This window comes from Bufo bufo, chromosome 7 (genome assembly GCF_905171765.1).
Source record: "Bufo bufo chromosome 7, aBufBuf1.1, whole genome shotgun sequence".
NCBI classification, from domain to species: domain Eukaryota; kingdom Metazoa; phylum Chordata; class Amphibia; order Anura; family Bufonidae; genus Bufo; species Bufo bufo.
The window spans coordinates 29,515,680-29,656,083 of record NC_053395.1 but is presented as its reverse complement, the minus strand read 5'-3'; the positions used below and the strand labels follow the sequence as shown (position 1 = coordinate 29,656,083).

The 140,404-nt window shown below is 45.4% G+C and overlaps 3 protein-coding genes across 6 annotated transcripts; all 3 read right to left on the bottom strand.

Annotated features, from left to right (window-relative positions):
- Positions 1-40,084: 40,084 nt before the first annotated feature.
- On the bottom strand, positions 40,085-47,558 carry LOC121007398. 4 transcript variants are annotated; one of them, XM_040439294.1, is made up of 8 exons: positions 47,447-47,558; positions 47,162-47,222; positions 45,908-45,998; positions 43,970-44,107; positions 43,158-43,759; positions 42,616-42,706; positions 42,039-42,185; positions 40,085-40,389 (listed from the first exon to the last, which is right to left on the bottom strand). In XM_040439294.1, exons 2-8 carry the CDS (start codon positions 47,168-47,170, stop codon positions 40,163-40,165), a joined length of 1,305 nt encoding a protein of 434 aa, XP_040295228.1. In that variant the 5' UTR covers positions 47,171-47,222; positions 47,447-47,558; the 3' UTR covers positions 40,085-40,162. The 4 variants fall into 4 exon arrangements, with proteins under 4 accessions (XP_040295228.1, XP_040295225.1, XP_040295227.1 ...); XM_040439291.1 differs by having other exon boundaries at positions 42,616-42,718; positions 47,447-47,557; XM_040439293.1 differs by lacking the exon at positions 47,447-47,558 and adding an exon at positions 47,325-47,434 and having other exon boundaries at positions 42,616-42,718.
- A 7,183-nt stretch (positions 47,559-54,741) lies between these two features.
- On the bottom strand, positions 54,742-69,501 carry AMDHD2 (amidohydrolase domain containing 2). Its single transcript, XM_040439288.1, has 11 exons — positions 69,299-69,501; positions 68,632-68,768; positions 66,674-66,813; positions 64,372-64,426; positions 61,408-61,620; positions 61,240-61,328; positions 60,939-61,083; positions 60,273-60,380; positions 59,526-59,594; positions 57,817-57,918; positions 54,742-55,720 (listed from the first exon to the last, which is right to left on the bottom strand). Exons 1-11 carry the CDS (start codon positions 69,379-69,381, stop codon positions 55,638-55,640), a joined length of 1,224 nt encoding a protein of 407 aa, XP_040295222.1. The 5' UTR covers positions 69,382-69,501; the 3' UTR covers positions 54,742-55,637.
- An 11,972-nt stretch (positions 69,502-81,473) lies between these two features.
- ATP6V0C (ATPase H+ transporting V0 subunit c) lies at positions 81,474-96,694 on the bottom strand. Its single transcript, XM_040439289.1, has 3 exons — positions 96,343-96,694; positions 84,674-84,857; positions 81,474-82,461 (listed from the first exon to the last, which is right to left on the bottom strand). Exons 1-3 carry the CDS (start codon positions 96,422-96,424, stop codon positions 82,257-82,259), a joined length of 471 nt encoding a protein of 156 aa, XP_040295223.1. The 5' UTR covers positions 96,425-96,694; the 3' UTR covers positions 81,474-82,256.
- Between the last annotated feature and the right edge of the window lie 43,710 nt (positions 96,695-140,404).

The window sequence follows — 140,404 nt, the reverse complement described above, 5'->3', positions numbered from 1 at the left end:
CTTGATTTCACATTTCTTATTTATCTATCTATATTTATATTTCAAATTTACTTTATTGGCAAGACTAAATACATTTAGCATAGGCAAAGCTATCTCATATCTATCTATCTATCTATCTATCTATCTATCTATCTATCTATCTATTATCTATCTATCTATCTATCTATCTAGAAAACAAAGAGCAGCAGCACAGGAAACGTGTGAAGATGGGTGCAATCCCTCATGGACAGCAGGCAATAAAGTCCATAGATAAATTCCAAGAAAAATGATGAGGCAGCACTCCAACGTAGAAAAAAGATGTGGGACCCTTTTAGCAACGTTTCTCAATGGGGCCTTTTCTACGTTGGAGTGCTGCCTCATCATTTTCCTTGGAATTTATCTATCTATCTATCCTTGATTTCACATTTCTTAATTATCTCTATAATATCTATCTATCTATTATCTATCTATCTATCTATTATCTATCTATCTATCTATCTGTCTATCTATTATCTATCTATCTATCTATCTATCTATCTATCTGTCTGTCTAGCTACCGTAATTCAAATTTGCTTCATTGGCAAGACTAAATACATTTAGCATAGGCAAAGCTATCTCATATCTATCTCATATCTATCTATCTATCTATCTATCTATCTATCTATTATCTATCTATCTATGTGCAGAATTTATGACATTAGTGCCACTTGTGGTCAAATCCCCAGTCTGACTGGGCTGTATAATGGCATTAGTCCCCTGGCATTTGCTGGCATGGAGCTGGCCATCTCCTGGAGTCCACGACCTGAAGTAGTGCTTCAAACACTCACCTTTGGTTCCAGGTAGAGCTGTCGTAGTGTTCGCGCATGTTTCGTCCAGTCAGAGACTTCTAGCGCATGTGCAGGAATGTCCAGTGCGCCACTGCAAGTTCCCAGCCAATAACTTCCAGTCTGTTCTAACCACTGGCGCACTCTGCCAGATTGCCAACCCCTCTACTTACCATGGTTAAGTGCACATGGCCATTGTTGGACTGGGGTTCCTTGGGCACATCAGAGGAAATTATTTTTGAGGCCCAACCCCTATATTATCAATGAAGTCTAATAGATTTCGAAGGCGGCTCCAAATAGGATTTTTTTTCTCCTGAACCGTTGGGGCCCACATTAGTATAAGAGCCTGGGCCTCCTGGAGGATCCCCTGTTACTTCTGGTGGGCCAGTCCAATGCTGCATATGTGGATGTGTATATAGACATCACTGGTTATGGGGCGTCTCCTGCTTGCTTATGTGCTGGCAGCTCATACACTGTTTGTTATGGAGATGTCTTCTGATAATGAACCCTTCATGAAGACTAAAAGCAAGTCCAGGCATAAACTCCGTAGAAGATGCCAACAACCCTTACCCGGATGATTTGTTGTCTGATGTCTACTCTACTTGGCAGTGTGAAGGATCTTCTTTTGTTCAATCTCAGACAAGGAACTTTCTCTCCTGGTTTAAAGACCAACTCTCCATAGCATTTGAGCATTTAAAAAGCAAAGAAAACCACCCTGTGTATTCTTCTCTACCACTGATTTCTTCATCTGACGTTTCACCAGCTTTTAGAAGGCCTTCATACGCTGCACATTTTGTAGCAGAAAAATCAGTGACTGAAATTCTTTTCGATCATCTGACTAGGGTTGTTTTGGTGGCAAACACATGGAATTGTGCAAGTCCCATTTAGCTGAATGGAACTGATTTTCAGTCGCAGATATTTTCTGCAAGAAATTCTTGTCACGTGTGAAGGTGTCGGTAGAGCCAGAGATTGCTACAGAGGACTCTGATTCAGAGGAAGACCATCTTTCCCGTAAAGATAAACTACATAAGCTGTTAGAGAAACAGAGACACTGATGAATTCCTTAGGAAAGCTTGTTTCTTTTCCAGGGAGGCAAACTCTTCTCCTACTGGTCAGGGATGCAAGTCTACAGTCCGGCTACAGAAGGAAAACGCTCTTCTGCGCCTCACATCTGAGTATCACCTCCTAGCGAAGGTGGCTCCACTCACTAATCTGTGTTGCGAAGTCTTCACTCTATCTTTCCTCCCACTAATCTGATCTGACTACCTCAGATCTGCTCTCTTCTGAACTACATCTTCTTAACTAGGATCTGGACTGCCTAACTAGGCCTGACCTAGGTATATATATAGGACCTGAACTTTATCCCCATCTAGTGGTGGGATGTATAAATTACACCTAATAGGCCTGTTAACAGGGATTTTGCAGATACATACATACAAAATCATAGATTACAACCTAGAGCTTGTAATAGAGTAAAAAGTGCTTTTAAGCAGTGCCCACACACACACGTAGTGGGACGCTGCAGCTGCAAGAATGATCTCATATTCGAAGTGACCAACACATCTTCAAACCGCCCTCTTCTTGCAGGCGCTGTAGGATTGGTACCCGCAACTGTTTCTCTGTGGGTGGAAAATCCTCTGCCAGCGCCCGCAACAGCAGAATGTAGCATCTCTCGACGCAAGGCCTGGAAATGCTGCATTCTGACAGCCCTCTGTGATGCTGGTAACATGTCTGCCATTTTGTGTTTGAACCGAGGGTCTAAGTACGTTGCCACCCAGTACTGGTCTTTGCCCTTTATGTTTTTTATACGGGAGTCCCTCTTCAAACGCTGGATCATGAAGGCCCCCATTTTCACTAAATTGGAAGCGGTGGGGTGGCCTGGCTCCTGCTCATCGCCCAGGAGAATGTCGTCCTCGGTCTCCTCCCCCCATCCATGGACAACAGCAGGGATCCCAGAAAAGTTTAAAGCTTGCTCTTCTTGCTCCTCCTCCTCCTCCCCCCAGGAACCATCCTCCTCTGACTCCTCTTCAGACTCCTGCTGACTTGTCTCATTCAGCATTGCGACTTCCTCATCTTCCAGCTCCTGCTCCTCGACGGCATGATCAATGACACGATGCAGTGCTCGCTCCAGAAAGAAGCCGTAAGGTACGATGTCACTGATGGTGCCCTGGCTGCGACTGACCAGTTTGGTGATCTCATCAAATGGCTGCAGAAGTCTGCATGCATCGCGCATGAGCAGCCACTGGCGCGGTGAAAAAAAAACAAGCTCCCCTGTCCTGCCGCAGAATTCGTACAGGTAGTCGTTAACGGCACATTTCTGCTGGAGCAGCCTAAAAAGCATATACAAGGTGCAGTTCCAACACGTCGTGCTGTCACAAATCAGACGTCTGACGGGCAAGTGGTGTCACTGCTGAACGTCAGCAAGGCGAGCCATGGCCGTGTAAGATCTTCTTAAATGGCCAGAGATTTTCCTGGCCTGCCGCAAGAGATCCTGGACCCCGGGGTAATTAGCAACGAATCGCTGCACGACTAAGTTCAGGACGTGTGCCATGCATGGCACGTGTGTCATTTTGCCCTGTTTCAGCGTGCTCAGATTGGCACCGTTGTCGCACACCACTTTACCAACTGTCAAATTGAGCGGGGTTAGCCACTGATCGCCCTGTGACCGCAGAGCTGAAAGCAGTGCAGGACTGGTGTGTCTATTGGCTTCCAGGCACAACAGCCGCAGCACAGCATGGCAACGTCTCACCTGGCATGTCGAATAGGTTCTGGGGAGCTGGGGGGGGGGGGGGGGGGTGCAGCGGAAGAGGCGGTAGCAGTGGAAAAGGAGGAGTCAGCCGAGGAGGAGACGGAGGATGGAGTAGCAGGAGGAGAAGAAGAGGCAGGCCTGCATGCAATCCGTGGCGGTAACACCAAATCCACACGGGTGCCACGGGTTGCATGCTTGACGCCCGTCAGAAGGTTCACCCAGTGGGCAGTAAAAGTTATGTACATTCCCTGCCTGTGTTTGTTAGACCACGTGTCTGTGGTCAGATGTATCTTGGCACCGACACTGTGTACCAGAGATATATTCACTTGCCGCTGAACATGGCCATATTGCTCTGGGATGCCCTTCTGGGAGAAATATTTCCTTCCGGGGACCTTTCATTGCGGTGTGCCAATGGCCACAAATTTTCGAAAGGCCTCTGAGTCCACCAGTTTATTCTCAAAATTTTATTTTATTTTGCAAATTTTGTATATCCATACAATCTGATCGTACAAAAATTCAAATGTGACAGATATCAATCAATCTTTACACAAAGGAGATACAACATTTTGTGCAACAACATAACATCATAACTACCGTATATAACTTTCCCTATGGGTCTGTTACTTTAGTATAGACAAAATAATAGGTCTCCAGGCAATTCCCAGGGTAATGAATTCAGGATCTATCTATTTCTGCATGTTGTCTCTCCTAGGTTCCTTAAAGTGCCCTTTATTTCCTCCAAAAGATACCAGGTAGTGTGCCTGAAGGGATCTACTAAAGCTTCTCTCTCCCTGTCTTTCGCAATATCTAACAATAAAGTATTTCCATTTTGTAAAGAACTTTTTTGTCCGACTCTCTTTGTCCTTTACCGTTATTATTTGTTCCATCCATAAGGCCTTTTTCATAACCAGTACAACCTGTCTAGTATTTGGGGGCTGTGGGAGTAGCCAGTTCGCTAAAATGCATTTTTTTTTGCTGCCATGATAATGGTATGCGCTACTGGTGGCAGATGAGTAGCCCTGTCAGCTGATGACCCAGATGCCTCCCCACCTGTATGGAACAGCGCCATTTTATAATCCATGGTCCCCACCCGTGCACAGGAATCCTTGACCATAGAGTCAATGTCCTCCCAGAACGCTGGTAGTGTTTGGCATCCCCAAAGGCCATGGTACACATCAGATTTGTGCTCAGAGCATTTTGGACCTTTTGTTTGCCTGCCAGGCATGAGAGTCGAGGGTGGTAAGTTAAAAGCATAAATTGCCCTATGCATGATTTTTAACTTTAAGTTTCCCTCCAGTTTTCAAATATGATATGTTTTCTAAAGTCTATCCAGCCACTAATAATCTCCTTTCCTATCTCCTAATCCCCCAATTGTCGTGCCCAGCCTTTATATATTGTATGGATATTTCCTGATAACAACTCGCTTCTAAGAAAGGAGTACAAATCTGTAATAGAACGTCTGGTATTAGAGGAAAAGAGGGTATCAAAGGCATTTGAGGGAGCCTCTCTAGAAATGTCTCTCAGTTCTGCCCTGCAATAATGGATAATTTGCTGGTAGGGAAAATACTGAGGACCTTGGAGACCAAATTTATTACCTAGTTCTTCCAATGATAGCCACCTTGGCTCCTTATCATTAATCAGGTGCCCTACTGTAGTTATTCCCTTTTCCTTCCAGCATTTGTATAATCGGCTCGTCTGCCCTTCTCGGAAATCTGGTGAGTTCCATAGGGGTATGTGTTTAGAGCACTGGTAGGAAAGATGAAACAATTTTCGTGTAATTTTCCAAGTAATAAGGGTATCTCTGAGGAGAATAGATCGTTTTACCACCGGTGGAAGATTAGGGATTCTGAAATGCACCAAGGCCATTAGGTCCCATGGGTGTCCAATACTTCTCTCCAATGGTAAATTGGAGTAATAACTGGTGTTTTTTTTTTCCAGTCTACAATGTGACGTAATAAACATGCTAGATTATATCCTCGCACATTAGGGAAGTTTACTCCACCCTCCGTCTTGGGCCTCATGAGTTTATCTAGACTCTAGAAGAGCAATCCTCAGTCTCTTTTCCGCCCATATGAAGAAGACAAAATGTGAATTTAATGTTACTATGTCTTTGTGCTTTATCGGTATCGGGATCGTTTGTAGTGGGTATAAGAGTATGACAAAGCAGGACATCTTTATGAGATGACACCTCCCCACTAAATTAAGCGGGAGCTGGGCCCACCTTTTCGAATCTGGAAAAATCCTTTCCAGTAAAGGTTTGTAATTCAGGTTATATAGAGAGGCAGGGAAGCCACCTATCTTTATTCCTAAGTATTTGATATGGTCCCTTGGAGATGCAATTCCATGAACCCTCTGCCCGTATTGCCCCCTAAATCTAATAGCTCACACTTAGATAAATTCACCTTGTATCCTGAATACAGGCCAAATTTTGTCAGCGCTAAAAATATTTTAGGTATGTGTATGGTTGGATTATTTAGGAATAAGATAATATCGTCTGCGAATAACGCTATCTTTACTTCACGTTCTCCCACCATTATGCCCTCAAAAAGTCCAGAAGTTTGGAGGTAACGGGACAAGGTTTTCAATTGCTATATTAAACAACAAAGGTGATAGGGGGAATCCCTGCCTGGTGCCCTTTTGTAAGTCAAATTGGGTTGACAAATGACCACCGGTGTAGATTCTCGCTTTAGGTTGTCTATATATATATGACCTAGTAATTTTCGGAACGGGCCTTCAAACCCCATTTTATCCAGCACTGCCCCCAGCCAGCTCCACCTGACATTGTCGTACGCATATTCTGCATCCAGTGTCAGCAGAGCTGGTGTTTCTCCCCGACGGGGCCAGTGCTGAACTCTATCCAGGACCGCTAGTACTGTTCGTATGTTGGTCACAGCTGCCCTGTGTGAAACCCACCTGCATTGGATTTATCAAAGAAGGCATAAAGGTTCCCAACCTGACAGCCATAATCTTTGACAATATTTTAGCATCTACATTAATTAATGAGATTGGCCTCTATGACTCAGGATGAAGCTCATCCCTGCCAGGTTTTAGCAACAATTTTATATATGCCAAGGAAGAGGACTGTGGAAGGCCTCCTTCCCCTAATGCAGAATTAAAAACTGTGGCTAAAGTGTTCCTTATCTGGTCTTTTAATATTTTGTAAAATTCCCCCGTTAATCCGTCCGGACCTGGTGCGTTGTATGTTTTTAAAGATCCGATGGTTTCCAGAACCTCCTCCTCTGTCACTGGAGCATTCAGTAAGGCTAACTGTTCATTAGACGCCCTGGGGAGAGTTATTTGGTCTAATAATGTGTTTTGTGGAATGAAGTTAGGAATATCAGTATACAGTTTTTTTTATAAAAGTCGCCCAATATCCTGTTTATAGATTGGGGATCAGTTGTTATATTGCCCTTTTCATCAGCCAACGCCCCTATATGAGAGACTGGATGTCTACCTCTAGCAAGACCCGCCAATATTATCCCGGATTTATTGCCGTATCTATACAGCGTGGCCTCCCATTCTTGTCTATAGAAAGACTCTTTCTCCATTGCCCACCTATTAAAGGCCTGCTGAGGCTCCTTCCAGGATTGGAGGTGAGCAGGGGAAGGGGATTTCACATAATCTGCATAGGTCTTTCCTAATGTTCGGCTAGTTTGCATATATTTGTTCCACGTTTCCTTCCTCCTCCCCACAGCATATGATATTATCTTTCCCCGTAGGACTGCCTTTGCAGTGTCCCAATATAGATTTATGTCCTCTCTGTGACCCCTGTTATCACTGTCATATTCCCCCCACCAACTTCTCAGAAGGGAGACAAATTCTTCATCTTTGGCTAGGTGAGCCGGGAACCTCCAGAAGATGTCCGATCCCTTTCTTTGAATATCCGCTAATGTCATCACTAGAGGAGCATGATCGGATGTGACAATATCCTTCATCTCTGTTGATATGATCCTGGGTAGCAAGGGGTGCTGCACCAACAAGTAGTCTATCCTAGACCATGAGGAGTGAGCATGGGAATAGAAAGAGTATTCCCTGCCCTCAGGGTGTAAATATCTCCATGAGTCTACCAATCCCGTAGAGTCTATAAAAGAACCTGGATTATTGTCCTGACTTGCTTTTCGAGCTAGTTTTTGCGGTATTATATCTGCCCCTATCTATGTCCTGGTCTATCACCTCCTACTATCTGCACTCCTGTTGTCTGCGTGGCTAGCCGCGTTTCTAGATTAAAAAAAAAACTCTCTATTATCACGGTTTGGGCCATAAACGTTAAATATTTCTAACAGGCCGCATGGTGAATCAACGGTCAAATGCAGTAAGCGACCCTCATCATCCGGTCATATCTTGTGTGGTAGAGATTTACTAATTAAAGTAAGTACCCCTGCAGATCTACCTTTTGCTGGAGAACCATGAACTGCACCTATCCAGAGTTTACGCATCCTTTTCCCCTTCACCCAAGTGTGTCTCCTGCAGTAATGCAACGTCTGCTTTCAATCTTTTTAGGTGTCGGAGAACCATTAATCGTTTCTCTGGAGTACGAAGCCCCCTTAACGTTCCATGTGACTATACGCATGTTTGGTTGTTATGCCAATGGTATTCACAAACAGAAGTCCTGAGTACATGTTATAATGCTCCCATTCATTTTTCCCTGGAATAAAACCTATGTAGTATTTTATACTTCCTCCGATTCATATACAGACCCATACGACATACAAGTAAATGTTTGTGCTCGGGAACAGTGAACAACATAAAAAAAGTGAAACATAACCCTAACCAATCTTACATTGAGGAGGTTGACCTGGTGTAGTCGGACCTCCTCTCTCTCTCTTTCCTACCTCTCATCTTTGACTATCCTGGACTACACTTTTTTCTGGAACTAAGACATCTATTTCCCCTTTTCACCCCCTCCCTCCCTCACTCATCCTCCTCATATAGAGTCCCCATCTTACTTCAGGCATCCTCTCCTTACTAATCCCCTTGCACACGGACTTGAGTCAGCTCCAAGTCATCATCAGCAATTACTTAATCCTACAGTAACTGAACACATATAATCAATGAGCAGGGTGAGAGGAAAGACGTAGCAAGAAAGACATATGAAAGAGGCAATTAACACTGTAAACATGTACTACGCCAAGTACTACGCCTAATAGTTCTAGATCAAGCCTCCTATACTTATCAGTCAACTGCTAAGCTTAAGTATCGGTTTGATCTTTGCACTCTTTGCTTCTTTGGGGATGAATTGACTTCTGAGGCTTGCTTCTCTTTTCCAGGCCTTCTTCTCCATTCTGACCATTCATGCCCCAATGAAGTGAGTGACTGGTTGTTGATTTGAGAACTGTCTTTGTCGCTCCCTGTATGTCGGTTTGGCGACTGTTTTCTGCTGGGCTTGTTTGGCTCCTTGTCTGTCATCCATCCCTGGTCTGCCTCACACTTTCGCGCATCTCCCAGGTTTTTGAAGACATGTGGGGCTTCTCCCGGTATTTGAATTCTTAGTGTCGCCGGGTATTGCAGCTGAAATTTAATATTTTTGGCATATAACGTGGAACATATGGTACTGTATTCCTTCCTTTTCTTCGCCACCTCCGTGGAGTAGTTTGCGAAAATCAGCAGTTTTTCCCCGTGCAGTTCCAAGGGGGTTTTTCTGGAGCAAAATGCTCTAAAAATTTCCTCTTTATGGTTGTAGTCTAAGAACTTGACAATTACTTGTCTGGGCTTATTCCCATATGAATGTGTCGCGCTTGTCTGATGTGATGGTGCAAATCGTATAGGGCCCACGCGGTGAGCTCTTTCCACCCGCTTAAGACCAGTAAGGTCTAGGACTGCTGGGATTTCTTCTTCACATAGAGCCTGGAGCTGCGCAGGTTTAATGGACTCTGGGACCCCCAGAATTCTTGAATTGTTCCTGCGGGACCTATTTTCCAGGTCTTCCATGCGATCACGTAGTATGGCGTTGTCATGTGCTAGCTTCTTAATTGTATTGTAAGCCCCTGTCGCCTCCTCTTCCAGGTTCATAATCCTTTGCTCCATTTTCCCTATTCTAGAAGAGTGTGACTCTACCTCGGCCCGTATCTCTTGAAGCGAGGCTGACACCACTGTAATGAGAGAGTCCTTGATGTCTGGGGCAAGGTGCTTCGCCACCTCAACAGCTAAGCAATCCAGCAGGGTGCCCCTGTTTTCAGGAGCTGACAACGCCAGATCTCCCATAAACATGTCTGGGGAGTGCGTCTGGGACTCGTATGTGTCTGCGCGATCTTCCGGCGCCATCTTGCCTTCACTTCCCTCGGATCTCACCTTCACTTGTGTCAGCTTGCCGCTGCTTCTAAGCAAGTATCTCTCCATGGACGGACTCCCTGAACAGTGGAGGGACGAGAATCCACAGCTTGCGGAGGCAATTGAGGATTTGTATTCGCAGCTTTTGAGAAGAGGGTGAAGCGGAGCTCCTCGCGCAACCGCCTTACATCCCAGCACTGGAAACGGAAGTCTCCAACAGTTTATATGGCTGTAGTTGGTGGGCTAACAGTTCTGACAAGCCGGCGGTCAGCCGTTGGCAAGAGGGTTATCCTGTGTCATCAACTTTTTACGTTTGAAAAATTTGGGCCACGGAAGCCTGCCTTTTGCCAGATGAACGCGACAACGGCACAGTGGAAGGTGGAGGACAAATGGGAGGAGAAGGAGAAGAGGCAGGATGTGGAGCGCCGGGAGTGTGGCTTTGTGGGTTTTGATGGTGTTGCTCCCACTGGGCGCGGTGATGGGAGGCCAGGTGCCTTCTTAAGGCGGTCGCGTGTTGGGCTTACCGCGACCGACTTATGCGTTGACTGCACAGGCTGCAGATGGCAACACTATTGTCAGCAGCTGACACGTTAAAAAAAGCCCACACTGCGGAGCCATGTGCCAGCATCCTGGGAGCGCAAGATGTGACCGTGCATGGTGGATGGCTCACTCCAGATACATTTGCAGTCTGCTTTTTGCCTCCTGTGCACTGCGAGTTCTGCCTGCTTCTCCTCCCTATCTGCTGCTCCGTCTCTCCCTCTGAACTCCCCTCCTCTTCCTCTCTTGTGGGCACCCACGTGACGTCCATCATCATCATCAACTTCACCACCGCTGACATTAGAGATCTCGGAGTAGGCAGCAACAGCGGGGACTTCCCTCCTTGGGCTGATCTGGGTACTGTCGTCAGACTGCTAGGTGGCGACCGTTGCTACCTCCTCTTCCTCATCCGATGCCAAGAATGGCTGCGCATCGGTAAGGTCTGGGAATGGATGGGAAAATAATACCTCTGACTCGAGTGGAGGGGCTATGTGGTGGTGGTGTCTTTGGGGTGCACACAGCAGAGAGTGAGGAGGGTGCAGACACAGAGGATGAGGAGGGTGCAGAAGCAGAAGGCTGAGTGAGCCACTCAACCAACTCTGGTGCGTCCTTTGACATAATCGCACGCACCTTCTCCAACTTCCCACTTAGGCTTCGGCCTGGTGCACCTGCCCGACCCCTATCACCCCTGAGGAATGGCCTGCCTCCTCCTCTGCCTGTCTTTTTTAAAAATGACCCTGTGACAAAGTCCCTATAGAAGAGCAGTATTTGTGGAAGCAGGTATATCGCAGGCCTCAATCAGTATTTAGTGGAAGCCGGTATATCAATTCCCTCTATCAGTATTTTGTGGAAACAGGTATATAGAACCCAATAATGAGTATTTGCTGGAAGCAGGTAAATCAAACCCCTTAATCAATATTTGGTGGAAGCTGGTGTATCGCAGGCCTCAATCAATATTTGGTGGAAGCAGGTATATCAATCCCCTCTATCAGTATTTTGTGGAAACAGGTATATACAACCCAATAATGAGTATCTGCTGGAAACCGATATATCAAACCCCTTAATCAATATTTGGTGGAAGTCTGTGTATCGCAGGCCTCAATCAATATTTTGTGGAAGCCGATGTATCACACCCCTCAATCAGTATTTTGTGGAAGCTGGTATATTGCAGCCCTTAATCAGATTTTTTTGGGGAACAGGTATATCACACCAGTTTCAATTAGTTATTCCAATAGCGTTTGTCCCTCTATCTAGCTGCGGTACCTCAGCAGAACCGCACACAACTGCTGCACATTGCACAATACAAATGCACAATAATATTATTTCTATGTTAGAAGGTATATTCTAGGTATATCACACCCCTCAATCATTTTTTTTTTCGGGGGGCAACAGGTATATCACACCAGTTGCAATTAGTTATTCCAATAGTGTTTGTACCTTATTCTAGCTGCAGAACCGCACACAACTGCTGCACAATACAAATTCACTATAATGTACTTTCTATGTTAGAAAGTATATTATAAGTATAACACACCCCTCAGTAAGTCACACCTATCGATAGCACATCTATACCAGTCCTTAAAAGGACTTTTGTGGCCCTATTAGCTAGCGTTTGGTGTCCCTAACAGTCTGTCCCTGCTCCACACAGCAACCTCTCCTACACTGGCAAAAAACTGAATGTAAAATGGCTGCCAGATCGGGTTTATTTATAGGGTAGGGGGTGTGTCCATGTGCTGAAACGTCTCATTTGGCTGTCCTGTACCACCTGATGGATGTGTCATGGGTCAAAGTTCTGCAAAATGCAAAGAATATGGCGCCGCAGACATTGCCATATGTTCGCCTGTTCGGCGAACCGCGAACAAGCAAAGTTCACCACGAAACGACCGTCGGGCGAACTGCGAGGCCATCTCTAATTCCCATCCACTAGTGTTTCACCTCAAGGCCCTGGAGGTTGAGCAGGAGAAATTAATTAACCTGTGATTATCCCTGGAGTGATTCACACCATCTTGGGAGCCAGAAGACCAGCCATGGTAAAAGACTACAATAAAATCTGGAGACTGTTCAACTCCTGGTGTGTTCTACAGGATGGAGTAAAGAAAGGCCTCAAGCTGAATACTTTAGTATAGTACAAGTAAGTACATTGTACCACCATCATAATCTTGTCAAATCTTTATTTTGGCCTTGAAAGTGTTTAATCTTGTAGTCCATTCACCATTGCCTTCATCGGACCTTTACAGGGGTCTCTTTCTGGAGATTATGTCTGCGAGGCATATACGTGAGCTGCAAGCTCTGTTACACAAAGTACATTCTCTAAGAAATCTGGGATACCACCTAGTACTACTGTATGTACTGTGCCAGGTTTTCTTCCTAAGGTTTCTTTCAACTCTAATCTCAATCCGTAAATCTCCTTACCGTTTTTTCACTCAAATCCTCGGGGCAAAGAGCAAGAAAATTTCCATGTCCTCAACGTCAGGCGAGCTTTCATGTCTTCCATCCAAAGAACTAAGGACTAAAAACTGCAGAGCTTCAAAAAAACTCTGTTTTGGCCAAAATAATGGACACAAGGGCAGTAAAGCATCATTGGCTAGATAGTTTATCAATTTTATTGTGAAGTGTCCAATAAACATCAGGGCACATTCTACTTGGTCCACAGCCATGTCCTGGGCAACATTGGCCCAACTCTCACTTCAGCAAATCTGTGCAGCTGCTAATTGGTCACCCAGCTCTACTGTCATGAAGCAGCATAAACTGGACATTCTACAGGCAGAAGGGGATTTATTTAGGAAAAGACTGGCACTTTTTGCACCACCCTCATAATTCTATTGGTTTGCAAATCCCATTTTTGATTGTGCTTCTGGAGGACCATGGGAAACAAAGTTTGCGGGTGAGTACATTTTCATTATCTATCTATCTATCTATCTATCTATCTATCTATCTATCTATCTATCTAATCTAATCTTTCTATTATCCTGATCCAGGGTCATCTTTATGAGGTTGTGCAGCAGTCTGTGAGGAGCCAGAGTAAAGGAAGGGAGTGGTAATAGCTTTGACAATATGATGTGTCGCAGTGGTCTCCCTTAGTAGAATCTAAGGCTCACAACTGTGCTTTTGCAATTATGCCTGTATCATAAAGGCTGAATGATAAAAATGTCTGGGTCGTTCCTTAGGTCATCAGTGTTTAAGTCGCGGAAAAGTGTGTAGGGTGTCTTACCTGTAATCCCTCAACAGCAGTAAAGTCTGTATTGCCCTCAACGTGGTTACTTTACTGACTGACTCTTGTCGCTTGGCCATACAAATTTCAGAACCTTCTCCTTTCTTCTCTCTCCTTTCCGTTTTGCTGTAGATCTTGCAGCAAACAAACAGAGATCTGTTAGTCTCTGAATCCTGAGGACCTAGGAGATGGAGCACATGGACTTTGCTTCCTTCTTCTCCCTACTCCTGCCTCAGACTGAATATAGCTAGGAGCCAGCCACCATCTAGCAACCTCCTGCAAAGGACTATGTCAGAGTTAGTTAACTCTGTCACTACCATACAGAACTATGCTGGGAGTAATACATGGCATTACATGAAAAAAAAAAAAATAGATTACATTTTAACTAAAAAACATTTGCAGATAGCCCCTGAACTGGGCTACTGCAGTTGCAACCAGTGCAGTCGTACATGGTGCCTCAGCCCCCCCTGCTGAAAGAGGAACCACAGGAGACCAGGCACTCAAAGTATGTTACCACCACCACCACATAATATTAGTTATATAGAACCGTTATTGATTACTTTATGTATGTAGATTTCACTTGGTCATGGTATGATGGTACTGTTTGTGCACTGTGTGGCGGTGTTTTGCAGTGAATGGCACTGGCAGCACTGTATAGCATTGTTATTTAGGGAACTTTATGGAAGTGCTACTTGACCAAAGTATGGCACTGTTATTTGGGCACCATACTGTACGGCAAATAAAAGTATATGGTCCTTTGTACACTGTATGACAGTATCGCCTATTGAGAGGAGGGTCCCTACGACGCCACATCATCCAGAATAAGAAAACCCAGCACAACCCAACCACAAATGTCAGGATAGATGACAGAGTGTTTTACAGTTTGCTTCCCAAAACCTATATCTAAATGGCCAAGGTAGAGTGGCAACATAGGATAGACGGTGTAGCAACACTAAAGGGTGGCCTTAATGTGGTGGTGCACACGGTGTTGGACGCCAGTCCGTAGCGTCCCTCCAAGCAGGCAACCGAAAAAGTAGTAGAACCGCAGCACTCTCTTGTCTCATTAATTCCTTTATTCCATCAAATACATGCAACGTTTCGACCTGAACGGTCTTTCTCAAGCTTGAGAAAGACCGTTCAGGTCGAAACGTTGCATGTATTTGTTGGAATAAAGGAATTAATGAGACAAGAGTGCTGCGGTTCTACTACTTTTTCGGTTGCAAGGTAGAGTGGCCTGAAGCCGACCCCTTGGCACCCATCATAGGGGGTATAATCCCCCCAGCCCCTCCCTAGCTATATTACATCCCTGTTAATATTAATTGGATTGTACAACACTTTACTTGTATGGCATTGTTACATATGGTCACCGTGTGTTGGTATTATGATTATTCGTGCACGGTATGGCAGTTTGTCATATTGTATTTTTAGGATGAATTTTGGGAAGTGTAGACATTGGATTGTAAGCAAATCTCACCAAATTTGGATGCAAATGACAATAAATATGTCATGTCTATGGCCAAGTTTACATGGAGGGTCAGCTGCTGCGGTCAGTAATTGGCTGTTGTGAGCATGGTAGCAGGAGAGCATGGTAGCGGTGGTTCAAAAAAGTATATGGCTGATTTTACCCATTGGGGACCTGTTACATCTGAGTGTAAATGTACTGCAGCATAAAATACAGCATAAATGATAAGCACCATATACATAAACGACTAGGAATGGTGCACTGACTGTAGGAAATGTGTCAGCAGAGTCCACCCACGGTACACAGGACAGTGTGAGGGCAGGGATTTTGTATAAAAGTTACACAATAAAACAAAAAAGACCAATGTATAACGTAAAAGGATATTTATTCTCAAGGGAAGTTGTTCTGAAGAACCAGAAAAAAAGCACCACACCCTTATTTTATTCTTTGTTCCTTAAAGGGTCACATTTGTCAGAAAGGGAAATTTTTTAATTCTCAATATTCATAAAAGAGTTTTATATTTTGACAGTACTATGCCATCGAAAATGATATACAAGATATTGTCCTTCTCTAGCAGTCAACACAAATGATAAGACCTTCTATATAGACAGGTAATCCATTATCAGTTTACTGCTGCTGTGAGAGAAAGATGTTATCTGCAAGGCAATCCTCGTGATAATACTAGATTTAGAATTGGGATAACAGTAGGACAGCTCTGTTGTGCTCTTGATAGGCCTAGATAAAGTAATTGTATTAACTGACTAGCAGAAGGACCCGGCTTCGCACGGGCATATTTCATCTAGTTCATTAAATGTTTGTTTGTGTCGTTAAAAGATATCGACAGTATCCCCCATAACAGTGACCTCTACAGCATCCAGCCCCTTCAACAGTGACCTCCACAGTGGCCTGCCTCCTTAACAGTAACATCCACAGCGCCCTCCCCTTTAACAGTGACCTCCACAGCGGCCGCCCTTTTATTAGTGACCTCCACAGTACCCCGTCTCATTAAAAGTGATTTCCACAATAACCTGCCCCCTTAGCAGTGATCTCTACAGGGCTCTGTTCCCTTAAAATGTGACCTCCACAACACCCCGCCCTGTTAACAGTGACCTCTACAGCACCCCGTCCCTTAACACTGACCTCCATAGCAGACCACCCCCTTAACTGTGACAGTTCCCTGTCCCCTTAACAGAGACCTCCACTGCGCCCGCCCCTTTAACAGTGACCGTCACAGCATCCCGCCCCCTTATCAGTGAACGCCACAGCAGCCCGCTCCTTTAACAGTGACATCCACAGCATCCCGCCCCCTTAACAGTGACCTCCACAGCAGCCCGCCCCTTTAACAGTGACCTCCACAGCGGCCGCCCCTTTATTAGTGACCTCCACAGTACCCCATTTTCTTAACAGTGATTTCCACAACACCCGTCCCCTTAACAGTGGCCTCTACAGCAATCTGCCCCTTGACATTGACCTTCATAGTGGACCGTCCTCTTAACTGTGACCTCCACAGCAGCCTGCCCCTAGGGTGGCCAGAGGCACAGGGCCTGGACGGACACAGGGATGTTATTTTGAACAGCTCACTCTCAGACAGCAGCACTGTGCTGTCGGAGCGTGAGCTGCAGGGAGAAAGTCACCCTCCCTCCCACCCATGCAGCTGACAGAAGTTGATTTTTACCTTAATTTGTTCAATCCCCGTTGGCTGCGGAGTGGGAGGGGGAGTGGCTTAGCGGGACCTGGGGGCAGGGTTTTTAAGTCCATCTTTTGAGAGTGGCCTGAATGGCCACCCTACCTGCCCCTGAACTGAGACCTCCACAGCACCCGGCTCCCTTAACAGTGTCATCCACAGCGCCCTGCTGATAAGGGTCATGTGACCAGGCTTCTATTGGCTAGTGCATTTTTTGGGAATATCTCACACAGGGATGTCCTTTTGAACAGCTCACTCTCAGACAGCAGCACTGTGCTGTCTGAGCGTGAGCTGCAAGGAGAAAGTCACCCTCTCTCCCAACCCTGCAGCTGACAGAAGTTGATTTTTTCAATCGCTGTTGGCTGAGGAGTGGGAGGGGGCGTGGCCTAACCGGATCGGCCGCGTGGATTAGCGGGACCCGGGGGCGGGGTTTTTAAGTCCGTCTTTTAAGGTGGCCTGAATAGGCACCCTACCTGTCCCCTGAACTGTCACCTCCACAGCACTCCGCTCCCTTTAACAGTGTCATCCATAGCACCCTGCCCCTTTAAAGCTGACCTACAGTAGTGAAGAAAAATGGCTGGGTTGTTATGGAAACCTGGAGTAAAACTGTGTGTATGTGGAGACTAAGGGCCTGCGAGCTTCTATTGGCTGATAAGGGACATGTGACCGTGTGTATGGCAGTTGGGATATGAAGAGAAAGACTTGCAGGCTTGTATTGGCTAATGGAGGTCATTTTTTGGGAATATCTCAGGAACAGTACGTCCTAGAGAGCTGTGACCCCCACAAGATTTCTTTCCAGGTAGCAAGGGATGAGTATACAAAGTTTCGTTGAAATCAATGGTTGCATTTTTGAGTGATCGCGGAACATACATGCATATATACGTCCTTCTTTATATATATAGATTGTATACAGGGGGGGCTCTCTATGGTCAGAGTGATGGTCTGACTGAGAGAGTTAAGCGGGACTGTCTGCTGTGCTAAAAGTCCAACAAAAAGATAAAAGAACTAAGACAGGAAGTAGAATTCATGGAGCAACTTTGGGATAACAGTAGGACAGTTCTGTTGTTTTCTTAATAGGCCTAGTGTCACGAGTTGGAGGTCCCAGGAGAGACCACCGCGTCGTCAAGCAATAAACAAACAGAAATCAGGTACAGACACATAAGAGTTTATTGCACAAACAAAAACCAGGGAAGGCAGCACAGACAAAACATGAGCTCTATGTACCGTCAGCACAGTGGGAGAAAACCCCCACTGCGCCACTGTCTAGTAATACTCCAGAGGGGCGTGACTAAGCAACTCCTGGTATTCACTAGGGCCCCAGAAAGTAGGGTTAGGATTTGCCGCAGGAAGTTGCCAGGGTACACTCTGGAGCGTGAACTAGACAGTGACAGCAGGAACGAATGGACAACAGGTACCAGAAGGTACCGACGGCACATAGGCAAACATAACAGACAGGCGAATACAAAACAGGGCAACTAATAACACAAGCAGAAATACATAGCAAGGAAACAGGAGTGACAATGAGCAGAGAAGGACTTGCTCCACCAGTAGTAAACTGCATGGCCTTGCGCATTGCACTCTGCTGCAAAGAAAGGTGCAGCAAGAGCTTGCTGAACAGAGACATATGAATACACACAAGGTAACTAATAACACAAGCAGGAGTTCACGCAAGGGAGCAGGAGTGGCAATGAGCAGAGAAGGACTTGCTCCACCAGTAGTAAACTGCATGGCCTTGCGCATACCACTCTGCTGCAAAGAAAGGTGCAGCAAGGGCTTGCTGAACAGAGACATATAACATAACAAACATAACTGGCAGAACAGATAACAGAAACATAGGAAAGAGGACATCAAAGAGGACGGGAAAGAGGACGTCAATGAACAAGTAGGGAAACCCACAGAGCACAGACAGACAGACACGGATCCCATGGGTCAGCAGCATAGGAGAGAGAGTACAAACCAGGAGCAGGACAGGACAAGACAACACACACCAGGAGAGCTGACACAGAACTGAGGAAACCTCATCCTTATATACAGGTTCCATGGGTGCAGCAGAGAAGCCACACCCATGGAGCAGACAGAGGATTAACTCCTAATAGGCACACAGGGGAGTTAACCCATAAAGAACCACAAATGACACACAGGAACGGAGCTGCAGCGAGAGCATAGACAGAAGGTCACAGCCAAAGGTAACGACTGTGACACCTAGATATAGTAATTGTATTAACTGAGTCATTACAGGGGGGTCTCTCTGGTCGGAGGGATGGTCTGACTGAGAGAGTTAAGCGAGACTGTCCGCTGTGCTATAAAGAAACGAACTAGGACAGGAAGTAGAATTCATGGAGTGAAAAAAAATAATAATATATCCAGAGAGCCATCTATTAATTATAAAAAAAATACATAGAATATAGGCTAATATGTGATACTTTTTTGACGTGTCCCTTTAAAGGGCAGTTCCATCTTCCCCTGTTTACATCTAAGGCCTCTTTCACACTTGCGTTGTCCGGATCCGGCGTGTACTCCACTTGCCGGAATTACACGCCGGATCCGGAAAAACGCAAGTGTACTGAAAGCATTTGAAGACGGAACCGTCTTCCAAATGCGTTCAGTGTTACTATGGCACCCAGGACGCTATTAAAGTCCTGGTTGCCATAGTAGTAGTGGGGAGCGGGGGAGCGGTATACTTACAGTCCGTGCGGCTCCCGGGGCGCTCCAGAATGACGTCAGAGCGCCCCATGCGCATGGATGACGTGATCCATGTGATCACATGATCCATGCGCTTGGGGCGCCCTGACGTCACTCTGGAGCGCCCGGGGAGCCGCACGGACGGTAAGTATGCTGCTCCCCCGCTCCCCGCTACACTTTACCATGGCTGCCAGGACTTTAGCGTCCCGGCAGCCATGGTAACCACTCTGAAAAAGCTAAATGTCGGCTCCGGCAATGCGCCGAAACGACGTTTAGCTTAAGGCCGGATCCGGATCAATGCCTTTCAATGGGCATTAATTCCGGATCCGGCCTTGCGGCAAGTGTTCCGGATTTTTGGCCGGAGCAAAAAGCGCAGCATGCTGCGGTATTTTCTCCGGCCAAAAAACGTTCCGTTCCGGAACTGAAGACATCCTGATGCATCCTGAACGGATTTCTCTCCATTCAGAATGCATTAGGATAATCCTGATCAGGATTCTTCCGGCATAGAGCCCCGACGACGGAACTCTATGCCGGAAGACAAGAACGCAAGTGTGAAAGAGCCCTTAGTCAAGAGCGGAAGTCATGCATGGATTTATATATAGCACTTTGGGCCAACCTAAGCTGATGGGATTTAGGGTCTGCCTCTATGGCCCTTCCAGATTGGTTGGCTCGTGCACTGTAGTCGTAGTCGTATCACACTGTCAGGGAAAATTTTACACACACTCTAGTTAAGACTTTCATATTCGCTCTTCCTCATCAACAGGTCCATAGTAACTACATTCAACCAAGCAACCCAAAAATTCTATTTACAGCGGTGTATTCCCCAGATAGGTATGTCTACGGGTCCACATAGGAACTTAAGTCCTGGGGTTGTCCCTGGAACAACTATAGGTCTAATATACTGCTAGTGTAATTGGGTTCGGGATAACCCAAGTTTGATGTCATCTGTATTCTTTCTATAGAGCTGCAGACATGGACTGCAAACCTGACCTGATTAATCAGAGGGGTTGTCTTTTTTTTTCCAGAATCAGCGCCCCTCTTGTCAGCAGGGCAGATTTGGTATTGCAGTTTAGACTCCTTCATGCAAATGGTCTGAGCTGCAATACCTAAACACACCCCATAGACGGGAGTGGCGCTGTTTCTGGAAAATGTCAGACCCTTGCTCTGACAACAAGAAATAACTATTGGTGTACTGATAAACTATGCAACAATCCAATAAATGCACCATGAAGCATTTAATCCACATTACATCTAGGCACAAGTCATGTATGTACACTTCCGTGACCGCGTGTTTCTAGAAGTGAGGATCCTGGCGTCTGCATGGATGTGACCAGAGGTTTGCGGGATGTGGTTTTCATTCTTGGTAAGTTCCACGGCAGACTCTGTATAAGAAAGGGGAAGAACAGTAAAAATGTAAAGTCTGTCTATATACGGTATACCAGGAGGAACTTTACATAAAAAAGATCTGCAGAGCCGGGCACTAAAATAAGGTATAAAAAAAGAATCCTGCAAATTAAAAAAACATCAAAGGGGTTTCTGAGACCCAGCAAATCCCACCTCAATTCCACATACTGTATCTCGGCTATACAAGAAAGTTTGTAATTTATTTATCATTCCGAGGTTGTGTGGATCAGCCTCCCAGAAACCCAGGAACCCAGTCATGTAACTCTCCTATTCTGAAAATCCAGTCTTTTACCAGGTTTTCGTCCTGGACTATGAACCGGACGTCACTTCAGAATTATTCTTCTCTCAGGCGCATGCACGAACTCCTAAACCCACCACATCGGTGCAAGTGCCAAAGATAGGAATAGTCTTTGCCCTGTCCATAGTCTAGGCCAGAAATCTGGTAAAGGACGTAACGCCGACAGAAGCTGGATTTTTAGAAGAGGAGCTTCACATGACAGGGTTCCTGAGCGGCCGATCCACACAACTTCGGGATAGTAAGTATATTACAAACTTTCTCCTACAGATGTGTTATGTGTAATTAAAGGTGGGTTTGCTGGGTCTTGGAAAACCACTTCAACTTGAAAATTCAGTTCTCTGAAATCCATCCTAAATATTTTCACATTAAAAATGCATCTCCACCGAAATGATTACATTTACATCTGCTCTCCGTGAATGTTCCTGATCCCGATCATTCATTATTTTAATCTAAGCTGGAAATACTGCACTGATTGATCTCAACCATATCTTTATAGTGGTTAGTGCTTGGTTTTCCAAGTCACTGTCTACAGCCACCACTAGGGGGAGCTTAGGAGTTTACTATAGACTAATTATGGAGTTCAATGTATAATAAACATGCAGCAAGCTCCCCCTATTGGTGGCAATTCTTTAATAAAATCTGAAAAAAGGGACTCTGACCGTATACAAGATATATTAACCACTTCACATCTGGGCCATTTGCCCCCTTCCTGACCAGGCCTAATTTTGCAAATCTGACATATCTCACTTTATGTGGTAATAACTTTGGAACGCTTTTACTTATCCAAGCCATTCAGAGATTGTTTTCTCGTGACAAATTGTAATTCATGCTAGTCATAAATTTGAGTCAATATATTTCACCTTTATTTATGAAAAAATCCCAAATTTACCAAAAATTATGAAAAATTCCCAATTTTCTAAATTTCAATTTCTCTGCTTTTAAAACAGAAAGTGATACCTCATAAAATATTTATTACTTAACATTCCCCATATGTCTACTTTATGTTGGCATCATTTTGGAAATGTAATTTTATTTTTTTAGGATGTTATAAGTTTAGAAGCAATTCTTAAAATTTTTAAGAAAACTGCCAAAACCCACTTTTTAAGGACCAGTTCAGGTCTGCAGTCACTTTGTGGGGCTTACATAGTGGATACCCCCATAAATGACCCCATTGTAGAAACTACACCCCTCAAGTTACTTAAAACCGATTTTACAAACTTTGTTAACCCTTTAGGCGTTCCACAAGAATTAAAGGAAAATGGAGAGCAAATTTTTTAATTTGACTTTTTGGGCAGATTTTCCATTTTAATCCAATTTTTTCTTTAACACATCGATGATTAACAGCCAAACAAAACTCAATATTTATTACCCAGATTCTGCGGTTTACAGAAACACCCCACATGTGGTCATAAACTGCTGTATGGGCACACGGCAGGGCGTAGAAGAAAAGGAGCGCCACATGGTCATTAGATGCCATGTCCCATTTGAAGCAGGGGGGCTTCAAATGGGACATGGCATCTAAAAACCATGTGGCACTCCTTTTCCATCAGGGGGGATGCACCCTTACAGTAGAAACTCCCAAGAAGTGACCCCATTTTAGAAACTAGGGGATAAGGTGCCAGTTTTATTGGTACTATTTTGGGGTACATATGATTTTTTGATCATTCATTATAACACTTTATGGGGCAAGGTGACCAAAAATTGGTTGTTTTAGCATAGTTTTTATTTATTTATTTTTACAGCGTTCACCTGAGGGGTTCGATCAAGTGACATTTTTATAGAGCAGATCGTTACGGAGGGTGTGCGATACCTAATATGTATACTTTTTCTTATTTATTTAAGTTTTACACAATAATAGCATTTTTGAAACAAAAGAATTATGTTTTAATGTGTCCATGTTCTGAGAGCTATAGTTTTTTTTATTTTTTGAGCGATTTTCTTATGTTAGGGGCTATTTTTTTCCGGCATGAGGTGACGGTTTTATTGGTACTATTTTGTGGGACATACGCCTTTTTGATCACTTGGTGTTGCACTTTTTGTGATGTAAGGTGACAAAAATTGCCTTTTTTTACACCGTTTTTTTAATTTTTTTTTACGATGTTCACCCAAGGGGTTAGGTCATGTGATATGTTTATATAGCTGGTTGTTACGGACGCGGCGATACCTAATATGTATACTTTTTTTATTTATTTAACATTAACACAATAATAGCATTTTTGAAACCAAATAAATTATGTTTTAGTGTCTCCATGTTCTGAGAGCTATAGTTTTTTTTTATTTTCTGAGCCATTTTCTTATATAGAGGCTTATTTTTTTGCGGGATGAGGTAATGGTTTTATTGGTACCATTTTGTGTGACATACCCTTTTTGATCACTTGGTGTTGCACTTTTTGTGATGTAATGTGACAAAAATGGCTTTTTTTGACATTTTATTTAATTTTTTTATGGTGTTTATCGGACTGGGTTGATCATGTGATATATTTATAGAGCCGACCGTCACGGACGCGGCAATACCAAATTTTATTATTTTTTTTTTTTAACACTTTATTTTTTATTTTATTTTATTTTACACTTTGCCTCCCCCATAAGGTCATACAAGACCTCTGGGAAACATTTACTTCACCTTTTTTTTTTTTTTCACTGTTGATTTCTCTTGTAACTGGGGCTGACATAGTAGCCCCAGTTACAGGAGAAATGCACCCCCCAGAGAGGCTGTACAGTGCAATACAGCGCTGTAAAGCCTCAGTGCAGGGCTAATCGATGTCTCTGAGAGACCTCACACAGCTCCTGCACTCTCCGGACCCCGGCGATCAGGTGACCGCAGGGCAGGAACAGGAAGCACATAGCGCATCCTGCTCTGCATACACAGTGCTCGGCGAGCGTTGTGTATACAGCGATCTAGAAGGCAGGGACACCTGGGCACTGTCCCTGCCTTCTCTCTGTGTTGCCCTGCTGTCACTGACAGCGGGCAACCTGATCAGCAGCTGCACGATTAGCGTGCAGCTGCAGTTTCTGAACGGACGTTTTAAAACGTCCATTCAGAGATAGAGAACCACCTCCCGGACAGGGCGGACAGGAGGTGGTTAAGAAAGAAATGAGTCAATAAAGACGCCGTAATATATTTTGGAATAAATTTCAATCAAGTCAGTTTTGACTCTGCATTCGCTTACTATGCTCCAAATTTATCAAACGTAAATAGAGTAAGATTACGACTTTTTAAAAAGTTGCAATTGATGAATCTGGCTTACACCTCATTAACATCGCTAACCAAGCCCGCTTTCCCACACACTTTTAAAAATTGGCATGAGCGGCGTAAAAAATTAAAAAAAAAAGATGGAAATTTTACAGAGAAAAAACATTGCTTGCATTCAGATTTTGAAGGCCAGAGTGAACTGTACTAGGCCAGGGCAAGTTTATTAATTCACTCATATGTGTTAATATATAAGATTCATTTATTAACACTAGTGTTGAGCAAAGTTTACAAAAATTTGATTCGGCTGCTTCATCAAGATTCGCATTTCTTTGTAAGTAGCGGGCACAATGACAGCGAGTCGCGATTGCTCCTCCCCCCTTCATAGAACCGCTCAAATGCCGCGTTCATCACTGATCGCGGCATCAGAGATAAAAAATGAGGACTTTCAGGGGTTAAACAGTTAAAAATAATAACATACTCACCTTATCCATTCGAGCGCGAAGAGGCTGCCGCGGCCATCTTGATTGAAGATCTCGCACGGTAAGTGATGACATCATCACACTAACCAGCATGGTCACACGTCATTGCGCACGAGATGTCGCGCAGGATCTTCAATCAAGATGGCCGCGACGGCCTCTACACGCTCAAATGGATGAGGTGAGTATGTTTTTTGTTTTTTTTTTAACACCATTTCAGGGAAAATTGATGATGAAATTCGGCTTCACAGCGAATCAAATTTTCCATCAAATTTGGATTAAAGTCCACTTCGGACACTTCGATTCTCTCAGCCCCAATTAATACGTCTGTCCATCATGTGAAAGTAATGTCATTATTACTCACTATAGCAGAACGCGACCAAAACGTCTGTCTACTTACCAGGCGGACGGCTCTCCTTACATATCCTCTGTCTCAGTCCTGCCAAAGAAAACACAATTATTTCAGAGAAATAATTTTAGTTGTGACGTCACCGTATTTATTATCACCCTACTGTGACATCACTGTGTGCATTTTCATTAAAATGTGACAGCATATACTGTGATGTCCTGGTGCATCAATTTACAAAACTGGGCCCACATATAGTTTTCCCCCACCTTCATTAGAGGGCGATTTGGGCTACGCAGGCTTTCCTTACAATATTCTATCAGTGTATGAATAGAGGGGGTTCAAGAGTGGACGTGAAATTAAAGTGGCCCTAAGTTGTGGGAGTGTCCAAATTGACAGAAGGCGGGGCGAACATAAGTAGGCGGGGCCAACAGTACTGCAGTCTAACACAATATACCACCCAAACAAAATTCCAAATGGGGTAGAATTGGAAAAGAATTGCAATTCCGCCACAGTTTTATGGGTTTTGTTTATACGGCGTTCACTATGTGGTAAAACTGACCCTTGCGCCTGTCAATCTCTGGGTCAGTATGATTACAATGATACCAGATTTATATAGTTTTTCTTGTGTTTTAATAATATGAAAACTTTGGGGAAAATTGTATTTTTTATTTTAATTGCCATATTCTGACCCCCATAACTTTTTTAAAGTTATGTCTGTGGAGCTGTGTGAGGGGATCATATTTTGTGGGATGATCTGTAGCTTTTATTGATAGCATTTTGGAGTGCATATGACTTTTTGATCACTTTTTATTCAATTTTATGGGAGTTGATGTGATAAAAAAAAAAATTGCGAATCGAACATATTGATTTTTTTCCAATATGCCCTTCACCATATGGGATAAATGTTTTAATATTTTAATAGTACAGGTGTTTTGGGACGTGGCAATGCCTATGATGTTAATTTTTTTTAATTTTTATTTTATTTTGGGAAAAGTGGGATGATTTTCATTTTTATATATTTTTAAAAACTTTTTTTTTTATAGGCCCTATGGAATGCATTCTCAACCAGATCAAGGCACTTCTGCCTGGGAAGCATGCTTCCAGGTTTTTTGTCTTTCAGATGCGGTGTTGACATTTGACCACGGCATCTGAGGGGTTAAATGTCTGCGATCGGCATAATCACCGATCGCAGACATTAGCCCCAAGTGTCTGCTGTGTGAAGCGGGCAACATCTCTCTGGTACTCTCTGGTACTCTAGCTGTTGTGAAACTAAAACTCGGGCATGATGGGGACGATTAATGTACTGCACCCTCCATCATCCTGTGGGAGAAAATAGCCAGGTTCTCATGTTTTACTTGCCATTGCTTTTCCCGAGCTGCTGCCCGTTCTTGCCTACGCCTGGTGTAGTAGTCTGGTTCCACAGTCTCCTGCACAGCTTGTTCTAGGATAATAGAAGAATATTTCAACTACCTGAAGACTTGATCGTTAGGAAGCTGCAATACCAGACACAGCCCATGGACAAGAGTGGCGCTGTTTTGCGGGTATCAAAATCCAAGTAGCCCTGGGTCTTAAGTTGAATCAGAAAGTTGCTAAATATGATTGAGGCTTATTACATAACATTAGATGCAATAGATGAAGGCTTCGACTTACCTATTTCATCCATGATATTTTCAACAGCAGCCGGGGAAGATCTCTCCTAGGACACAGAAAACATCACATTATCAGGGAACAGACTACAGACAGCCTGTAAGAACTCAATGTAAAGTGTCATCCGTGGTGCAGAGGAGAGTGTAACCAATTACAGGTTAGTTTCTAAATGCCACATACATTTGAATCGGTCACGATAGGAAACTTTTTTGTTTTGTCAGTGTACAAAATGTGCCATAGGTTACAAACAGAAAAACTAAGGCAGTACGATTGGGCCTACATGATTCACAGGAAAAGACAGGGAGGCAGTACTATCTGTAACTACATCATTAACATAGAGAGACAGGGAGGCAGTACTATCTGTACCTACATCATTTACATGTGGAGAGAGGGAGGCAGTACTATCTGGAACTACATAATTTACATAGAGAGACAGAGAGGCAGTAATATCTGTACCTACATAATTTATAGAGCGAGACAAGGAGGCAGTACTATCTGTACCTACATCATTTAAAGGGAGAGACAGGGAGGCAGTACTATCTGGAACTACATCATTTATAGAGAGACAGGGAAGCAGTACTATCTGTAGCTACATCATTTACAGGGTGGGACAAGGAGGCAGTACTATCTGTACCTACATCATTTATAGATAGACACATGGAGGCAGTACTATCTGTACTTACATTAATTACATGGAGATAAAGGAGGTAGTATTATCTGTACCTAAATAATGTCCAGGGAGACAGTACTTTCTGTACGTTTATCATTTATAGAGACAGAGAGATATGGAGGCAGTACTATCTGAACATACATCATTTACAAGGAGAGATAGTACTATGTGTACTTAGATCATTTACAGGGAGAGAAAGGGAGTCAATACTATCTGTACCTACATCATTTACATCAACAGACAGGGAGGCAGTACTATCTGTACCTACATCATTTATATAGCGAGATAAGGAAGCAGTACTATCTGTGCCTAAATTATTTACATAGAGAGACAGAGAGGCTGTACTCTCTGTACCTACATCAATTACATGTGGAGAGAGGGAGGCAGTACTGTCTGTAACTACATCATTTACATAGAGAGACAGAGAGGCGGTAATATCTGTACCTACATAATTTATATAGCGAAACAAGGAGGCAGTACTATCTGTACCTATATCATTTAAAGGGAGAGACAGGGAAGCAGTACTATCTGTAACTAAATCATTTATAGAGAGACAGGGAAAAAGTACCATCTGTAGCTACATAATTTACAGGGTAGGACAAGGAGGCAGTACTATCTGTACCTACATCATTTATAGAGAGACACATGGAGGCAGTACTATCTGTACTTACATCAATTACAGGGATATAAAGGAGGTAGTATTATCTGTACCTAAATAATGTCCAGGGAGACAGTACTTTCTGTACCTACATCATTTATAGAGACAGAGAGAGATATGGAGGCAGTACTGTCTGAACATACATCATTTACAAGGAGAGAAAGTATATGTGTACTTAGATCATTTACAGGGAGAGATAGGGAGTCAATACTATCTGTACCTACATCATTTACATCAACAAACAGAGAGGCAGTACTATCTGTACCTACATCATTTATATAGAGAGACAAGAAAGCAGTACTATCTGTACCTACATCATTTAAAGGGAGAGACAGGGAGGCAGTATAATTTGTACCAACATCATTTAAAGGGAGAGACAGGGAGGCAGTACTATCTGTATCTACATCATTTATATAGCGAGACAAGAAAGCAGTACTATCTGTACCTACATAATTTAAAGGGAGAGACAGGGAGGCAGTATAATCTGTACCTACGTCATTTAAAGGGAGAGACAGGGAGGCTATATAATTTGTACCATCATTTAAAGGGAGAGACAGGGAGGCAGTACTATCTGTATCTACATCATTTGCAGGGAGAGACAGGAGGTAGTATTATCTGTGCCTAAATAATATATAGTGTGACACAAGTAGGTAGTACTGCATGTGACTACACCTTTTATCATTAGGATCACGTTATAGATCAGGGGTCAGTCAATCAAATTCCTTTGTTGACCGGGTATACAATTTCATTAAAATATAACTTTTACTAGATATGCCATAAAATACTTAGGCCTCTTTCACACTTGCGTTGTTGGGAGCCGGCGTGCACTTCCGTTGCCGGAGGTGCCCGCCGGATCCGGAAAAACGCAAGTGTACTGAAAGCATTTGAAGACGGATCCGTCTTCAAAATGCGTTCAGTGTTACTATGGCACCCAGGACGCTATTAAAGTCCTGGTTGCCATAGTAGTAGTGGGGAGCGGGGGAGCGGGGGAGCAGTATACTTACAGTTCGTGCGGCTCCCGGGGCGCTCCAGAATGACGTCAGAGCGCCCCATGCGCATGGATGACGTGATCCATGTGATCACGTGATCCATGCGCTTGGGGCGCCCTGACGTCACTCTGGAGCGCCCGGGGAGCCGCACGGACGGTAAGTATGCTGCTCCCCCGCTCCCCGCTACACTTTACCATGGCTGTCAGGACTTTAGCGTCCCGGCAGCCATGGTAACCATTCAGAAAAAGCTAAATGTCGGGTCCGGCAATGCGCCAAAACGACGTTTAGCTTAAGGCCGGATCCGGATCAATGCCTTTCAATGGGCATTAATTCCGGATCCGGCCTGGCCGGAGCAAAAAGCGCAGCATGCTGCGATATTTTCTCTGGCCAAAAAATGTTCCGTTCCGGAACTGAAGACATCCTGATGCATCCTGAACGGATTTCTCTCCATTCAGAATGCATTAGGATAATCCTGATCAGGATTCTTCCGGCATAGAGCCCCGACGACGGAACTCTGTGCCGGAAGAAAAGAACGCAGGTGTGAAAGAGCCCTTAGAGAGTTAAAAAACACCAAACGACAGTGAGCAGATGGACTGAACCACTACCAGCACATCCAACTTGTTATATACCGTCTAATTGCCCAAAGATAGCAGAGGGTAATATACAGTCCTATCGCATCCAGACGTGTAGATGATAGATGGATGTACGGTGTGTACTGGAAAGGTATCCTTCAATGCAGTAGCCAAGGAGGACGGGTGCTGGGTTGCACATGAGCAGCGACAACTAGTGACCCTAATCACAGGTTCCCTAACAGTTATACTAAGGAGGGGAACTAGTCCATCAAACTGCCTAGCAGACACAGACGGAACCTGTCCCTAGTTAGGGGTCTGTTCCCTATGCTTGCCCTCACTTAATCCCTACAGGCCACGTTTCGTCCTCATCATAGGACTCATCAGGGGAATATCATAGGAGGCACAGTCCTGTGTTCAGATGCTGAGAAGTGTCCCATGCATCCTGCCGCCTCACCGTTAGTGTAGCCAAGATCAGAGGTCAGCAACCGTCACCACTCCAGCTGTAGTGGAACTACAATTCCCAGCATGCACACTTACTTGACTGTTCTTGGAAGTCCCACAGAAGTGAATGGAGAATGCTGGGAGCTGTAATAGCCGGAGTGTTGGAAGTGGCTGACCCCTGTTGTAGATTGTACAAATAATTAGAACCTATGGTTCGTAAGGATTGCTACAATCGTCCTTTTTTGGAGGAATCCTTGAAGATGTACGTGGGATTATAAAATTATAGAGAGGAAATACCGCCCATGACATTATCCCATGGACTGCACTCCTGACATTTAGGAGGCTAGTCCATGGTCATATCAGTAATGGATATTATATTGGATCATGGTGCCGGCCGGCCAAGATTCCGGAGAATCCTCTCTGTAATGCAATACGAAGGCTGCAGAATTGTCCGTTAATGATCTTATAAGCAGTATGTCACTTCTCAGATATTCGGCTTGTGTATTACAGACCTGGATCATGCGTCACCTCTTTTACAAACACATTCATAGGTGCAAAACTGCTGACAGATGCTCTTTAAATTGATTAATGATGCTACAAATTTCAACTACAGTTTTTTTTATTTTTAGCAATTCCTCATAGTTTTTAAGATCTCTGCTTGCTGTCATTTAGTAACCAGCCTGTTTGGGGGCCTTAATGACCAAACAATTTTTTTTTTTTGTCGCATTCCAAGGGCTATAACTTTCTATAACTTTCTTGTTTTTTGCAGGACAAGAAGTAGATTTTATAGCAACATTTCTGGGGCACACATAACTTACTGATTAACTTTTATTAACTCTTTCTGGGGAGGAGGATGCAAAAAAAACTGCAATACTGCCACTGAGTTTATAAATGTTGTGACGATATCTTCATTCTCTGGGTGAGTACGGTTTAGGCCTATTGCACACGACCGTATGGCTTTTTCAGTGTTTTGCGGTCCGTTTTTCACGGATCCGTTGTTCCGTTTTTTGTTTCCGTTGTGTTTCCGTTTCTGTTCCGTTTTTACGTTCCGTTTTTCCGTATGGCATATACAGTATACAGTAATTACATAGATAAAATTGGGCTGGGCATAACATTTTCAATAGATGGTTCAGCAAAAAACGGAACGGAAACGGAAGACATACGGATGCATTTCCGTATGTGTTCCGTTTTTTTTGCGGACCCATTGACTTGAATGGAGCCACGGACCGTGATTTGCGGGCAATAATAGGACATGTTCTATGTTAAAACGGAAAAACGGAAATACGGAAACGGAATGCATACGGAGTACATTCCGTTTTTTTTGCGGAACCATTGAAATGAATGGTTCCGTATACGGACCGTATACGGAACGCAAAAAACGGCCAGTAAACGGGAAAAAAAAACACAGGTGTGCAGGAGGCCTTAGTTGGAGCTTTTTTTTTTTTACATTTTACTACTTTTGTACAACTTTTTAAAACAAAAATATTTTTGCATCGCTACAATCCAAGAGCCATGACTTTTTTTTTTCCTTCTATGAAATAAGCTTTTATTTCATTGTTGCAATTTTTCCATGGGAAAAAGGATGTATTGTTTAACTTGGAGATTTTTTTTAAATTAATAAAACTTTCTTAACTTTTTTTTTTTTAACCATTTACTAGTACTTCTATGATACATTGTACAGCTTATGATGGACAATGCATTATACTGCTATACTGACAGCCGCCATCAGGGTGCAGCGTGATGGGAAACACTGAAGACAGGCCAGGGGCCTTCATCAGGTCCCAGGCTACCATGCACAGGTATCGGCACCCCGCAGTCTCATTTGTGGGGTGCCAATGGGAGACAGTAGGAGTCCATTCCCTTTTGTAACTGCTTAGATGCCACAGTTGCTATTGACTGTGGCATCTAAGAGGATAAACGGCCTGGATCATAGCTTTTGCCGTTCAAGGCCGTTACAGCAGGAGCCCGCCACTCATGTGAGAGCCAAATCTCCACTCTCCACTGCACGGGAGACCCATGCAGCGCTTAGGCTAGTTTCACACAGGGAGCAGCCTGCTGGAAATGTCTGGATTCGGCACTGCCAGACACTACCTGATACCCGTCGGCCCCATTAACTATAATGGGCACTGGTGGAGATCCTGCTGCAACCCGACAAACAAGCTGAGAATTGGTCAGACAAAAACCGCTGCATGCATCGGTTTTAGTCCGGCCGACTCTTGGCATATTTGTCAGGTTGCAGCAGGATCTCCGCCAGTCCCCACTATAGTTAATGGGGCCGGAAGGCAATGCAGTAGTTTCTGGCAATGCAGAATGCAGAGAGATTGAGCAGGCTGTTCCCTGCCGGATCTAAATTATCTAGTGTTAAAGGGATTCTGTCACCAGGTTTCACCCCTGTCAGCTAAACATATGCTGATGTTCAGGGCCTCATCAGGATTCCTAATGTGGGCTTCTAAATGTGATCCGTAGCCTTATTTTGCTAAAAAACAGGTTTTACTAACCTGTCACTCAAAGAAATGCCCAAGGGGATGTCAAGCGATGCCAGGTGCTGGCCGCACCCACCGCCGTTCGTGCCCAGCGCCGCCTTTCCAGACTTCTGCACCGCCTCCTAATCCTCTGTGCCGCCTCTCGCTCTCCCTCCATTATATCTACTCAGAGCAAGCAATGAAGGTCCTGCTTGCATGAGAGCAAGCAATTGTACTGTATAACATTTCATTGTGCGAAGCATACTGTTTATTTGCTGAAACTGTAATAGATAGACAGCTCCTTCCTGCTCATGCTTCCCTCTCCTCTGCTGTGCTCAGCTGCTACTTGCCCTATCTAGGTCCTGTCTAGTGTCACTCACCTCCACTTCTAGCTAGCTACACGCAGGAATAACTTTGGCTGGCTTTCTTACCAGCGACAGCATCTCCAAACTTACTCTCTGTCTCTGCTTCTGCGTCTCTGACGGACTCCCATTTATCAGCTATCAGGAGGCGTATGACCCTCACGCTGACAGATGACCGCACTCAACAATGCTGCAACATCAGGCAGATAACCCTGCACTGCCACAAGTGTTCCATACAATAAACATAGTGCATTATTCACAATGAACTGTAATGCCTATCAACACCTGGCCTAAGGACTCATGCACATGAACGTATTTTCTTTCCGTATCCGTTCCGTTATTTTTGCGGACTGTATGCGGAACCATTCATTTCAACAAGTCCGCAAAAAAACAGAAGCATTCCGTTTCCATATGTCCGTTCCGCAGAAAAATAGAACATGTACTATTATTGTCTGCATTACGAGCAAGGACAGTACTGTTCTATTAGGGGCCAGCTCTTCCGTTCCGCAAAATATGCAATGCATCCGTATTTTTTGTGGATCCGTTTTTTTGCGGAGCGCAAAATACATACGTTCGTGTGCATGAGCTCTAATGCAATGCAACCCCGGGAGTGTTATTACTCCATTCACCCCATGGCCTCAATCCATACAGAACATTTTACATCATATCTGGTTACTTCACTGGCAGATCTCAGCCACATAAGCCAGTGCAGGCCTTGTCATAAACTAGGCGCGCCTCCGGCAGTCCTTATGCCTAGACCCTGACCTGTATAGTTTTCACTCCTCTTTTATGCCCGTTTACAGGTGTAAAAGATAGTAAATGAGTTGGATGCTGAAGTCTAATTCCAAGTGTCGAGGACGTCGCAAAAACGCCCGCGCTACAAAATGTTAAAGAAAAAGGGTTTTGCAAATCATTTTATGCCAAAAGCTAGAGTAAAAATATTTGTAAATGACACCCATTATGACCTAGCTGCAGATCCTCCTGCTAGAAGAATATTAGGGATATTGCAGGTCACAGTCTCATCTATATGCCTGGGGTATACTACAATAAACATACATAGAGCGCGAGATACATCATCTTTATAGGCCCCCGGGAGAGACAGCTGCAGCCCGCACTGGAAAAACACTAAGGCCGAGTTCACACGAACGTGTGTGACCCGTGCCTGTGCTGCGGCCCGCAAATAGCGGGCCGCAATGTACGATCGCCGGCCGTAGGTCTGCCGCATCCGATCGCGGACCCATTCACTTTAATGGGTCCGCGATCCGGCCGTTCCGCTAAAAGATAGGACTTGTTCGGATCACACACGTTCGTGTGAACTTAGCCTAACACTGTGACATCCAGATAGGATTGCTCTGTGGCAATCAAAGCCATCATGAAATGTACGCAGCCGGCAGGGATACTGGGGATATTACAGCCGGACAGGAGAGATATTCATCTACTGATCATGTAATATGTTGAATATTGCAACAACTATGTGTGTAAACCACAGAGGATACAAAAACCAGACTGGACAAGTAACTGTTAATTATTATTATTTTTTTTTTTAGGGAAGAGAAGTCAAAAAATTTGATGCACTGAAAATCTGCACCCAAAGAACAAGTGGGGGGGGGAAGGGGCTGCAATGACGATTTTAGAAATGTGCAATATTTGTGTTTTTATATTGCTTTATTATTCTTCTATCCAGATGTGTGTTTTGTTGTACATCTCAATAAAAAATGATAGTGGATTAAAAAAATATTATATTATATAATTATATTCAATATTATATAAATATTATATTCAGATACAACTAAAGCCTGAACAATGGCGCTACAGCCGCAGAGTAGAGTCTTGAGACTCCATATATCGGCATACATTATCCAATAGAACGTGGCGCCTCTATATGGAATCAGATGTCGACCGGGTACAGTAGGTTCCCACAGGCCAATATGGCTGCATCTTACGGAGGATCCCTAATATATACTGTATATGGGTTTGAGCCCCACAGGTTAATTGCCCTAAACGCTATAGTCTCATCCGATACACAGAGAAATGAACGGCCTTTGTGGATTTCTGGCTATTACGTGTTGAGTTATGGAATTTCGCCAAGTTTAATAACACGTATTTTATATCTTGTGCAATAGAAAGATACACTTCTGCATTTCGCTATGACAGGGGACCTTGCACAATAATCTGCCCCCCATAACATCCCCTCCTTCTGTCATGGAATAAATGAATCTCTGTGTATCCTGTCTTTCCTTTCTGACTTAAAGCTGATACACTGTAGCAAACTTGCTACTGCAAATGTGCCAGAAATCAGGAGCACATAGTTCACGCCACATTTAGAAAGGGTTTTAGATGCTTTTTTTTCTGCCACAACAAACAAAGAGGCATGGCTTGGTAGGAAATGGGCATGATTTAGTGGGAAAGGAGTGTAATTGAGAGCATACCCTAGTAAAAAAAAAAAAAGTTTGCATAATGGCTGTGCTTCTTTGTACAATCATAACTGTGAAGGAAGGGGTCTTTTTGGGCTTGCCTAATGTCCCTTTCAGCCATAGTATTCTCTTTTCAGCTGCACAGCGAGCTGCATTTCTCTCACAAGCATGGGCCGTAAATCTCCCTTACTTTACTGCTATGACGTCCTTTCCCACTACCGCATTAGTCTCACAAGCATGGGGCATAAATCTCCCTTACTTTACTCCTATGACGTCCTTTCCCACTACCCACTTCCAGATCTGTCCGTTCCCACGGACCATAACACATTCCATGACAGAATGCTTAACGGAATGCCTTAAGAGGCATTCCGTCATAATAGAAGTCTATGGCCTGCATAACGGATCCGTTAGGCAGGCCATAGACTTCTATTATGACGGAATGAATAACGGAATGCCTCTTAAGGCATTCCTTATGCATTCAGTCATGGTCCGTGGTAACGGAATCCATAACGCAATTCAGTAAATACCACAGCACGAACCGAAAACGAATTTCAAAATATGAAATTGGCTCATCCCTATTTAGAAGCTGTGTAGAAGCACTTATCAGGCACAGTATCCCAGCTAGCTCTGACATCCCCCCCATCCCCATTTTCTGAGTCACTAGGGGCGGATCAGACAGTGGACTGCAAATTAGGTGGAAGTGAGACCCCTAGGGCCATGACATTACAGCAGGGATGGCCAACCTGTGGCTCTCCAGCTGTTGCAAAACTACAACTCCCAGCATTCCTAGACTGCTTACAGCTATCAGCCTACAGCAGGGCATGGTGGGAATTGTAGTTTTACAACAGCTGGAGAGTCGCAGGTTGGCCAGCCCTGCGTTACAGCTTTTCTTAAGGTGGATGCAGGATTTTTTTTTTTTAATTAAGTGATTTAGAAATGTTGCTAGTTACATCATTCTCTATTAAATGAAACTGTGTGAACGTACAGTGACTCTAAGATTTCACACCATGCACCAAAATTGTAAACCAACTAATGGACAGTACAACATGCAACCTTTTGCTCTCATTTTTGGAGTGTTATGAGTTGCACTTTTTTTTTGTGCAAAAAGTTTACAAAAATGTTGCTCTCTGAGCCAATCGGTCTCCCCCCGTCAGCTCCTCCTCCCCTCCTCTCACAGCATGCAGCCTCACAGACACAAAGGGGGAGATTCTGCAGCCGCACTCCCTCTTCCCTGGTTTTAGCTTAGGGAAGGTTCAGACAAAGGATTTTAGGCACGGCTTTCAGCTGAACCTAGAGCGAGTCCACATCAAAACCCACAGCAGAAACAGCAGGACAGCGCAGATGATTTTTGTCATGGTCTGAACGTACCCTTACTGTGTTACCCTTGATGGATTTTTGTGCTCATTGAAGAATCACAGGGGTGCAAGCCCCGCGGAAGAACAAAGTTTTCGATCCAAACGTCTCATTGTTTCTATGTATTTATGCCTCAAACCTGTCAGAAATACACTGATAAATCGCCCCCAGTGTGCAGCAGTTCTTCACCGATTCAGTCCCTCTGCTTGCTGCGAGTGAACTGAAACATTCATAGACTGGATACACTTGCCATGCAACGCTAACACAGTTGCACGGTTCATATCAGAGACCTCTCTTCCGATAAAGCATGCAGCTGCGTGAGCTGGACTACATCGGAATAGGTTTTCATGTCACTGACAGCAATCAGAGATCTTGAAAACTGGGAGAAGTAGACACACGCAGCATATTAGAACGTTACCTATCATTTCAAAGCCCTGCAATGATGCTTTATTTACATAAAACTGCAGAACTCCATTAAGGCCTCATGCACACGACCGTATTTTTGGTCCGTGTCCAATCAACATTTTTGTGGATCGCACACGGACACATTCATTACTAAGGGTCCGCAAAAAAAAAAAACTAAAAAAAACGGACAGCGCACAGATGTCATGCGTGTGCTGTCCGTATCTGTGCAGCCAGGACGCAAATTACAGAACCTGGCTTATTCGTGTCCATTTTGCAGACAAGAGTAGGCTTTTTGACAGTTGGTCCCACGAAAGTTGCAGGATGCACAACGACCGCATCCGTATTTTGCAGATTCGGGATTTCCAGACTACAGAACAGATAGAGTCATGTGCAGGGGGCCAAAATGAAGCAGAAGGGCTCAGAATTTCCAAAATTGAAAATCAAACTTCCAGATTTGGAGAGCGATCTGGTAGCTCAGGTGGTATTTATATCCACCTATAATTCACGAGCTGCTAATTCTGTCCTAGCTTTCAGTGGCATTGCTGACTGGACTGATCCTCCACGCCTTGTCCCATACCTGAACCCTGTGATGTCTTGGTTGGTAAGTGGGCTGGGTATGCCCTGGCACCTTGCCCGCCGGCTCTTGGGTTTCATTAGTGCTTTTCGTGTCTGCTCTACAGTGGGGAAAGTCTTCTTCCTTCTCGAGAACGACATTCTTGCTCTCTTGATACACTTCTGTCTTCTTCAGCTCCGATTCGCTCAAGAGTTTATTCAGCCGTTCCATCATCTTCTCCACCTCGTCCTCTCTAACCTCCAGGCTCTTGCCATCGGAGCTAGCACACACTGAAGCGGAGGCCGCAAACGACTTAATGATGCTCTCGGGCCCCTCCTGTTTCTTGGGTTTTAAGGTCAGAATAAAAAGGAAAAAGCCGAATACGGTGAGGCACAGAGACAGGATCCACACTTCATCCATGTTGAACGTCCTTCTTTATAGCACCAAGAAAGTAAAAAGTAGGAGGGAAAAAAAAAAAAGCTGCCAAAAGTTCAAAATAAATCCAAAAGAAAGAAAATCGTTCTGTGATACAAACAAAATGGAAGTCAAATGTCCCCTTCTGGCGGTGCCACGCACTTATATAAAAAAATATATATAGATCCAAAAACAACGTAGCAGGTAAGTACTGGGATGACCCTACAATGAGGGATATATTAGTATCTGTTCAGTGGTGATAGTCACTTTCCTCTCGTGGTTGTCCCCCTCTTATTGTATAAAATTTACCTTCCCTGTTAACCCCCTGTTCACACACTGACTGTTTACTGGAGAGCGTGGCTATTTGACTGCATACAGGGCAGGGCTTGAGGTACCCAGGGGCTGCGATTGGTGGGGCAAGGGAATACCCTACACCCTCCTTACATGAGGCTGTGCCATAGAGGAGACCACACTTTGTATGGAACAAGACGTTAGTAAGAACTGTGAAACTACAACTCCCATCATGCCCCGCCAGGCACAGGGAGTTGCAGAGCACCGTGATATAATGTAATGAAGATGTTCAGAAAGTAAACATTAAAATCATACAATATGGAATAAACTATTTATAATAACATAGTAGGAAACTGTATAGAGATGGACGAGTCGGGAGATTTGGCACCTTCAAGACATCAGGGGTCATTTAGCAAAACTGGTGCAGCCGTGTAGAGTACGGATGCTCAACCTGCGGCCCTCCAGCTGTTGAATCCGCAAATAAGGATAGGAGCCGTGTGCATTCCGTATTAGTTCGTAATGCAAACAATAATAGGATATGTTAAATTTTCTTGCAGAATGCACACAAAGTAATTTCCGTTTTTTAGCGGCCCCATTGAAGTGAATGGTTCCACATACGGGCCTAAAACAAAAAATAAAATAAATATACGTTCGTGTGCATGAGCCCTTAAAGGGGTTGCCTAGGAAAGGTCATCAATATATAATCATTGGGAGTCTGACACCCTGCTGATCAGCAGTGGCTTCGGAACTGCAATGCTCCATTGTGCAGAACTGCAGCGCTGCTCCCATTGACACAATGGATGGAGTTGTGTCGTACTGACACTACCCTGAAACAAGGTAATCGGCCAAGGAGCAGGGTGCCGAACCGCCGCTGATCAGATATCGATAGTCTATCCTGATAGGATAGGCCACCAGTAGTATAATCCTGGACAACCCCTTTAAGGAAAGTGTAGGATTCTCATTGGTTGCTATGGGCAATAGCTACCATTTTCTTCTGCACTACTTCTCTCATTCGGATTCTTATCGGTAAAAACAGCCAATGAATGAAGACACCTACACATCAGCATTCCCGATTTTGCCTGGATGGAGGGTGAGGGTGGACGTTAATCAAAACCTACCTAAAGTGGGGGGTTCCTAGAGGGCGTGCTTAATGTGGCCATTTAAACGTTTGCATATTTTGCCTGAATGGCGTCACAGGCTAACAGCAGAGAGGAGCGGTCTCTAACCTGCGGCTCTACCACTGCTACAAAACTACAACATGTGTGGATAGCCTGTTGTGAGGAGGGTGGCGATATCCAACCTGCGAAACTGCAACTTCCAGTGGAAAATGCTCAATATTCTAAAAATGATGCGGGTGAAACACTGAATTTTTTTTTTATACATAGCTCGTTAAATAATACAATATACAGAAATCCGGAAAAGTGGAGTAGTTACCCATGGCAACTAAGAAAGTGGCTACAATCAATTTCCTACCTGACCTATAAAATAAAAAAAATAAAAAGCATTCTGTAACCACTCCTTTTTTCGCATTTTTTTCTAACCATACTTTTTTTTTTGATTTCCATTGCTCCATTTTGTCACTAAAAACTAAATTTTCCACCTGCAAAAAAACTACAGTGTGTATATATATATATATATATATATATATATATATATATATATATATATATATATAGCGCCAATTTATCATTCATTGGCTAATCATTCAGTTATCAGAAGTCTATTTTTCCAAATGAAAAGGAACTTCACCCCCTAAGGTATAGAAGGGCAAATTTGTCCTCAAGAAAATGGCTGCCACGTCGTGCGGTTCTGGCTATTAGAAGAAGTTAAAGCAGAAAGCCTCCTGGGAAGGTCTGAAGGAGAATTCTTGCTGACTGGATGAGGACAGAGCTGCTGTCTGATCGGAGATTCCCTGAGAGTCTGCAGGAGCAGCAGAATTAGGTGCAGCATTCCTCGAGGATTTGTGGACGCTCTTTCGGAAAACCTTGCTGCTGTTCTGTCTCGCTGTCCGAGTCACTGTGGTCATCCTTGCTGATTTAGCCGCTGTGAGGAATAATAAGACTATGGTGAATGACTGAAAGCACAAGTGTAGTCATCACACGATAATGTCATACCATATAGTGTACCTGATCAGGCTGCGTGACATTTCAAGCCCCTACATAAAAGGGAATATTTATAATGACTAGACTTCTATTTGTCCCATAGAGAGCTCCAAACCACTTGCATGAGAAATTTTTTTAAATACTGGGTGCCTGTAGCCACTATTAGGGGAAGCTCAATGCTTACAATTTAAGTGAATTGGTTATTATAGAACCCAATGGAAGCTGTATGCAGTAAGCTCCCCCTAGTGGTGACAATATTATAATTATTTCATTTAAAAGGGAATCTGTCAGCTAATTGACGCTTCTCAAACGGTTTTATTCGCATAGTAGTTCATATAAACAATTCACACATGATACCTTTGTTTCCATCGTCTGCGGCTGTGATGCTGAAAAATCAAACACTGAAGCGATGTGTGTATTGTTTAGGTCACCGTCTCTGCCCCTGAAATCCACGGGGGGTACGCGCCTTACTATACTGACTTTGGGCAGCTGCATCAATGATCGGACAGCGCATATACGCCATTAGCGGGAATGAAGTGGGATAACCAGAAGAGGGTATTGTATGGCATGTTAGGGTCTGGCGGTAATGTGTGCAGACGCGGAATTTCAGGGGCAGAGAATGTAACGTAAGGAGGACACTTAGCTGGCTTACAGAAAGACAAGGGAGGAGTTATCGCCAAACAACACTTGGGGGCCCGGGAACTTACAGCAATAGAAAGCTCCCCTGGGCATTTGCGAGCTCATTAGCATATCGCTAGCATTACAGAAGTAGACAAGGGAAACAAAAAGGTACCATTTGTGAACTGTGTAGATGAACTACAATGTGATTCAAGCAGTCCGGGATGAGAAAAATTGTTGACAGACTATTGTCCACCAATTTAAAAAAAAAAAAACAACAACCTAAAAACAGGCAATGTGGTAAAATACTAAATCCACCACATCTCCAGAGCTGGTGCAAGGACCACCAAAGAATTAGCACTGGAGCGGCGGACTGTGGATGTACCAGGTGAGTAATGGATGCTTTCGTTAGAACATTTCCTGCTGTTAGGCTACTTTTACATCTGCGTTTTCCTTTCTGATTCTGAGACCCAGCAGAGGATCTAAAAAACTAAGGAAAACGCTTTAGTTTTGTCCCCATTCATTGTCAATGGGAACAAAACTGGACAAAACGGAATGGAGTGCACCAGAATGCATCATGTTCCGGTTTGTTGCGTTCCCATGCCGGACACAAAACAGCTGCAAACATCGTATTTGTGTGCGGCACGGAAAAACTGATCATGCCAAACCCGCCACCATAAACCATGTAAGTCAATGGTGCCGGATCCGTTTTTTTTCTTTTTGAACAATGAACATGCTGGATCCAGCACTAAAACCATTTTCAATATAATACAACCAAATCCATTCTGAAAGGATGCAGCCAGTGGAATTATTAAGACCGATGAGTTTTGCTGTGGTTTTGAGATCCCATGGGAGAGTAGCGTTGACTTAAAAATACTTGTCTGCAGATGAAATGGAGACTCCAGGGTCAGTAGGCTGCAGATCAAGTAAAGCCCTCATCCATATTAGACTGAGTCGGTCTCTGTTACTCACCGGCTTGCATCAGTCTCAGCTGTTTGACCCTCTCCTCTTCCATCTTCAGGCGGTAGTCACCGAACATTAGCCGCATGACTTGCCGTTTCTTTACCAACTGTACTTTCTCACTGCGCAGAGTCTTTATGGCACGTAACGCTTCCTCCACTGCTTACGGATTAGACAGATATTCACATAGAGAGAACAGAAGAATATTACTGTATTCATACCTATTGAGTTGTGATGCGAATCAGAAAACAGAGCCAGCAAGAACTCCATAAAGTACATTCATTTGAATGGCTGACTTGTAATACTGCATCTCCCCTGTAGAGGCCGCTGTAGGGGAAAGGTACAGCCAGAAGCTGCTTACCCTAGTGATACCAGCTCATTGCCGGGTGTTTCTAAGGGTGAAATTTTCATTTCCATCTTACAGGATTCCATTCCATTAATGCATGCACATCGGGTAATTGCTTAGAATGCAATTCCCTAATAAATAAAAGCGATTGCAAAGGGGGAGGTTCACTTTAATTACGGTACTAAAAACATCACATTGTACACTCTGAGCACTCAGACTAGGTCGTTCAGCAAAAATTCTCACCCTGTTTGGGAGTCGATTTCTGACGCTGTAGTCCTATTTCGAGCTGCTCTACGCACCAATCCAGTTCCCTTCTTAGCTCATCAGCTCCTGACTGGGGAACAAGCTGTAGAACATTTACTTAAAGGGGTCGTCCAGGATTAGTAAAACACAACAGCTTTATTTCAGGAACAGCACCACCCCCATTCACAGGCTGTGTAGGGTATTGCAGCTGAGGCCCACTCAGTTCAATGGTGCTGAACTGCAATGCCAGACACAACCCATAGAGAGCGCCATTTCTGGAAGAAAGCTGCCAAGTTTTTTCCAATCCTTTAAATCCCTTTATAAAATGTCACTGTTAGTAGGATCCACACAGCCGTATGACCGTTCAGTGCAGGTGCCATAAACTTAGTACAAGGGCCCCAATGGGCACAGAACCTTTTGGATTTGATGCCACCTTTGGACACAACCTCACTAAGTAGGTCTGCCATGCTGTATCCATACAGGCAGGAAGCATGTGTGGACAATGGCGCTCCAACAAGCACCACCTTCCCCTGAGTTCCTACCTTAGGTTCTTCCTTCAGGGGTGGAACCGGATCCACCTTTCCTCTAGGTTCCTCCACCTTGTTCTGTGTCTGAGCCACCACATTCTTAGTCTTGGACTTTTTCTTCTTCTTCTTCTTCTTTGGGGACTCTGCCGTACTTTTGTCTTCAGTCTGCTTAGCCGTCACCACTGAGGAACTGGCCACCATATCTAATGTAGAGGACAAACGTTCCTGAGCAACTGCCTGAGCCATGTGGTGAGGGTCAAGGTGGTCGCCTGAGGTGTTATGTGTGGCCTGTTGAGCTGAGGAGCTCTCTGAAGTGCTACACGCTTTTTCTGTGATTTGAAAATTGAAGGTGAAAGCCGAGCCACCATCTAAACACACAGCACCGTCCTGTTGGCTAGTCGGCGGGTCGGGACATTTCACCTCCTTGGCATGGTCTTCCGCTCCAGTGCTACCTTCTGCATTCTGATCAGGGAAGAAGTTAAAGAAAAAGTCACTGCTGGAAGGTGTGGACCAGTGCCCGCCGCCACCTTGTACATCCTTTGAGCTCTTTCTATAGGCGATACTTTGGGCATCTCGAGCAGTCACTTCTTGAATCTGAGGTTCCGGGGGATCATTGGCTTGAAAGGAAAGGAAGTCATATGAGTAATAAGATTTCATAACTCGGGAGATAGATGACAAACAGTCTGGACCTCGAAGAACATTGCTTCAAGACCTATTCTATTCCACAAACATCTGGCATTGCAACTGTCTGATGGAAGCGAACACTGCAATCCCACTAACAGCCCATGGACAGCAGTGGCGCTGTTTCTACCGGTTACTATGCTCACCTGCATGTTCTTGCGCCTGTCTATCCTCAGCCATTTGTTGACGGTAGTTTCCAAATATTTGGTTCATCACCTGCCTCTTCTTCACAAAGGGAGCTTTCCGAGAGCGGAGGACCCGCAGTACCCGCTCAGTGTCTGTCACTATGGAAATAACATAATTTATAAACCATTTGGTTTTTGTAATAGAAAATAAATAGTCCCAGTTTGGAGCTTTGATTATTATTAAAGGGGTTCTCCGGAAGTAGAATACTGATGAGCTATCCTGAGGGTAGGCCATCAATATTCTAATCCTGGAAACCCTCTTTTTAAAATCTAGTACAGGGATGCTCAACCTGTGGCCCTCCAGCTATTGCAAAACTACAACTCTTAGCATGCTCTAATAGCTGTAGGCTGTGCAGGCATGCTGGGAATTGTAGTTTTGCAACAGCTGGAGGGCTGCGAGTTGGGCATCCCTGTTCTAGTAGAATCAGCTAGCGGTTTTGTTTACAGCGCCTCCCGACTATATAGGCTATTTTGAGTATTACAGCTCAGGCACATTAAAGGTGTATCCCAGCTAGAACAGGTTATACCCTATCCACTAGAAACTGTTAGGCCCCTTTCACACGAGCGAGTATTCCGCGCGGATGCGATGCGGGAGGTGAACGCATTGCACCCGCACTGAATACTGACCCATTCATTTCTATGGGGCTGTGCACACGAGCGGTGATTTTCACGCATCACTTTTGCGTTGCGTGAAAATCGCAGCATGCTCCTCTTTGTGCGTTTTTCACGTAACGCAGGCCCCATAGAAATGAATGGGGTTGCGTGAAAATCGCAAGCATCCGCAAGCAAGTGCGGATGCGGTGCGATTTTCACGCACGGTTGCTAGGAGACGATCGGGATGGAGACCCGAACCTTATTATTTTCCCTTATAACATGGTTATAAAGGGAAAATAATAGCATTCTGAATACAGAATGCATAGTAAAACAGGGCTGGAGGGGTTAAAAAAAATAAAAAAATCATTTAACTCACCTTAATCCACTTGCTCGCGATGCCCGTCATCTCCGTCTGACTCTTTTACTGTCTAGGACCTGTGGAGAGCATTAACTATAGTTTAAGGACCTGGGATGACGTCACTCCGGTCATCACATGGTACGTCACATGATCTTTTACCATGGTGATTCACCATGGTAAAAGATCATGTGACGTACTATGTGATGACCAGAGTGACGTCATCCCAGGTCCTTAAACTATAGTTAATGCTCTCCACAGGTCCTAGACAGTAAAAGAGTCAGACGGAGATGACGGGCATCGCAAGCAAGTGGATTAAGGTGAGTTAAATGATTTTTTATTTTTTTTAACCCCTCCAGCCCTGTTTTACTATGCATTCTGTATTCAGAATGCTATTATTTTCCCTTATAACCATGTTATAAGGGAAAATAATACTATTTACAGAACACCGATCCCAAGCCCGAACTTCTGTGAAGAAGTTCGGGTTTGGGTACCAAACACGCGCGATTTTTATCACGCGAGTGCAAAACGCATTACAATGTTTTGCACTCGCGCGGAAAAATCGCGGGTGTTCCCGCAACGCACCCGGACATTTTTCCGCAACGCCCGTGTGAAAGAGGCCTTAGACCCTCCAGCGATCACAAAAATGAGAGGCGTTTCCCTCGTATGAATGGAGTGCTTGTCGAGCATGCACACTGCCACTCCACTCAATGTGTATGGGCACGCTGAAGATGGCAAGGCGCTGTACTTGGGTATCTCTGGCAGTCCCATAGAGATGAATGGAGTGTGGTGTGCAAGCTCAACCAGCGCACCATTCACTACGATGGTTGTGAATTGCCCCCAGTGACACCAGTCTGGTCTGTAAAGGGTTCAAGCCTGTTAACAGAAGGATATCAGGGAACGGAATCCTGGAATATACAAGCACAGGGTCATCGCGCACTAACACGCACCTTGTCTTGGCGTGGGATTGCGGCGCAGGAGCCCAGTCTCCAGCTGATGGATGCACCATTCCAGCTCCTCTTCAAAGGTCCCTTTGGGAGCCTGAGGATCATGTAGAATAAATTCTGATCAATGAGGAATTCAATAGGAATTAAATAATTATCAGCCACAATTATTACATTGGAAATCCTCTCTCCTGCGTTATTACCACGTGTTCTCCAACTGTACCAGTCTAGTTTCTACACCAATTACTGGCTAACAGACTTACTGCACATCTATTCACACTAGGAAAGGTGTCCGACTCCACACCCTTAAAGGGGTTTTCTCAAGGGAGCATTCCCTTTACCCACAAGATAGATGAACAGGGGATCCGACGTCCAGCCAGGGGGCGCCCACCCCTGCCTGCCTGCCTGCCGGGGGGCGCCCACCCCTGCCTGCCTGCCGGGGGGCGCCCACCCCTGCCTGCCTGCCTGCCGGGGGGCGCCCACCTCTGCCTGCCGGGGGGCGCCCACCTCTGCCTGCCTGCCTGCCGGGGGGCGCCCACCTCTGCCTGCCTGCCTGCCGGGGGGCGCCCACCTCTGCCTGCCTGCCTGCCGGGGGGCGCCCACCTCTGCCTGCCTGCCTGCCGGGGGGCGCCCACCTCTGCCTGCCTGCCTGCCGGGGGGCGCCCACCTCTGCCTGCCTGCCTACCGGGGGGCGCCCACCTCTGCCTGCCTGCCTGCCGGGGGGCGCCCACCTCTGCCTGCCTGCCGGGGGGCGCCCACCTCTGCCTGCCGGGGGGCGCCCACCTCTGCCTGCCTGCCGGGGGGCGCCCACCTCTGCCTGCCTGCCTGCCGGGGGGCGCCCACCTCTGCCTGCCTGCCGGGGGGCGCCCACCTCTGCCTGCCTGCCTGCCGGGGGGCGCCCACCTCTGCCTGCCTGCCTGCCGGGGGGCGCCCACCTCTGCCTGCCTGCCTGCCGGGGGGCGCCCACCTCTGCCTGCCTGCCTGCCGGGGGGCGCCCACCTCTGCCTGCCTGCCTGCCGGGGGGCGCCCACCTCTGCCTGCCTGCCTGCCGGGGGGCGCCCACCTCTGCCTGCCTGCCTGCCGGGGGGCGCCCACCTCTGCCTGCCTGCCTGCCGGGGGGCGCCCACCTCTGCCTGCCTACCAGGATGTCCGCCCCCGCTTACCTACCTACCAGGGCGCCTTCTCTGGGCAGTTGTTTAGGGGGGATCACTTCTCACAGCCTGGCACCTCTGACAGTAATCACCCTGAGCCGTCACTTACCTCCTCCATGCCGCTGTATGACTATGGCTCCTCACCCAGGACGCTCTGATAACAGCACTGACTAAACGGTGCAGAGAAACAGAAGTCACATCACATTATTATCCATGGAAAAAGAGTCATAAAGTAGCAATTACTGGGACTATTCCCACTTCTAGGTGCACACCCCACATGCTGGGACCTGTAGTGCGTCCTCCTCCATGACGGCAGAAAACAAACAGAAACCATGAATATAAGGAGGACGTGCGGCCACAGACAGACAGACATGACAGGCTGCTAGACATGTACCTCCTGACAACGCGTGGTTACAACGGTCCGTCTGTGAATTCACTCCCCTGCTGGCTCCGCGCATTTAATTCCCCGGACGGAAACTGAGACCGCGGCAACGAGTTCCGGCCAGAGACACCTAGGTGTGTGCAGAGCGGGAGCCGCGCTGTCTCCGGGGGCTGGGCAGTCTCTGCCTGTTCTGCTGTGGGATTATTGTAGGGTATTACAGCAGAGAAGCTGCAGTTACCAGGAATTATCTTATGGTGACATATTTGACTGGAAATGGCCATAACAACATGCAAATGCTTATTCATATTCTGCATGATATTAATATGTTTGCATTGGACACTCTGATATTATACATGTTAAATTGAAGATGGCTGCCTCCAGGGCCGTCTTTGATATTGATTGGACCCTGGGCAAGAGTTTACTTGGGCCCCCTGGATCCCGCCTTCCCACACCCTAGCATGCAATCACGCCCTCCACCACAAGTGTACGGGAACGATCCGTCCTATTGAAATGAATGGGGCGGTTAGGTGTAATTACACCTGCTGACCACTGCGGAGGCGACGGCGAGAAGGTAAACAGTGACGAGGAGGCAGCGCTGGCACGGCGCGTGCGCGCCTTCTCTTCAAACAGCTGATCGGCGGGGGTGCGGGATAAGTCATCAATATTAAAAGCCCGGAGAACCCCTTTAAAAAGCTTGCAGAGACATGCTATAGACACCAGAACTACTACGTTTAGCTCTTGTGGTTCTGGTGACTATAGTGTCCCTGAAAGGGATTCTGTCACCAGGATTAACGCTATAGCGTCAGGGCAAGTGGAGTGAATAAATTAAGTGGTAGGCGGTGCTGGGCTCCGGATCGATTGGCGCGGCTGGGCTCCAACAGATGTGGCACAACCCCTTGGGCTCCTGACAGAGGTGATTTACATATCAATAAGATCGGTTTTTATAAGAATCTAACACACACAGAGCAGTAACAGTGGGATCATTTTAAACACAGCAAGGAGACTGATGGGCACATATAAATATAACTATAGCGTTAATCCTGGTCACAGAATCCCTTTAATATATATATATATATATAGAAGAAAAATGGCGGCACTGGCTATAGAGGAGTAAAATAGGGTGCACGTTCCTAGGGAATAGACTTCTTACCCCGCAATAAAATCCAGAAAATGGACGGCACTCCAGTTAGATGAAAAAAATTCGGTGATACCTTTATTTAATAAATGGTTGAATAAAGGTATCACCAAATTTTTTTCATCTAACTGGAGTGCCGTCCATTTTCTGGATTATATATATATAAAATAAAAATAAAGAATCAGCACAAAAGTATCAAATAAAATGGCTGTATCATTCTTAAAATTAAAAAAGCACAACTTCTGACACAAATATATAGTATTTTGCAGATTACTTTTTTTTTTTTTTACAATGTGCAGATAGTACTGTACTACTGACCCCTCCATCCACCCCTACATACAGGGTAATACAGCGCACATACCTCTTACATCCAGTGACGTCTCTTTGATGTAGATGTTCTCTGTCCTCATCTTCTCCTTTCAGACCAGACCACCATTTTTCAGCCATTTCTCGTCTCTGCAGTTTGACAAACAAAATCTTAGTTTACTACTTTTCCATCATCCTCCCATCTTCTGGACAAATCATCCTACCACCCCCAATACTGTGCCTGTGTGCTCTCCAATACTATACTGCAGAAACAGATAAACCCCCTGGTAATACTAGTACCATGCAGATAGTGCCCATCAATAATTATTGGCGCACAGTGCCCTAAAATAACTGCGCCCAGTAAATAGTGCCCCTGACACGAATAGTGTAAACATAACGTCCCCCAAAAATAATTGTGGTAAGCTTATACTGTGCCAAGGTGCCCCCACAGTAATAGTGCTCCCAAAAGTCCCACCAATAGTAATAATTCTCTGCTAGAGCACACATGGTAGTAATAGTGCTCCTACAGTGCCCCCAACATGTCCCTACTGTGCCCCAAAAGTAATAATGCTCCCATAGTGCCCATACTAGTAATCATGTTCCCCATAGACCCCCAGTGGTAATAAAGCCCATCATAATGCCCCCAGTAGTAATAATTCTCCTTATAATATGCCAGTGCAAAAAAGACCCCCTTTTAATGCCCCCAGTTGAGCTAATGTCCACATAGTGCCCCCCATAATGTACCAGTATAAAATGCCCATTATATAGTGCCCCAGTAGATGCCCCCAGTGTCCCCTATAATTTGCAAGTATAAAATGCCCCTTCTTAGTGCCCCCCATAGATGAGCTCATAGTACTCCTCTCTCCCCTTCCCCATAGTACCCACCATAATGTGCCCCAGTATAAAATACCCCTATACAGAGCCCCCCATATAAAATACCCCTTCTTTGTGGCATCATTTGAATCCCCCATAGTGTTCCTCTCCCCCATATAAAATACCCCTTCTTTGTGGCCTCAGTAGATGCCCCCATAGATGCCCCACAGTGCCACCAATAATGTGCCAGTAAGATGTGACCCCCTAGATGACCCCCAATAATGTGCCAGTAACAGATGCCCCCCAATCATGTGCCAGTAGTAGTACCATATAAAAAAAAAACCACATATACTTACCTCCATCAGGCTGGCAGCGATGCGATGCAGGCCTCTTCCGGCCTGTGTTGCGTTGTATGGCTCAGGTGGTGCAATAACGTCATCGCGCCGCCTGCACCGGCCTCTGATAGGCTGCAGGCCTAGTGCCTGCAGCCTATCATAGGAACGGGAAAGGGAGACGCCTCTCCCTCCCCTGCCCCGCCACAGCACTTCCATCTGTATCGCTGTCCTGAGGACGGCGATACAGATGACTATGGAGATGAGCGCTTCCACAATGGAAGCTCTCATCTCCCTGTGCCCTGCCGCCACCCCCCATGTCACCAGTGGCCAGCGAGGCTCAAGAGGCAGCTGCCTTGGGCCCCCCAGGAGCAACTGGGCCCGGGGTAGCTGCCCCTTTTGCCCCACGTTAAAGACGGCCCTTGCTGCCTCCATTCAGACCTCTGACATTGCATGTGGGGTAGGGCTCAAAAGCAATTTGGGTAAACGTGCTCCATACTCGTAAAGCCAAGGCAAGGGCACAAAGGTGGCTCATTTTAAAGGGGTCTTCCGAGTTTTTAATACTGATGACTTATCCTCAGGATAGGTCATCATATCAGATTAGTGGGGATCCGACTAATGTCACCCCACCTAATTAGCTGTTTGAATAGGCCTCGGTGCTCCGGTGAGTGCCGTAGCCTTTTACTAGGCTAGTGATGTCACGTTCATCGGTCACATGGCCTAGATGCGCCTCAGTCCCATTCAGGTGAAGCTGCAATACCAAGCATAGCCACTATCCAATGGAGGGCGCTGTGCTTGGTATGCAGTGAGGAGGCAGCAGCACTAACTGGAGCACCGTGGCCTCTTCAAACTGCTGGTTGGCAGGGGTCTCGGGTGTCAGACCTCCACTGATCAGATACCGATGACCTATCCTGAGGATAAGTCATCAGTATTAGGGTCCATTCACACGTCTGTTGTTTCTTTCCTGATCTGTTCCGTTTTTTGCTGAACAGATCTGGACCAGATCTGGACCCATTCATTTTCAATGGGTCCTGAAAAAAATCAGACATTGAGCTGTCCGTTTTTTTCCAGGACCCATTGAAAATGAATGGGTCCAGATCTGGTCCAGATCTGTTCAGCAAAAAACGGAACAGATCAGGAAAGAAAAAACGGACGTGTGAATGGACCCTTAAACACTTAAAAAAAAATACTTTGAGCATGTGCCTATGAAGGGGTTAATGTAAGTGCTGTGGAAATGCTAAGCTGGCTTGGAGGTCAATATAGGGCTCATGTCTGAGGCGTACCTACCACAGATGTTCCTTTTAGTGCGTAAAGGTGCCCCAATGGGACTTCGTGATCAGTCGGCCAGAGCATGTAGGAGTCAGACGCAAGAAGGTACCATACAGAGAGTGAGGGTAGATGGAGAACCAGCAGAAACCTGTAGTTAGCTAGTTGTGGAGGTAGAGAAGTGCTCGTACACTGGTGCATCCCCTCAGAGCCTAGGGAGAAGCAGTAACGCCGCCAGCCAGGAGCGGGGATCGCTGACCTCTACTTCCTAGCTCTTGCACCCTGGAGCAGCGGAGGACCGTTGCTCCTTTTACAGTTGTGTACGCTTGTTTCCTTGGGGAGACATGTATACCACTCAAAGGCTAAAAAGATCCTCCGGTAAGATCTGAATATCCTTCAACTGAAGCCAAAGCATCCGTCCCATGTCCTATTTCCTCATAGACCGTAGGCTCTTAGGAGCAGGGCCTTCACTCCTATTGTGTGGAATGTTGATTTGTTTGTTTTGTACCCTCTGAAAGTACTGCAGAATACGTCAGTGCTTTATAAAGATTATTATTATGGAAATACCCCTTTAAGACTGGTACTGCAGTGCCACCTTGTGGCTGTGGTGTGAGATGCATGCAAAAGCAACTCATTTTGTTTTTTCTGGACTCAATTTTCACTCTTGCAGGTTAGGGAACCGCGCAGTTGTCGTCTATCTGGTTGCAACTCATGGATATTACAAAACTCAGCTGCTGTGGATATAGTGTGCTATATTATATTTTTCTTCAGTGTGGATATATTCAAGGTGGTTACCTGCAAGATGGCATCCAGTTACTTGTTCTGCTGTCCATAGAATATTTGGGGCAGGATAGAATGGATGGATGGATGTACGACTGTCACACCAATCCTGCGCAATGCCCAACTTTGAGAGCCGATTTAGACAGCGGCGTAAAACTTATCAGTGTCCTGTCTGCTACAAAATGACTTATTTTCACTTATCAGTGTCCTGTCTGCTACAAAATGACTTATTTTCACTTATTAGTGTCCTGTCTGCTACCAAATGACTTATTTTCACTTATTAGTGTCCTGTCTGCTACAAAATGACTTATTTTCCATTCGTAGAAATCAGACATGTAATTGGTGCAAAGACCTTTAAAGGGCACCTGTCAGCAGTTTTGTGCCTATGACACTGGCTGACCTGTTACATGTGCGCTTGGCAGCTGAAGGCATCTGTGTTGGTCCCATGTCTATATGTGCCCTCATTGCTGAGAAAAATGATGCTTTATTATATGCAAATGAGCCTCTAGGAGCAACGGGGGCGTTGCCGTTACACCTAGAGGCTCTGCTCTCTCTCTGCCACGCCCCCTGCACTTTGATTGACAGGACCAGGTGTGATGATGTTTACACTGCCTGGCCCTGTCAATCAAAGTGTAGACTGCGTAGCAGTTGCAGAGAGAGCAGAGCCTCTAGGTGTAATGGCAACACCCCCGTTGCTCCTAGAGGCTCATAGGTACAAATCTGCTGACGGATGCCCTTTAATGAGTTTGTGTGCTGTCTGTTCTGCACTCGGACAGTGCATGGTCGTGAAAACTGCTCATCTGAATGATCCCTTACTAATGAGGGTTGATCCACATAGTCTTTTATAGTAGGTAACAGTAGAGGTGTAAGATAAGCATATTACATTATATTTGCCGTGTTTTGAGGTCCACAAAACGCAGATACCGTCCGTGTACGTTCCGCATTTTGCGGAACCCCATGACTGTATTTTGCGGATCTGCAATCTATGGACTGCAAAATGGATACGGTCGTGTGTATGACACCTAAATACTGAAACAGCAGTGTGAAGACTGTGCCGTGATGGGCGGTCAGATGAGAATAAGACTATCAGGCCTCTTTCACACGAACGATACGGATTGGGGCTCCGGGTGCATTCAGTGAAACTCGCGCCATTTTGCAAGCAAGTTCAGTCAGCTTTGTCTGCGATTGCGTTCAGTCATTAATTTTTTTTTTTCGCACGGGTGCAACGTGTTTTGATGCGTGTGATAAAAAAAACCTGAAGGTTGCTTCCTGATCCAATGCATTTTTCACTGAAGCCCCATTCACTTCTGTAGGGCCAGGGCTACGTGAAAAACTCAGAATATAGAACATGCAGCGTTTTTCACGCAAAACACAGACCCACTGAAATTAATCAGTCAGGATTTAGTGCGGGTGCTATGCGTTCACGTCACACATTGCACCCTCGCAGAAAACCCGCTCCTGTGTAAGGGGCCTGAGCTTCAAACCTGTTTTTATCATAGACCCCAAGATGAGATTCCGGTTTTCATTTTGTAAACTGTAAATCCGAAATCATTGTGCATTCGTTTTTATACACATTCCTGAAAAGAACTGTCCCCCTTCGATCAAGTCATGCATGTGTAGCAGCTGGATTATTTTATAATGCAGCAAAAAGGTGAAAAATCCTGCAAATAAAAAAAAAAGTGCATCCTTATAAAAGGGTCTCACAGTAAGGGCTCATTCACACGACCGTGCCGTGTTTTGCGGTCTGCAAATTGCGGATCCGCAAAACACGGATGCCGCCCGTGTGCCTTCCGCAATTTGCGGAACAGAACGGACGGCCCTTTATAGAAATGCCTATTCTTGTCCGCAAAATGGACAATCGGACATGATCCATCATTTTTGCAGGGCCACGGAACGGAGCAACGGATGCAGACAGCACACGCATCTTTTGCGGCCCCATTGAAGTAAATGGGTCCGCACCCGAGCCGCAAAAAATGCGCCTCGGATGCGGAACCAAACCACGGTTGTGTGAATAAGCCCTAAAGACGTGGCCTCTGTAGGAAAGGGCCGAAAGTGACGAAGTTTATACAGGTATCCCGGTGTATCGTACCCACAGTGGTGGGAGCCATTGGGCAGGTTGCACTGTGAAAGTCTCACCAAAAAGGGGGGTGGGGGGTGGAGAAGGTCCCTCACTTACCGCCCCCATCAATTAGCTAGACAGGATAAATGCAAGAATCAAATGTTTAATGGTAATTCTTGGAGCTTTAGGCCACGTGCACACGTTGCGGAATACACGTGGATTCCGGTGCGTATTACACAAATCTCAGATGCACTTTGCGAATTGACCTGCATTGAAGATTTCCAAATCCGCAGCTTGTGGAATTACGTTTGTGGTTTTAGCTACGGATTTTACCCTTTTCAATGGAAGGCTGAGATCTGCGACAAAACCGCATCAAATTTGCGCCAAAATCCACAATTAAACACTGCGGATATGCTGCAGAAATGCACATAAATCAGTGCTGCAATTCGTGCAGATCTTATGTGTATTCACCCGCACTCGTGCACAGGTGGCCTTAAAGGACCCGCACTCCACCCAAAACCGATAGACTGTGTTATACCTGAGAGGGGCGGAGCATGACACAGGGCTCAAAGACCTTGAAAGGGAGAATCCTTGTGTCATGCCCCACCCCCTCAGGCTGTACGCTAGGTAGAAGTGCTTTGCTTGGAGTGTTCCTCCGCAATGGCCATACCCAGGGGCTGGCTGGGTGATACAGTTGAGTTCGGCAGGACACCTGTGGCCGTTGAGAGCATCAGATCATTATGTAACCGGCCGAGAGGAGAGCTCAGGTGCCCCCTGGACATCGGCCCACCGGGGAAATTTCCCTGTCGGCTCTATGGCCATAACCAGGTAGATTTCTCTGATAACCCCTGATACTTTCCAGTAAAAGGGACAGACAAGGAAAGAGATCGAAAGCAAAGCGAATGGTTGCCCTTGAAGGAATGCAGAAAACATTTATAGAAATTGTCCCAGGAAAGAAGAGCAGATCATCAAACCAAATGAATATTAATGTTAAAAAACAACATGGCTGCCTTCTTTTGGAAACAGCGCCACACCTGTCACAGGTTGTGTCTGGTATTGCAGCTCAATGTCACTGAAGTGTAAGGGGCTGAGGTGCAGTATCGCACACCACCTGTGGACAGGTGAGGCGCTGTTTTTGCAAGGAGGCACCCATGTTTGTTTTTTAAATCCTTTACTAACCCTTTAAATTTTGACTGTTGGCCATCTTAGGAGGTCTGTAAACATTGGTTAGAGACACAAAATGGCTGCCTCCACTGTTGCTATGGAAAGACATACATATAGAAAGGTACTGATGGCTTTAGAAGTATTTGATTGTTACAGCATAGCGTCTCATGGTCCACATTTGCAGTCACTGACCCATCCGGTGTCATTCACAAGCGGAACTGGATGACGGCCGTTGTGCATCATGGCAGATCCAGGGCTCTGGCGACATCTGGTGGCCATCATAAGGTCATGCATAAAAACAGCCGGTATATAAGGCACAGGAGCAGAAAATGAATGTCATGATGATGCTCAGATTGGCGAGGAACTCCAAGCCACTTCTCCCGCTATGTAGGTCGCCTTCACGTTCAGGTCGTCGTCCAGTTGTAGAAAATCTGAGAAAAAGGAATGGAAGAAATGGACTTTGAGAGAAAAAGTAAAAAAAGGGCAGATACAAATATTTTAATGAGCCGCTGGGAGACACCTCTGGTGGAGGCTGATCTCCTGTGGGAAGAAAAGATCAGGCATGTTGAACTCGAACATGCCTGATCCTTCGTTTTGCTAACAATGTTACTGGGGGAGAGTCGGGTCACCCCCATACACATGATATACTCAACCAAGCTCACTGAAATCATGGGTGGCTAAAGGGGGGTTCAACTGACTTTCCTCTAAGACGCATGGGCCCCTTAAAGGATGAGCGATGATACATGCTCATGCGTGTGACTAGTGTTGAGCGAACTTCTGTTTTAAGTTTGGCGTCTGGTTAGCGAAAAATCCCGAATTCCATTGTGGTCCGTGGTAGCGGAATCAATAATGGCCGATTATTGATTCTGCTACCACAAACCACAACGGAATTCGGAATCCATATCGGGATTCTTCGCTAACCGGAAGCCGAACTTTAGACGCCAAACTTAAAACAGAAGTTCGCTCAACACTACGTGTGACGGTATCCGATTTCCAGTCTGCAAAAAAACAGATACCTTCTGTGTGCAGAGTTTTTTGTTTTTTCCCCCCTTACTCCCCCATCAATTGAAAGGGCTGTTCTCATCCGTAGATATGGACGGAATAGGATCTGCACTGAGATTTGCGGATTAGGCACACGGAGCCGTGAAAAAAAAAAAAGACGCATGTGTACGGAGCCCCATAGAAATTAATGGGTTAGTGTGCTATGCGCAAAAAGAGGCTAGTACATTGAGAAAAAATACCAGTCTTGTGCAGGAGCCCTAAGAAGCACTCCTATAATTTCAAAGGTTTATTAATGTCCTGCCGAGAACGCCATCCATGGCAATCCCAGGCCCATTCTCTCTATGTTAAAGAGTGACTCTACGTTCACACGAATTCAGTTCATTTAGTAGAGAACGGTGTAAATAGCAAATTTCTAAATCACTATTTAAAAAAATCTGCCTGCATCCACCTAAAAAAAAAAAGCTGTAAAGTGGTGGCCACTAGGGGTCTCACTTCCATCTATGTTGCAGTCCACTGTCTGCTCTCAGGCAAGATCCGTCCCTAGTAATAGAGACAGGCAAGATGGCCGAGAGGAAGTGGGGATGGGGGGGGGGGGGGGAGAGGTCAGAGTTAGCTGAGATCCTGAGCCTGATAAAGGACTGCCTCTGAAGATTATAGGAGCGTCCTGCGTGTCTGTAAGGGCTCAAAGGGATGCAAATGAGCTCTTAACAAGCTCTGCCTTTTATGCCACCAGATGTAAGGCAGCTATCCTATGAGTCAATGTTCGACCCTGTAAATAGGCCTTGAGACATGACTTGGATATTAAATAAGCCAGCATCTCATCTGCAGACAGCTGTTTCAGGGCGATTGTCCATCATCAGTGCAGTGCAGAGAGTACTGGCTTAACAGGGTGAGAGGCCTAAGTCAGGATATCAGGGGTACCATCTCTCCTTGGGGAGAGGGGGCGCCTTAATTGGCATGAGGAGACTTATAGGCCATACATGCTCCTCTGGAATTCTGGGAAGAAAAGGATGCAATCGAGCTCACGCCGATTAAGACGCTCTCTCCCCAAGGAGAGCTAGTTCCCCCCGAAAAAAAAATAAAAAAATAAAATGGAAGGGCTCATGCACATAGGCAAAAGTGTGTGCCGTCATCATCTTTTGCAGCCTCACCGAGACGAATTAGTCCTCATCCGATCTGCAAAAAATGCGGATGGATGCAGACTGAAACTACGGCCGTATACATGAGCCCCAAGTGTGATTTGCCCCTCCTTATCTGTTCTGTGAGCTGAAAACAAACATAGCGGGACATAGGGGGGGAAAAAAAATTCACAGCAGTACAGTGCTGGCAGACTTCACAGAAGGGAAATGCCCCCCTGCTTCTGAGTGAAATGCATCTAGCAGTGCAGCTGAAACAGGGAATAATGTGGCTGAAAAAAGACCTACTACTTCCCGGTTATGATTGTACAAAGAAGCACAGCCATTATGCAAACTTTTTTTTGAAAACTAAGGTACGCCTTAAGTATTTGAAAGGTATCCAGTCAAACCTGCATCTGCTCCGAACTCCAGTGTCCCCTTGCGATGTTGCAGGCCCAGGAGCTGTGCTGGATGAAGAGATGCTGCTTCTAAAGCTTCCTCCACTGTGCAACCTGTGGCCATCATGCTATAATGTTATAAATCTCTATATACAGTATACTACTGAAGAGCATCAATCTATCTTTCCAGCCTGAAATGGCTGATAACAGGGGACAACAGTTACAGGGGTCACCTTACACATGTATAGGCCACTATTCTTATGTCTTGAAGAAGACCAAAGAAACAGTAATAGCAGTGACTTACGCGTTCATTAGTATACGTCAATGTGTATAGACTGAAGCTGCCCGTAGACGTCTGTTAATGGATCATGCCCGTTTCATTAGGGTCCAGTCAAACAACTGTATTTTCGGGCCGCATCTGATCCGCATTTTTTTTTGAAGATCAGATATGGACCTATTCATGTCAATGGAGCCGCAAAATATGCAGACAGTACACCGTGTGCTGTCCGCATCTGTATGTCCGTTCCGCGGCCCCGCAAAAAAGACAGAACATGTCCTATTCTTTTTCCGTTTTGTAGACAAGATTAGGCACTTCTAACATAGGGTGGAATGTGCCGGACCGCAAAACGGGTACAGTCGTGTGAATGGACCCTTAGGATCTGCAGACAATGAAACGTCTATAAGGCCAGGCAGCTGCCGGGCCGCCATCGGGAGAAACAAGGTGGAATTTTCCAGTCGGATCCTTTTGTTTCCCATGGGGATAAGTGGCCTGGCAGCTGCTCATCCACATACATGTTAATGGATCTGTGTCAATGGGCATTATCAGGCTGGCATTATACAATATAACAATTAGGCTACATGCACACGAAAGATGTTTGTTTCCGTTCCGTTTTATTTGCGGATAGGATGCAGACCCATTCATTTCAATGGGTCCGTAAAAAATGCGGACAGCACACAGTGGGCTGTCCGCATCAGTATGTCCGTTCCGTTCACAACAGACATTCATGCCTGGCTGATCCAAGCATGTATATTTATGGTAATTCAGGGGAGATAATCGTCAGCCATTGGTCTAGGGCAGGGGTCAGCAACCTTCGGCACTCCAGCTGCCGTGAAACTGCTATCCCCAGCATGCCTCATTCTTTTCTATGAGAGTTCTGAGAAGAGCGGAGGAAGTATGCATGCTGGGAGTTGTAGTTTCTCAACAGCTGGAGTGCCGGAGGTTGCCTACCCCTGGCCTAAGGATTGGTAAGGGTCACAGGCTGAGAAGCCGTCAATGTACATTAGAACTAAAAAGGACACTTTTTCAATTTTTTGCGCGCAATTTTGCATACAATTTTTGGGGGATTAGTCCCTGTATTTGATAATTTTGAGCAGTAGCTAGATGCAGGCAACTATCTGATAATTCAAAGAAGGTAATAGAGAGAGCTACATAATCAGGGATGAATAGGCCACCGAGGCCAGCCTGCCCAGGGCATTACAACAAGCCGGCTGTCAATACATGATTTCATTTAACCTCGGCAGCATAATCAATATCTGACAGCATATAGCACACGCAGAAGAGGGTCACTACTATGTAGGAGAGGATTTACTGTTTACTGCGGTGCCATACCCTGCCATAGACATCTACTATCCATACCCTGCCTACAGTATGTACCCAGACGCCTAGATTCCTCCCTACTGTCGTATGAAGCCCGTTGCCTCTAAGTGTTAAGGTCACTTACCTGTAGCTTCACGAAAATGCCTTACGCACATATCCATCGTAGCAATGCTGCCTGCCAGAGTGCGAGTTCCTTGAGGTGTAAGAAAAAAATTGCTTACTGGGCAATCATCCATGCGATGCATCCTCCTAGATTATTGGTAATATCTAGAAACCGTCAGCAGGTGCTTTTTTATTCTTTATTCATTTATATAGTACCACATGACCATCAGAAGAGCCAGATTATAGGGGCCGTCCCATCTGGACATGTTATGGCATATGGACATCATAGAATGGGGTGTCTGATGTTCAGGACCCCCTTTGTCAGGAGGGTCTAAAAGAAGCTGCCGCTCAGGGTGAATTCAACATAGATAATGTATTGCGCCCGAGCCCTCCTCGCAGCCGCTGACCAACGACTTGATGCTCTCAGCATAATGCTAGGAGCATCAGGTACTTATCCTTCTGGCCAGCCGCCACAGGTGTCCTCCTGAATTCAACTGGCGATAGGACAGTATTTAATGCTGTACTTTGGTATTTGTTCTGCTGGGGCGGTATTTTGTGCTGCACTATGGTATTGCTGGCCCCACCTTGTCCCTGTCTACTTGTGGCTTGTGTTGTCCCACCTTCTGTCAATTTGAACTCGCCTACAACATGGGGCCACTTTTAGTTTTTGTTTTTTACCAGGGCCACTTTAAGTTCCCAGTCCGCCCCTGATTACATAGTCACTATAGATGCTGAACGTCTTCATATCAAGAAGAGTACGACAACTCACCAGCCACAAAAGCGTTCAAACCGTCTATCAGTATTTCCTGCTGACCCAGGGTGTGTCTGCCTGGTCCGAGCCCCATGGCTGTGATGGCGTCCGTCACTAGGACCAGACCTGGAATGCAGCAAAGTATACAGATAAAACACAGGCACAATGATCTCAGGCTCTGTACAATATCTATTAAAAGGGGTTGTTTCGGTTCCCCATTTTCACCCAGGCAGGCCCTCCGATGCTCTCCCTTGCTGTGCGCTGTATCACGCAGGGCAAAGACTCTTTGTTTATATTTTATTCACTGCTAGGTGGAGGCTTCTGCCCAGCAGTGTTCCCGGTGACGCCACCGGCACTGATGGGCGGGCTTTAGTGCTGCCCTAGCCATTTTACAGGTCAGGGTAGCGCTAAAGCCCGCCCATTTGTCCCAGTGGCGTCACCAGGCTCACTGCTGGGCGGAAGCCTCCACCTAGCTTACCCATGGAGAGCCCAGTATGTCACCGGATCTCCAGAAAAAAGCCCTTGCCCTGCGCAATTCAGCGCAAGGCTGGAGAGAGCATTGGAGCATGAGGGGCTGAGCGGGGGAAGATGGGGATAAAGCTGAACCCGGACAACCCCTTTAAATTAGGTCCTTTAAAGTACACGGCACTAAGTACATTTCATGCCATCAGCAGTTATATGCACCTTTGGGGTGGGCACGATGGGCGATCCTTAAAGCAGCAGGATTTGTGTGTATTCCGTCTGCGATCATCCCATAATAAACCGTCCTCCCAGCCGGAATCTGATCACTTGTCAGTAAGCCGACAATGCCGGGGTCCCGGTGGTGGAACTGTGAAAACATCGGGAAAGATGACTATTTGCCAATCTACTATATGTGCATTGACAGTATACAACACTGAACACTCCTGATAACAGGGAACAAGTATGTCCGCCTGATAACAAGTACACGTATGTCAGGTCAGTGGACACAAGAGGAGTCACATACCGGCAGCATGGCGTTAAAGAGATGTGTAATAAAGGAGGCCCCAAATTTTACAGCATCTTCAGCCTGAGATAAATTGGCCACAGAGTGCCCTAAAAACAGACAGGGGAGGTTACACGTCTTATAGCAGAAGATTTACAGATAGGATTCTATACTGTAGTGTAGTACAACCTAAGGAGACACAGATCCCGCGCTTCACCAGCTCTTTGATCACCTCCCCACTCTTTCCCATCTCGGGGGCAATGGTGACAATGTTGACTCCATCCAAAGTTCCATAGGTGTCCAGGAGCTCTGAGAAACCGGCCTCGCTGAAAGATCGCAGACAGTTCTCGGGGTGGGCTCCCTTCTTCTCAACACTGATGTATGGACCCTCCAGATGGATACCTGCCGATCAGTCAAGTTACCGACAATGCTTAGCAACAAACACCATGTATCATTAAGGCCTAGTCCGTGTCTAATCCACACGTTTTGCGGATCGCAGACAGACACGTTCATTTCTATAGGTCGCCAAAAAATGCGGACAGCACAAGGATGTCATACGTGTCTTGTCCGCATCCGCGTGGCCGTTACACAAATTATAGAACATCTACTATTCTTGTCCGTTTGGGGCATTTCTATAAGCGCTTTTTCACACGAGCAGATGCCGTGCGGGTGATCCACTGCGTGAAAGAGTGCCAAGCCCCGCTCCCGACAGAAGAGACACGGAGCATTAACATGATTGATACTGCTCCGTGCCTCTCTGTGACCTTTTTAGTACAAAATCACAGTGAGATAAAATGGTCACTGTGATTTTGTAGTAAAAAGGTCAGAGAGGCACGGAGCAGTATCAATCATGTTAATGCTCCGTGTCTCTGCTGTCGGGAGCGGGGCTTGGCTCTCTTTCATGCAGCGGATTCCACGCACGGCATGTACAGTTGCAAGAAAAAGTATGTGAACCCTTTGGAATGATGTGGATTTCTGCACAAATTGGTCATAAAATGTGATCTGATCTTCACCTAGGTCACAACAATAGACAATCACAGTCTGCTTAAACTAATAACACACAAAGAATTAAATGTTACCATGTTTTTATTGAACACACCATGTACACATTCACAGTGCAGGTGGAAAAAGTATGTGAACCCTTGGATTTAATAACTGGTTGAACCTCCTTTGGCAGCAATAACTTCAACCAAACGTTTCCTGTAGTTGCAGATCAGACGTGCACAACGGTCAGGAGTAATTCTTGACCATTTCTCTTTACAGAACTGTTTCAGTTCAGCAATATTCTTGGGATGTCTGGTGTGAATCGCTTTCTTGAGGTCATGCCACAGCATCTCAATCGGGTTGAGGTCAGGACTCTGACTGGGCCACTCCAGAAGGCGTATTTTCTTCTGTTTAAGCCATTCTGTTATTGATTTACTTCTATGCTTTGGGTCGTTGTCCTGTTGCAACATCCATCTTCTGTTGAGCTTCAGCTGGTGGACAGATGGCCTTAAGTTCTCCTGCAAAATGTCTTGATAAACTTGGGAATTTATTTTTCCTTCGATGACAGCAATCCGTCCAGGCCCTGACGCAGCAAAGCAGCCCCAAACCATGATGCCCCCACCACCATACTTCACAGTTGGGATGAGGTTTTGATGTTGGTGTGCTATGCCTCTTTTTCTCCACACATAGTGTTTCTTCCAAACAACTAAACTTTGGTTTCATCTGTCCACAGAATATTTTGCCAGTACTGCTGTGGAACATCCAGGTGCTCTTGTGCAAACTGTAAACGTGCAGCAATGGTTTTTTGGACAGCAGTGGCTTCCTCTGTGGTATCCTCCCATGAAATCCATTCTTGTTTAGTGTTTTACGTATTGTAGATTCGCTAACAGGGATGTTAGCATATGCCAGAGACGTTTGTAAGTCTTTAGCTGACACTCTAGGATTCTTCTTCACCTCATTGAGCAGTCTACGCTGTGCTCTTGCAGTCATCTTTACAGGACGGCCACTCCTAGGGAGAGTAGCAGCAGTGCTAAACTTTCTCCATTTATACACAATTTGTCTTACCGTGGACTGATGAACAGCAAGGCTTTTTGAGATACTTTTATAACCCTTTCCAGCTTTATGCAAGTCAACAATTCTTAATCGTAGGTCTTCTGAGAGCTCTTTTGTGCGAGGCATCATTCACATCAGGCAATGCTTCTTGTGAAAAGCAAACCCAGAACTGGTGTGTGTTTTTTATAGGGCAGGGCAGCTGTAACCAACACCTCAAATCTCATCTCATTGATTGGACTCCAGTTGGCTTACACCTTACTACAAATAGCTCTTGGAGATGTCATTAGTTTAGGGGTTCACATACTTTTTCCACCTGCACTGTGAATGTTTACATGGTGTGTTCAATAAAAACATGGTAACATTAAATTCTTTGTGTTATTAGTTTAAGCAGACTGTGATTGTCTATTGTTGTGACTTAGATAAAGATCAGATCACATTTTATGACCAATTTCTGCAGAAATCTATATCATTCCAAAGGGTTCACAAACTTTTTCTTGCAACTGTATATGGACAGTATCCGTATTTTGCAGATCCACAGTTTGCGGATCACAAAACGGATCAGGTTGTGTGCGTGAAACCTAAAATGATTGTGGAAGATTTGAAAAGAAGAGAAACAGCACCCCTTGGGGTGCTTCTGATATTGCAGCTTGACTTTATTGAAGGGCTGAACTGCAATATCAGACACAGCCTGTGGCAGCCATGTGTTTCTAATCCTGTATAACCCCTTTAACAAGGTTTTAAAGGGGTTGTCCCATTACAAACACAGGATAGGGGATAAGTGTCTGACCGCTGTGGCACCCACTGATCACGTGAATAGGGGCCCCGTTTGAATGGAGCAGCTGTCATGCATGCGCACAGCCGCTCCATTAAGCTCTATAGGAGTGGTGGAGATAGCCCAGCTATCCGCTATATATGGCGATCCCAAAGCATTAAAATAATCAGCAGTGTGCATGCGTGACCGCTGCTACAATCATATGGTGAACAGACACATCCCCTATCCTGTGTACAGGGGATAAGTGTTTGTGGGTTGACCCCTTTAAGACACAACAGACTTCAATTTAACGCTGGTTCGAAACCACAGACCTAGGTGAATAGAGTTATATAACGCATTATTACCCAACACTCCGGCCCCCCATGGTCCACCATCTCTTACAGTAATCTGAGGAAGAACCTATGGGAAAATACATGGAATATTAGTAATATAATATATTACTATATATAATATTATGTTCAATACTGTCTATAAATAAAAATAAAAAAACTTCTGCCAAGTTAAACCACCCACAACAGCTGCTTTTCCCACTGAAATCAATAGAGGTTGCAGCGTTGCCGTTTCCATTGAAATCTATAGGGACTACACAAAATGCAAAGGAAGCAGTACTGAGGCCACTTTGAATAAGTGGACTTTATTAGGAAAAAAAATCATTAAAAAAAACCCCTCATTAAAACAGAATACAGACTGAAGGTAAAGTCCAACACCCACGTGCCTGGCAGATATCCCAGGATCAATGTCTATGAAATTAAAGCTCAAGCTATAAAATAAAAATAATTATACAGCCACCAGATAATTCCTGGCCAAAGGCCAAAGTCCGCATTGCCGGATTTATAGTCCAATCTAATGCCTTGCAGTGCTGGCATCCTAGGTTCAGATCTGACCAAGGACAACATGTGCATGGAGTTTGTATGTTCTCCCCCATGATGATGTGAGGATTTCCTCCCACAATCCAAAAACCTATGGCTATACAATGCATTCAGCAAGTCTTCAGAGCCTTTCAGTTTTTTCACATGTCGCTCCTTGTGCTAAAATTCCAAAAATTCATATTTTCTCCTAATACCCCATAATAAGAAAGTGAAAACAGAATTTTAGACATTTTTGCACACTTATTGAAAAGGAAAAACTAAAAATTCACACCCTTTGCTCTGACACTTGACATTTAGCTCTGGTGCCTCCCATTTCTCTTGATCATCTCTGAAATGTTTCTACACCTTGATTGGAGGAGTGGTCAACTCAGTAGATTGGACATGATTTGGAAAGACACAGCCCTGTCTATATAAGATCTCACAGGTGACAATGCATATCAGAGCAAAAACCAAGCCATGAGGAGGAAAGAACTGCCTGTAGAGCTCTAAGACATGATTGTGTGGAGGCACAGATCTGGAATTGGTGCAAAAAACAACAACTTTCTGCTGCACTGAAAGTTCCCAAGAGCTCAGTGGCCTCCATAATTCTTACATGGAAAAAGTTTAGAACAACCAGAACTCTTCCTAGAACTGGCTGCCGCATCAAACTAAGTAATTGCGAGAAACTTCCAGAAGGTCAGCCATCACCGCAGCCTCCACCAGTCTGGGCTTTGTGGCAGAGTGGCCAGAAAGAAGCCTCAACTCAATAAAAGACACATGAAAGTCATCTGGAGTTTGCAAAAAAAAAAGCACCTACAGGACTCTCAGACTGTGAGAAACAAGATTCTCTGCTCTGATAAAACCAGGATTGAGCTTTAAGGCCTCAAATCTAAGCATCATATCTGAGGAAACCAGGTACTGCCCATCACTTGCCCAATACCATCCCTACAGTGAAGCATGGTGGTGGCAGTTTCATGCTGTGGGGGGGCAGGGAGACTGGTCAGGGTTGAGGGAAAGCTGAATGGAGCAAAGTACAGAGATATTCTTAATGAAAACCTGATCCAGAGCTCTGGATCTCAGACGTGGCCGAAGGTTCACCTTCCAACACAACGACCCTAAGCACACAGTCAGGACAACACAGGAGAGGCTGAGGGACAACTCTGTGAATGTCCTTGAGTGACCCAGCCAGAGCCTTGACCTGAATCCCATTGAACATCTCTGGAGAGACCTTAAAATGGCTGTCCACCGGCGGTCCCCATCCAACCTGACAGAGCCTGAGAGGATCTGCAGAGAAGAATGGCAGAAATTCCCTAAATATCCAGGATGCAAACCTCATGGCATCATCTCAAGAAGACCGGAGGCTGTAATCACTGCCAAAGGGGCTTCAACTAAGTCCTGATTAAAGGGGCTGAATACTTATGTCAGTGCAAGATTTTAGTTTTTCCTTTTCAATAAATTGGCAAAGATTTCTGACATCCAGTTCTCACTTTCTCATTATTGGGTAATGATTGCAGAATGATTGGGGGGGGGGGGGGGGGGGGGGGGGGAGAGTGTGAAGACTTTCCGAATGCATTGTATCTATAAAATAATCCTGTGTGTTTGAGACTGATGATAATAATATCAATCTCTGTACAACTCTGCGGGATATGTTGGTGCTATAGATACAACTTGGAAAGAAACAACTATCCATGAAAAAAAAAACATGCATCTGATGAGTAAGAAAATGGAAAATCCTGTGGGATTATTTGGTATTCTAACCCCTCAATGTGTATGAAGCCACCTTTAGAAAATGTCATACCTTGTAGTAGACAGACGAGGGTGACGTTACAATAGTCGGACAGAAGGAGGTCACACCATGTGGGAGGATGCTGCGAGCCACCAGAGAGATCCCCGGTCCTGTTTCATCCGTTTCATGGGAAAAATCCACCCCGAATCCGCCTAAAGGAAGGAAAAAGGGAAAGAAAGGAAATGGCTTCCATAAATCACAACCTTCTGACTGCAGCAGATCGGAAAACTGCTATCCGAATAGTCAAGATCACAGAACTCCCAATACTGCGAGGACGTTCTACGCCCGCTTCCCAATGTAACCTATACAGAATTAGGGCCCTTGCACATGACCGTATGCCCTCCGAGACATAGTCTGTGAGCGGGCCATATGTCCCGGCGTGGCATACATGGTGGGCATGGGAGCGAACAGCATTATAGATTACAATGATGCTGTGCACATCGGCCGCCCGCGGGGCTATTGTCCCGCACTCATATGATTTTATGAGCGCAGGACAATAGCCCTGCGGGCACGGCATCATTGTAATCTATAATGCTGTTCGCTCCTGTGCGCATGATATATGCCCCTCCGGGACATATGGCCCGCTTACGGACTGTATGTCTCGGAGGGCATACGGTCGTGTGCAAGAGGCCTTAAAATGGGTCTGTCAGCAGATTTGACCCCTCAGAACTGCTGCCAGCACTCTGCAGGTGATAGGAGAGCATCACAGAGATAACTAGAGTGATGCTCATGCAATGAGAAGGAAATAAAAGTCTTAATCCCTTCATGTTCTGGTCCCTGGGTTCTCTGCACATGAAAGGGCCGCCTCCTTGGCACTTGCAGCCATGGCAATTGGGGGAAGGGGGGGCGTAGCGGTTTGAAAACTTCCGATTTCTGTTACATGCATCACTCTAAGGGCTCATGCACACAGCCGCAGCCCGTATTGCGAACCAATTCACTTAAATGTGTCGGCAATCCGGAAGTTGAGGTGCGGAACGGAGGCACAGAACCCTGCGGAAGCACTACAGAATTCTTCCGTGGGGTTCATCTCCGTGCCTCCGCACCGCAAAAAAACGTTCTATTTTTTTGCATTATGGACGGATCACGGACCCATTCAAGTAAAATGGGCCTGGATACGGATGTTGCCTGTGCATTGGGGACCGCAATGCACGGAACGGCCAGGCTACAGCTGTGTGCAAGAGCCCTAAGGCTGCATCCACGTCATGTCAGTGTCCGTTTTGCGAAACACGGGCATCGCCCATGTGCAACCAGCATGACTTCAATGGGTTCGTGATCTGCAAGATGCGGCCGAAGATAGGACATGTCCTATCTTTTGCTGCGCTGAGGCACGGACCCAGAAGCACATGGAAGAGCTTCCGTGTTTTTACTTGGGCTTCTGGGTCCGTGCCGCAAAACTTAAGACATGTCCCATCTTTTGCCGCATCTTGCGTATTGCGGACCACCCTGCAATCTAGCAGTAGTGGCCGTGCTTGCTCACTATAGGAAAAAGCCCCAGCCTATGCTTACTCCTACAATAGAGGCTGAAACCTTTTCCTATAGTGTGCAAGCACGACCATCGCTGCTGGATTGCAGGGTGGTCATAACCCCTGGAAACGATCAGTGTATAATCTGATGGAAAAAACGGATCCAGCCAGCAAAGGAAGCAATATGGACAATCACAATACATTAGTAAGAGCCTTGTATTAACTTTCTCTACATGCTATTTGCTGAAGTGAAACAACCCCTTTAAGACGCACAACCACAAGTGGCTGTGTTGCCCTAAACTTAAAGGGGTATCCCCATCTTGTACTGTCCCTTTATGACTGGTGGGGGTCTGACCTCTGGGACCCTGACTGATTCTGAGAATGACTGGGGTGTAACACTGTTCAGAGAAAACATAGATGGCGATACGCCAGTCATTATCAGGATCGATGAAGGTCCCGAAGGTCGGAACTCCCAAAAGAAGCCGCGTCTAGAAGGCAGCCCCTTACCATTGATCTGGACGTCAATGAATCCCGGCGCGAGGATCCTCCCCTGGCAGTCCACCTGAACATCCGCAGATCCTTTTTCAACAAAGAACAGTTTTTCGGGGTTCAGTATCTTCCCTTGTCGCACCCACAGATCCTCCCTGTAAGAGGACAGAGATGTCACGTCCATTACACAAGCCTGAGTGGTGATGAGGCAGAGACACGAGGCACAGAGGACCTCAGGCATCAATAACGGCTGTAGAATAAACGCAATCATTTTACGTGCACTTTTCTGGTGAAAAAGGAAAAGATTCATGTAAGTAGTCTCCTGTGATTCCAGTTTATCCGTATTTCTAGATGATCAAATTCTGGATTAAATGAATTTTACTTTTTGTCATTTGAACCTGACCATTTCCCTCCTATTTAAACAGAGATTATGTTGGATAAAAACCTGCCACAGACAATAAAAGGGAGACTCCATGGTGACAGACCCTGTTAAAAGGACAGCGAGGGGAAAAGGGGAGGAGTTTTCCGACAGCAACCAATCGGATTCCAGCTTTCATTTCAAGGAGTCTCCATGGAAAATAAAAGCAGCCTCCTGATTGGTTGATAAGGGCAACCGCTTCGCTTTTGATTGGACTGCTTCTGTTAACCCTGCCCCCTACTTTCCCGCAGCCCTCGGTTAACTCACCATTGTAGTGTATGGTCTCGGAGGATGCGGCAGTTCCTGAACTGGACGATGGGGGCGTCGGACACGGATTTATTGGAAGGCATGGCGGGGCATCAATCACCTGTCAACCTCTCTTGTTAACCCTCTTCTTCCCTCATTCTCCCCCCAAACCAGGGTTTCAGTAGCAGAAATATCCGAGCCTGTCACATGAGTCCGGGTCACGTGACAGGACGTCCCTGCACCGGTCACGTGACATGGGGAGCAGTCGCGGCCATGTTGAGAAGGTCAGTTCAGCCATCTTAGGAAGGTCGTCCGTTTTTAAGTTCACCTTTTTCAGGGCCTTTTGCTGTAGAATTCAGCCCCTGCATACGTGCAGGAAACAGCCTGATTTTCTAAATATGGGATTTGATATCTTAGTAGTAAAATTACCAAATCACGCCCACATTGGGGCGCTTGTAACCCCCTTCCCTAATGATAAAGGCAGTGATAGTTGGGGTGAATGACTTGTGGCTTTCTGGTGTCTGTATTATTTAGAGAAATATAATAATGTGATAATATACCGTATGTGACGGGGGAAATTATATTAACAATTCTATAATTGATGTAAATTTGGATATTTTTCTGTCGGGTGAATTTGTTGCAGCAATTTTTGTCTTATTATTCGTATTATTAGGCCTCCGGCTGCCATAGAACCTCTGGGGTACATTACTTCAGAAGCCACTTAGACACAGCATCTGAGGGGTTAATTGGCCAGGATTAAAGGTTCCTCTGATCTCAGCCATTAGAGCAGGAGCCAAGGTAGCCGAGCACCCGCTACACCTGGCACAGGACTCCCCCCTGGTGACCAGGCCCTTTTTTACAAATCGGCACTTCACAACTTTAACGGTTTATTGCTCGGTCATACAACTTACCACCCAAATGAATTTTACCTCCCTTTCTTCTCACAAATACAGCTTTCTTTTGGTGGTATTTGATTGCTGTTGACATTTTTCGTTTTTCTGATATTAATCAAAATAGACCGCAATTTTCTCAAAAAAAGTGTATTTTTAACTTTTTCTGGTAAAATTGTTCAAATATAATTACATTTCTATACAAGTTTGTGTCAGAATTTATTGTGCTACATGTCTTTGATAAAAAAAAAACATCCAATAAGTGTATATTTATTGGTTTGCGCAAAAGTTATAGCGTTTACAAACTATGGTACAAAAATGTGAATTTCCGCATTTTGAAGCAGCTCTGACTTTCTGAGCACCTGTCATGTTTCTTGAGGTGCTAGAATGCCAGGATAGAATAAATACCCCCCAAATGACCCCATTTTAGAAAGAAGACACCCCAAAGTATTCGCGGAGGGGCATGGTGAATTCATGTATGATTTCATTTTTTTTCACAAGTTAGCGGAAAATGACACTTTCTGAAGAAAAAAAAATAATAATAAAGTTTCCATTTCTGCAAACTTCTGGCAAAAAAAAATAAAAAATCTCCCACAGACTCAATATGCCCCTCAGTGAATACCTTGGGGTGTCTACTTTCCGAAATAGGGTCATTTGTGGGGTGTGTTTACTGTTCTGGCATTTTGGGCGGGGCTAAATTGTGAGCAACCCTGTAAAGCCTAAAGGTACTCGTTGGACTTTCGGCCCCTTTGCGCACCTAGGCTGCAAAAAAGTGTCACATGTGGTATCGCCGTACTCAGGAGAAGTAGGGCAATGTGTTTTGGGGTGTATTTTTACATGTACCCATGCTGGGTGAGAGGAATATCTCTGTAAATTGTCAACTTTGTATAAATTTTTTTTTAAATGTTGTCATTTACAGAGATATTTCTCACACACAGTATGGGTATATGTAAAAATACACCCCAAAACACATTGCCCTACTTCTTCTGAGTACGGCGATACCACATGTGTGACACTTTTTTGCAGCCAAGATGCGCAAAGGGGCCAAAAGTCCAACGAGTACCTTTTTAGGAGGGCATTTTTAGGCATTTGGATTCCAGACTTCTTCTCACGCTTTAGGGCCCCTAAAATGCCAGGACAGTATAAATACCCCACATATGACCCCATTTTGGAAAGAAGACACCCCAAAGTATTCCGTGAGGGGCATGGCGAGTTCATAGAAGATTTATTTTTTTGGCACAAGTTATCGGAAATTTATTTTTTTAAATTTTTTTCTCACAAAGTCTCCCTTTCCGCTAACTTGTGACAAAAAGTTCAATCCTTCATGGACTTAATATGCCCCTCAGCGAATACCTTGGGGTGTCTTCTTTCCAAAATGGGGTCATTTGTGGGGTGTTTGTACTGCCCTAGCATTCGAGGGTCTCCGCAATCATTACATGTATGGCCAGCATTAGGAGTTTCTGCTATTCTCCTTAGGCCTCATGCACACGACCGTTGTTTGGGTTTGCATTCGAGCTGCCGTTTTGGCGGCTCGGATGCGGACCCATTCATTTCAATAGGGCCGCAAAAGAAGCGGATAGCACTCCGTGTGCTGTCTGCATCCGTGGCTCCGTTCCGCGGCCCCGCTAAAAAAATATAACATGTTTTATTCTTGTCCGCACTTTGCGGACAAGAATAGGCATTTATATTGCTGGTGCCCGTTCCGTTCCGCAAATTGCGGAAGTCAACATGGGCGCCTTCCGTTTTTTGCGGATCCGCGGTTCGCGGACCGCAAAAAACGGCACAGCCGTGTGCATGAGGCCTTATATTGAGCATACGGGTAATGAGATTTATTTTTTTCGTTCAGCCTCTGGGCTGAAAGAAAAAATGAACGGCACAGATTTCTTCATTCGCATCGATCAATGTGGATGAAAAAATCTCTGCCCAAAAATGTGCAAAAAAAAATAAAAGCTGCGATCGCTAAAAAAAATCCCAAAAACTCAAAAGTGATCTTTATAGCGCCGCAACGATTTTACGGTGTTTTTGCAGTGATCAGAAAAAAAATAATTCTGTCACTGCGGTGGGGCGGACTGAACGCAAGTGTGCGCACAAGGTCAGGCCTGATCGGGCGAACACAGCGTTTTTTGTAGAGCCTAAAGTGACCCTAATGTACTGATATAGATCTGATTGCGATCAGTCTTGATCACTTACAGATACTATATAGTTCTAGTGCTGATTAGCGACAGCGATGACGATAATCAGCGACTAATCAGTGACTGCGGTGCGGTGGGCGCTAACTACCTAACAAGTAGCTAACTAACTGGCGATGATAAAAGGGACCCTTAGGCCCCATTCACACGTCCGCAATTCTGTTCCGCATTTTGCGGAACGGAATTGCGGACCCATTTATTTCTATGGGGACAGACTTTGTCCCGCTCGGATCCGGAATTGCGGATCTGCACTTCCGGGTCCGTACTTCCGTTCCGCAAAAATATAGAACATGTCCTATTCTTGTCCGCAATTGCGGACAAGAAAAGGATTTTTTCTATATAGTTCTGGCAATGTGCGGATCCGCAAAATGCGGAAAGCACATTGCCGGTGTCTGTGTTTTGCGGATCTGTGGATCCGCAAAACACATACGGACGTCTGAATGGAGCCTTACAGGGGGGTGATCAGGGAGTCTATATGGGGTGATCAGGGGTTAATAAGTGACAGGGGGGGTGTAGTGCAGTGTGGTGCTTGGTGCTACTTACAGAGCTGCCTGTGTCCTCTGGTGGTCGATTCAAGCAAAAAGGGACCACCAGAGGACCAGGTAGCAGGTATGTCAGACGGTGTTAACAAAACAGCGTCTAATATACCTTTCTGATGTTAAAAAAATCGCATCTACAGCCTGCCAGCGAATGTTCACTGCTTGCAGGCTGTAGTTCAACTTGTTTACTTTGCGATCCTGTGAGCGCGCGTTCACAGGTAATCTCGGCTCACACGAGATGACGCCAATAGGTGTCGCTGAGCCTGAGAGAGCCGCCGCCCGGACGCCTATCGGCGTTACGTGTGCTGCAAGTGGTTAAAGCAGCACCGTACAAGGGGCATTATTAGGTTTTAAGACCCATAGGCCTCTATCACACACGTGAATCACAGGCGTGTGCTGTCCGTGTTCTCCACTGATTTTAATGTGCTTAAAGGGAACCTGTCACCGGGATTTTGGGTATAGAGCTGAGGGCATGGGTTGCTAGATGGCCGCTAGCACATCCGCAATACCCAGTCCCCATAGCTCTGTGTGCTTTTATTGTGTAAAAAAACGATTTAAGACATATGCAAATTAACGTGAGATGAGTCAAGGACACGGATAAAATCACAGATCCATTACTTCCATTATAGTCTATGGGTCCGTGAAAACCACGGATGCCATCTGTGTTTCACGGATCATTAAGAAGAGATGCTTTGAAAATTATTTTTCAGCTGTTCCATATCAGTCTCACACGGACAGCAAAAAACGGACACACGGACAGTTTCACGGATGCATCACTGACCAGCTGCTCACGGATTTGAGCACGGACACGGACGTGTGAATGAGGCTTTACAGTGGAAATAATGCAAAAAAAAAAAAAAAAAGTCTCTCATTGTCTCCCAAAAGTCTTTGAAAAAAAAAAATCTAAGAAAATAAGTTAAATTATTAAGTTAAATTACAGTAGTTTTTAAAAAAAATACAAATGAAAGAAATATGTGGCAAAAAAACTGAAAATTATAGGAAAAACCTAAAAAAATAAAATAACAAATAAAAAGGAAAAAGTGCAAAATAAAGTGCAAAAGAGGGTTCTCTGTCCCACAACAGTCTTTCTTATGAACCCTTGGGGGACATATTACGTGGCAAAAATATAATATAAAAAATAGTAAGTTCTAAAAAAATGTTTTAAAAATAATAAAATACAAATAAAACAAAAAAGGAAAAAGTGCGAAATAATCATGTTCATTGTCCTCCAACAGTCTTTTTATGATCTCTTGAGGGACATATGAGGCAGAAATATATTAAAAATGAAGTTAAAAAAAAGAATAAAATACATAAAAGAAAAAACACCCACACCAACCAACCATCTCCATTATCACCCCATACATATAACAAAACGGTCAACACAAAATAGGGAACTAATTATAATAATATATTTTATTTGCATATTTGAAGAATAAGGAGCTATAGTTTGAAAAAAAAAAACTTTTTAAAAATGTTTTGTACAGTTTCCCCCAAATAAAACAACAACAAAAAAAATTATAAGGCCCTATGTGTCACGTAAAAAATTGTTGCAAAATTTTTTTTTGGTAGTCCAACAAATACAGTAAGATAGTTATAGCCATTTGAATCACCACATGGTCATTAAGGCCTTTTCAGACTTGGTCATTAAAGTGTTAACCAATGAGCGCTGACGCTGCTAGTAAGGTAAAGTGCTTACTGGTTCTTGCATGGTGCCTGTAACTGGGGGACAGGAGGTGGTAATAACCAGGGAGCGCCATCCTCTGCAGTGAAGGAAAACGCTGATTTATGAATAGGAGGCAGGATGGAAGGAAATGTCGCCACTTTTCCGGTAAAAATGATTTTTAACAAGTTCTTGCAGCATGGCCCTTGAAACAAAAGATTCATACTTACCTGCCTCCCGCCGCTCTGGTCCTGTGCGCTACCCCTATCGTCCGGTCTCTGCCCTGTTTACACCTGGCAGTGCATGGCCATGGTCACATGCACCTCTCCAGCCAATGACTGGCTTCAGCAGTAACATGCTGCTTGTGGCCACATCACCACTGAGGCTAGCTATTGGCTGGAGAGGTGCATGTGACCATGGCCATGCACTGCCAGGTGTAAACAGCGCAGGGACCAAAAGGTGGGGGCAGCGCAGAGGATTGAAGCCGTGGGGAGCAGGTAAGTGTAACACTTTGGTTTCAGGGGCCATGCTGCAGCACAATATTTGAGACAATTACTGGGAACAAGTCTTCATAGGAATGCTCATTCCTGAAATCCGGCTGCTGATCAGTCGATAAACAAGGAATCACTCATTTGTCGGCTGATTTGCATATTTTATCAGGATGAAAGATGTACACTGCTCAAAAAAATAAAGGGAACACAAAAATAACACATCCTAGATCTGAGTTAATTAAATATTCTTCTGAAATACTTTGTTCTTTACATAGTTGAATGTGCTGACAAAAAAATCACACAAAAATTAAAAAATGGAAATCAAATTTTTCAACCCATGGAGGTCTGGATTTGGAGTCACCCTCAAAATTAAAGTGGAAAAACACACTACAGGCTGATCCAACTTTGATGAAATGTCCTTAAAACAAGTCAAAATGAGGCTCAGTAGTGTGTGTGGCCTCCACGTGCCTGTATGACCTCCCTACAACGCCTGTGCATGCTCCTGATGAGGTGGCGGACGGTCTCCTGAGGGATCTCCTCCCAGACCTGGACTAAAGCATCTGCCAACTCCTGGACAGTCTGTGGTGCAACGTGACGTTGGTGGATAGAGCGAGACATGATGTCCCAGATGTGCTCAATTAGATTCAGGTCTGGGGAACGGGCGGGCCAGTCCATAGCATCATTGCCTTTGTCTTGCAGGAACTGCTGACACACTCCAGCCACATGAGGTCTAGCATTGTCTTGCATTAGGAGGAACCCAGGGCCAACCGCACCAGCATATGGTCTCACAAGGGCTCTGAGGATCTCATCTCGGTACCTAATGGCAGTCAGGCTACCTCTGGCGAGCACATGGAGGGCTGTGCGGCCCTCCAAAGAAATGCCACCCCACACCATTACTGACCCAATGCCAAACCGGTCATGCTGGAGGATGTTGCAGGCAGCAGAACGTTCTCCACGGCGTCTCCAGACTCTGTCACGTCTGTCACATGTGCTCAGTGTGAACCTGCTTTCATCTGTGAAGAGCACAGGGCGCAAGTGGCGAATTTGCCAATATTGGTGTTCTCTGGAAAATGCCAAACGTCCTGCATGGTGTTGGGCTGTAAGCACAACCCCCACCTGTGGACGTCGGGCCCTCATAGAGTCTGTTTCTGACCGTTTGAGCAGACACATGCACATTTGTGGCCTGCTGGAGGTCATTTTGCAGGGCTCTGGCAGTGTTCCTCCTTGCACAAAGGCGGAGGTAGCGGTCCTGCTGCTGGGTTGTTGCCCTCCTACGGCCTCCTCCACGTCTCCTGATGTACTGGCCTGTCTCCTGGTAGCGCCTCCATGCTATGGACACTACGCTGACAGACACAGCAAACCTTCTTGCCACAGCTCGCATTGATGTGCCATCCTGGATAAGCTGCACTACCTGAGCCACTTGTGTGGGTTGTAGACTCCGTCTCATGCTACCACTAGAGTGAAAGCACCGCCAGCATTCAAAAGTGACCAAAACATCAGCCAGGAAGCATAGGAACTGAGAAATGGTCTGTGCTCACCACCTGCAGAACCACTCCTTTATTGGGGGTGTCTTGCTAATTGCCTATAATTTCCACCTGTTGTCTATCCCATTTGCACAACAGCATGTGAAATTGATTGTCACTCAGTGTTGGTTCCTAAGTGGACAGTTTGATTTCACAGAAATGTGATTGACTTGGAGTTACATTGTGTTGTTTAAGTGTTCCCTTTATTTTTTTGAGCAGTGTACAATTATCGTCAGCACATCTCATCGCGTAATCAGGAATCTGCTACCAATAATCAACAGAACTGAATGAAGGCAGAATGACTGTGGTAGTGATCATTCCTCCCCATTCATGCAATGAGCACCGATCGTTTATTGGCGGCCCCTTGAAATAGAGTGATGTGACAATGCGGTCCTCAGACCAAAAAAGGTTGTGCACCCCTGCCTTAAAGGCTGTGTACACCTTTTGAGGGCAATTTTTTTTATTATTGCATTGTACTCATCTTTATTAACAATACGGAATCCTTTTCTGTGTACAGAGCTGAGATGCTCTAGTAGCAGCCTGTGGATTTTTTGTCTTTTCCGTCATCTGGGGAGCTGACAGGCTCCTTATCTCTGCTCTCTGATCTTATAAACACTCATTATAGCTCATACTAAGGGTCCATTCACACGTCCGTTGTTTCTTTCCTGATCTGTTCCGTTTTTTGCGGAACAGATCTGGACCAGATCTGTACCCATTCATTTTCAATGGGTCCTGAAAAAAATCAGACAGCTCAATGTCAGATTTTTTTTTCAGGACCCATTGAAAATGAATGGGTCCAGATCTGTTCCTCAAAAAACGGAACAGATCAGGAAAGAAACAACGGACGTGTGAATGGACCCTAAGAATGTGGCTTAAATAAGAGTTTATGACTCTCAGTAGTTTAGAGATAAGGATTATTACATGACTGGCACAAAGGGAAAGCACCAGTCACACAATTAGAAAAACGGTTAACCCTTTGTGACAGAATGGCTTAATATTTTTTTAATAAAGACCAATCGAAAATATGATTTTTAACCAAAAATGAGTAAAATGCAATCCTAAACACGCACGCACTTCACACATATTGAGTGCACACACCTCTATTCTTTGCCCGCTGTTAGGAAGAGGAATTCTTAGAATTCCAGTCAAATGTTTGGGCTGTAATCAGCACACATTCACAATTTTTTTTTTTTTGTTTCACTGTGTTCACTTTACACGTTTGTTTTGTCACTAGGATCTTCAGGTTGTGGCACCCTTATGGGTTACCTCTTCCTGTGGTCTAAGGGGGGTATGTGTGACCATATTGGTTCCTCACCCCCCTGCAAAACCATAAACTATCCCACCGGGGAGAGGCCAGACCTAGACTTTTGGCCAACCCCTGGGGTGGCAGCCAGAGCAAGACTGGCACTTCTGCAGCTTTGGCTGTGGGATGGCCCTAGTCCCTTGCAGGAGCCTTCTGGCCTGGTGGGACCAGGATTGGCTTATGGGGTGTGGGGGGGGGGGGGCCTTCTATTATGGAGAGGGCCTGTGATGGACAGTTTTTGTGTTGCACCCTGCGCAATTATGATGCACGTGTGTGGAACGCATTCTCAGCCTTTTGTTATATATATATATATATATCTATATTAAAAAAACAACAAAAAAAAACAAAAACAAAAAAAAAAAACATGGCTATATGCTCAAGGCATGTTGGATAGTGATTCATAGGTAGCCACTTCCAATAGTTGGCGCTGGCGAGATGGTTCTCATTCTTGGGAGATACCGCTTTCCATCCTCGGATAAAACAATTGGGTGAAAATATCCATTCTGTCCAATCCTTGTCTCCCCCGACATCATCCGTTGGGGGGAGTCTGGAGCTCCTCACATACATTGTGCTCCCAAGTATTGCAGGGTTGCGATAGAAATGAATAAGGTCACAGCGCGACTTGCACGTTTGCTGTGACCATGACCGGCAAAAAATTCAACGCTGCTGGATTTTTCTGTGATTTGCATGTCGTCGTAGACATGAGTCGATCTGCAACCCCATTCATTCCCATGGCAGCACTGCGATCTTTTGTCATGCCACAGCTGTTGTGGCCATGTCGCCTTGTAGACGAACCCTTAGATTCACATTTTCCAGCTGAATGTGCATCTAGTGTGAATATAGTCTTACCGCATAAAGTGGAAAGCCCTGCTGAACGCAAGTGGGGCTGGGGTGGTGCCGCTTTCTGGTGGATTGTACCTCATGGAGCCAATACAAAAATGTCCTACATAACTTGGCATGGTACTCTATGCACCGGCTTTACATTTCTTTGGCTTACAGGTAGGCGGGTTGTTGAAGTTCTTTTCATTTTGTAGTGTAGTTTTTGGCTAAGACATAACATGTGTTCAAGTATATACAAACATTTGATCGATTTGCAATATAAGAGAATAACTGGAACTTGTAATGCACTGTTAAGCCTTTAGGGGGCACACAGCGAGAATCTGGCCGCACTGTGTCACTGCACGATCTAAAATGGAAAGTCTATATTTATAGCTAATTATCATGCAGACCTGTTGTGGTTGATTTAATTGGGCGAGCCCCTTTCGTTTACTTGCAAATTGGTCTCCGGCTGAGGATTTAAATGCAGGATGCAGACAAAGGAATGGTGAGTGAGGCGGCAGGCACAAGCAGTGATTGACCAGAGCTGGAAACATGCCTGCTGTCATACCCAGGCTGCCGTGTCATAGAGAGGCACAAGAATAATGCATGCATCTGTGCAGCCCAATGCTCATATGGCCGCTGAGGGATGGAGGTTCCCCTTTGAACTTCTTGTCGGGTGCTCTGTAATGTGTATTACATTGAACAGACGATAAGATCCTAACATTTAGGGCTCATGCACACAACTGTATGTATTTTGCAGTCTGCAAAAAAAATACAGATGAAGTCTGTGTGCATTCAGTAATTTACAGAACAGCCGGCCCCTACTATAACAGTACTATCCATGTCCATAATGTGGACAATAGGACATACGGAAACAGAATGCATACAAAGTAACTTCTGTTTTGTTTTTTTGCGGATCCATTGATGGTTCTGCAAAAAAATAAAATATGGACACAGATGGCACATGGAATTAATTTAACTTGCATGTATAAGGGCTGTTTCACACGAGCGGATGCCGTGCGTGACATCCGCTCCGTGAATGACAGCTAAGACCCGATGCAGACTGCAGAAGCACGGAGCATTAACATAATTGATAATGCTCCATGCCTCTCTGATCTCTTTACTACGAAATCACAGTGAGATAAAGTTGTCACTGTGATATTGTAGTAAAGAGATCACAGAGAGGCACGGAGCATTATCAATCATGTTAATGCTCCGTGCTTCTGCATCGGGTCTTGGCTGTCATTCACGGAGCAGATGTCACGCATGGCATCCGCTCGTGTGAAACAGCCCTTACTCTTCTCAGTTTTGGGTCTGAGAGAAACTGATACTCATGGAGTGGATTGTGTTGTAGGCGGTAAAGGGGTTGTCAGTTTAATTAAAAGCTATCCAGCCCCTGTAAATATGCAAAAACAAGTGCCACTTACACTTTCTCTGTCCAGTTCCCTTGAATTAGACAAAGCTGCAATCCTCTGCAACACTTCTTAGGGTACTTTCACACTTGCGGCAGAGGATTCCAGCACCAGAACTGCCAGATCAGTCAAAACACATGCAAACTGATGGCATGTCGGACAGATCAGGATCCTGATCCGTATGACAAATGCACTGAAGTGCTGGATCCATCTCTCCAGTGTCATCCGGCATGTATTTATTTTTTTCACCTTTGTGGTCTGATCATGCGCAGACCACAATGCCAGATCTGTTTTGCAGAAACACTCTGGGCCGGATGGGGGGGAAAAAAAAAAAAAAAATACCGGATCTGGTATGTGTTCCGGAATTTTGGACAGAGATAAAACCACAGCATGCTGCGGTATTATCTCCATCCTAAAAAGGTCAAAAAGACTGAACTGAAGACAACCTGAACGGAATGCTCTCCATTCAGAATGCATTAGGATAAAACGGATCAGTTCTTTTCCGGTATTGAACCCCTTGGACGGAACTCAATGCCGCAAAAGCATAACTCTAGTAGGTACCCTTAGTAGATGACCCCAAGTACACAAAAAAAAGGCAGTGTAGTGCCCCTTATTTATAATTTAAAAAAAAAAAGTCACCCATTGTTCTGATATTGGTCGCCTATCCTGGGAACATGCCATCAATATACCAAAACCAGAAAACTCCTTTAAATTGTCATTTACATCAACTTCTCAATGCTATACCTTCCTGGTTGTTGCTGACCATCTGCTCAAGTAACTGAAGCTCTTTATCTGGAACAGTCTTCCCAATTAACGTCTAGGATTGTGACCGTCAGAAAGTGCTGCCTGATCTCCTTGTTGCCCAGAATTCCAGGTGGGGAGGTGGTGGAGCCACTGCAGCCCTAGTCTGAGAACCAGCCGATTGCATATCCTAGTAGTGGCCAAAGACAGAACCCCTATATCGTTTTCCAGGTAGCTCATGTCACATTTGTGGACTATTGAATCCCTACTGAGCAGCTGGTTGAAGGGCTGCAGCGCTCATGGAAGCACGGCAGCCTTATTTCTGCTGGCCTGCAAGCAGTCCTGGCATCGAAGGGTACTGCAGCTTAACCTCGCTCATGCAAATGGGATGAAGCTACGATAGTGTATGCCAAGTAGATGGCATGCAGGTAGCGGAAGCTATATAAACCATGTAGAGACCACAACATTTAGATGGCAGATCAGGGGTGGCAAGAGTGTCACCAGGCATCAGTTCTTCACATCCTGGAAAACCCCTGTGAGGTCCATTACATATGTATTGTGTGGGTTTAGAAACCAATGTCATTTTTGTGCCGTTACCGTTTAAAGAGAACAGTGAATAACGTGACAGCTTTAGTGTATCAAGATGTTTTATTTGGAAATGTGTAACTGATGCCCAGCAGTGGGTGCACCTTTACCATACGTCAAGGCTTTGCTTTTAAAATCTGATACTGTTCACCAGTTAACACGGACGGGAATCTTTTTTTTTTCCTCCTTGTATTAAAACAAAAAACTAGAACAAAATATATATATTAGACCTCACTCCAATGTCAGAACAGTACAGCAATCTCAAACCAAATTACATCCAGGGAATTCTCACTTACAAGGAAATCCCACACAGATATACAGCTAAAGATTAAATATATATGCAGCAAAAGGGAAGGGGCGCCAGGAAGAATTACAAGAGGAAAGAAACAGCTGGCTCGCAGTGTAGAGTATGAGCAATGAAGAATCTGTATTTATAAATAAAATATTGAATGATACTCAGGAAATTACAGTCTAGATCATTTTTACATGGTACTTCTGTCAGAAAACATCCAGAGTCGATATGGGAGGCAAGAAAGAAACACTGCACGCAGAAGGGGCGGTTGTTGGGTGAGGATTGTGGAAGTGATGCCTGCTTCCTGCCCACAACACTGGCATCAGGACCCCATGGTGCCCTGAAGTCCTCTTGATGAGTATAGCTAGAGGGTTACACACAACAGTCACTAACTTACAATTGCGCATTTACAGGGTATAGAAGGGAGGAGAAACTACTGAAGTGGGGCAGGTGAAGGATGACTGTACACATGAGATAAAACCATTTGTAAGTGGCGATTTCTGGAACGTCAAGGAAGGGGGTGGTGATTTCTTCTTTACTTTGTGGACAGAATAAGGGCCACGATCAGACCGTAAAGACCCAAGACTTCAGCGAAAATGAGGATCAGGATCATGCCTACAAATAGTCGAGGCTGTTGTGCTGTACCCCGCACTCCTGCATCTCCAACAATGCCAATGGCAAACCCAGCAGCAAGACCACTCAGTCCTACGCTCAAGCCGGCACCTAGTTGTAAGAAGCTCCTAAAAAGGAAGAAATAAATGAAAGTTATGATCTAGAATTTTGTACATCTTAGAACAAGTCTAGTAAATTCACAGACTACAAAAAAAAAAAAATATATATATATATATATATATATAAGCACTACCTAAAATAAAGTGCATTTGTTAAGGACTTTGACAATGCAGTCTACACATTTAAAATTCTCCTCTGGACATTTATGGCTTATCCAGCATGTATGTCATAAGTGTCCAGATGTGAATAACGCTTTAAAAGACAATACTGGTGGTCACCGTTTGGGGCAGTTCTGTATTCCCTATACAAAATTCATATCCCAGTAATTCTCCATCATCAGTCTTCACAGGCTTCACCCTCTGAGGACCTCTAGAAAGGCCCCAGTCCTTCAGACTCACTATTGTATAGTTCCTAAGCCAGGGATCAGCAACCTCCGGCATGCCAGCTGTACTGAAACTACAACTCCCAGAATCCTCCTTTCACTTCTATGAGAGTTACAAGAACAGCTAAGTAAGTGTGCATGCTGGGAGCTGTAGTGCCGAAGGTTACCAATTCTGGTTTTAGGTTGTACCATTTATCGAGCAGGCCTCAATGCTAGCCAGGAGCAGGGAACATGATATCACCATGCTGAACTCTTAATGTATGCTTTATATCTAAAGAGAACAGTTCTATGGCACAGAAACTTTACAAATAATGGCAGCTCCAAAATTCTTCAGGAGTATGGGGGGTCCAAAATCAGAAGCCCCCAGTGTTGCTTCCTGGCATGGGCAATTCTACCTTATTTAGCTTGCCATCTTTTATAGATTACAGCCTTATGCTGCCCCTGATAGTATGAAGTCAGCACATACACTGACAATCAAATTTCTATAGGGTGCTGTCAATAGTCTGAAAATCAACCTTAGGTTTCCCCACATACCCAATCCTATAAACCCTGGAAATAACACGCATGCTGGGCTGAATAGAGCATGCATATATATAGGAAGATCAGGGATGTGGCTGCTGGCTGAACTAGGTTTAAATACATTAATAAAAGCATAAAAAAAAAAAAAAGAAATCCAGCGTTTTAGGCATCCTGCACATTTGTTGTGGATTTTTCCCTCTGCAATGAGGGTATGGATCAGAAGCTAGGATGCCAAGACAAAAGCCTGGAAAGTTGGAGCAGTTCTCAAAAGGCTTGCTAAAAAAGGACTGTAGTTGATAGTTACTGGTTGTACCGTTTTGCAGGTACACGTGTGAGCCACATGGATGATAAACCAGTTTTTATGCAGATTGCCCATCAATATCTGATTGTATGGGTCTGACATCCCACACCACTGCCAATCAGCTGTTCTGCAGTAGCTCCAGCGCTGGAACTACACAGCTCTATCCATTGCATGCAGCGCTGATCCCATTCACTTCAGTGGGGCGAGTCACATGCAATGACCAGAGCTGTCGTTCTGGTGCCAAAGCCATTGTACAACAGCTTATTTTGGGAGCCCAAACCCCTGCCAATCAGATATTGATTGGCTATCCCAAGGATAAATCCAATATAAATGAATCCATCGATCTGAAAAGCATGCACACCCCAAGAATAACCTGCTGCAGATTAAAGAGGACCTTTCATGGGTCCAGACATTATAAACCAAGTATCAGGCTACATAAGGGATAGTGCAGTAAGATCCCTGCACTTTATTTTTCTAGGTGCCGCTCCAGTCGCCCCCGTTGTATTCTACCCCTGGTATGCTAATTACTAGCATTGGAGCAATGGGGAGGAGACCGAGTCTCTCCATGGGCGTTCCTTAAAGGGAACCTGTCACTGGGATTTTGGGTATAAGAGCTGACATGGGTTGCTAGATGGCCGCTAGCACATCTGCAATACCCAGTCCCCATAGCTGTGTGCTTGTGTAGAAAAACCGATTTGATACATATGCAAATTAACCTGAGATGAGTCAGAGCTTGAAAATATCACTCTTCTCCGGTCACACAAGATATGACTCTTATGCAAATTTTTACACAATAGAAGCACACAGAGCTATGGGGACTGGGTATTGCAGATGTGCTAGTGGCCATCTAGCAACCCATGTCCTCAGCTCTATACCCCAAATCCCAGTGACAGGTTCCCTTTAAAGCGCTGTCCAATCGCAGCAGAGTGTCACTGCCAGGGAGAAGAAAAAAAAAAAAAAGTCTCCACACTAAAACCCACAGTATAGAAAATAGAATCCATGAGTTCAAAGAACTTACTTGTATAATGTGATGGTTTGTGTTAGAGAATTTGCAATAAGCACTGCAACTACCAGTCCATAGATGGCAATGATACCTGCCATGACCACAGGAATGATTGACTTCATGATTAGCTCAGGCCTCATGACAGACATTGCTGCAATCCCTGTGCCGCTCTTCGCTGTGCCATAGGCAGCTCCCAGTGCTGTAAAGACAAACAAGAGATTTAAAGCACGTGATTTCTAAAGAAGCTAGATAAATATACATGCAAAGCATTCAGCAGTTATCAGCCTCGTAAAGATCTGCCTCTGACCGCAGCTATAAGCATCCCCCAATAGGCACACCATTTAATGAGCAAATAACTGCACATGAAGATTAAAAGGGGTTCTACAGGATGTGCTCCACTGAGGTCCTGACAGGATGTGCTCCACTGAGGTCCTGACAGGATGTGCTCCACTGAGGTCCTGACAGGATGTGCTCCACTGAGGTCCTGACAGGATGTGCTCCTGTGTCTTCCTGTTCAGCCGCATGTAGATTACGCAGCTAAGAGGAAGACACAGGCGCACATCGGGTTGGAACATCAATGGAAGAGCTGGCAGGGTGGTCACATGATCAAATGCATTTACAGTCGGGTGCTTGCTGTACTCGAAAATAAAGGATTGTTACAGCTTTTAAGAACAGTGCTGGTTTTTACTTTGTGTAGTACTGCTAAAACTCCTTCCATAGGTTAGTTTAGGCAAGGGATGCCCAACCTGTGACCAACCAAGCTGTTGCAAAACTACAACTCCCAGAATGCCTGACAGCCTACAGCTATTAGGGCATGCTGAGAGTTGTAGTTTTGCAACAGCTGGAGAGCTGCAGGTTGATCATACCTGGTTTAAGCAATGCACCAAGGAACCCCTATAACCTTAGGTTTCCCTGCATCTTTTGCAGACAGATGTGCAGATCCTCCCTGCATTCACAGGACCCTCTGGTCAAACAAATGCATGAATGAGTTAGAAGCTGTTAACATTTCTTATCACTTCCTTATCAATGGCCTGAACTTAATGGGCAAAAACCCACCATGCACCATAAGGGTTTAAGGGAACCTGTCACCGGGATTTTGTGAATAGAGCCGAGGACATTGGTTGCTAGATCGCCACTAGCACATCCGCAATATCCAGTCCCCATAGCTCTGTGTGCTTTTATTGTGTAAAAAAAAACCGATTTGATACATATGCAAATTAACCTGAGATGAGTCCTGTCCCTGACTCATCTCACATACAGGACTCATCTCTGGTTAATTTGCATATGTACCAAATCGGTTTTTATACACAATAAAAGCACAGAGCTATGGGGACTGGGTATTGCGGATGTGCTAGTGACCATCTAGCAACCCATGTCCTCAGCTCTATACACAAAATCCCGGTGACAGGTTCCATTTAAGCAGTTGGTTCACTAACTACGCCCACTGCATACTTGGAAGGTGCTGGTAGTGACCAGTCATTTAACCCCTCAGATGCTGCTGTCAATATCGCTTATGGCATATGTGGGATTAGACAGAGGGTGTGTGGGGGGGGCATCCTCTGCCTTCTGATTGGAGCCCCTGTGGAGAAATCAAAGGGTTACGATCAGTTGCTATGGCAGCCTGGGGCCTTGTGAAAGCTTCCTGCACCGTCAGAGCGAGCTGCCTGAAAATTATAGAGCTTGACATGGTCTGAAGGTCCCATAGACTGCAATAGTATTCTACTGCAGTCTATTGGAAAACTGATCGCATGTTCAAGTCCCCAAATGGGACTAAAATACAGTAAGTTTTAAATAAAATAAAAAAAGTCACCCTATTCCCACTGTTACATGTAAAATAAATCCTGGTATAGCCACATCCAAAAAAAGTCTACACTATTAGGGTACATTCACACGACCATATTTTTGGCTCCACATCCGTTCTGCAATTTTGTGGAACGGGTGCGAACCCATTCATTCATTTCAATTGGGGCCGCAAAAGATGCAGCCAGCACACAATGTGCTATCCGCATCCGCGGCCCTGCAAAAAAGCTAGAGCAGTGTTTCCCAACCAGTGTGCCTCCAGCTGTTGCAAAACTACAACTCCCAGAATGCCTGGACAGCCTTTGGCTGTGCGGGCATGCTGGGAGTTGTAGTTTTGCAACAGCTGGAGGCACACTGGTTGGGAAACACTGAGCTAGAGCATGTCCAATTCTTGTCTTCAATCGCGGACAAGAATAGGCATTTCTATCATAGGGCCAGCTACATTCACACGGCCGATATCTGTGTTTTGCGGATCTGCAATTTGCGGACCGCAAAACACATACGGTTGTGTGAATGTAGCCTTAAAGCTTAAAAGGGGTTTTGCAGTTTGTTTTAACTGATGATCTATACTCAGCATCTGATCGGTGGGGGTCTGACACTCAGGACCCATGCCGATCAGCTGTTTGAGACAGTGAGAAGGCTGCGGCGCTGCCTTCTCAAACAGCTGATCGGCGGGGGTCCCGGGTGATGGACCCCCAATCAGATGTTGATGATCTACCTAGAGGATAGATCAGTTAAAACAAACTGTAGAGCCCCTTTAAAACTTGTGGTTAATGCCATATGAAAAGATCAATTTGCTTTTCTTCAGTGCCGCTGTAATAGTATCGAACCGCAGAATTAGGGTACATTCACACGACCGTGGTGTAGCTGTGCCAGTGTTGTGGACCCCTTCTGTGGGCTTCCGGATCAGTGCCTCCACACCACAAAAGATAGGACATATCCTATCTTGCGAAACCATTCAAGTCAAAGGGTCTGCACCACGATGCGGAGATCACAGCCGGTGCCAGTTTTTTGCGGCTTGCAACACAGGCATGGCTACAAGATGGTCGTGTGAATGTAGCCTAAGCATACAATAAATTGTTTAAGAACAAAAAAACAAAGCCAATGCAGAATTTGTTTTATTTTTAAATGTCAGACAGAATGCCCCCTCCATTTTCCAGCACAAATATATATTTATTTATCTATATATCTATGTAATTATGGGATTAGACTTGCTTTGTAGTCTGTCACATGATATCACCACATCACAAGACTTGCATACCTAGCTGTTACAGAACAGCAGTTTCCTGCCATACAGATTTCATGACAAGGCAAAAATTCAGATTGCAGATTTTGAAAGTCTAAACTTTAGACACTATACAACTATGGAAATTACAAGACATGCTTTTACCCAAATTTAAAATGTATACAGAACTAGCCAAGTATAAAGCTAATTAAGGCCTCGTTCACATTGCCGTTAGCAGATCCAGCAGGCTGTCCCAATAGAGCAGCCTGCCAGATCCCCATCGACTGCAATGAGGTCCAGCAGTGATCTGGCTGCGGTCGCTGGACACTAACCGCTGCATACGTTCTGCACCGGATCTTCTAAACAGATGTGAACGCAGCCTTAGGCAGTGCACTGAAAAGTATGCGTATTTGAAAAGGTTTGGAAAAATGTATGGACTGTTGAGGGAAAAAATAAAAAAATTTACATTTAAATACATTGACAATTTCTATCTACAGTTTTGTTCACAGGTTTTATAAGAAATGTAGTAGCCTGAAGTCAGAATTAGCAAGGTCGGAACCTAGCCAATCCAAGCACACAGCCACCGACTGCAGCCTCAGGGCACTGTATTAGGCCTTGTATGCAAATCGTATGCACATTTTGATTAGAAAACCATGAACACCCTTTCATGGGTACACTTAGTCCCATCAATGGAAATGGCTACTGTCATCCACAATGTGGACCAGCATATGACATGTTCTATAATGTACATACGGATGTTAGAAACAAAATGGGTCCACGCATCTGCAGAGTACTGTCATGTGCATGATGCCTTATGGACATCTACCCTAGGAGCAGACAATGACATGACATCTGTGCCGTCTGAAGCATGTGGCGGTACGGTCAGGCCTCATACCCTTCTACAGTGAGGCTGAGCTATCATATTAACTCACTCAGCTTCCCCTGTGCTGCCCATAGCTAGCACACCATCTCCAAAAAAGAATTCTGCTCAACAACAGCATCTACCGATCTTCCAAGATTTTAAAGAGCCTCTCAGCATGATCAACCCCATTAAACAAAGAATACTGCATGGTAGGGTTGATCATGACGATTAAAACCATTGCCTCAAACACACTCCTTTCCATAGTGCTTGCTCCCTTTTGCAGAGGCTACACTGCCACCAATGACTGATCCACCGATTAGCGAGTCACAGAACAGGCACTGTTATACAGAGCTATTGTCAATGGAAGGTGATGTAGCGGTGCTTGAAGCACTACAGCCCACACCTTGGTGCTCCAGCTGCCCGATTTGAAAAAACCTGATGCAAACTACAAAGATAAATAAGGTATTGTTTTAACTGGTGTAAATCAACCCGAACAAGCAATATGTCTGGTTTGATAGGGATGATCATGCCGACAGAGGCTCCTTAAAGAGGCATTCTTCATGACAAACGTGTGCACCAGTGGAAGAGACCACTTTGATTACATGCAGCGATCTCCTCCACAGTATGTGGAGGAGTGATTGCTAATGTCATTGCTCCTCCCCATACAGGGTCATCAAGATCTGCTGCCAGCAAACAATGACCGTTGCGTCTGCACAATTAGATTATCGCTAACAAGAATTTATATGAATGTGCGTCAGCAATAATCTGCCTGAACATTGGACAGTGTAAAAGGCCCTTTAGGTCCATAATCTGGATTTAGGGCCTGCTGACCTAGTAAAACTAGCTGTCCAGTCAATGACATCGAGGGCTATAATATATGTTCTGTAGTCCCCCACCATCAATCCCTTTAAAAAAGGGACATGTTCTATAAATGGTAGAATTGAGAATGCTAGCTATATAGAGACCATACACCTACAGAATGATCCAGGCATAATATCCACTGGAGTCTCAGTAATGTCAGCTACAAATTCTCACGTGCAGCATAGTGCTAACCATGGCCAATAGAGAATTACATTGGTTCAAAAGGAGTCTAAAATTGTGCTGAGTGTATAGCAAGTCTGAAAATACACCCACGATCATACACCATGTTGGGAACTACAAAGCATACAAGAAACAAGCCTTCACCGTAGGGAGGACAGTGCACTAGACCATGCAACAAGCCTTTTTAGCAGGACAACCTTACATATGGACAGGACCCCTTCTCAGAGACAAAGTGCCGCTTCCATTCAGGTGGAATCAACTAAGCCGTGTATTAAAGGATCAATATTTATCTGAATGGGAGTCATGAAATACAACATCTGATAAGATCTTGCAGATATAGGTACAAAATAAATAAGATACTGTAGAATTTAGACCCTAGCAGCCATTCTGAGCACAGGGCTGCAGTATAAAGCATGGGAGTGAAAGACTACCTTACACTTTTTTCTGCCTATACACAAACAGGAGGAAAGCACCCCAACTGCTCTAGGGAGAACCAGGCTTAGGCACACATGGCTGAGGATGCACATTTATTTAAAAGGTCTGGGGAGACAGCTCTCAGCCATCTTAGGAGTGTCAGCTTTACATATTGCCAGACTGCAATCACTGACAATAACTGATAATTGACATAAGCTAAAGAGACATCCACATGTGACTATCTAGCCAACCACATGGGTGGCAGGACAGCTGGCTGAACCCCAGCATTCATGCCAGAAACCAGCTGGACCCATTAGTCAATAGGCTCTGGAGGTCAATAGCAGTATCCAGCTAGGCCGGATCTGGTGAACTCCGACGGGCTGTTTCAGCAGAGGAATACCTTTACTGCAGACCTGACACTAGGCTGGAGTCACTGTTCTGCTGCATTCTCATTTTTTATTTTTTGCAAATGCTGCAATCCGCTTCTGCTTTAGCATTACGGCTTTGGTGTCAGTTTCCTGGGCTTCATTATAGGACCGACAGTGAGCAGATCGCCCCTTTATACCAGTTACTGAACAAGGAAAGAAATTAAGACAACTCAGGAGTATATAATAATAGCCGGTCACATTCTACAAACCCAAAGTCATGTGAATTCCTCGGCTTACACTGAAATACAGCATTTCATCTTCCCATTACTGACCAGATCACATGCTGGCCGTACAACTCTTATAAGTGCAGCCTTTCATCTTAAAAGAACAACCGAAGCCCTTGTTAAGGTCACTGCACCTCGACAGTAACAATTCTATTATATCGCAAATCCATCCAAAATGGGGAGTTTGAGTAAATTTGCCGATTGGTCAAAATGGATGGCCTATACCATAATGTGCGGCTATATTCAGGTTAGCTGTAAGAGGTAACCAGCTAAAAAAACATGACTGCATGAAGGAGACCAAGAAATATCCAAGCTAGTTCTCTTTGGGTTGGTGAACAAGAGAAGTTCTCCCTCCACATTAAAGAGGATTATATGATATGAAGGGGAAATTCATCAGAAATATTGTACCCAATACGTAGTATTCAGTCTGCAGGAGATGTGTTTATGTGATAAAGCCAGACTTGGGCTACTTTCACACTTGTGTTATGTGCGGATCCGTTTGTATTATCTTTAACATAGCCAAGACAGATACATCTTGAACATTGAAAGTCAGTGGAGGCCGGATCCATCCCCATTAACTGACATGGTGTGTCAGAACAGATCCATTTGGCTCAGTTTCATCAGACGGACACCAAAGCAGAATGGAGACTGAACTGATGCAAACTGAGCGGATCCTTCTCCATTCAGAATGCGTTCGAATGCAAACTGATCCGTTTTGGACCGCTTGCGAGAGCCCTGAACGGATCTTACAAAACGGAAAGCCAAAACACGAGAAAGTAGACTTAGAAAATATGGCAGAGAGTTGCCTTCAAGGTCACCAAACTTAGTTTTGATGCAGAAGACTAGAAGAAACTTGCTGAACCCAAGACGTATTTACCCCCAGCAGTGGCTGTTGATACAACATCCTAGTACTCCTAACACTGGGGGATGGGTGAATGTTGATCCTAGACTGATACCTAGTACGGATCAGTGCTCCTCACACAGCCCAGTGTTACATGAAAACCAATGATCGCCATTACGATTGTTGGTCTCATCCGCTCTGGATATTGTCTGCAGCATATCCCCTTTATACAAGCCATTTCAGGTGCTGCCCATTACACAGGAAAGTCATCAGAAAGCTTTCGTATGAACATTAGCTCCTGATAACTGGCCCGATCCTCGGCTGGGGTGAAAGTCAATCCTTAGGTCCCCCTTTGGAGATACTACAGGCGATACCGGAGCCAAGTGCTCCAGGACACCCCCTTAGAGCCCCTCTGTTCCTAAACATTGCTTAGCACTTCATATCAGTAAGAGGTCATCAAAATTCCAATACTGCACAAAAATAAAACAGCATAGCCAACAGTTCTATACCACACTTGTTTGCTGCCCTTTGATTCTCACTAGCACTTCAAGCATCTAATCAACTGTGAAGTTAGTGATAGATCTGATTACAGCAGAGATGCCTCCACAAGCCGTGTACATTGTGGTTCAATAGTCGCAGTGTAGCTGGGGCCTAAAGCCCAATATTACCTTGATTTTACTATTACCAGGGCCTGTCCACATCAGTTAAAGGGGTTGTCCGGGTTCAGAGCTGAAACCAGACATCCCTCCATCTTCACCCCAGCAGCCCCCCCGACATGAGCATTGCTCAGTTCATGCTCCGATGCTCTCCTTTGCCCTGCACTAAATTGCGCAGGGCAAAGGCATTTTTTGGAGATCCGGTGACGTACTGGGGCTCTCCATGGGGTTGCCAGGAAGCCCGGTGAGGTCACTGGCACTGATGGGCAGGATTTAGCTCCGCCCTAGCCAGTAAAACTGCTAGGGCAGCACTAAAGCCACCCATCAGAGCCGGTGACGTCACTGAACACACTGCCGGGTGGAAGTTTCCACCCGGCAGTGTGTTATTGAAAACAAAAGAACCCGTGCTCTGCACGATTTAGCACAGGGTAAGGGAGCACATCGGAGCATGAGATGCTCGCCTCAGGGGGGCTGCCTGGGTGAAAAGAAGGGTATGTCCGGGTTCAGAGCTGAAACCCCTTTAATTATTTCCGTTGCCCTGACCCGTTTTCCAAATAGAATTAAAGTCACCAAGTGCTGGATCTGGGAAATAACTGAACCCAACAATCCCCTTTGATTACAATGGGGTCCACTCAGGAGTCTGCAATGGAGACCCCAGACAGAGCTTCCACTGTTGACATCAACAAGCCCCTAATTTATTACTAATTATTAGACCTGCACCATTTATCAAAGGAGTCTGAAGTGAATGTTGACTCCTACACAGCCCGGGCTGTATTATCAGGTCTCTGCCAGCACTAACTGCAATTAACACCCAGCCAGAGATCCATGTAGACTGATGGACAGTACAACCGGTAGACGTGTTACCAGATCACAGATTCCCATTTCAGACAATGGTGCCTATTGCTAGGATATGTCCCCATTGTCTAACAGGTGGGACCTGCACCTCTTAGAAATGCAGCTGAAAACAAAGCCTGCAAAGTGATGGCGGGCAGTGCTGGGTCCGGCCACCACCAAGCTTTTTCTATTTGCCTGCTGAAAATAGCTGAGCGGCAACGCCATTTTCGGAATCCCCATATTAATGAGTGGGAGCGCACCGCATTTGTGCAGCCAACCATGCTTCTATTCACTTCTATGGGGCCAACGGAAACAGCCAAGCCAGCGTGGCCATTGTCAGCGGCCCCATAGAAGTGAATGGAGGGCTGCCGCACATGCGCAGCACACGCTTCTTGCCAGTGGGAAAACCCCTTTAAGGGCGCTTTCACATCAGCACCATTTCCATTCTTCTGCTCAGTTATAGGAGCAGAATAAAAACCAGCAGTGCCAGATTTGGACAATATTTAGCAGAGAAAAGTTCAGCATTTCACAGCCTGGCTGACTGCTGTACAAATGGGGAGAAAAAAAAAAGTGTAAGATTCCAGCTTTCAATTAGGCCAGTTTTGATAAATCTCAACCCCTACTATATAATTTATTTTACTCTAAAATGAACAATTTGGAAGAAAATAAATAATCCAATACGGTCTCAAAAGTAACACTACCTAGGAAAAGGCCACACATGCAGGGTTTTTCCAGCATCAGCCTCTTACAGCAAGATGTGCCAAATGCAGAACCCACAGATACAGTGAAGGGTGAAAAAATTGTCTAAATTTTAGTTTTTCCACTACATACAGATGGCTTTGTAATTTGAGTGTAGATTCTGCAGCAAATACAGCCCAACGGCAGTACAGTTGTAACCTCACGAGGAGACGCGGCTGGAGTAAAACATGTAGGTTTCATTTCCCATTTCAGCCCAAAATTACATTATTGCACCAACTGTGTTGAAACCCAGCAGGTGCTGGTGAAGCTAAATCCGGCTTCTGATGTGGAGGATGCTGCAGCTTCACACGTCTTGATAAGGCTCCTTCACATCAATCTGCAAAGTGTTAATGTGAGCAGCATCCGTGGGAAGGAGGGATGTGATCGCACCATCTGTCGGCAGAAAGAACCTAGGATTTCATACCTTTACCCATAAGCAGCAACTACAGCAGATTAAGAGCAAGGCCCGAGCCCAGGAATAGTCCAGAGATCTAAGGAAGGTAGAACCTGAGTCGGCACTGCTGACCCTCCTGAAGGTCACAGGAACGGCTGCAAGGACCAGCATCCCTACTAGCATCTCCCAGGCTCATAGGCCTAGGAGAAGTGCCACCATCTTGTCCTCTCAGCAGAAGATCTGCAATGGACTTTTTTTTTTAATCAGTAAACAAGACGATCATTTGACCTTAGTTGACAGTCACCGGCTCCATAAAGCGATACAACAGTCCAAAGGTCACCCTTTATAGGTTCGCCACATCATATCCTCTATAGCACGCCATCTTAATAGGAGGCCTCACACAATGCATCAGGTCAGGGGGACCAGACCATAGACAAAGCACAAAAACACCGCACCTACCGGCCATTATAAGCACATAACTATACGGCCACCATGACAGATGCCATAGACCAATCTCTGAATGCAAACTACACATCCACGGGGGGGCCAGGCAAGACGCCCCCTCAAATCAATCTCTCCTGCAGGATTTTAGGAAAGCTGGGGGACCAGCCTTGTGCCACTTTAACCACATTGTCCGCCAGACGCCGATTTCACAACTTTGCAGAGGAGGAAATACATGTGATAATATATACGGTAATTCTAGCATGCCCCAAGGGGAAAGATCACTTTAAAAGGGGTATTCAGGGATTTTAATATTGATGACCTATCCTCAGTTCCAGGGAAAGGGTCCTAAACACTGATGAGCTGGTTGAAGAGAAGAGAAGGCCGCGCTCCCTCCATCGTTTACCTGCTCACAGCAGTGAGCAGGTGTAACTACAAGCCGTCCTATAGAAGTGATGGGGCGGCTTGTAGTTCCACCTGCTCACCGCTTCAACGTCGATGGCGGGCCGATAAACCATGGAGGGAAGACCGCGCTCACACACAGCGTGCGGCCTTCTCTTCTACCAGAAGATCAGCAGGATGGTGGACCCCAGCGGATCCGATATTCATAACCTATGAGGACAGGTCATCAGTATTAAAACCCCTTTGAATATCCATGGATTTCACAACTTTGCAGAGGAGGAAACACAGGTTGTAATATTATAGTAATAAAAATATAATTATAATATACGGTAACTTAAGAGGGGGGGGCCCCCTTTTAGATATCAATGGAGAGGACAAATATTTATTTGAGCAGAGATGAGGCTATAGATCGTGCCGAGCAGCCATTTTCTTCCATAAAACTTACAAGGAATCAAAACTGATTATTAGGGTGCACACGGCCGCATGTATCCACAGAACACCGGCCGGGTGCATGCTGCACTTTCCTAATAGGAATAATACATTGTGGATGCCATCCATGTGCCGCCAGCATTTTTATTTTGGTGGACCTATAAAAATAAACTGCAAAAAAAAAATAAAAAAAATGGACCCCAAAACAGCCATGTGCACGAGGCCTTATACCGGGTGGATGCAATGCCAAAATTTACTCTAAGGGTCTAATAGCTCTGCAGAATCACTAAAGTCATTTTTAATATATTCATATTTTATTTATTAAAAAATACTTTAGTGATTCTGCAGAGCTATTAGACCCTTAGGGTAAATGTTGAAATATATATATATATATATATATATATATATATATATATATATATATATATATATATATATATATTCGCATGTACTGCCCTGCAAGGCCCCTGATGACTAGCACTGAAGGACCCCTCCCCATCAAGTCATTCTTCCCTCTGCAGTCATGTGACCGCTCACCAGCTGCTGGGATCACCCGAGTGACGTCACTGAGCCCCTCACCCCTCCACAATACTAAATCATATTGTCCCCCCAAATCTAATCAGATGAATGAGGTGCGTGACGAAGGGGGGAGGCTGCCGAGTCGGTTCGGCTGTGACGGCGGAAATAACCGAAGTGTGACCGAGGGAGGTGGAGACTAGAGCAGGAGTCCAGCGAACCGAGAAGATGACGGAAAGATGGCAGGCAGGAGTCGGTCACATGACAGCGACCCCTTCTGTATGATGTACCGTCTCCACGTCCACAGAGGAGCCCCGGGTCACGTCCATCTCCCCCCCGCACTGAATAATGACAGTGGCAGACACCTATAGAGCACAATGTATAGAAATATACACCCCCTCCCCCTCAATAAAACCTGAGGTAAAAGACATGTCCTCACCGCTGAACACCATGGCAGACGAGGCGCCCATGACTGCGAAGAAGGCGGAGTACTCAGGAGCGGAGCCGGTTGTAGTCGACATGGCTGCTTCTTAAGAGACGTCTCCTCCGACCCTGATAGAATAGGACAACCACCGAAAAAAAGGACGGGGGTTCAAATAAGAGAGAAGCCGAGAGGGGAAAAGGGACTGCTGGAGACACGGAGCTACGGGAGGAAGGAAAGAGGGGAGCGGGGCTACGGGCGACTCCTGTCACACAGAGGCTGCGGCTCTCACACTGGAGGAGCTGAAGCGCCGCTTGCTGCTCTAAATACCTCACCGCAGCACAAAATGGCGGCCGGCTGTGGGTCACGTGACGCGGCGCTTCCCTAGGCTCCTGCTTTTTTTTTTTTTTCCCTCCCCGATCCCGCCCGTTGCTGGGCTGAACCATTACGTGACAGGACAGGGGGGGGGGGACAAAGATCCACTAATACCATCCGTACGTCAAATGTGTAGTATTCAGTCACATAAAACGTGGATTGTATTCCGTTTGATATGAGACAACGTCGGGTGTTCAGTCATTAGCAAGCCTGCGGTGATGTAAAACCTTGTCGTTTGGCGTAAGTTGGTACGCTCCGGGTTGGGTGTAGCGCAAGGTGCGTCAGGCCGTGTCACTCATGGTGCAAGGTAGAGCTGGTTCTGTCGGGGCCGGGTTATGTGGAGGGAAGTGTCAGAATGTGGTGGTATTTTTTTATTTATTTTTTAAAGTACACACAATATATGTTAAAAGTGACAGGAATAGCCAGTTCTGAAGTGAGATGGATCAAGGGGAAAGAGGTTTGTGTCAGAGACAAGATGGCAGACCTGTAATAGAATGATCCCTGACAGGGAAGTGAGGACAGAGGTCAGGAACCTCCCACATAAGGGCATTCATTAAAGGGGATATAACTATCTAGATATTTTTAAAGGGGATGTCCATTCTTGGAGCTGACAACCCATGGGGTCCACCCCCATTAAAAATAAAAACAAAAACCTACTCGCCTGTCCATGGTCCCGCTGTTGCCCCTGTCCCCATAGGACCTGGAACTGCTGCAGCCAGTCACCGCCCTCTGCAGTCATAGCGGCTCAAACAATAACTTGCAGCAGGGGTGTAACGTCCAGGACTGTGACTGGCCAGTAGTAGCGGTCCCGCGGGGACCTGGAGTAGTCTATCACTGGCCGAGACGGGTGAGGATTACAGTCAGAGAGGTCAAATCCTGTGTGTCGAGAGGGACTGGGCAGTATGGGCACAGGACCCGTAGGGATCGGTCATCATGACATTTGGTAAATTACACTTGCTGACATAAAGAAAAGTAACGCGCCGAGAATTCGGATTGCTTCAAAAACGCGGCGTGTAGCTATACCTCAGGCAGATATATGAATGATTACAGGTGTCCTGTGTTCTATATAAAGGCTCTCAGAGGCTACTTTTGGGTGGTGTACCTCTTGGTGAGAGATCGTTGACTTGCTAGACATGCCTCTAGGACGCACTCGAACACGTTTTGCCCAGTTGACAGACTGAGAGGGGCGTATCATTGGAAAGAGAGATGCAGGACGGCGATTCGATCGATTGCCCGCCATCTTGGCTGTTCTGACATAGCTGTTAGGAGACGTTGGGAGTAGTGGTTACACGAGGGCACGCACACAAGGTGAAAAGGCTCTGGACGGCTCAGACAGACACCAGTAGAGAGGAGCGTTTGATCCACCGACGATCAGCTCCCACAGTTTTGATGTCCACTATCCAGGCACAGATGGCCCCGTCATTACACCCCGGTATCTGCCCAGATCATTTCCAGGTGCCTAGCAGAAGGGAATCTGGTGTCACAGCGCCCATTATGTGTTCTGACATTGGCAGCCAGTGGTGTCATGAACAAGAAAGCTGGACTGCTACGGACTGGAACCGTATCGAATCCCAGTTCTGTTTGGCATCCCACACTGGTCAGGTTTGAGTATAGAGGCTTAGTGGTGAGCGCTTCCATCCTACCTTACGACAGTCGATCACCCCTAGTAATGGTACGAAGGACACTAACAGCTCAGAGATACATGCAGGACGTCCTGCCGCCATATGTGTTTTTCTCATGGCAGGGCGTCCAACTGGCATCTCTCAGCAGGATAATGATCGCCCACACACAAGGGTTGTACACCACCATGACTGTCTGGTCACCAGATTTATCGCCAATCAATCATTGTTAGGACCAGCTGGGACGCCAGCTTCAGCAACCTGTAAGTGTGCAGGATCTACAGGCCGAGCTGCATCATCTGTGGGCAAATGTGCCACAGAACACCATACAGAAACTGTATGCCCAACCGCATCTCATCTTTTGTCTGAGCTGGTTGTATCTCATCTTGTATCCAGGCTAGAGGCTGTATCCTAGGCTAGAGGCCGTATCTCATCTTGTGTCCAGGCTAGAGGCTGTATCTCATCTTGTGTCCAGGCTAGAGGCCGTATCTCATCTTGTGTCCAGGCTAGAGGCCGTATCTCATCTTATATCCTAGGCTAGAGGCCATATCTCATCTGGTATCTAGGCTAGAGGCTGCATCTCATCTGATATCTAGGCTAGAGGCCGTATCTCATCTTGTATCCAGGCTAGAGGCTGTATCCTAGGCTAGAGGCCGTATCTCTTCTTGTATCCTAGGCTAGAGGCCGTATCTCATCTTGTATCCTAGGCTAGAGGCCGTTTCTCATCTGGTATCTAGGCTAGAGGCCGTATCTCATCTTGTATCCTAGGCTAGAGGCCGTTTCTCATCTGGTATCTAGGCTAGAGGCCGTATCTCATCTTGTATCCTAGGCTAGAGGCCGTTTCTCATCTGGTATCTAGGCTAGAGGCCGTTTCTCATCTGGTATCTAGGCTAGAGGCCGTATCTCATCTTGTATCCAGGCTAGAGGCCGTATCTCATCTTGTATCCAGGCTAGAGGCCGTATCTCATCTTATATCCAGGCTAGAGGCCGTATCTCATCTTGTATCCAGGCTAGAGGCTGTATCTCATATTGTATCCAGACTAGAGGCCGTATCTCATCTTGTTTCTAAGCTAGAGGTCATATCTCATCTTGTGTCCAGGCTAGAGGTTGTATTTCATCTTGTATCCAGGTTAGAGGCCGTATCTCATCTTGTATCCAGGCTAGCGGCCGTATCTCATCTTGTTTCCAGGCTAGAGGCCGTATCTCATCTTGTATCCAGACAAGAGGTTGTATCTCATCTTGTATCTAGGCTACAGGCCGTATCTCATCTTGTATCCAGGCTAGAGGCCGTATCTCATCTTGTATCTAGGCTAGAGGCCGTATCTCATCTGGTATCTAGGCTAGAGGTCGTATCTCATCTGGTATCTAGGCTAGAGGCCGTATCTCATCTTGTATCCAGGCTAGAGGCCGTATCTCATCTTGTATCCAGGCTAGAGACAGTATCTCATCTTGTATCCAGGCTAGAGGCCGTATCTCATCTTGTATCCGGGCTAGAGGCCGTATCTCATCTTGTATCTAGGCTAGAGGCCATATCCCATCTTGTGTCCAGGCTAGAGGTTGTATCTCATCTGGTATCCAGGTTAGAGGCCGTATCTCATCTTGTATCCAGGCTAGAGGCCGTATATCATCTTGTATCTAGGCTAGAGGACGTATCTCATCTTGTATCCAGGCTAGAGGCCGTATCTCATCTTGTTTCCAGGCTAGAGGCCGTATCTCATCTTGTATCCAAGCTAGAGGTGGCCCAACAGGGTACTAGAATCTTCTTTTAATTGTACAGTTTTCCCCAATAAACTTCTCCTTTCGCTCATTCCTTCTTGGTGCATTTTGTGTAAATAAATATATACACTGCTCAAAAAAATAAAGGGAACACAAAAATAACACATCCTAGATCTGAGTTAATTAAATATTCTTCTGAAATACTTTGTTCTTTACATAGTTGAATGTGCTGACAACAAAATCACACAAAAATTAAAAAATGGAATGTAAATTTTTCAACCCATGGAGGTCTGGATTTGGAGTCACACTCAAAATTAAAGTGGAAAAACACACTACAGGCTGATCCAACTTTGATGTAATGTCCTTAAAACAAGTCAAAATGAGGCTCAGTAGTGTGTGTGGCCTCCACGTGCCTGTATGACCTCCCTACAACGCCTGTGCATGCTCCTGATGAGGTGGCGGACGGTCTCCTGAGGGATCTCCTCCCAGACCTGGACTAAAGCATCTGCCAACTCCTCGACAGTCTGTGGTGCAACGTGACGTTGGTGGATAGAGCGAGACATGATGTCCCAGATGTGCTCAATTGGATTCAGGTCTGGGGAACGGGCGGGCCAGTCCATAGCATCAATGCCTTCGTCTTGCAGGAACTGCTGACACACTCCAGCCACATGAGGTCTAGCATTGTCTTGCATTAGGAGGAACCCAGGGCCAACCGCACCAGCATATGGTCTCACAAGGGGTCTGAGGATCTCATCTCGGTACCTAATGGCAGTCAGGCTACCTCTGGCGAGCACATGGAGGGCTGTGCGGCCCTCCAAAGAAATGCCACCCCACACCATTACTGACCCAATGCCAAACCGGTCATGCTGGAGGATGTTGCAGGCAGCAGAACGTTCTCCACGGCGTCTCCAGACTCTGTCACATGCTCAGTGTGAACCTGCTTTCATCTGTGAAGAGCACAGGGCGCCAGTGGCGAATTTGCCAATCTTGGTGTTCTCTGGCAAATGCCAAACGTCCTGCACGGTGTTGGGCTGTAAGCACAACCCCCACCTGTGGACGTCGGGCCCTCATATCACCCTCATGGAGTCTGTTTCTGACCGTTTGAGCAGACACATGCACATTTGTGGCCTGCTGGAGGTCATTTTGCAGGGCTGTGGCAGTGCTCCTCCTGTTCCTCCTTGCACAAAGGCGGAGGTAGCGGTCCTGCTGCTGGGTTGTTGCCCTCCTACGGCCTCCTCCACGTCTCCTGATGTACTGGCCTGTATCCTGGTAGCGCCTCCATGCTCTGGACACTACGCTGACAGACACAGCAAACCTTCTTGCCACAGCTCGCATTGATGTGCCATCCTGGATAAGCTGCACTACCTGAGCCACTTGTGTGGGTTGTAGACTCCGTCTCATGCTACCACTAGAGTGAAAGCACCGCCAGCATTCAAAAGTGACCAAAACATCAGCCAGGAAGCATAGGAACTGAGAAGCGATCTGTGGTTACCACCTGCAGAACCACTCCTTTATTGGGGGTGTCTTGCTAATTGCCTATAATTTCCACCTGTTGTCTATCCCATTTGCACAACAGCATGTGAAATTGATTGTCACTCAGTGTTGCTTCCTAAGTGGACCGTTTGATTTCACAGAAGTGTGATTGACTTGGAGTTACATTGTGTTGTTTAAGTGTTCCCTTTGTTTTTTTGAGCAGTGTATATTTTATTATCTTTGTCAGTGAGTGTATTTTACACCATCCTGAGTCTTTAAAAAGAAAATATAAATGGTACGGACAGTCCCTTTAAGTTGGCTATATTATGACTCAGAGAACAGTGAATACTTGGTGGCAATAATGGTATCATAACTTGTCACGGGAATGCATTTTTATTTTATTTTTTTCAAATTAAAACGTGTTTTACATCTTTAAATATACATTACTCACACAGAGTAATATGCACATCTGAATAAGGCCTTAAAGAGGACATTTAATGGGTCCAGACATTATGAACTAAGTATCAGGCTACATAAGGGATAGTGCAGGGATCTTTCTGGGCGCCGCTCCGTTCGCCCGCTGTGGCCCCTGTTATTTTCTCCCCCCTGGTATGTTTATTAATAGCATCGGCGCAATGGGGAAGAGACGCAGTCTTTCTCCGTGGGCGTCTCTTTCTCCCTGGCTGTAGCGCTGTGCAATCGCAGCGGAGATTGCACCTGCACTTAACTCCCAACAGTGAAGTGCAGACGACAGGTGCAAAGTATGTACTTCAATGGAGGGAGGTCATTTGCCTGGTCACATGACCCTCCATCAGCAGCCATCTTATGGACAAGACCTCTGTGTGGACAGCACAAAAGACTTGGCAAACGAGGGGGTTGTGAAATCTAGAAAATGGTGCAGGAATTTAACAAAGGCTATCTTAGTAAGTGCCAAATAATCATCTAACAAATACATTGGTCAGCAGTAACCATAAAGTGGCTAAGCTTATTTAAAGGGGTTGTCCAGCCTAGGAGCTGACCAACCCAATTCACTGAACCTGTGTCAAATAATTGAAAATAAAACGCAATTCCTGAAAACGTCACTGCTCGCCAAGATAGAAAGGTGTCCGGACATCACAGCTTTCTGCGTATGGGGATGCGTAGTGTAGAACAGTTAAAGGGTCCATGCTGATCCCTGTCCACCACCGAAAGCACCTACAGCAGGCACGTGAGCATCAGAACTGGACCATACAGCAATGAAAAACGGTGGCCTGGTCTGCTGAATCTTATGATGTGGACGGACGGTTGTGCGTGTGACGCTTACATGGGGAAGAGCTGGCATCTGGATGCAGAAGGTACGTCGGTAAGAGGCAGCGTGGGCTCTGGGCAATGTTCTGCTGGGAAACATTGGGATCGGCATCATTTGGTTCTTACTTTGACACATACCACCTACCTAAACATTGTCTAGACATGTACCCTTCACTTTATGGAAGCTGTATTGTCTTTTTTTCTGCATGATGACACCCATGCCACACTGCAAAAAGTGGTGAAAAATTTTGCTGAGAAAGAGTTCAAGGTGGTGACTTGTCTCCAAATTCTTCAGATTTCAACCTAATTGTCAACTTGTCTAATCCATGGAGGCCTCATCTCACAACCTCCAGGACTCGAAAGATCTACTGTTAACGTCTTGTGAACATGCCGGTAGGTGGCATTAAGCACAGATTTTTTCATGTTTGCTATGGTAGATAACTGTTGGCCACATGGTCGTTTGACTGTCAGCTATTCCTTAAAGAGTAGTATAGACAAACCGCTCACTCCCCTTACAATTCTGGATTGGGTGCTCTAGTCTCAAATTGATTCATTCAAATCAACAAAGGCATAATAAAAAGTATATATTATGTAGTATGAGACTGGCACTCCCTCGCATGGAAATAGAGCAATAGTAATAGTGTTGTTACACAATATTTAATTGGCAAAATATATTAAAATACAACATCACAATACAATATTAAAATAACAATCGCTGCAGCGGAGACAAAATCAGTCCCTAAAAATACCTAAAATCTAAAACTTCAATAAAAACAAAAAAAAAGTCCAAAAAAGAAGGGGACCATACGTCCTGAATGTGCAAAAAATATCGCAAGCCAAAAGTGTCAGTCTATTCCTTATAATAGTATTGGCATTCCTTTCTTGTATGCAATATAACATGCAAAATCCATGCAAGGCACCTTTTCAAATATTCAGAATTGTCCGATATAAATATTCAATAAAGTATCCAATCGGACACCAAGTTGTTACTCACAGGTGAATGTGGATTATCCTGCAGTCCCAATATTCAATCCTTTTGATTTTTACTCACGGTATTTATTCACGTGGTTCTCAGTGTTTAGCGTCCCACCTGGTTCGTTCGTCTCTGGTCTCTCTCGAACGTTATCCACAAATCTTAGATCCGGTTATACGATCAGGGTGTAATATCGCGAGAGGTGAACTTAAACTTGTACTGACCAGTTTGAATGGCTGAAAATCCGGGTCTTCATCTTTGGAGCGCTCCAATTTCTTTGTGTATCTCCGGATATTAGTAGCCGAACTTCCAGTGGGGGTCACTTGTTGGGGATGTCTTTGAAAAGCACCAAACGCGTTTCGGGGATCTCCTTTCCCCTTCCTCACTGAGGAAGGGGAAAGGAGATCCCCGAAACGCTTTTGGTGCTTTTCAAAGACATCCCCAACAAGTGACCCCCACTGGAAGTTCGGCTACTAATATCAGCGATTGTTATTTTAATATTGTATTGTGATGTTGTATTTTAATATATTTTGCCAATTAAATATTGTGTAACAACACTATTACTATTGCTCTATTTCCATGCGAGGGAGTGCCAGTCTCATACTACATAATATATACTATTCCTTAAAGAGGCTGTCTGAGATGGGTGGAAGCCCTTTCATATGGCCAGGCAAGGTGCAGATTTAAAAAAAAAAACAAACCTCGCCTGTCACTGGTTCCATCACCGAGCTTCTGGTCCCCCCCTGTCACGAGTGCGACATGCCTCGTGTCACCCCTGTCGGCCAATCAGCTGCCTTAGCGGTGGCAGCGGTCATGTGCTGTACCTCGCAATATCAAGAGGGATCCTTGTTCTCAGAGAACCCCTTTACTGGGAACTCTTCCGGCTCCTGTGCACCACAGTTGATGACGCTAGTGCCCGCAGAACGAAGCAGACAGGATCAGCGCAAACAGATGGGTTATATGCGCCTGCGCAAGATTTCAAGCCCTGGGTTGCTGACATCAGGAGTGGAGGGCGGTATAAAGAAGGTAGGATCGGGCCTCAATTCTAATGGGTGTGGCTGGGCTCCAATGCCCAAAGGTACTGCTCCTTGGGCTCTTTTCAGCTAATTTGTATATCGGAATAAAGAGGTATGTCTGGGATACAGTAAATGTGACATACAGGGCACCGGGAGCAGTTTATAATGGAAAAAGGTGGGACAGACTAACTTTAGATCTCAGATACTGGCAGGGTCAGACTGGTCCATCACAGGTCCCAGGCTCTTACACAGTAATGGACCCCACAGATCCAGCAGAGGACAAGCCCATTCAGGGGTGACTTTAGAGCCAATCACTTACCATTAAAGTCTAGGTTGATATCCTATTAATTCTTACTGACGACCTGTCCTGTGTGTGCAATGACTACAATGCAATTCCATGCAGACGTGTACATGCTCTGTATGGAGGGATGGTGGACCCCATGTAGACGTGTACATGTTCTGTATAGATGCATGGTGGACCCCATGTAGACGTGTACATGTTCTGTATAGATGCATGGTGGACTCCATGTAGACGTGTACATGTTCTGTATAGATGCATGGTGGACCCCATGTAGACGTGTACATGTTCTGTATAGATGCATGGTGGACCCCATGTAGACGTGTACATGTTCTGTGTAGATGCATGGTGGACCCCATGTAGACGTGTACATGTTCTGTATAGATGCATGGTAGACCTCATGTAGACGTGTGCATGTTCTGTATAGATGCATGGTAGACCTCATGTAGACGTGTGCATGTTCTGTATAGATGCATGGTGGACCCCATGTAGACGTGTACATGTTCTGTATAGATGCATGGTGGTTTGTGGACCTCATGTAGACATGCAGATGTTCTGTACAGATGCATGGTGGACCCTGTGTAGACATGTACATGTTCTGTGTAGATGCATGGTGGACCCCGTGTAGACGTGTACATGTTCTTTATAGATGCATGGTGGACCCCGTGTAGACGTGTACATGTTCTGTATAGATGCATGGTGGACCCCATGTAGACGTGTACATGTTCTGTATAGATGCATGGTGGACCCCATGTAGACGTGTACATGTTCTGTGTAGATGCATGGTGGACCCCATGTAGACGTGTACATGTTCTGTATAGATGCATGGTAGACATCATGTAGACGTGTGCATGTTCTGTATAGATGCATGGTGGACCCCATGTAGACGTGTACATGTTCTGTATAGATGCATGGTGGTTTGTGGACCTCATGTAGACATGCAGATGTTCTGTACAGATGCATGGTGGACCCTGTGTAGACATGTACATGTTCTGTGTAGATGCATGGTGGACCCCGTGTAGACGTGTACATGTTCTTTATAGATGCATGGTGGACCCCGTGTAGACGTGTACATGTTCTGTATAGATGCATGGTGGACCCCATGTAGACGTGTACATGTTCTGTATAGATGCATGGTGGACCCCATGTAGACGTGTACATGTTCTGTATAGATGCATGGTGGACCCCATGTAGACGTGTACATGTTCTGTATAGATGCATGGTGGACCCCATGTAGACGTGTACATGTTCTGTATAGATGCATGGTGGACCCCATGTAGACGTGTACATGTTCTCTATAGATGCATGGTGAACCCCATGTAGACGTGTACATGTTCTCTATAGATGCATGGTGAACCCCATGTAGACGTGTGCATGTTCTTTATAGATGCATGGTGGACCCCATATAGACGTGTACATGTTCTGTATAGATGCATGGTGGACCCCATATAGACGTGTACATGTTCTCTATAGATGCATGGTGAACCCCATATAGACGTGTACATGTTCTGTGTAGATGCATGGTGGACCCCGTGTAGACGTGTACATGTTCTTTATAGATGCATGGTGGACCCCGTGTAGACGTGTACATGTTCTGTATAGATGCATGGTGGACCCCATGTAGACATGTACATGTTCTGTGTAGATGCATGGTGGACCCCATGTAGACGTGTACATGTTCTGTATAGATGCATGGTGGACCCCATGTAGACGTGTACATGTTCTCTATAGATGCATGGTGGACCTCATGTAGACGTGTACATGTTCTGTATAGATGCATTGTGGTTTGTGGACCTCATGTAGACATGCAGATGTTCTGTACAGATGCATGGTGGACCCTGTGTAGACGTGTACATGTTCTGTATAGATGCATGGTGGACCCCGTGTAGACGTGTACATGTTCTGTATAGATGCATGGTGGACCCCGGGGAGACGTGTACATGTTCTGTATAGATGCATGGTGGACCCCATGTAGATAAATGTTCTTTAATGCTGGACCTCCAGACTTATTTTCTCTGGTAGGTCCAAGGAACCCAAGTCAGATGTAGGTTTTTACTTTTGGATGCAGCTTCTGCTCAATCATTTACAATATACACTAAATATTCAAGGTCTGGTTTGTTAACATTGAAGGGCAAAGCGATGGGTTGGATCAACAGTGATAAATCTACCGACCAGTACAGTCATCTCCCCAGTTGTAATTTGGATTGGTGGAAATCTCTTCCATGGTGGGCAGCACGATGGCTCAGTGGTTAGCACTGGTGCCTTGCAGCGCTGGGGTCCTAGGTTTGAATCCGACCAATGGAGTTTGTATGTTCTCCCCGTGTTTGCGTGGGTTTTGTCCGGTTTCCTCCCACACTCCAAAGACATCCTGATAGGACCTTAGATTGTGAGCCCCATTGTGGACAGTTGGATGCTAATGTCTGTAAAGCGCTGCGGAATATAGTAGCGCTATATAAATGTGTAAAATAAATAAATAAAAATGGTAGGACCGACTGCCATCATCACAGCACATGCTATGCATTTTCCCTGGAAAGATTATTCAGATGATCATAAAACCTCCCAGCATGTCGAAGACCCAAGATGGCAGGCAGCAAATGCAGGATTATTATAACTGCAGCAGGAAATGATGCAACCTGTGAATAGGGAAGCAGAAGGCCTCAGAAAGAAGAGCGAATGCAGCAAAGTCGTGACCAAGCAGGAGAGAAGAGAGATAGCGGTGGATCTGATGGAAGAGACAGGAGAATGAGAGGGGGTGGGGAAGAAAACCAGCGACTGGAGAGGGGGTTGTCTGGAGCCCGGAGCTGCTTGTAGGATACACACTCACTGTTTTATCAATGGCTTTCCCTGCAGCATTAAGCAGTAAGGGATCCGCTGACAATTGCCGTAATGTGACCCAGCCCGCGAAGCTATAGCCTCGGCTAGAAATGGCACCAAGCTTTACACAGAGTCCCTTACCACAAAGGCACCTCTGCCCATCTACCCAGGATGGATTGGACTCCGAGGGAGGGTTAATTAAAGATGATTTTATTATTATCCTGTCCATTGAGGATAGCTGGCTCTTGATATATCACTACTACTACCCAACTGTAAGGCGCTGCAGAATGTAGGTTATTACTGTATCTCGCATATCCTCTATGACCGTCATCAGCTGTTTGTCCTCCCAGCGGGATGGTGGTAGTGGATTACCGTAGGTGACGTCTGCAATAATTGAGGCAATTTATTTTCCAAAGCGTTGTTTAATAATTTATTGGCTGATAAATACATAAGGTATAAAGGGAAGTAGAGGCCCGAGGCATCGTACGACGTCGCAGTGTCGGACTGAAGTCCTTTGTGCCCACCAGAGGAAATGATTCTGAGGAACAATCCTCTGTGTATATAATGTTTTACTAGGGGTCCATTATTGTCAATGCTTGGGTCCACCGCAGGTTCCTCTGCTGGGCCAGTTCAACACTGCTGCATCTCCATCTGGCACATTGATTGCAGATGTGGAGCAAGAGGTAACAGTCGTGCTAGGGGCCCATGGACACATTTTGTGTTGCATACCACAGACATATGACACAGGTGTATTATGCCTCTCATGACTAAACATACATGTAATTAAAGGGGTATAGCAGTACAAAAAAGATCTCCCATGGCCATCAATTGGTAAAAAAATAAAATAAACAAGCTTAGTCTACTTCAACACTGGCGTTTTGGCTTTCCGTTTGTGAGATCCGTTCAGGACTCTCGCAAGCGGTCCAAAACGGATCAGTTTGCATTCTAATGCATTCTGAATGGAAGCGGATCGGCTCAGAATGCATCATTTCTGTCTCCATTCCGCTTTGGAGGCGGACAACAAAACGCCTGCAGCGTTTTAGTGTCCGTCTGATGAAACTAAGCCAAACAGATCCGTCCTGGCACACAATGTAAGTCAATGGGGAGAGATCCGTTTTCACTGACACAATCTGGCACAATAGAAAACGGATCCGTCCTCCATTGACTTTCAATGGTGTTCAAGACGGATCCGTCTTGGCTATGTTACAGATAATACAAACGGATCCGTTCTGAACGGATGCAGATGGTCGTATTATCTTATCCATGACAGATCCGCACAAAACGCGAGTGTAAAGTAGCCTTAAAGGGCTTCTGTCACCCCCAAAACACATATTTTTTTGGGCTTGTTAAAATCTTTATTTAACTACTATTCCCTATATAGGGATCTTACCTTTGTCTGTGGCTTCTTTTCCTTAAAAAACTATCTTTTAAAATATGCAAATGACTTCACTACCAGCAAGTAGGGCGTCTACTTGCTGGTAGCCGCCGCAAAAAAAAGCCCCCCTCCTCCTGTTGATTGACAGGGCCAGCGAGCGCTCTCCTCCTCCGGCTGGCCCTGTCATCATTTCAAATCCCGCGCATGTCTTCATTCGGCGCAGGCGCTCTGAGAGAAGGAGGCTCGCCTCCTCAGCACTCCCTCAGTGCGCCTGCGCCGATGACGTCTTCTCTTTTGGTGACATCATCGGCGCAGGCGCACTGAGGGAGTGCTGAGGAGGCGAGCCTCCTTCTCTCAGAGCGCCTGCGCCGAATGAAGACATGCGCGGGATTTGAAATGATGACAGGGCCAGCCGGAGGAGGAGAGCGCTCGCTGGCCCTGTCAATCAACAAGAGGAGGGGGCGGTTTTTTGCGGCGGCTACCAGCAAGTAGACGCCCTACTTGCTGGTAGTGAAGTGATTTGCATATTTTAAAAGATAGTTTTTTAAGGAAAAGAAGCCACAGACAAAGTTAAGATCCCTATATAGGGAATAGTAGTTAAATAAGGATTTTAACAAACCCAAAAAAAAAATATGTGTTTTGGGAGTGACAGAAGCCCTTTATATTTACCGGGCCAGTCCCCGCTGCTGCCATTCCAATGGTGCCCGTTATGTCCTGCTGGCGTCTTGACACAACAGGAAATAGCTGAGAACGCCAGTCAGAGGCGGGACCTGCAGCTATCTGACATATCCTAGCGATATCCCATCAGTGTCTGAGATGGAGAAACCCCTTTAAACTTCAGGGAATAGGTGATATTGTTCGCATACGAGGGGTAAGTCGGACATGACCCAGTGCGGGGTCGGAACCTGCGCAGTCCTGTGGGCTGCCAATCTTTTCTATTAGTCATTAAGAGTGCATTCACACGACTGTATTCTGCAGTCCGCAAAACGGGGATCCGCCAAAAATAACAGATGATATCCGTGTTGCATCCGTTTTTGGTAGATCCATTGTCACAATGCCTTATTGTGTCCGCAAAACGGACAGGAATAGGACATGTTCTATCTTTTTTTCAGGGCTACGGAACGGACATACGGATGAGGGCAGCACATGGAGTGCTGTCTGCATTTTTTGCGGACCCTGTGAAACGAATGGGTCCACATCCAATCTGCAAAAAATGAGGACCAAAAATATGGTCGTGTGAATGGGGCCTAAAACTGATTGAAAATCACTTATTTTGCAGGGAAAGCTACAAAGCCGCTTCACCATTAACCATGAGCAATTGATAATTGTTAATTAATATTAGGTCTTCGTTCATCTCTGGCCCTACCCTGTGGTTTACTGAATCACTACCTGCTTGTTGACTTACATATGAAATGTATTCTGCTTCCTTGATAGACACGCCCGGCATGCACGCATAGGATTACAGACGATATCACGGTACGCTCAGTTTTCACTTTCCTTCTTATTTTTGTCTGCACTAAAAGGCATTTAACTCTTTGCTTGCCAAAAAAGCCCCACACTGAATGTGTTTTCCATTTTTTTGTAAACATGCAATGAAAAAGTAAAATAATTTTGTAAAATAGTGGTGTTTCAGTTCTTTGACATTTTCAGGATCTCTGCTTGTTCTCGTGGAATAGGCACGTTCTTGTTTTCATACAAGAGAGAGCTCTGAAATTTTAAAGGGGTTGGCCATTTTATAAGCAAACACCCTAACTGACCATACAGCGCATGCTGGGACACAGTAAACCCGCAATATGCTTTTCACTCATCCCCGCTGGTGGTCCTAAACAGCTCTGCGCCATGGCCGCCCCATCCATGGGAAACAAAATGGCCATGGTGACATGGTTTACTCACATGACTGGTTTCTTGGGGCTGTATTACACAGCCCGATTATGAAGGCGATCGTCGTGAAGGAAGCGTTCCTTCCCAGTAGTTGCCTGCTCGCTAGTGGAGAAGACCGCTGCTATTACATGCAGTGATCTCCTCCACAGCATTGGAAGGAGGGATCGTTATGCCATCGCTCGTCCCCATGCTGTCTAGTTGTTTCCGGCAGCAGAGCGTGATTAGACACCACCATTTGCCGCCGACAAACACAAACAAAGATTTTTAAACATTCTGAAAGATCCCGCTCGTTCATCCGGTAATCGGCAGCAGTATTATGCCTGTCCGTGAGATACCGGACTGACATCCTTCTGAGGGCAGGAGCGCACGGCGTCATTGGTTACTATGACGCCGTGCTCTTCGTGCCGCCGCTGCTGTACAGTATACGCTCCTGCACTCAGAAGGATGCCAGTCCGGTATCTCACGGACAAGAAAATAAATGTTCTATGAGAGTGCTGGCAATGTGCGGTCCGCACATTGCCGGTGTCCGTGTTTTGCGGATCCGCAAAACACATACGGACGTGTGAATGGACCCTAACAGTATATATGGCTTGTGGCAGTCGAAGGATGGAACTGAACATGTGCAACCACCTCAGCAATGTTACTGAAGTGGACATAGAAATAAGGAAAAGAACAAACAGCAGGCGGCGCTATACAGATACATTTTATTGAATAACTGAGGGGCTATACTACATAATTACATGCAATTACAAAAGTATTCAGAGCCAGATGCTGGTTTGAAAAATGTAGACTATTATTAACTGGACAACCCCTTTAATATATATATATATATATATATATATATATACACTGCTCAAAAAAATAAAGGGAACACAAAAATAACACATCCTAGATCTGAATTAATTAAATATTCTTCTGAAATACTTTGTTCTTTACATAGTTGAATGTGCTGACAACAAAATCACACAAAAATTAAAAAATGGAAATCAAATTTTTCAACCCATGGAGGTCTGGATTTGGAGTCACACTCAAAATTAAAGTGGAAAAACACACTACAGGCTGATCCAACTTTGATGTAATGTCCTTAAAACAAGTCAAAACGAGGCTCAGTAGTGTGTGTGGCCTCCACGTGCCTGTATGACCTCCCTACAACGCCTGTGCATGCTCCTGATGAGGTGGCGGACGGTCTCCTGAGGGATCTCCTCCCAGACCTGGACTAAAGCATCTTCCAACTCCTGGACAGTCTGTGGTGCAACGTGACGTTGGTGGATAGAGCGAGACATGATGTCCCAGATGTGCTCAATTGGATTCTGGTCTGGGGAACGGGCGGGCCAGTCCATAGCATCAATGCCTTCGTCTTGCAGGAACTGCTGACACACTCCAGCCACATGAGGTCTAGCATTGTCTTGCATTAGATGGAACCCAGGGTCAACCGCACCAGCATATGGTCTCACAAGGGGTCTGAGGATCTCATCTCGGTACCTAATGGCAGTCAGGCTACCTCTGGCGAGCACATGGAGGGCTGTGCGGCCCTCCAAAGAAATGCCACCCCACACCATTACTGACCCAATGCCAAACCGGTCATGCTGGAGGATGTTGCAGGCAGCAGAACTTTCTCCACAGCATCTCAAGACTCTGTCACATGTGCTCAGTGTGAACCTGCTTTCATCTGTGAAGAGCACAGGGCGCCAGTGGTGAATTTGCCAATCTTGGTGTTCTCTGGCAAATGCCAAACGTCCTGCACGGTGTTGGGCTGTAAGCACAACCCCCACCTGTGGACGTCGGGCCCTCATATCACCCTCATGGAGTCTGTTTCTGACCGTTTGAGCAGACACATGCACATTTGTGGCCTGCTGGAGGTCATTTTGCAGGGCTGTGGCAGTGCTCCTCCTGTTCCTCCTTGCACAAAGGCGCGGAGGTAGCGGTCCTGCTGCTGGGTTGTTGCCCTCCTACGGCCTTCTCCACGTCTTCTGATGTACTGGCTTGTCTCCTGGTAGCGCCTCCATGCTCTGGACACTATGCTGACAGACACAGCAAACCTTCTTGCCACAGCACTCATTGATGTGCCATCCTGGATAAGCTGCACTACCTGAGCCACTTGTGTGGGTTGTAAACTCCATCTCATGCTACCACTAGAGTGAAAGCACCGCCAGCATTCAAAAGTGACCAAAACATCAGCCAGGAAGCATAGGAGCTGAGAAGTGGTCTGTGGTCACCACCTGCAGAACCACTCCTTTATTGGGGGTGTCTTGCTAATTGCCTATAATTTCCACCTGTTGTCTATCCCATTTGCACAACAGCATGTGAAATTGATTGTCACTCAGTGTTGCTTCCTAAGTGGACAGTTTGATTTCACAGAAGTGTGATTGACTTGGAGTTACATTGTGTTGTTTAAGTGTTCCCTTTATTTTTTTGAGCAGTGTATATATATATAATTGAAAAATCTCCTGTGCTTGTTCATTCAAGTAAAATCAATAATGCCACCTATATTGAATACAGTACTATTGGAGTCCAGATTGCTGCAGTTTGTATAACTTGATAGGTGAAGGATTTGAGCTATGTATCAGTAGCGATGATTACATGTGAAAAGCTAAACTTTACTGGAAATATAGCATTTGGACTGGATCGTTTATATTGAAGGCATGCAGAAATGGCAAAAAAGTCTTGTCACGTTTTTCTATTTTTCTTTAAAATGCTGAAAATCATCTTGTGACCATGCCCCTTGCCCAGTTTTTATAGCGATATCCGGAAGTTCGAAAGCCCTCCTTCCAGCAATGGAAACTGACATATTTGTTTGACGAGCATGCATCTTCAGTCATGTCCTGTTGCAGAAAGCTCAGTTTTTATATCATTTGCATGTGTCCCTGTTGATAATATTTCACTCAACTTCTGTTTACATAGTGTCTGCAGTCTTTGAGATGTTTTCTGTCAATGTCAAGACAGTCTCCTTGGATGAAGATATCATTAGGTGCCTGATCAAATCACATCCTGCAGGAAGCAGTGAGAAAGCTGCGGCGCTACTGCGAGTGCCGCTGCCTTTTTAAACAGGTGATCGGCGGGGGTCCCGAGTGTCGGGTCCCGGGTGCGTCAGAAGCTTTGTAGATGCTGGGTGAACAGAGCGAAAAAAATTTGGATAGCAAAATAAAGAAAACATATGTATTTTGTGTTTTTACCCAGATGATGTGAAGGCTTATAAAGCGCCGATCACGAGGAGGATGATAAATATATGCATGAATTAGGACTGTTTTAGGGTGTAGCCTATCTTACTTCCCCACACACATTGGAAAATATAAAAACGTGTCTACTGCAAACTGTTCTGTTGTGCCGAGATAACAGGGAGTGGAGGTGAGAGGAAGAACGTGAGATTTATACAGCTTTTATATTAATGTGTCACTGTGCCAACGTGAATTGTCAGCATTGTCTTGGGGTAACCTGCCATAGGATGCACCATTTCTACAGATATAATCCAAAATATTCATAGGCAACTGACTGGAAATCACATTCTGATCAATTTGGCAACGAATGGCGTGGTTCCCTGCTGTTCATAGAGTCCTATACCGTGCATCCCAACTGTCCCAGGTTTTGGACACCTGCCCCGAATACCGCTGTACAGGGTGAACGTAGAGTGGTAAAGCAGGGAGCCGTCAGCATCCCACTCCACTATTCGCCTTGTGATCCCTTCTGCAGGCAGGCGTGATGCAGTGACGTGATCCTGCCTGCTGCGTTGAGCCGTACACAGCACAAGGCGGGGGAGATCTGCTGAATGTTACTCCGCTCATGGGAACGGGACTCTTTTAGTATTTCTCATTTAATTAAACTACAGAGGCATCACTACTGTGTGGAGGACATCACTAGGGGCGCTGTTTCTGTGTGCAGGACTCTAAAGGGGGCATCACCATTGTGAGGGAGCACTAAAGGGGTTTCATTACTGTATTGAAGGCACTAAAGGGGCATTCTTACTGTGTTAGGGCACAAAGAGGGCATACTTACTGTGAGAGCGGCAATAAAGCAGTATCCTAAATTTGTGAGACAGCACTGAGGAGACGTCATTAGGACATCCTTTCGGTCTTAGGGCCACTAAGGGGTATAAATACTGTGTTAGGGGGACTATTGTAACATGCAGTGGATGTGGAACCACTGTGCAAACTAACTGATTTGGCTTTCGGCTAAACCTAAGGATGTTGTCTTGGTAGTTCGTTGGTATTCACCCTTTAACCCTTGTATAAGGATCTGGACTTTGATGCAGGGAACCATCCAGGCCGCTACTTCTTATAGTAGTCCCAGTGTAGTTGGCAGCTGACCCTGGGGGGTCATAGACTTTGGTGTGAAACACCAAGCGATCAGGCAATACTGGTAGTCAGGAAACAGGCCAAGGTCAAGGCTGGCTGAGTTTGTGCATATTGAAGAGGCTAATCCAGGGTCAGGGCAGGCAGCAGAGAATCAGAGTTGGTAGACAGGCAGAAGTTCGGTACACGGTAGATTGACAGAAAAAATGCACCATTGCTGGTATACTAGACTACAAACCTTTTTGCTCAGGCAAAGGGAGGGAACAAGTAGTCAGAATAAATAGATCTGCACCTTAGTAAGTATCTGAACAGAAAGCAAGAGGGAAGGTTAACCCTTGCAGTACTACAGAGAGGTTTCACTGAATACAAGCACCAATAGAACCTGTACATGGTGTAATCTATGATACGCCATGTTACATTTCGGTCTCTGTGCAATGCTCATGGGGCTGTACAGAGGACCAGAGAAGCTGTGAAAGTCGTACTCCATCCTGATACCAGTCTCTAGAGCACCATTTAGCTATATTATTCCACTTTTTTAACCTTAGGCATTGCTGAGTGCAGGTTAGGGTGGACTTCCCTGTATATAGCGTCCACACATAGTGTCCCCTGGTGTATACATATAAACAGTGCTTAATGATTGCCATCTGTTTACAGTGCTAACCAATGTATAGGAACATGCCAAAATACCTGTACATATAGGAGTAGTGCAATGTCCTCTATTTGTATTCCAAACACAAGGTGTCATTTTGGATATTTAGAATTATGCATTGCTGTTTCACCTAAGAATGCCCACCTTACAGTTATAAAAGGTCTGCTGTAAGTCATGTTAGGGCAAATTACCCTCTAGAGGGTTTCTCCCACATGGGTTAAACAAATAGAATTGATCGTATGCTAAGCTGGTTATAAACATTAGACTAAGGTCGGCCGTACCTGCCGATATTGGTGGGAGTAGATAACTATGTGTGTATTGGATCTTTGTCTGTGAACGGCTTATTCCCCTCATCCCATTTAGAACACATGCATGCTTGGCCAAACCAGTTGTGCAGAACTAGAAGCTCCAGAATCTACATGGCCGAGCAACGGAGTCAGTCAGTAAGGTATTCGCTGTGTAATGCTGATAGAGACTTTACTGCAGTGAGAGGGACATTGCTAATAGAGGGAAGGAAGGAGTATTACAACCCCCATCCTGGCCAACATTCATTCATCGCTATCTGGAAAGATTTGCACTGTCAATTGTTGGAACTGTGTTTTGATACCCTTGGATGTACTACAATTCCCATTTTGCACTTCAGTGAAGATTTATTTTCTACTACTGGCCTGGGTACTGACTCCAGCACCATTCGCCGACCACAGCACCTACATCTCTGGCTTTGCACCCATACAACACCAAGGGCACCCCAACTACCGTAATCAGGCAGGAGCCCCAACATCAGGGTGTGCCCTCCTATCACTGCCCAGCCCTAGGAAGCATTGATGTTAGCATTGCCACTGTGAATCATTATTGCAGCCGGAGCAGCTACCACTCCCCATACACATTGGATGGTTGGCTGGACCAGACGATAAGAAACCCTGCTGGCGTACATTGCGGCAGAATTATTACGGTGTATTCACATAGCCATGTTCATTTTGCAGACCAAAAAACCTCGGATCTGCAAAACACGGACACCGGCCGTGTACACCCCGCATCACTGTGTGGAACCATTGACGTCTATGAGTCTGCAATCCGCATGTTGCGGCCAAAGTTAGGACATGTCTCTTTTTGTAAAAGTGACGAGGGTGGCAGGAAAAAGCAAAAAAGTAGCAATTTTTTTTTTTAGCAAAACAGCACTTGTGCAAATTTGTGAATTTTGCATGTCGGGAAACTGGCAAACAAGAATGATACATTAGTCTCAGTGTGAAAAAGAAGCTTCTCAGATGATGGGAGTATTAATTTATACAGTATATCTAGCAAACCACTTGCATTTACAGCAGCCTTTGTGCACTTCATCTCGAAGGGACGGTGTAGATACCTCTGGGTGCAGTGAGCGCATACAGGCCGTCTTGCAGGGAAGAGATCAAGTCAAGGACATAAATGCTGTTTCCAGCCAAGTTTTGCTCTATTAATTCTTTCCCCTGTTTCATTACAACGAATAGGGAACCAAAGTGAGTAAGTGGCGGTTAGAGGAAAACAGAAGTTAGTATTCAGACTGCGGGTCACGAGTTGGGAAATTTTTTAAGACAAGCAAAGTATAACCACAGGAGCTCAAGCAAAGAAGAATACTCATCTTTGTCACTCCCACAATGGACCTTATTGAGAACAAGGGTACAGCCACACCGTCAGGTTTCTAAATGCAGTTTTGGAAGCCAAAATCAGGAGAGGATCATAAAAGGAGAGAAAATCTAAAGGACAGATACAACTTCTCCTTTTTGACTTCACTCCTGGTTTTGGCTTCAAAAACTGCATCAGGAAACCTGACCGTGGGGCCGCACCCTAAGGGTATGGGGGTTAGCATTCTTGCCTTGCAGTACAGGGCCATGGGTTCAGATTCTTTTTTCTGGTTTCTTTTACACAGTACTTACTGACCTAAAGTAAGATTACCCGTAGTATCTGTTATCCATGCTTGAGATAGAGAAATTTATATGTAAGATAGAAGGGGTTTGTCGGAGATAAGAATAAAGGGTGTGCTTTTTTTCCCGCAGGAGCACCAATATTTTTGTCTACGGGCTGTTTCTGGTGTGTAAATAGGGAAAAACTGCCATATGAGACATGGCACCTGGATAAGGCCCTGGTCACCTTTCTGTCGGAAATTCCACCATAGAGTGGGCGGCCTTATTGTCTGTCCTAAGACAGATACAGCACTCTGTTATTTAAAAAAAAATTTTGCTCATGTGACGGAGATGAAAAATTGAAATTTTAGCGGAAGTGTGAACAGAACCTTAGGTTGATGCTGTTTATTGAAGAAGGAAAAAATTAAGATCATATCTTATACATAAGCGCTTACCAATAATTAGTAAATGTATATGGCCATAGCACCAGATTATCGATCATATATAATGCATTCAAAAAGTCTTCAGACCCCTTCACTTTTTTTTCACATTCTGTGGTGCTAAAATAAAAAAATTAAAATCAAGCTTTTCTCCATCGTACTGCACTACCCCATAATGACAAAGTGGAAACTGAATTTTAGACATTTTTGCTAATGTATTAAAAGACAAAAACTAAAATTTTGCATTGACATAAGTACTCACACCATTTCCTATGACACTTGACATTTAGCTCTGGGGCCACCTATTTCTTTTGACCATCTTTGAGATGTTTCTATACCGCAGGAGACTCCAATCAGGGTGAATTCAGGTGATTGAACATCATTTGGAAAGACACCCACGTGTCTATATAAGTCCTCACATCTGACAATACATATCAGAGCAAATGAGGAGGGAAGAATTGCCTGTAGAGCTCAGAGACAGGATTGTGTGGAGGCACAGATCGGGAGAAGGGGACAAAAATGTCTTCTGCACCGAAAAATCCAAAGAGCACAGTGGCCTCCATAATTCTTACATGGAAGACGTTTAGAACTGCCAGGATTCTTACCCGCCAAACTAATCAGCGGAGAAGGACCTTGGTAAGAGAGAAATCTTCATGAAACTGTACAAGGAAATTCTTTTTGAAATTAGGCAGCATTTATAGTGGCAAAAAGGTGGCTGAGATTTTCAGAAATCTCATTCTCAGGCCTCATGCACACGACCGTTGTTGTGTTCCGTTCCGCAAAATGGTGTTCCGTTGTTCCGTGATCCGTTTCCGTTTTTGTTTCCGTGTGTATTCCTTTATTTTTGGAGGATTACCAGACATGAAGGAAAGTAAAAAAAAATCTAAGTCAAGTTTGCCATGCAAATGATAGGGAAAAAAAATGGACGAGCGGACGCGGATGACAATCTTGTGTGCCTCCGCGTTTTTTCACGGTCCCATTGACTTGAATGGGTCCGTGAACCGTTTTCTGTGAAAAAAAATTGGACAGGTTATATTTTTTTGACGGACTGGAACCACGGATGCGGATGGCAAACGGTGCATTAGCCGAGTTTTCAACGGACCCCTTGAAAGTCAATGGGTCCGCAGAAAATCACGAAAAACGGAACAACGGACACGGAATAAAACAACGGTCGTGTGCATGGGGCCTCACTCTGAGGAAAAAAAGCTGCAGTGTAAACTGACTTGTACAGCAGGTTTTCAATTCACAGCACGCCAGTTTATTCACCCGCAGCTTTCTTCCTTTGCAATGCAAAGATTTCAAGCAGTGACAGATCCGCTGCAATTCCTGTAGAAATTCCACTGCAAATACCGTCCCTTTTCATTTTTTTTTTTCCTGGCAGCAGACCTTAGAGAAACCAGCTGCGCAATTTCCGTGACGGAAATTAATCAATGGAATCATCCCTTGTGGACATAGAGACAGTAGTCCGAAGCTGAAGGAACATCTCCTAGATATTTGTAAGAAACCTGTCAAGGAATAGCTACCCTTTGCATCTAAAAGAAATCCATATATGACAAGTTTAATCAAACTTTTCTGAAGAATAATGGGGGATAATTATCCAATCTGGTGCAACCAAAAATGGAGCCGTTACCTATAGCACCTAGAAAGAATATGATGGGTTTCTATTATTTGGCAGAGCCAGCCTGCCAAATAATAGCACTGTGTGGCTGTCAGCAGACATCGACTTGGTTCGACGCGTTTTGTCACTCACCCTGACAACCTGAGCCATCTTCTCGAGAAGCAATCCGTTCACTACTTCTCCTTATCTCCATATAAAAGATTACATTGCTGCTGGTGGAAATGCAAATCATACAAGGATAGAAACATTTGGAAGCAATAAACCGTCCCATAAAGGTGACATTAACATCCACCATAAACAAATTCAGACAGGAGCTCGTGCACTTTATACAGTAAATGGCTGCAGAACGTCTCTGTATATATATATATATATATCTCTCACTGCACAAAAGGCCTTTCAGTGAATTCTACCGTATAGCAATTCACTGTCCGGAAATAATTACCGGTCATTATACAAGGTTATATTAGGAATGAAGACACTGGGGGGTCATTTATCAAGGACTGGCATTTTACACAGGTTTTTATATCCCCCTGCGCTGCTGGAGCATGCACTTAATTTATGATAGGGTGCAAGCCTCTTCATAAATCGGGCGCATCCTCCGCCAGTCCGTGCACCTAGAATGAAGCCCCTGACTGCAGTACATTTCAATGGTCATTTATGCCAGGAAACTTGGAATTTGCCATGGCTGATGGCCCAACCCACGTGTTTTTTTCACGTGTAATCTGCAGCGTGTGCAAGTAGACTAAGGGTACAGCTACATTGCAAAATTTTATATATAATGTATGTCAATGGTGACACGTGACATGCCGCGACCTCATTCATTTCTATGGGTTCACCGCTACACTGCAACCAGTGTTTCCATGTAGCCGTACCCTTTAATAGTCGCACGGCAGCAAGTTGCAGACAAGTCGCCAGTCATTTTGTGTCGGGCGAATAATCTGGAACACATGTCGCTGTACTTTAAAAATGGGTTTTCCGGGATTAAGATTATTTTTTTTATATATATAATTTGTCCTCCTCCTCTCGTACATCCCTGCCCCACTCTAAATCAATCAAATCATTTTAATTGCCATCTAACAGCAGAAAATTCTTCCGGTTAGTAATAAACTGGTAACCCCGCAGCATACCGAGGACGAATATCTATAAAGGGTTACACAGGCTTAAAGTTGGGCATAGTTTATTAAGATTGTGTTGCTTGTGTACACATTGGGTTGTGTCTCTGTGTACTGTAAGCACAGCTCAAGATGACCCAGGCTACGTGGACCCTGAGTACACAACGTCTTAGAGGAGAAAGCTTTCTCATGAAGACTCGAAATAGTCCTTGCGTGTCACGTGTGTTTTAACACAAGTACAGCCCTTGGCGCTCCGAGAGCTGCAAAGCCTTTCATTTGACTGACACTGCTGTGGAAATACTATAGAACCAGTAAAATTCCACAAGTAAAAAGCCTCCCCAATAAGTGACATGGAAATCATTGAATTACGTGACTTCTCTGATGTAGATATTCTCTTTCCTCTTCTTCTCCTGTCAGACCAGACCGCCATGGTGACTTCTCTGATGTAGATATTCTCTTTCCTCTTCTTCTCCTGTCAGACCAGACCGCCATGGTGACTTCTTTCAGCCGTGCCTCGTCTCTGCAGAGTTTAACAAACAGACATATTAGTTTCCTACTTTTCCATCCTCCTCCTCACCTTCTCAACACCCCATCCTACCACCTCCAATACTGTGTCCATTATGCTCCCCAATACTTTCCTGCAGAAACAGTCCTCCTGAAAATACTGGTACCACACAGATAGTGCGTCAGTACCAAAACACCCCTTTTATATTGTGCGCTAGTACAAAAAATTCCCCCCCTTTCTTTCAGATCAGACCCCCATATAAAACCCTAAATGAGATCCCCCCCATCTCAGACCAAACCCCCTTTAGACCTCTATGTCAGACCCCATATAAGACCCCAGTTTTAGACATCCATGTAAGACCCCGACCCAATATCAGAACTCAGATAATACCCCCATTAGACCTCCAGACCCCCATATCAGACCTATAGACCCTCATTAGACCTCCAGACTCCCACTAGACCTCCAGACCTCCAGACCCCCAGTCAGACCTCTCCAGACCCCCCTGTCAGACCTCCAGACCCCCCAGTCAGACCTCCAGACCCCCCATAGACCACGTCCAGACCCCCATTGGACCTCTCCAGATCCCCAGTGAGACCTCTCCAGACCCCACATTAGACCTCCATATCAGACCTCAGATCAGACTGTAAAATAATAAAGTAACTTACCTCTCCTTGTCCTGGCTGTCTTCTTTTCTCAGTGCCCGCGCTGCAGTCACCTGACCTCCTGCAGCGTCAGGTCAGAGTGCGCTCTGTACGTCCTGACGCTGCAGGCAGCCAGAACACAGCAGAGTGGGCCCTGAGAAGGGGGCGAGCAGGAGGAGGGGTAAGTACTGGACAGCGCTCTCAGCGCTTCTCTCCCCCTCCTCCTGCAGACTAGTGAACGCTTCCATTACGGAAGCGCTCGCTACTATTTCCTTTATAAGACTCACTGCATCTTATAAAGGGAAAAGTACAGTACCACTGGCATGGGGGGCCCTCTGCGACCCATATAGTTACGCCAGTGAAGGAAGCAATATGAACAATCACAATACATTAGTAAGGGCCTTGTATTAATTTTGACTTTAACATGATAAGGGCTCAAGCACACAAACATGTCCCGTCTGTTCCATGCATTGGTGACCGCAAATTGCGGTCCCCAATGCAGGGGCACTGCCCGTGTGGCTGGCGCAGATGGATGCAGACCCATTCACATCTGTAGTGCTTCTGTGGGGTTCCGTGCCAACGTTCCACCGCCCATCAAGTGTATGGTTCCGCATCTGTCATGCTGTGCACAAACGGCCGGTGCCCGTATATTGCGGACCCCCTGCTTGTGGGCTGCAATACGGGTCCAGTCGGCACTCGTTTGTGTGCATGAGCCCTAAATGACATTTGCTGAAGTGAGACAACTCCTTGAAGGGTAAAGTTACACACTCTCCAAGTATTGCCATGTAGTAGGCTCCCATAGGAATGAACGGGGTCACAGGAAGCCTCGCATGTTGACTGCGACACACAAATCGCTAAAAAATCTGGATTTTTTGCAGTTCTGGAGTCACGGTCGTGGCAAATGTGTGAGTTGTGTTGCAAACCCGTTCATTCCTATGGCAGCCCTGCTACACTGCAATACATGGGCACTTGACATATGTAGCTGTACCCTTACCAGGAACGTTCTGCTAAAATATCACAGCTTGTACAACGTTCATTCAGAGGTGAGACTACAACTCCTAGCATGCCCAGTTACAGAGTCACACAAGAGGACTAAGTTTATGATGCAATTAAAAGGAACATACACCTTGCCGGCTATAGATATGAAGACTGGCACCTGACCAGGACAAAACTGCCAGGACCTCCTGACAATCCCCTTTGGTTTCCTAAAAGCATTGGAATAAATTTCCGTTATTTGCACTGAAGAATAAGAACTGACCTCACAGTACCGATTCAGAACAATCATTTTTGGACGGATCTTGAATGTTGAGAAAATGAAATTTCTACAGCATAGAAGACTGACCCTGCACAATAGGCACAGATGGGAGCTGAGAGGTTGCAGTTTGGAGGTCATCCATCTCTGCAGTGACACTCAGGGCTGGTTGTATCTAGATGAGGTGTTTTCCCTCTAAACATAGTTTTTTTTGGGTGGGGAGAAGTAGATAACCTGCTGCGAAGGAGGTTGTCAGACTGCAGCTTACTGGCTGGTGTCAGACAGGACAAGCAATGACAGACTGACAAACCGGTCAGATCTTCCCTCCATCTGTACGGAGCAGAGACGAGTGTCACGGGTTTAAGATTATGTGTTTGTTGGTAAAGAGAAAAGCGAGCGAGGACAGGACAAAGAGGACCTGTTATACCGTACACGGTGACCCATGCAGGCTACTCAGATCGGTAGCATGGAATGGTTGCAAAGGTCTCATTCCTTTTTTTATGTATGTGGAGCCCTGATTTATACAGATATATTGTTTAAAGAGGACCTTTCATCGGTCCAAACATTGTGAACTAAGTATCATGACATATACAGCGGCGCCGCTCCGTTCTCCCGTTATGCCCTCCGGTATGTTCGGGGACTTGGTTATAGTAGGCGGAGTCTGCCCTTGTTCTGCTGGGCGTCTCCTTCTCCTAGGCTGTAGCGCTGGCCAATCGCATCGCAGAGCTCACAGCCTGGGAGAAAAAAACCTCCCAGGCTGTGAGCTCTGCGCTGCGATTGGCCAGTGCTACAGCCTAGGAGAAGGAGACGCCCAGCAGAACAAGGGCAGACTCCTCCTACTATAACCAAGTCCCCGAACATACCGGAGGGCATAACGGGAGAACTGAGCGGGGCCCAGGGATAATAGTAAGTGCAGTGAGATCCCCGGGCGCCGCTGTATATGTCATGATACTTAGTTCACAATTTTTGGACCGATGAAAGGTCATCTTTAAGCTCCCCATGTGGAGTCAGCAGCCAGTTACTGGAGTAGAGGATTATTTAATCGGTCCATCTAGTGTTTTCTATCATATATATGTATGTACAACTGTTAGAAATAACTGCTATGGATAAAGCATATGATAGAAAAGATAATCATGTACAGTACATACAGTGGATATAAAAAGTCTACACACCCCTGTTAAATTGTCAGGTTTCTGTGATGTAAAAGAATGAGACAAAGATAAATCATTTCAGAATGGCACATTTTGACTTGGCAAGATTTGCCCACTCTTCTTTGCAAAACACTCCGAATCTGTCAGATTGCGAGGGCATCTCCTGGGCACAGCCCTCTTCAGATCACCCCACAGATTTTCAATCGGATTCAGGTCTGGGCTCTGGCTGGGCCATTCCAAAACTTTTATCTTCTTCTGGTGAAGCCATTCCTTTGTTGATTTGGATGTATGCTGTGGGTCGTTGTCATGCTGAAAGATGAAGTTCCTCTTCATGTTCAGCTTTCTAGCAGAAGCCTGAAGGTTTTGTGCCAATATTGACTGGTATTTGGAACTGTTTATAATTCCCTCTAGCTTAACTAAGGCCCCAGTTCCAGCTGAATAAAAACAGCCCCTTGGCATGATGCTGCCACCACCATGCTTCACTGTGGGGATGGTGTTCTTTTGGTGATGTGCAGTGTTGTTTTTGAGCCAAAACATATCTTTTGGAATTATGGCCAAAAAGTTATACCTTGGTTTCATCAGACCATAACACCTTTTCCCACATGCTTTTGGGAGACTTCAGATGTGTTTTTGCAAAATGTAGCCTGGCTTGGATGTTTTTCTTCGTAAGAAAAGGCTTTCGTCTTGCCCCTCTACCCCATAGCCCAGACATATGAAGAATACGGGAGATTGTTGTCACATGTACCACACAGCCAGGACTTGGCAGATATTCCTGCAGCTCCTTTAATGTTGCTGTAGGCCTCTTGGTCGCCTCCCAGACCAGTTTTCTTCTCGTCTTTTCATCAATTTTGGAGGGACGTCCAGTTCTTGGTAATGTCACTGTTGTGCCATATTTTCTCCACTTGATGCTGACTGTCTTCACTGTGTTCCATGGTAGATCTAATGCCTTGGAAATTCTTTTGTACCCTTCTCCTGACTGATACCTTCTAACAATGAGATCCCTCTGATGCTTTGGAAGCTCTCTGTGGACCATGGCTTTTGCTGTGGGATGCGACTAAGAAAATTTCAGGAAAGACCAACTAGAGCAGCTGAACTTTATTTAGGGTTAATCACAGGCACTTTAAATGATGGCCGGTGTATGCCGACTCCTATATAACAGGATTCTGAATGTGATTGCTTAATTCTGAACACAGCTACATCCCCAGTTATAAGAGGGTGTGCACACATAAGCAACCACATTATTTCAGGTTTTTTTTCTTCCCTCCACCTAAAAATTTTTAGTTTGTTTTTCAATTAAGTTGTACAGTTTATAGGTCACATTAAAGGTGAAAAAAGTTCTGAAATTATTTATCTTTGTCTGATTTTTTTTACATCACAGAAACCTGACATTTTAACAGGGGTGTGTAGACTTTTTATATCCACTGTATGTATGTACAACTGTTAGAAATAACTGCTATGGATAAAGCATATGATAGAAAAGATCATCATAAAAAAAAAAAAAAAAGATCATCATGTACAGTACATATGTAAACTACGCAACCAGGGAAGTATAATAAACCCACATAACTATACCCAAGATGTAAAACACAAACTATCATCTCAAAGACACATGGAGCTGGGTGGACTGCAGCAGTCTATTATTTTCCATTTACACAGTCAAGTCCCATTATTATGACCACTTCCTACTTTCGGAGTCGACAGCACGTAGCTCATAAAGGAAGTCCCATGTGCTGAGCTGGCTTGGTGTGCGATAGGCTGTCTGCAAACATATCCCTCGTTACTGTTATGGGGGAAAGGGGCTATTTATCAGAATTGCAAAAAGAGATGATTATTGGCTTTCGGGCCAAGGGTGGCGGTATTTCTGAAACTGCGCAGTGTGAACGGTTCTCGTGCTGCTGTGGTGAGTGGATAAATGTCAGCTTTGTGAAAAAGTGACATGGAAACTGGGGAGCACCACGTGCCATTGATGTGAGAGGTGAACGTCAGCTTCGAAGGTGAGCCAGTGCAGACCGACACGCTACAGCGAAGCAGCTCATCACCAAAATGAACCAGAGGGGGACCAGATGTGTGTCCAAGGGCAAATAATACGGATGACGTCCGTGTACATTCTGTATTTTGCGGAACAGATGGCCCCTAATAGAACAGTCCTATCCTTGCCCGTGATGCGGACAATCATAGGACATGTTCTATTTTTTTTGTGGAACAGACATATGGAAACAGAATGCACACGGAGTAACTTCAGTCATTTTTTTTTGCTGACCCATTGAAATGAATGGTTTCGCATTTGGTCCGTAAAGTAAAAGGGACATGGAAAGAAAATAAGTTTGTGTGCATGAGCCCTTATTGGAATTGGACCTCCGCTGATTGGTAAAGAGTTGTCTTTTTTGGTGAGTCACATTTTCTGCTTCATGGAACGGATGGATATTAAAGTGAAAAACATCAGAAAACAAACCCCCTGCAACCACTTCTGGAAGAACACAAGCTGGTTGCATCCTCTGGGCCCACTCATCCATGTGGAAGGCACTCTCAACCAATTTTGGTATGAATCCATCCTTGCAGATCACATACATGCTGATTGTCTTCTCTGGGGGCGGATGGGATCTTCCAGCAAGACCATTGGAAATGTCACACAACTAGAAATGTCCAACATTGGTTGTAAGAGCATGACTAAGAATTTTAAGTACTAATCTGGCCTCATAATTGAGCATCTGTGGGACCATCTCGATGGTCGTGTTCGCTCTATGGATCCTCCCCCACGCATCCTCCAGCAGCTGTGGGGTGCACTGCTGGTCAGAATAATGTCAGTCGACTATGTATAACCCCTTCTAGTATCAGCTAGGTCTTATATGTCTTTTCTATATCTAATAACGCGAACATAAAGAAAACAGATCATGTTCGTACAAATACGCGCTTGAGTCCTAACCAGCTTCAGATCTGAAGCTGGTTAGGACACAAGCACATGACCATATTTTGTATTCATGTTCGATCCCCATTTTTCGCAGATACCACATGGAGCCATTAATTTCAACGGGTCCGCAAAAAAACACAGACAGCACACGGATGTCATCCATGTGCTGTCTGCATCTGTTTATTCATTCTGCAAGTTATAGAACAAGTCCTATTCTTTTGTTTTTAAAGAGGACCTTTCACTAGAATAGAAAATCTAAACTAAGCATACAGACATGGAGAGCGGCGCCGAAGGGATCTCCCTGCACTTACTGTTATCCCTGGGCGCCGCTCCGTTCTCCCGGTATAAGCTCCGGTATCTTCATATGTTCGGCTCCACCCAGTTGAGCCTGCCGGCGTCTCCTTCTCCCATGCTGTAGAGCTGGCCAATCGCAGCGCTCAGCTCATAGCCCGAGAGAAAAAAAACCTCTCAGGCTATGAGCTGAGCGCTGCGATTGGCCAGCGCTACAGCATGGGAGAAGGAGACGCCGGCAGGCTCAACTGGGTGGAGCCGAACATATGAAGATACCGGAGCCTATACCGGGAGAACGGAGCGGCGCCCAGGGATAATAGTAAGTGCAGGGAGATCCCTGGGCGCCGCTCTACATGTCTGTATGTTTAGTTTAGATTTTCTATTCTAGTGAAAGGTCCTCTTTAAGATAAATCTTTATAATTTTTTATTTATTTTTTTATACCGAAAGACAACATCGCCTCGCAGGGCAGAACTGTAGAGTAATTTGAAAAAAACAAATAAGAGAGTACAGTAACATACCTGCAGGAATACGCAAGAGATGAAAGCACAAATATCATGTATATCCTGCTTAGAAATCTAGTATACAAACGCAAAAATAATAAAAATAAAAGAAAAATAGACATGAATGCATCAAAACAAATCAAGCACTATTTTGGACTGAACGGGAAGGCAAACTGAAACAAAGAAAAAATATGAATTGAGAGGGGGTAATAGAGGATACTCCATAAAAATTAAAAAGATGCAGTGGTGTGTATTCAAATAGACTGGGTTTCCGTAAATATCTTCCAGGCCTCCCAATGAGGTGTAATACTAGGACATTTTCAGCATTTCTTGGCAAACGTAAACTCCATGGTACAAGAGACCTCTACAAGCAGGGGCGGATTGGGAACTTAAAGCGAACCTGTCACCATGATTTTGCACACAGAGCTGGGGACATGGGCTGCTAGATGGCCACTAGCACATCTGCAGTACCCAGGTCCCACAGCTCTCCGCGCTTTTATTGTGTTAAAAAAAACCTTTTGAGTGATATGCAAATTAGCTGATATGAGTCTTGTAGCTGGAGATGAGTCAAGCGTCAAGGAGCCCAGCACCGTCCCGCGTCCTCCGAATCTCCTCCTTGCCGGCTGACGTCACAGAGCTGGAGCGCCGAAATCTCGCGATGCGAGATGCCAGCACAGGGAATGAACATAATGCCGACACTGCGCATGCGCTAACTCGCGCATCGCGAGATTTCGGCGCTCCAGCTCTGTGACGTCAGCCGGCAAGGAGGAGATTCGGAGGACGCGGGGCGGTGCTGGGCTCCTTGACGCTTGACTCATCTCCGGCTACAGGACTCATATCAGCTAATTTGCATATCACTCAAAACTGTTTTTTTTAACACAATAAAAGCGCGGAGAGCTGTGGGACCTGGGTACTGCAGATGTGCTAGTGGCCATCTAGCAGCCCATGTCCCCAGCTCTGTGCGCAAAATCATGGTGACAGGTTCGCTTTAAAGTGGCCCCATGTTGTAGACGGGTTCAAATTGACAGAAGACGGGCCAAAACAAGTAGGCAGGGCCTGCAATACTGTAGTGCAGCACAGAATACCACCACAGCAGAACCAAATACCACAGTGCATCATAAAATACTGCCGCCCCAACAACAGTATTCAACTGCATCACCGTCATGAGGATGGTAATACAGTTGAGTTCAGGAGGGCACCTGTGACCATTGAGCATCAGATCATTATCTACCTGGCCTGTGGCCATCAGGAGGGCTAGAATGGCCCACTGGGAAATTTCCCTGTAGGTCTATGACAAATCCGCCCCCGTCTACAAGTCTTAATGTTTCCTTAAAGGGGTTGTCTCACTTCCGCAAATGGCATTTATCATGTAGAGAAAGTAAATACAAGACACTTACTAATGTATTGTGATTGTCCATATTTCCTCTTTGCTGTCTGGATTCATTTTTCCATCACATTATACACTGCTCGTTTCTAGGGGTTATGACCACCCTGCAATCCAGCAGCGGTGCTCATATTTGCACACTATGGCCCCTTGCAGACGAGCGTTCATCCCGCAGCGAGTCCACAACGCAGCTCCCGGCCTAACCTCCCAGCGCTGCCGGGGGTCACATAGCATTATATTGATTTATGATGCTATGTAACCCTTACAGTTCTGGAATGTATTGGATAACACTGGCATAATGCTGCAAGTTTTATCCAATACATTCCAGAACTGTAAGGGTTATATAGCATCATAAATCAATATAATGCTATGTGAATGCCATCAGTTCTGGGAAGTCAGGCCGGGTGCTGCGATGCGGACTCGCTGCAGAGGAACGCTCATCTGCAAGTGGCCTATAAAAAAAAAAGCGCTGGCCTATCTGGAGGCCGGAACCTTGGGAGCTCACATAGGCACGCATGCACAGCAGCTGTCATCCCAGCCTCCTCGTATCTGCGCTGCAGCGATGGCAGTAACCTCTGGCAACAAGACTTGTATAATGTATACACAGCTCGTTTTCAGGGGTTATGGACACCCATAAGAAGTCCTGTTTGCAGTTTGCCACAAGCAAACGTAGGGGACACAGAAAACGTGGAAGAAGGTGTTCTGGTCAGATGAGACCAAAGTTTAACTTTTTGGCCTAAATGCAAAACGCTATGGGGCACATTTATTAAGACCCGTGTTTTAGGTGCCGGTCTTAATACCCGCTATTTCTGGCGGTAGCCTCCACATAACTTTGGCGGATTCTCCGTCACTTCTAAATGTAAGACAGCTTCCTGGCTGTCATACATTCAGACCATTTTTCTACGCCTAAACAAGTGTAGAAAATAGTAAATGATACGGGCCTACCAGCCCGTCCCCTTCCCCGCCAAACCCCCTTTTTCAAACCTGGCGTGAGTCGCAGATTGCAACGCCAAGGAATTTTGCGCTGCAATCTGCACCAGAAATACGACTAATTTAAGCATGTGACCCCCTATGTGTGCCAAAAAACTAACACTGCGCATCACCCTGAACACACCATCCCCACAGTCAAACATGGTGGTGGCAGCGTCATGCTGCAGGGAGTCTTTTCTTCGGCAGGGATAGGAAAGCTGGTCAGAGTTGATGGGAAGATGGATGGAGCTAAGTACAGGAGGAAAACCTGGTAGAGGCCGCAAAAGACTTCAGATTGGGGCGGGGGTTCACCTTCCAGGACGAAGACCCTAAACATATAGCCAGAGCTACAAGGGAATGGTTTAGAATTCAGGGTTTCTCAACTCCGGTCCTCGGGACCCACCTATCTGTCATGTTTTCAGGATTTCCTTCGGATTGAGCCGGTGATATAATTAGTGTCCATGCATCAGGACTTACCACATATATTCATTCTGTGGGATATTCTCAAATCCTGACCGGTAGGTGGGTCCCGAGGACCGGAGTTGAGAAACCCTGGTTTAGATCAAAGCATATTCATGTGTTATTGTTTTTTCACACGAGCAGATGCCGTGCGTGGAATCTGCTGCGTGAAAGACAGCCAAGCCCCGATCCGGACAGCAGAGACACGGAGCATTAACATGACTGATAACGCTCCGTGCCGCTCTGTGACCTTTTTACTACAAAATCATGGTGACAACTTTATCTCACTGTGATTTTGTAGTAATAAGGTCACAGAGAAGCACAGAGCATTATCAATCATGTTAATGCTCCGAATCTCTGCTGTCCGGAGCGGGGCTTGGCACTCTTTAACGCAGCGGATTACCTGCACGGCATCGGCTCGTGTGAAAGAGCGCTTATACAGGGAGTGCAGAATTATTAGGCAAGTTGTATTTTTGAGGATTAATTTTATTATTGAACAACAACCATGTTCTCAATGAACCCAAAAAACTCATTAATATCAAATCTGAATATTTTTGGAAGTAGTTTTTAGTTTGTTTTTAGTTTTAGCTATTTTAGGGGGATATCTGTGTGTGCAGGTGACTATTACTGTGCATAATTATTAGGCAACTTAACAAAAAACAAATATATACCCATTTCAATTATTAATTTTTACCAGTGAAACCAATATAACATCTCAACATTCACAAATATACATTTCTGACATTCAAAAACAAAACAAAAACAAATCAGTGACCAATATAGCCACCTTTCTTTGCAAGGACACTCAAAAGCCTGCCATCCATGGATTCTGTCAGTGTTTTGATCTGTTCACCATCAACATTGCGTGCAGCAGCAACCACAGCCTCCCAGACACTGTTCAGAGAGGTGTACTGTTTTCCCTCCTTGTAAATCTCACATTTGATGATGGACCACAGGTTCTCAATGGGGTTCAGATCAGGTGAACAAGGAGGCCATGTCATTAGATTTTCTTCTTTTATACCCTTTCTTGGACGCGTGTGATGGAGCATTGTCCTGCATGAAAATCATGTTTTTCTTGAAGGATGCAGACTTCTTCCTGTACCACTGCTTGAAGAAGGTGTCTTCCAGAAACTGGCATTAGGACTGGGAGTTGAGCTTGACTCCATCCTCAACCCGAAAAGGCCCCACAAGCTCATCTTTGATGATACCAGCCCAAACCAGTACTCCACCTCCACCTTGCTGGCGTCTGAGTCGGACTGGAGCTCTCTGCCCTTTACCAATCCAGCCACGGGCCCATCAAGACTCACTCTCATTTCATCAGTCCATAAAACCTTAGAAAAATCAGTCTTGAGATATTTCTTGGCCCAGTCTTGACGTTTCAGCTTGTGTGTCTTGTTCAGTGGTGGTCGTCTTTCAGCCTTTCTTACCTTGGCCATGTCTCTGAGTATTGCACACCTTGTGCTTTTGGGCACTCCAGTGATGTTGCAGCTCTGAAATATGGCCAAACTGGTGGCAAGTGGCATCTTGGCAGCTGCACGCTTGACTTTTCTCAGTTCATGGGCAGTTATTTTGCGCCTTGGTTTTTCCACACGCTTCTTGCGACCCTGTTGACTATTTTGAATGAAACGCTTGATTGTTCGATGATCACGCTTCAGAAGCTTTGCAATTTTAAGAGTGCTGCATCCCTCTGCAAGATATCTCACTATTTTTGACTTTTCTGAGCCTGTCAAGTCCTTCTTTTGACCCATTTTGCCAAAGGAAAGGAAGTTGCCTAATAATTATGCACACCTGATATAGGGTGTTGATGTCATTAGACCACACCCCTTCTCATTACAGAGATGCACATCACCTAATATGCTTAATTGGTAGTAGGCTTTCGAGCCTATACAGCTTGGAGTAAGACAACATGCATAAAGAGGATGATGTGGTCAAAATACTCATTTGCCTAATAATTCTGCACGTAGTGTAGAAAGTCCAGACCTAAATCCCATTGAGAATCTGTGGAGAGACTTTAAAGGGAACCTGTCACCAGGATTTAGTGCATAGAGCTGGGGACATGGGCTGCTAGATGGCCACTAGCACATCTGCAATACCCAGTCCCCACAGCTCTCTGCGCTTTTATTGTGTTTAAAAACTGTTTTGATCCATATGCAAATGACCCGATATGTGTCCTGTGTCCGGAGAGGAGTCCAGCGGAAAGGAGCCCAGCACCGCCCCGCGTCCTCCGAATCTCCTCCTTGCTGGCTGACGTCACAGAGCTGGAGCGCCGAAATCTCGCGATGCGCGAGCTAGCGCATGCGCAGTGCCGGCATCATGTTCATTCCCTGTGCTGGCATCAGCACAGGGAACGAACTATGCATGCGCTAGCTTGCGCATCGCGAGATTTCGGCGCTCCAGCTCTGTGACGTCAGCCAGCAAGGAGGAGATTCGGAGGACGCGGGGCGGTGCTGGGCTCCTTTCCGCTTGACTCATCTCCGGACACAGGATTCATATCAGGTTCATTTGCATATGGATCAAAATGGTTTTTTAACACAATAAAAGCAGAGAGAGCTGTGGGAACTGGGTATTGCAGATGTGCTAGTGGCCATCTAGCAGCCCATGTCCCCAGCTCTATACACTAAATCCTGGTGACAGGTTCCCTTTAAAATTGCTGTTCACAGACGCTCTCCATCCAATCTGACTGAGCGTTAGCCATTTTGCAAAGAAGAATGTGCAAAAATGTCATCCTCTAGATGTGCAAAGCTGGTATAAACATACAGTACCCCAAAAGACTTGCAGCTGTAATTGCAGCGAAAGGTGGTGCTAAAAAGTATTGACACAGGGGGCGGAATACAAAAGCACGTCACACCTTCCAGATTTTTATTTATTAGAAATGTATTTATTAAACATTTTGAAAACTACGTATCGTTTTCTTTTCACTTCACACACACACACACACACACACACACTTGCTACTTTGCGTTTGAAATTTTTTGCAACAAAATGTGCTGCGTGTGAAGACGCCCTTAGTTTGGATTTACCTGGAAGTATTATATAACTCAATGGGATATCATATATAATGGATCCTGAACACCTCCACCACTAATATATGGTATTTGCAGAGCTTTAATACACACACATATGAATATAGACTGGCACAGCGTTACATTTTATCAAGCCCTGGGAATATCAAAACTTTTTTTTTTTTTTCTTTGATATGGTGGACTTTTCTTTTATTTCATTTAGTCAGCATGACTTTGTCTCTTGCAAAATCCGATTCCAGGAATTCAGTGTGCATACATCTCTTTTTGGTTCTTCGATGAAGTACAGTTATCCAGGGCAGAATTATACCGCCACATCTCCTTGATGCTACTACATATGTATGCATTATTGAAGTGAATAGACAGTTCTGTACATTAACAACCTCGTCTCTCCAAGGAGATCGAAAGAGGCCCCTGGGAATACAGATTATCCGATTGTCCTGTTGCAGCTGTAATGTATGCATTATTCACACACGGCGCTGCAGGGAGCCAAGATCATACAGGCCCATAAAGGTTATACTGGAAATACAACTCCTGGTGCGTCTCAGACGTCCAGTCCATCCCAGTTAAATTGTGTAAGACACACAACAGTATCCAAGCAGATTCCTGTAATTACTCGCCTCGAAGAGCTATTGTTGCTAATGGGCTTCAGGAATAAATTAATTTTCTGCATTTTCTTCCTGCTTTGAGATTCAATTTGTGCCACTGTATCTGGACAGATGCCTAAAAGTGCATAATAAATACCAAGTCCTTAAAAGGGTGCGTGTTAGCCAGTATACATAATAAAAGCGAGTAAAAATCCTATAGCTAACCTTTGTTTTTAAGCAATTTTTCACCAGGCTAAATCACTAGGTGTTTTACAGATATTATAATAGGGTGTACAGCTAGGTACTACCCTACTAGGCTGGTTATTCATCACAGTAGACAATGAATACCATGTACTATGAAGACAACCCCTTTCCATAAGCCTTATCAGAAGATATGGACATTGTAGAAGGGGGTCCTGTCAGCCATTGCAGAGAACGGATAACAAAAAACGTCTCGCTTTCTGCAGACCTGGTTCATCCGTGTATTACATGGTGGGACAGCCATCTGAATGCCGCCATAGTCACCCCAGGGGAAATGTATGTCCATACACAGCATATCCTGGAAAAAAAGCCTTCATCTTTCCCGAAACTGCGCACTCTTGTCCATTAGCAGTGTCTGGTACTGTTGATTGTCCTATGATGTGGTTCTGTAATATCAGATACAATTCATGGACAGAAGTGGAGTCATCCCTTTTAAAAGATTTGACCTCACCAAAAAACAAAACTCGCTGCTCCTCTGGCAGGACTGCACGACCTTAAAGAGGACCTTTCACTACAATAAAAAAAATCTAAACTAAGCATACAGACATGGAGAGCGGCGCCCAGGGATCTCCCTGCACTTACTATTATCCCTGGGCGCCGCTCCGCTCTCCCGGTATAGGCTCCGGTATCTTCAGATTTTCAGCTCAACTGGGAGGAGCCTGTCGGCGTCTCCATCTCCCAAAAAAAGGCTATGAGTTGAGCGCTGCGATTGGCCAGCTCTCCAGCCTGGGAGATGGAGATGCCCCAGGCTCCTCCCAGTTGAGCCGAAAATCTGAAGATACGGGAGCCTATACCGGAAGAACGGAGCGGCGCCCAGGGATAATAGTAAGTGCAGGGAGATCCCTGGGCACCGCTCTCCATGTCTGTATGCTTAGTTTAGATTTTTTATTGTAGTGAAAGGTTCTCTTTAAAATGATTTAGAATAAGTGTTGAGCGAACTTTTGTTTTAAGTTCGGCGTCTAAAGTTCGGATTATCGAAGAATCCCATTATTGATACCGCAACGGAATTCGGAATCCATGTCGGGATTCTTCGATAACCCGAAGCCAAACTTTAGACACCGAACTTAAACCACAAGTTCGCTCAACACTATTTATAATGCTGTGTGTCCTTGAGAGACTCGGAATCTAGCGAATTACACTGAAATAATGCTGTGCGATCCTGTCGGAGGAGCAGAGTTCAGAACGGGAACTCATACTGCCATATCCAGCGAGTTTCTTGAACTTGCTCGTCTGTGTGTGGCCTAAGGGTTTGGGTTGATTTTCCCCATTTCAAACATTTATGGCATAATCACCTATTCTCCTACAGAAGTGAATGGAGAGAGCTGAGGATGCGCCGTCACCTCTTCATTCACAGCATTCACTCCATTCCCGAGAGAACCTATCGGACATTCATGGCATATCCATACATTTCTTACATATGAATAAGCCTCTAAAAGGGTTTTTTGGTACTTAGAGATATTCACACCCGACACCCCCACCGATCAATTGTTTCGGGTAGCCGTCGGCTTCAGAAAACACACAGTGGCTGGAAAGCTCCATCTGCTGTGCAGTATGCAGGACTGGTGTACCGCAGCGGAGCTGCAATAGCACCAACACTACTACTACGCATCGGATGGAGCCTTCTGCTTCAGACCCCGTACACGGTATGGTTTCCACACCAGTGGCTGCCAGAAAGAGCTGATCAGTGGGGGTGCTGGGTGTTAGACCTCAGGAGAGGTCATGAATATCAGATTGGTGGGGGGTCTATCTACATTCCAGAAAACCCCTGACAACCAATTGGGGTTGTCAACCTTCTTTCCCAGACCCAAGAATGGCTAATCCGCCCATTTATACAGAAATACCAGAATCTTGACACAGGCATCTTGTGCAATGGTTCTGCTCTTTGCCTGGTCCCTGATATTACACAACTGCTTCTTCCTGTTTTAACACTTCTCCAAAGTCACGTTCCTGCCCTTTATCACCAGCGCCATTTCACCTCCGAGATCGCATAGAATACATAGATGAGGACCTGTTTTATGTCTGGTCTGTGCTCCATGGGAGACGTCATACTTTACACACAGTTTTCTGGCGCAAGTGGTGTTTTTGGACCAAAAATTGCAACTTTTTGCCTTTTCCACCACCCTCGCCAATTTCACAAAAAGCGTGCAAGAGGAGATCCGGGGGTCCGGCTCATTTGATAACGTGTGCACCAGAAGACTGCTACACATTAAAGGGGTTCCCTTTAATGCTCCCTTCTTCACCCAGGCAGCCCCTCATTTTATGCTCCGATGCTCTCCCTTGCCCTGAATCGCACAGGGCAAGGGCTTTTTCGTTCGATCCAGTGACGTACTAGGTCTCTGCTAGGGGGAGGCTTCCACCTAGCAGTGAGTCCGGTGACATCACCGGCACAAATGGAGATATATATATACCGTATTTTTCGCTTTATAAGACACACCTGATGATAAGACGCACCTAGGTTTTTGAGGAGGAAAAAATATTTTGAACTAAAAGGTGTGCTTTTGGTAGCTTTTGAACTAATGGTGGTCTGTGGATGACGCACTGTTATGGGGGGATCTGTGGATGACGCACTGTTATGGGGGGATCTGTGGATGACGCACTGTTACGGGGGGATCTGTGGATGACGCACTGTTACGGGGGGATCTGTGGATGACGCACTGTTATGGGGGGATCTGTGAATGACACTGATGGGGGGGATCTGTGAATGACACTGATGGGGGGGATCTGTGAATGACACTGATGGGGGGGGGATCTGTGAATGACACTGATGGGGGGGATCTGTGAATGACACTGATGGGGGGGGGGGGGATCTGTGAATGACACTGATGGGGGGGGGGATCTGTGAATGACACTGATGGGGGGGGGGGATCTGTGAATGACACTGATGGGGGGGGATCTGTGAATGACACTTATGTCATCCACAGATCCCCATAAGTGTCATCTACAGATCCCCCATCAGATGCATCAGTGTGGAGGGAGGAGGCGGAGACACTCATGGCGGGGCCCGGTGCAGTGACTCTATTCTAATACACCGGGCCCCGCAACTGTTAAACATTCAATCTGATCTATATCTAATAGTATATGCTCTGTACGGCTCTTACTGTAGTACCGTAAGTATAGCGCAGACCGGCATCTCCATCGGTCATGCGCCGTCTGCTCCAGCTCCCTCCTCATGCGCCGTCTGCTCCAGCTCCCTCTGTCATGCGCCGCCTGCCCCAGCTCCCTCCTCATGTGCCGCCTGCCTGCTTATCTCACTTTATGAATGAACAGGCAGGCGGCGCATGACAGAGGGAGCTGTGGCAGGCGGCGCATGACAGAGGGAGCTGGGGCAGACGGCGCATGAGGAAGGAGGTGCGGCCAAGGGAGATGCCGGTCTGCGCTATACTTACAGTACTACAGTAAGAGCCATACAGAGCATATACTATTAGATATAGATCAGATTGAATGTTTAACAGTTGCGGGGCCCGGTGTATTAGAGTAGAGTCACTGCACCGGGCCCCGCCTCCTCCCTCCACACTGTCACTGATACTTCACTGGCCGCGCTGTGCAGCATAGTGGCCAGCGAAGTATTTGCTTTATAAGACGCACGGCCACGGTATATATATACAGTACAGACCAAAAGTTTGGACACACCTTTTCATTCAAAGAGTTTTCTTTATTTTCATGACTATGAAGGCAACAAAACTATGAATTAACACATGTGGAATTATATACATAATAAACAAGTGTGAAACAACTGAAAATATGTTATATTCTAGGTTCTTCAAAGTAGCCACCTTTTGCTTTGATTACTGCTTTGCACACTCTTGGCATTCTCTTGATGAGCTTCAAGAGGTAGTCCCCTGAAATGGTCTTCCAACAGTCTTGAAGGAGTTCCCAGAGATGCTTAGCACTTGTTGGCCCTTTTGCCTTCACTCTGCGGTCCAGCTCACCCCAAACCATCTCGATTGGGTTCAGGTCCGGTGACTGTGGAGGCCAGGTCATCTGGCGCAGCACCCCATCACTCTCCTTCATGGTCAAATAGCCCTTACTTTCAAAGTTTTCCCAATTTTTCAGCTGACTGACTGACCTTCATTTCTTAAAGTAATGATGGCCACTCGTTTTTCTTTACTTAGAATTTGTATTATGGCAAGAAAAAAGCAGCTAACAGTCTATTCAGTAGGACTATCAGCTGTGTATCCACCTGACTTCTCCTCAACGCCACTGATGGTCCCAACCCCATTTATAAGGCAAGAAATCCCACTTCTTAAACCTGACAGGGCACACCTGTGAAGTGAAAACCATTTCAGGGGACTACCTCTTGAAGCTCATCAAGAGAATGCCAAGAGTGTGCAAAGCAGTAATTAAAGCAAAAGGTGGCTACTTTGAAGAACCTAGAATATATGACATATTTTCAGTTGTTTCACACTTGTTTGTTATGTATATAATTCCACATGTGTTAATTCATAGTTTTGATGCCTTCAGTGTGAATCTACAATTTTCATAGTCATGAAAATAAAGAAAACTCTTTGAATGAGAAGGTGTGTCTAAACTTTTGGTCTGTACTGTATATACAGTCCTGGGCAAGGGAAGAGAATTGGAGCAGCAAGGGGCTGCTTGGGTGAAAAAGGGGATATGTCCAGGTTCAGCTCTGAATCCAGACAATCCCTTTAAAGGTCTTACTTTATTTATGGGATAACACCTTTAAAACAATCCAATTTAGTCTAGGCATACATGTATCTCCATAGTTAAAAACAAACCCCGTGTGGTCAGATGCTCCCTTCCAGCTTCTACCTGTTTCTTGCTAACTTGCAATCAGCCAATGTCGTCTACCGTTTTTTTTTACCTCCAAGACCTGTATGCCAACACTTCAGCCCAGATTTACTAAACCTATAGATGGCATAACCTTAGCCCGGCGGTCTAGACCTGCACCAGATCTGTCACAGAGGTTTAGGCTGGATAAATGTGGTGCAGGGAGACACGCTTTTCTCCGACTCTATACCAACTATTAGTTGGCTTACTTTGAGGCAGATTTTTACGATAGACTTGTGGTGCAATTTTTGTGCAAACTGGCACATCACAGGCCCCCCCCCCCCCCCCCCCTTATTGAGCATGTTGGAAAATGTATAGAAACCTTGATACGCCAAATTGTGTCACTTTTTTTTTTTTAAAGAGAGATTTTTGACACACATCAAATCTGGGCCTGTCTTGTTGTAGGCTCCATTCACATGACCGTATTTTTGGTCCACATCCAATCTGCTTTTTTATTTTGTGGAGCACACACAGACCTATTCATTTTTATGGGTCCATCTATATGTCCTTTCTGCAGCCCTGCAAAAAAAGATAGAACATGTCCTATTCTTTGT

Bases quoted from the DNA above. Each gene is read 5' to 3' on its own strand.
- LOC121007398 (XM_040439291.1), bottom strand. The intron at 44,108-45,907 runs GTGCGTGTTAGT...TTATTTCCATAG, and splicing joins CAATCCCACGCCAAGACAAG to TGACAGACACTGAGCGGGTA. The intron at 40,390-42,038 runs GTGAGTAACAGA...TATTCCTCACAG, and splicing joins GCTGAGACTGATGCAAGCCG to CGGCTAAATCAGCAAGGATG.
- AMDHD2 (XM_040439288.1), bottom strand. From the start codon at position 69,381: ATGCCTTCCAATAAATCCGTGTCCGACGCCCCCATCGTCCAGTTCAGG. The intron at 64,427-66,673 runs GTATGACATTTT...ATTTTCCCATAG, and splicing joins CCTCGTCTGTCTACTACAAG to GTTCTTCCTCAGATTACTGT. The intron at 61,329-61,407 runs GTTGTACTACAC...GTCTGTTTTTAG, and splicing joins CGGGATCTGTGTCTCCTTAG to GGCACTCTGTGGCCAATTTA.
- ATP6V0C (XM_040439289.1), bottom strand. From the start codon at position 96,424: ATGTCGACTACAACCGGCTCCGCTCCTGAGTACTCCGCCTTCTTCGCA. The intron at 84,858-96,342 runs GTGAGGACATGT...TTGTCTTTACAG, and splicing joins GTCTGCCATGGTGTTCAGCG to CACTGGGAGCTGCCTATGGC. The intron at 82,462-84,673 runs GTAAGTTCTTTG...CTTCCTTTTTAG, and splicing joins CAAACCATCACATTATACAA to GAGCTTCTTACAACTAGGTG.